The sequence below is a fragment of the Rana temporaria genome, chromosome 1, assembly GCF_905171775.1.
Source record: "Rana temporaria chromosome 1, aRanTem1.1, whole genome shotgun sequence".
NCBI classification, from domain to species: Eukaryota; Metazoa; Chordata; class Amphibia; order Anura; family Ranidae; genus Rana; species Rana temporaria.
This window is the reverse complement of record NC_053489.1, coordinates 56,622,182-56,766,360: the sequence shown is the minus strand read 5'-3', so window position 1 is coordinate 56,766,360 and position 144,179 is coordinate 56,622,182. Positions and strand designations below refer to the sequence as shown.

The 144,179-nt window shown below is 46.4% G+C and overlaps 2 protein-coding genes across 3 annotated transcripts in view; one reads left to right on the top strand and one right to left on the bottom strand.

Annotated features, from left to right (window-relative positions):
* Positions 1–26,867: 26,867 nt before the first annotated feature.
* Positions 26,868–90,615, top strand: AGXT2 (alanine--glyoxylate aminotransferase 2). Its single transcript, XM_040338257.1, has 14 exons — positions 26,868–27,029; positions 47,279–47,352; positions 50,426–50,607; positions 55,817–55,940; positions 60,701–60,795; positions 66,115–66,208; positions 66,647–66,740; positions 71,290–71,390; positions 75,893–75,985; positions 80,396–80,528; positions 87,548–87,636; positions 89,270–89,419; positions 90,070–90,168; positions 90,267–90,615. The coding sequence occupies exons 1-14, from the start codon at positions 26,951–26,953 to the stop codon at positions 90,372–90,374; spliced, it is 1,515 nt and encodes a 504-aa protein (XP_040194191.1). The 5' UTR covers positions 26,868–26,950; the 3' UTR covers positions 90,375–90,615.
* Positions 90,616–101,480: 10,865 nt separating this feature from the next.
* The window catches only part of DNAJC21 (DnaJ heat shock protein family (Hsp40) member C21), a 69,507-nt gene continuing 26,808 nt past the window's right edge, over positions 101,481–144,179 (bottom strand). Inside the window, exons 4-12 of one of the 2 annotated variants that reach the window (XM_040338233.1) lie at positions 135,566–135,691; positions 132,953–133,257; positions 130,087–130,229; positions 128,970–129,057; positions 126,041–126,217; positions 125,489–125,531; positions 120,027–120,220; positions 119,861–119,942; positions 101,481–101,892 (exon numbers count right to left, since the gene is read on the bottom strand). In XM_040338233.1, the coding sequence (XP_040194167.1) occupies positions 101,788–101,892; positions 119,861–119,942; positions 120,027–120,220; positions 125,489–125,531; positions 126,041–126,217; positions 128,970–129,057; positions 130,087–130,229; positions 132,953–133,257; positions 135,566–135,691 (1,263 nt within the window). In that variant the 3' untranslated portion in view covers positions 101,481–101,787. Of the gene's footprint in view, positions 101,893–108,924; positions 110,919–119,860; positions 119,943–120,026; positions 120,221–125,488; positions 125,532–126,040; positions 126,218–128,969; positions 129,058–130,086; positions 130,230–132,952; positions 133,258–135,565; positions 135,692–144,179 lie in introns of those variants that run through there. The other variant, XM_040338225.1, reaches the window with a different exon arrangement.

The window sequence follows — 144,179 nt, the reverse complement described above, 5'->3', positions numbered from 1 at the left end:
ACTTCCCGGTTTGCATCGCTCGTTCATGTAAGAACTACATTTCCCAGGATGCATTGCGGCACGCCCAGTAATTCACACCTCCTTGAAGTCTCTAACACGTAGAGAGCGTCCTGCCACACAGATGTAGTTCCCAGGAGGGGGTGAGCATGTCACTGACCACCGCAGTAAAGCCTCCCTTCAGTAAAATCAGACAAGCAGGAAGTGAACAGAACAGAGAAGAAATAGAGCAACTTCTGAGCAAAAACGAACAATGAGGAAGTGAAAAGAGGAATGTCTGCAGGTAAAGGATGCTTATTATGAAAAAAAAAATTCCTTTACAACCCCTTTAATGAGTAACACTAACATATATAATACATGGGAAACAAACAGACAATCATTACAACACATGAGCAACAACAGGTAAATGTAACTATATTTGGACTACCACTGAGCAATCGTAGCTACACATATGCAAGTAATGGGCAGTCATCACAATATGTCGTCCTAGCCACACACATCTTCAGTGGCCAAAGCCACAGAGCCAGCTCATCACTCCAGCCACTCTGTGACTTGAGTGGTATTACTAATTTCACTCCTTCTATCAGTCATTCAGTGTCTGCAGGGGAGGGCTGGCAGGGGGGGCAGGGTGGAAATCTCCCCCCGGGCTGGTGACACTATGCACAGCCACCGGCCGCCACTACGTGGACTCTGATGTAAGGGGGGCCTCTGTGTGGACTCTGATGTAAGGGGGGGCCTCTGTGTGGACTCTGATGTAAGGGGGGCCTCTGTGCGGACTCTGATGTAAGGGGGGCCTCTGTGTGGACTCTGATGTAAGGGGGGCCTCTGTGCAGACTCTGATGTAAGGGGGGTCTCTGTGCAGACTCTGATGTAAGGGGGGCCTCTGTGCGGACTCTGATGTTAGGGGGGCCTCTGTGTGGACTCTGATGTATGGATAGCCTCTGTGCGGACTCTTGTGATCATGAAAAATCTTAGACTGATTTCCTCGATCCATCACTTTTCCACGCTCTATGGGCCACTTGACTGGACTTGCCCCCCAGGCCTAAGGCTGCCAGCCCTCCCCTCAGTGTCTGAGCAGAAGAAACCACCAGCAGCTCTGAGATTTAGTAATGAGTTGGATTATCCAAAGTCTCTGACCAAAATTCTGAAAATTCTCACCTGAGATATGTACATAATACCCATGTGGAGGTTTGGTAACTTTGAGGCCTTGTATACACGACCGGACATGTCCGCTGAAACTGGTCCACCGACCAGTGTCAGCGGACAGATCCGATCCTGTGTACAGGCTAGCGGACAGATTTCCAGCGGACAAAAGTTTCTTAGCATGCTAAGAAACTTGTCCGCTGGAGAGCTGTCCGTCGGACATGTCCGCTGGTTAGTACGTCTAACCAGCGGACCAAAATCCCGCGCATGTGTCGAATTGATTCGACGCTTGCGTGGAAGCATTGAACTCGCGCGATAGAGAACATTGGTGTCGTCTACGTCACTGCGTTCTCTGTCCGCGGGGATTTCGGTTTGATGGTGTGTACAGCCATCAGACCGAAATCTCCGAGCGGACATGTCCGATGAAAATGCAAATGCTACACACAGATAACAAACCTCCGCATGAGTCTTATGTACAGTAAGAATTTTCTGGATTTTAGTAATCTAATAGTTTACCAAATCCTATGGTTGTTAGTTCTCTCTGTTTGGTCACTGACTGGATGGTTGAAGTGGTGATGTTAGTCTTGCTGCTCAAGTCACACTGCAGCTCTGGCCACCAAGAACATGTATGGCCAGAAGTACATATTATGATTATGGCTCATTTATTGCCCATGTATAGTTATGATTGCCTGTTTGTTGCCCACGTATTGTAATGCTTGCACATGTGTTGCCCAAATATTTTAATAAGTGCCCATTTATTGCTTTCCTGTCAGCTGCTTGCTTGCTTTTTGTCACAATTGCCAGTTTGTTGCCTGTGTATTGTAAGAATTTCACTTTTTGTTGTCTGTGTATTGCAACAATTGCCCTTTTTGTCACCCTTGTACCACCATGACTGTTATATTGTAAGTATTGCCTATTTATTGCCCACCTAATGCATCAATTACACATTTGTTGTCCAGGTACAGTATCTCACAAAATTGAGTACACCCCCCACATTTTTATAAATATTTTATAATATCTTTTCATGTGACAACACTGAAGAAATTACACTTTGCTACAATTTAAAGTAGTGAGTGTACAGCCCTGTACACACACTCGGTTTTCTCTGTAAAATGTCCGCCGAGAAAACCAAGGGGAAAGCTGAGAACCCGGCAGGAAAACTGCCATGGAGCTTTGGCCGGGAATCACGGCCATGTGTATGCTCCATCGGCACTGCCTCACAGTGTTTCCCATAGGTAAGTAGTAGATCTGGCAGCAAAAAAAAAAAACCCCGGGAATCTCGACGGGAAAATAGAGAGCAGGTTCCCTATTTTCCCGCCGGGATTCCCGGCTGTTTTCGTTGGCAGAATGGCACGGCTGCGCAAAGCAACGTACCTGTATGTTGCTTTGAAGCGCACCCCCGCCGTGTGCTTGGTGAGTGTGCACGTGGGGTTCCGCGAACTTGATGTACGCCGGGTGCCTGCAATCGTCTCACGATGTGTAAACAAGGCATTTCCCTGTTCTGCCTAGTGACATGGCAGGGATCTACTGCTCCCTGTGATCGGGAGCAGTGATTGCTGTCATGTCACTGGTAGCCCATCCCCCCATAGTTAGAATCACTCCCTAGGACATACTTAATCCCTTCATCGCCCCCTAGTGTTTAACCCCTTCCCTGACAGTGTCATTTACACAGTAATCAGTGCATTTCTATAGCACTGATCGCTGTATAAATGACAATGGTACGCAGTGCCGTATCACAAAAAATGGCCCAGTCATTGGGCAGCCAATTCTTCAGGGGCGTAAGTGGTTAATTGCAAGCAGTGTAAGTAAAACAAAACCAAAGAAAATTCCCAACTCGACTTGCCAGCCAGCCTGCAACCAACCAAATTATCCTGACTACCAGTCTGCTTTAAAAACAGGGGTTCAGTTTGCACACATTTGCAAATACATGTGTAAGCTTCAGAGACCACGACAAAGCAGCCCAGTTTTATCTGCAGTCCTATGGCCAGTTATAGGTGGGGGCAGTGGCCATTTGTTTGTACAAGCAGTGTAAGTACTTGCATTTGACTGGGCATCAGTCTCTTCTCTTGCTGTCCCCTTCCCCTATAGCAGGGCTGGAGTGTAAGAGGAAGAAACAGTACAATGGTCCAACCAGTTCATGTGCCAACAATAAGCATGCTGATAGGAGAAGAGAGAAGGGTGACAGATAGGCTCATCAGTATGCCGCTTCTCCTTTCATTGTCCAGGATGACCTGGGCTTGGGGAAAGAGAGTTGAATGATGCTGGCCATTATACCAAGGACATCTGGGGGCTGAAAAAGAGTACTGCAGGTAAGTTTAATATTGAAGTTTAATATTGTAGCAAAATCTGGATTTAATAAAAAAAAATGTAATCGGCTGTGCATTTTATCTTGTGATTTTTGTGTACCAGAGTTACTAGAGGAGATCGCATTACAGAACAGGTGCTGTATTTGAAACTTTCACTTTGCAGGTGATATTTTCATAGTGAGAATAATCCATAGAATTCATATAATGTCTTCCCTGCACAGTCCCACTGTATCTGTGGATTGGTTTACCTTATTACATACAGCCAGTCATCCGATCCGAGTTCATTTACATTGTCAGCTATAGAAATCGTCCTGCGCTGGGGACACACACAGGTGTGTCATTGTCCAGAGGCGAACACCTGTCGCAGCATTCAGAACGCCAAAATTGCCTAACTCAGAGTAATGTTTAACCCTACACATACTTTACAGGTTAAACCCAAAGTCCACATGCTGTTGTAAGGTTTAATGTATATTAGGGGGTGTTGTCACCATCATCCAATCAGATTTCACTTTTATTTTTCATTGAGAAAGGTAGAAAAAGTGCTGCGTTAGAAAAAATAGTGTAGGCATGTTTATTAAGAACATTGAAAGCCTATTCAAGGTGTATAGGCCTCCCTAATGCAACGCATGTAAATATTGCAACTGCATGCAGTTATTTTAGTATATTAGTTTATTTTTCCTATTTTACAGTGCAACAAAAATTACATTATAGTTGCCAGTGGTTGGGTGATGTTTGTTATGGGAGAGCAAGCTGGTGTTGGTATGAAGTGCAGCTCCTCAGGGTACACATACCTGCTGCATCCTTCCCAACCTCATGCCTGCGTCTGTCTGTTTTGAAAGGCAACATTTTGATGCCTTGTGACAGTTCTGAAGCTTGGCCGCATTTTCCTTCTATGCACTTTTTTTGACACATTCATATAGGGCCATATCCACAAAAGAGATACTCCGGCGTAAGCCGTCGTATCTCTGGTTCTAACTTTGGAACTGATCCTCAGAAGCAGTTTTCCTAAGTTAGGCAGAAGATCCGACATCTGTAAGGGACTTACACTGCCGGATCTTAGGATGCAGTACCGCATCCGCCACTGGGGGCATTTCGAGTCGAAATGCCTCTTCTAGTATGCAAATTAGAACTTAGGGCGATCCTCAAAGCTTTTGTGCTTAGTTTTTTCGCCGTAAGTGTTAGTTTGCCTGGTGTAAAACTAGGGCTGCTTTTACAAAGTGTAAAGTTAGTCACACCTTGTAAAGGCCCATTCAAGCGACGGCATTTGGTATGCATTCCCAAGGGAGAACTCCACGGCAATTTGTAAAATCCAAACCGGCATGGGTTCCCCCCCAGGAGCATACCAGGCCCGTAGGTCTGTTATGGGTTGTAAGGAGACCCCCCTACGCCGAAAAATTGACGTAGGGGGTCCCCCTACAATCCATACCAGACCCGTATCCAAAGCACGCTACCTGGCCGGTCAGGAATGGGAGTGGGGACGAGCGAGCGTCCCCCCCCCTCCTGAGCCGTGCCAGGCCGCATGCCCTCAACATGGGGGGGTTGGGTGCTCTGGGGCAGGGGGGCGCACTGCGGCCCCCCCCACCCCAGAGCACCCTGTCCCCATGTTGATGAGGACAGGACCTCTTCCCGACAACCCTTGCCGTTGGTTGTCGGGGTATGCGGGCGGGGGCTTATCGGAATCTGGGAGTCCCCTTTAATAAGGGGGCCCCCAGATACCGGCCCCCCACCCTAAGTGAATGGATATGGGGTACATCGTACCCCTATCCATTCACCTGTAGGCAAAAAGTAAAATTTAGTAAACACACAACACAAGGGTTTTTAAAATAATTTATTATTCTGCTCCGGATGCCCCCCCTGTCTTCGTTATTAGCTCAATTACCAGGGGGGGCTTCTTCTTCCACTCTCCGGGGGTCTTCTTCCACTCTCCGGGGGTCTTCTCCGCTCTCCGGGGGGGGGTTTCTTCTTCCGCTCTCCGGGGGGGGGGGGCTTCTCCGGACTCCGGGGGGCTTCTTCCATCTTCTCCCCTCTTCCGCTGTTGACTCGGCGAACCCCGGTTCTTCTGCAGATGTCCGGTGCCTTCTTCTTCAGCGCTGGCTGCCTGCTATCTTTGTGTGTTAGCTCGATTTCAAACAGGCAGCCGGCGCGGTCTTCTGTGACGTCAGGGTCTTCTGTTCTTCTCCCCTCTTCCGATGTTGCCTCGTCGCCTGTTGTCGCTGCAATGATGGAAGCGCGCCTTGCATCCCATTTATATAGGCATCACCGTCCCATCATGCTCCGGCAGGTACCCACGTGGTGGGTGCCTACCCACGTGCACCCACCACGTGGGTACCTACCGGAGCATGATGGGACGGTGATGCCTATATAAATGGGATGCAAGGCGCGCTTCCATCATTGCAGCGACAACAGGCGACGAGGCAACATCGGAAGAGGGGAGAAGAACAGAAGACCCTGACGTCACAGAAGACCGCGCCGGCTGCCTGTTAGAAATCGAGCTAACACACAAACATAGCAGGCAGCCAGCGCTGAAGAAGAAGGCAACGGACATCTGCAGAAGAACCGGGGTTCGCCGAGTCAACAGCGGAAGAGGGGAGAAGATGGAAGAAGCCCCCCGGAGTCCGGAGAAGCCCCCCCCCCCGGAGAGCGGAAGAAGAAGAAACCCCCCCCGGAGAGCGGAGAAGACCCCCGGAGAGTGGAAGAAGACCCCCGGAGAGTGGAAGAAGAAGCCCCCCCTGGTAATTGAGCTAATAACGAAGACAGGGGGGGCATCCGGAGCAGAATAATAAATTATTTTAAAAACCCTTGTGTTGTGTGTTTACTAAATTTTACTTTTTGCCTACAGGTGAATGGATAGGGGTACGATGTACCCCATATCCATTCACTTAGGGTGGGGGGCCGGTATCTGGGGGCCCCCTTATTAAAGGGGACTCCCAGATTCCGATAAGCCCCCGCCCGCATACCCCGACAACCAACGGCAAGGGTTGTCGGGAAGAGGTCCTGTCCTCATCAACATGGGGACAGGGTGCTCTGGGGTAGGGGGGCCCCCGCAGTGCGCCCCCCTGCCCCAGAGCACCCAACCCCCCCATGTTGAGGGCATGCGGCCTGGCACGGCTCAGGAGGGGGGGGGACGCTCGCTCGTCCCCACTCCCATTCCTGACCGGCCGGGTAGCGTGCTTTGGATACGGGTCTGGTATGGATTGTAGGGGGACCCCCTACGTCGAATTTTCGGTGTGGGGGGGGTCTCCTTACAACCCATAACAGACCTAAGGGCCTGGTATGCTCCTGGGGGGGGGGAACCCATGCCGGTTTTTTCTTTGAAAATTGTCATGGAGTTCTCCCTCTCAGGAATGCATGCTGAGCGACGCTGTCATTTTTTTTTTTAATTATTTGTTTTCCCGGCGCGTCTTTTTTTTCACCCGTCGCAACTTTAGTGTCCCGTCGCAATCCACAAAGCCGCCCGGCGTCAATTACGTTTGCGCGATGCACGTCGGGAAAATGACGTCACACGCATGCGCAGTACGGCCGGCGCGGGAGCGCGCCTCATTTAAATTGTAAACGCCCCCCGGAGAGGAGGAACGCCTTACGACGGCGGCACTTAACTTACACGGCTTGAAATTTTTACGCAAGTGCTTTGTGGATCAGGCACTTAGGTAAAAACTTTGGGCCAAATTCTCAAAAGAGATACGCAGACTTAACTCCATTTTTCTAATTTTACACGGCGCGTATATTTGCGCGCGATCGTCAAAATGACTTAAGCAAAGATTTCCGTATTTTCAGCCGTACTTAAAGTAGTTACACCTGCGCATTCCCGGGCGCAAATTACGCTAGGCTCGCCGCTGTTTTTGATAGGCAAAGATGCAAATGAGGGAGTTAGGGCGATTCTCAGAATTAAGTGTGTGTGCCGTATTTTCCGCCCTGTGCGCACCTGTTAGTTTTTCTGACTAAATTTCCACATTATAAAACCAGCCCTAATTTTACACATGCTGTGGAAGGGTTTGCAGAAGGAAGTGACTAGAGGTTACAGCTCTAGTTGTGAAGGTTGTTGTTGAAAAATGCCAGGACCAGCAATGATTTTGACGGCACTTGCTGCCTTACAGGCACAAAGGAGGAGGAGGGCACAGAGGAGGAGGATGAGGGCACAGGCGCGTGTTTATCGGCCACGCCGTGATATTTGGCAAATGCCAGTTTATGAGGTCATTGGCAACTACCGATTTGATAGGGAGGCCATCCTGGAGATTACCCAACTCCTTCATGAGGATCTAATCGCCCCAACCCTACGTTCCCATGCCCTGACACCTCTTGAAAAAGTTATGGCAACACTGCATTTTCTAGCGAGTGGCTCCTTCCAGCGAGCATCTGGAGGTGTGGCTGGGATGGTGCAGTCAACCATGAGTAAATGCCTACATCAGGTGGTCCCTGCCATACTGCGGCGCATGAGCCATCAGTTTGTCATGCCCACCCAGGAGGACCAGCGTGTGCAAGCAATGACAGACTTTTACAATATTGCTGGCTTTCCTAAGATCATCGGGGCGATTGACTGCACCCATGTGGCACTCCAGCCCCCCCATGATACTGAACACCTGTTCAGAAACAGGAAAGGCTGGCATTCAATCAATGTCCAGATGATCGTAGATGCACATGGCCTCATCTGGCACGTTTGTGCCAAGTTTCCCGGCTCGTGCTATGATAGTTTCATACTAAGGCAGACCAAGATCTACAGAGACTTGGAGATGAACGTGTATGGAGACAGCTGGCTGATTGGTGAGTGACATTGGGGTCAGGTATGCCCCCCCCATGATGGAGACATCACAAGGGGCACATGCATGACTAATATTCTCCTGTCTTTTCCCTTACAGGTGACTCAGGATATGCATTGGGACCCCACCTGATGACCCCCTTTAGGAACCCCCAAACACCCGGAGAACGAAAATACAATGAGGTGCACGTCCAGACCCGGGCTATAGTTGAGCGGACTTTTGGCATGCTAAAGTCACGATTCAGATGCCTGGACAAGACTGGGGGTACACTATTGTATTCCCCAGACTTTGTATGCAAAATTATTGGTGCATGTTGCATACTGCACAATTTTGCATTAAGAAGGGGCATGCATGTGGAGATATCTCCTGACCTAACCCCCCACCCAGGCAACCCCCCCCCCCCCCCCCAAACCCCTCTACCCGGTCTGCTGAGGGCCAGGCAATCAGGAGACAACTGTCTGAAGGCATCTTTGCCCAGTAAATGCATCCTAATACAATTTTTGTTTTTGATTTGCCAAGACCAAATCACAGAGATTATGTGACCTTTAAATCTTTATTTTGGTAAATAAATGCACATTACTTATATGCCAAACAGAATGTTTATTTTGATTTACAAAACGCACATTAATTATCTCACAATGAGAATGCATGAATGCACGTCACTGTGGTCCCTAGCACAGACACATCACATGCACATAGAATTGGATTAGATCCAAGTACCCCCCCCCCCCTTTGGTACTTGGGAGCAGTAACGCCCCGCCACGGCTCCAATTATGTCACTGTGCATTCATACACCATTCAGGAACCTAGGATGACTTCTCCCTGGTCCTGGGGATCCCTACTCCACCAAAACTGAGGGTGACACCCTTATGTTTTCAGGAATGCCATCCCCCCACATTCACACATCATTCACACACATATACCAAATCATAAGTACAGTGTAAAAAAAAAAAAAAAAAAAAAGTACCCCTGCAAATTAGGGATGTTGCCGAGTGCTCCTTCTGGGCTGCCCACGGGCACGGGCACGGTAACGGGGACGGGCACGGGGATGGCCACGGGGACGGCCACGGCCAACTGGGGGATCTTCACGGGGGGGGTCTGTGCAGGGGAGGGAGTATTTTCAGGGGGGGGGACTGTGCAGGGGAGGGAGTATTTTCAGGGGGGGGACTGTGCAGGGGAGGGAGTATTTTGAGGGCGGGGGGACTGTACAGGGGAGGAAGCAGCCTCCCCTGGTGTCTGTCCTCCTGCTGGCCTTCCCTCCAAGGCAACGGCTATCCTTGTCAGACAGGAAGTTATGGCAGCCGTATTGGCCTGCACAGCCCGGGTATTGGCCTGCACAGCCTGGGTGAGGGCAGTCACCTCCTGGGCCACACCTGTTGTGGCGTTCCTCAGGTCCCACAAACAGGTGATGACCCCCACGGAGTTGGTGGCCACGTCACCCAGTGACTCCCTCATTGCACCCAGGCTGCGCTCCACCTTGCTGATAGTTTTTTGTATTGCAGACAGACTGCGGGTCTGCCGGACATTGTCCCTCAACAGACTGACCGGCAGACGCACCAACCCCCCCCTGTTTTCAGGGGTCGGCATCCTACTTGCCCCTGAGGCTTGTGGCCTTGGAGGAGGAGTTGGAGTGAGCCATGGGTGCTGCTGCATGTTGGAGGAGGGTTGGAAGGGGCGACCCATGATGGTGGCCTGACTTCTGGGCGCCTGTGGGGTTCCCTCAGGGGATGATTCAAAAGTCATATCTTGGCCCATCATTATTTCCTGCCCAATCAGAATATTGTCATCTTCCTCCCCCTCATCCTCCTCCCACTCAACATCCAAATTAGGGGAGTTGTGGGCACTCCCCTCCCATGGCGAATCCTGCCCTTCTTGGGACTCTGCATGAGCCTGTCTTGGGGGTGGTGCAGCAGCCTGCCCTGATGGGCCTGCAACCTCCTGACCTGATGGGGCTGCCACCTCCTGGGCTGATGGGCCAGCCACCTCCTGGGCTGATGGGGCTGCCACCTCCTGGGCTGATGGGGCTGCCACCTCCTGGGCTGATGGGGCTGCCACCTCCTGGGCTGATGGGGCTGCCACCTCCTGGGCTGATGGGGCTGCAACCTCCTGGCCATCTGGGGAGGACACAAAACAATCACAGGTTGTTGGATCCACACACTTGGCACATCTTCCCTTCCCCCACCCACACATGCTAATCCCCAGATAGAAATTCCAAAAAATTACCTGTCCTCATAAGAGGATCATTGTCAAAGCCAGGCAGGCCCACCACCTGCTGTGGGTGGAAACACTGGGCCACTGCCCATTCCTCCTCACTCATCCTGACTGGGCAGGGTCCCCCTCCTCCAGTGCCCCTGGTATGGGCATGCAGCGTTGCCAGCTTGTTCCGGGACACGCTCCTCAAGTCATTTATTTTTTTTTGAACTCCAGCGATGGTCCTGGTCTCCCCCCCCCCCGCCGCATTGATCCGATCGGTGATCTTTTGAAGGATCTCCTTCCTCCTGGCCGGGGTGGTGGTGTGGCTCTCAGGGCCATGGAGAAATCGCCCAAATTTAATGACGCCCTGAGCAAGTATATGCTTCTCTGCCGGTGAAAAATTTAGCTTCCTGCGCTTGGGAGCCATGACAGACAACACCCAGCAACAGGGAACTCAGCCAACAAACAAACAACAATACACACACACACCAAAGAAAATACAAACAAGCCAAAATAAAAAATAGACAGACAGCTACTATTAATTCGAAAACAAACAGGCAAAAAAGGAAAACAAAAAATATAAACAAAACCCAAAAAATACTATTAGGAAAAACAAACACGCAAACAATCAAAACAAAAAACAAATTAGCAAAAACAAACACCAACTATACCCTCCAACTCCACAAACACTTTTCTCACAAAACAATCTTACCAACAAACACTGACAAACGTTCAAAGCAGAAGCAACTTGCTTTAGGAAGGGAACACAGGGAAATACTTTTGCAATTGAAGTGTGTTTGACTGGGGCTATTTAGACACAGGGCGATCTTCAAACTAAGTACGCTTGGCCTTTTACCTATCTCACTGATTGCGCTGACCAAAGTTCTGCACATGCGCATTGAGGTCCAGATTCGTGCGCGCATGCGCAGTACGGCCGGCACTTCATTTGCATGGGGTCACGGCTCATTACAATGAAGCACGCCCACTTCATTCCCACTTGCCATAACCACGCCTTAGGCATTGAAACTTAAGTTAAGGATGGCGCAGTTTTGTGCGCAAATGCACTGAGAATACGGTAGTTACGACACCAACTTAGGGCGCCGTAACTTAAATGACATAAGTTAGATAATCCTAAATTTACACATGGTTTTGAGAATTTGGCCCTTAAAGTCAGTGTAACTTAACTGCTGAAAGTTAAGTTACGCCGCCTGGCTGAGGATTTGGCCCATAGTTCTTAAAGTTGGTCACTTTTCTACTCATCAGTGGCGGCTGGTGAAGTTTTAGGATGGGGGGGGGGCACCCTCCACGTTTGGCCCCTCCCATTTCTCATAAGCCACGCCCCTTATATAACCCACCTACTCCGTCCCCTGTATTCTACTTGCTTCTACTCATAGTTTCAGGAGTATACAGCTCAGCATCAAAGGACAGAGTATATAGCCCCAGCATCACAGGACAGAGTATAAAGGTATATGGTATATAGCGCAGCCTTACAGATCAGCGCAAACCAACTGAAAAATTACACTGTTAAAAATGAGGGGTTCCCTCTATAATGAGGGGTTCCCACCTGTAAATCACACATATATGCATTCTGCACCCTGTAAATCGCACATATCTGCATTCTGCACCCTGTAAATCTCACATATATGCATTCTGCACCCTGTAAATCTCACATATATGCATTCTGCACCCTGTAAATCGCACGTATCTGCATTCTGCACCCTGTAAATCTCACATATATGCATTCTGCACCCTGTAAATCTCACATATATGCATTCTGCACCCTGTAAATCGCACATATCTGCATTCTGCACCCTGTAAATCGCACGTATCTGCATTCTGCACCCTGTAAATAGCACATATCTGCATTCTGCACCCTGTAAATCGCACATATCTGCATTCTGCACCCTGTAAATCTCACATATATGCATTCTGCACCCTGTAAATCTCACATATATGCATTCTGCACCCTGTAAATCGCACGTATCTGCACCCTGTAAATCGCACATATCTGCATTCTGCACCCTGTAAATCGCACATATCTGCATTCTGCACCCTGTAAATCTCACATATATGCATTCTGCACCCTGTAAATCTCACATATATGCATTCTGCACCCTGTAAATAGCACACATCTGCACCCTGTAAATCGCACGTATCTGCATTCTGCACCCTGTAAATAGCACATATCTGCACCCTGTAAATCGCACGTATCTGCATTCTGCACCCTGTAAATCTCACATATATGCATTCTGCACCCTGTAAATCTCACATATATGCATTCTGCACCCTGTAAATAGCACGTATCTGCATTCTGCACCCTGTAAATCGCACGTATCTGCATTCTGCACCCTGTAAATCTCACATATATGCATTCTGCACCCTGTAAATCTCACATATATGCATTCTGCACCCTGTAAATAGCACATATCTGCATTCTGCACCCTGTAAATCGCACGTATCTGCATTCTGCACCCTGTAAATCTCACGTATCTGCATTCTGCACCCTGTAAATCGCACATATCTGCATTCTGCACCCTGTAAATAGCACGTATCTGCATTCTGCACCCTGTAAATCTCACGTATCTGCATTCTGCACCCTGTAAATCGCACATATATGCATTCTGCACCCTGTAAATAGCACATATCTGCATTCTGCACCCTGTAAATCGCACATATCTGCATTCTGCACCCTGTAAATCGCACATATCTGCATTCTGCACCCTGTATATCTCACATATATGCATTCTGCACCCTGTAAAAAGCACGTATCTGCATTCTGCACCCTGTAAATCGCACGTATCTGCATTCTGCACCCTGTAAATCTCACGTATCTGCATTCTGCACCCTGTAAATCGCACATATCTGCATTCTGCACCCTGTAAATAGCACATATCTGCATTCTGCACCCTGTAAATCGCACATATCTGCATTCTGCACCCTGTAAATCGCACGTATCTGCATTCTGCACCCTGTAAATAGCACATATCTGCATTCTGCACCCTGTAAATCGCACATATCTGCATTCTGCACCCTGTAAATCGCACATATCTGCATTCTGCACCCTGTAAATCTCACATATATGCATTCTGCACCCTGTAAATCGCACATATCTGCATTCTGCACCCTGTAAAAAGCACGTATCTGCATTCTGCACCCTGTAAATTGCACGTATCTGCATTCGGCAAACCCCCCCCCCCCCCCCCCAATCAGGTCAGCTACAGTGCTACACTATACACATGGCAGGGGGGTGATGGACACAGCAATCAACCCACCCCCCCAGCCCCAAACTAACACAGGGTGGCAGGGCAGACAGACACACTCCTCCAGGCTCCAGCCTCTTCTTCTTCTCACTATTACAAGTCCTACACTACTACAAGTCCCAGCCATGTAGTTCTCCATTGTTTCCTGGGGCTCAGGTGCATGCTATCCACCATCTTTGTCCAGTTTTTGTCTCAGTGCTGGGACTTGTAGTCCCATAGAAGGTGGATTGCATGCACCTAAGCCCCAGGAGAAGATGGAGAACTACAAGTCCCAGCAGGTTATAATATAAGGCTCCGAGGTGGATGGATGACCGGGCACCGATCCACCTAGGAGCCTTATATTATAACCTGCTGGGACTTGTAGTTCTCCATCGTCTCCTGGGGCTCAGGTGCATGCAATCCACCATCTTTGTCCAGTTTTTCTCTCACTGCTGGGACTTGTAGCCCCATAGATGGTGGATTGCATGCACCTAAGCCCCAGGAGAAGATGGAGAACTACAAGTCCCAGCAGGTTATAATATAAGGCTCCGAGGTGGATGGATGACCGGGCACCGATCCACCTAGGAGCCTTATATTATAACCTGCTGGGACTTGTAGTTCTCCATCGTCTCCTGGGGCTCAGGTGCATGCAATCCACCATCTTTGTCCAGTTTTTCTCTCAGTGCTGGGACTTGTAGTTCTCCATCTTCTCCTGGTGCTCAGGTGCATGCAATCCACCATCTATGAGACTACAAGTCCCAGCAGTCTAACTACAATAACAGGCTCCAAGGTGGATGGGTGGATGGGTGGGGATCAGGCAGTGCACTGCTGATTTTCATTCAATAAAAAACGAGGCGATGGGATGAGGCAATGGCATGGCTTACCTTCCCAGCTCCGCTCGGGCAGTGTAAACGACGGAGCTTTCCCGTGTGACGTCACTTCCGGTTTGCGTCTGTAAGACGAATCTCGGAAGTAACACAGCAATAGTAATGCTCCCGGCGCCCATAGTGGATACGGACACACGGGAAGCTATTCAGCGCTGTGCAATGCGCCCATAAGGCGGGATTAAAGCCCGCAAATGAAGCGCCACGTCTGCAATCTAAAGATTGCATTGACGTGGCACTTCATAGGGCAATGGTGGCCGGCTCTCAATCTAATTTTATTAAAGGAAATATTTTTTTTTTCTTAAAAGGGCCATTGAAAGTGTTTCAATATCTTTGGGCATTGTCAACAAGGATGGTTGAGCTGGCCTATCCTTAGGGACGAGCCGAACACCCCCCTGTTCGGTTCGCACCAGAACTTGCGAACACACCAAATGTTCGTGTGAACTTTAGAACCCTATTAAAGTCTATGGGACTCGAACGTTTGAAATCTAAAGTGCTAATTTTTTTTTTTTGTTTACAAACTTTTAGTGAAAAAAAAAATAGATGGTGGTACAGATCCATACAAACAATGCAGATACAAAATGAGGGTTAGCTCATTTGAGAAAACAGAACTAGAATATAAACCAGTATATCGCACAAAGTTTACAAATATTATCCAATTTGGCAGACATATTAACCACTTACCCCCCGGACCATATTGCTGCCCAAAGACCAGAGTACGTTTTGCAATTCGGGACTGCGTCGCTTTAACAGACAATTGCGCGGTCGTGCGACGTGGCTCCCAAACAAAATTGGCGTCCTTTTTTTCCCACAAATAGAGCTTTCTTTTGGTGGTATTTGATCACCTCTGCGGTTTTTAGTTTTTGCGCTATAAACAAAAATAGAGCGACAATTTTGAAAAAAATGAATATTTTTTACATTTTGCTATAATAAATATCCCCCAAAAATATATAAAAAAACATTTTTTTTCCTCAGTTTAGGCCGATACGTTTTCTTTTACATATTTTTCGTAAAAAAAAATCGCAATAAGCGTTTATTGATTGGTTTGCGCAAAAGTTATAGCGTTTACAAAATAGGCGGTATTTTTATGTCATTTTTATTCGATTTTTTTTACTAGTAATGGCGGTGATCAGCGATTTTTTTTTACGGTACTGCGACATTATGGCGGACACTTTTGACACATTTTTTGGACCATTGGCATTTTTATAGCGATCAGTGCTATAAAAATGCATTGGATTACTATAAAAATGCCACTGGCAGTGAAGGGGTTAACACTAGGGGGCGGGGAAGGGGTTAAGTATGCCTGGGTGTGTTCTTACTGTGGGGGGGGGGTGGCCTCACTAGGGGAAACACTGATCCTCGGTTCATACATTGTATGAACCGAAGATCAGCATTTCCCCTGCTGACAGGACCGGGAGCTGTGTGTTTACACACACAGCTCCCGGTCCCCGCTCTGTACCGAGCGATCGCGCCCGCCAGGCACACGCACGGGAGTCGGGTGCGAGCGCGCGCCCCTAGTGGCGGCTGGGAGAGAGGACGTCATATTACGTGCTCTCGCCCAGCAGAGCCACCTTGTGGACGTATAACGACGGTGCCCCGTCGGCAAGTGGTTAAAAGACTGTAAAACCTTGTTAAAGGTTGAAATCAAACCATATCAGAGAAGGTATGACAAACTATGGGGTCTAGACTGGGTTAAATAATAGGGGGGGAATGCTCAGTCCAGGGGGACCATTTATTATTAAAAATGTGCATAGTATTTTGTAGGGTATGGGAAATTTTTTCCATTAGGTTTATACTGTTGATTCTGGGTTTGAGTGGGGCTAGGGGAATTGATGGAGATTTCCACTGGGATGCTATTAGCCAGTGTATGGCGACACAAATTGTGTGAATCAGCCTCATTTGGCAAGTGGAAAGACCGGTGATTGGGGAAAAAATAATGCAATTATGTAACGTTAAGGTGATTATATTACCTGAGATTTTGGAGGAGAAATTCTCCAGTTGTGACCAAATGTATCTGACCTTGTCACATTGCCAGAAAATGTGGGGGAACGAGCCTAATGTATTGCAATCTCTGAAGCAAGAAGGGGAAGTTGAAGGGAAAATGGAATGGAGTTTGGTTGGGGTATAATACCATCTTGTAAATACTGTACTTTTAGGGCTGTTTCTTTGATCGAAATGGATTTAGTGCTTTTGTGTAGGTTATTTATACAGTTATCCCAGGCTACTATTGAGCAGGTGAAGTTTACGTCTTGTTCCCATTTAATCATATAAGTTTATGAGAATCTGTGTTGTTAACTAAGGTGGAATATAGGTCTGAAATTAATCCTCTTTTTCTGGGAGATTTGAGACAAAGGTTCTCAAAATGGGTGGGAGGTTGGGTGTTCGAGGTCTGGAAATGAGTGTCAAAGAATTGCTTTATGAGGAGGAAATTATCATATTCTGAGTCAGGGATCTGGTATTTTGATTTCAGTGAAGAGAAAGGGACAACATGTGTGCCTTCTATAAAATTGGTGAGTGAGGTGAGGTTATTATTTTTCCACCAAGTGAGGTCCACTGGGATTAGGGTATTTGGTTTAAATTTTGGGTCGCCCAAAAATGTGGCATATGGGGGGGATTTAGAGGTGAGATTGTATTTCTCGTTATGAAGCTTCCATAGATAATATGAGTGAGCGACTACTTGATTTCGGGAGTTTAGGGATGGAATTGGGATTTTATTCCCCCAGAGTATGCCTGAGATAGCGTATGGTGCTATAGAGGCCTTCTCAAACTCGACCCAAGGAATCCTGGACTGCGGGATATGCCATTGTGCAATTTGGGTCCATCTTGCTGATAGATAATACAGCCAAAGGTCCGGAAGGCCGAGGCCTCCACACTTCTGGGATTTATGTAGGACCAATCTAGATGATCGGGGATGGGAGTCTGACCATACGAATTTATTTATCTCAGATTGGAATCTGGTGATAAGTGTTTTATTAATTCTAATGGGGAGTGCTCTAAATAGATATAATATTTTAGGGAGTAGTGTCATCTTGATCGCAGTTATTCTTCCCAGGAACAAAATCTTAAAGGATTTCCACATTTTAAGTGTCGCTGCTTCAGGGACGGAAACAAGAGGATGTACTTTTGCACAGGACGGGCGCATGTCTGGGCGTATTTATGCCCTGGGCGTATCTCACTAATTACGCCGGGCCTAGTTCGTATCTCACTGATTACGCCGGGCCGAGTTCTGAGCATGCGCAGAGAGGCGCTGAACATAGTCAGCATCATTGCGCATGCGCCGTCCGTTCGGCCCTTCATTTGCATGGGGTCACGGCTCATTTCAATGGAACACGCCCACTTCCTTCCTACTTTCAATTACGCCGGCTTACGCCTCAGAATTTACGTTACGCCGGCGCACCGTCGGGCGCAAATACTCTGAGGATACGGTACTTGCCTCTCTAAGTTGACCCCGCGTAGCGGAAATGAGATGCGCTACGCCGGTCTATATATGCGCCGATGTACGTGGATCTACCCCAAGATGTGCATGGGGAGCTGAAGCAAGGCTATCTCATACTTTCCAAGAGATTCCTGGTTCCACGGGTGCTCCCGTTACAACCCCGGATGCCTGCATACTTAGATGTGCCTGTTTTAATCATCAACCATGTGAGTTTCTAAATGTACCTTCATTAAATGTAACCATATTGCTACACTTAGAGGCAGTTCCCTTCTATTTTATACTCAGTTGTGACATGACACTACTCTTATATCAAGACATCGCTTGTATATCAAGTCAAAATTTATAAAAAATGTAGCTTGTCTTGCAAAACGCTCTCAAACCAAGTTACTCTCAAACCAAGGTTCTACTGAAATGTGAACAGTGAGTGGCCAAATTGCAGTGGGAGTGCATATCCATAACTAAAGGAGGAAAGTTTGGGCTTTACACACATACACTTTAACCTGAAAGAGAGAAAATTGTCAGGTTATCTAATTATTGACCTCTACATGCCCGGTCACCATCTTCTTACTGTTAGGAGAACCACATTCCAGTATTTTTCAAACATTAAACTGGTCATGTAAAACATGTTTTGTGGTGGACCTTGAGCTAAAAATCAAGGAAAGGTTAATAATTATTGACAAGTAAAGATTAAAATGCCAAATGTGCCTTGACACTATGTTGTCAGCACTTTTGAACCGTTAGTAGATTTGGCCAGGGCTGGTGCAAGGATTTTTGACACCCTAGGCGAAACCTAATTTTGCCCCCCTTCCCCGGCTCCACCCCTGACCCCAACCCCTTTGCCCTGCCCATGTATACCCCACCGTTTTAATGAAGCGCCCATCAAATGCAACCTCACCAGCGCCCATCAAATGCAACCTCACCAGCGCCCATCAAATGCAGCCTCACCAGCGCCCATCAATGCAGCCTACCGGTGCCCATCAATGAATGTTTGCTTGCTTCCATTCATTCAGGAGTTGGGAATTGGGACACTGTACACTGGAATTTGGATTCACTTGAAGGGCCATTATTGTGATTGTAGCAATGTCCCCGTAGGGGTTGCTGTGTGTGAACCTTTCTGGGTCTTCCTCTTATTATCTTTCTGCCAGTTACTAGATGTCCTCACACGACCAACTGTACTCTCATCCGCTCATTATCCAATAATCAATCCAGGGTGTTTCATTTTTTTGGTATTTATTGTTGAAACGTGGATGGAAGAAGGAAATGGTGGGATACGCCAACTGGAACTACTTACAGATGGGAACAACTCTCACTTGGCCTCACCAGGTTGAATGTGGTGGTAGATCCTCTGCTATACCATACTGCACTTGTGTGGGAGAAATAAGTCCTTTGCTTGCTCTAGCAACAGACTTGATGAAACTGTTTTATCTGCAGGACACTCACTAGTATCCCCTTTGACTGACACCCATCCACTGATTCTACAAGCTGAAGGGATGGCCCTCACAGGACAGGCCCCATGACACAGACTTGGATACAGGCCCACAGGTCAACCACCTAAGGCCGCATGGCAACCTGTGCAGAGTGTATGGAGGTGGGTAGTATGTGCAGGAGAGGAGTGCAGAGTGTATGGAGGTGGGTAGTATGTGCAGGAGAGGAGTGCAGAGTGTATGGAGGTGGGTAGTATGTGCAGGAGAGGAGTGCGGAGTGTATAGAGGTGGGTAGTATGTGCAGGAGAGGAGTGCAGAGTGTATAGAGGTGGGTAGTATGTGCAGGAGAGGAGTGCAGAGTGTATGGAGGTGGGTAGTATGTGCAGGAGAGGAGTGCGGAGTGTATAGAGGTGGGTAGTACAGTATGTGCAGGAGAGGAGTGCAGAGTGTATAGAGGTGGGTAGTATGTGCAGGAGAGGAGTGCGGAATGTATGGAGGTGGGTAGTATGTGCAGGAGAGGAGTGCGGAATGTATAGAGGTGGGTAGTATGTCTAGGAGAGGAGTGCAGAGTGTATAGAGGTGGGTAGTATGTGCAGGAGAGGAGTGCAGAGTGTATGGAGGTGGGTAGTATGTGCAGGAGAGGAGTGCGGAGTGTATGGAGGTGGGTAGTATGTGCAAGAGAGGAGTGCAGAATGTATTGAGGTGGGTAGAATGTGCAGGAGAGGAGTGCGGAATGTATGGAGGTGGGTAGTATGTGCAGGAGAGGAGTGCGGAGTGTATGGAGGTGGGTAGTATGTGCAGGAGAGGAGTGCGGAGTGTATGGAGGTGGGTAGTATGTGCAGGAGAGGAGTGCGGAATGTATGGAGGACAAGTTGCCACTGCCCCCACCAATACATTATCTCCCAAAAGTGAGTACACCCCTCACATGTTTGCAAATATTTTATTATATCTTTTCATGTGACGACGCTGAAGAAATGACACTTTGCTACAATGTAATCTAGTGAGTGTACAGCTTGTATAACAGTGAAACAGCTGTCCCCTCAAAATAACATACAGCCATTAATGTCTAAACCGTTGGCAAAAAAAGTGAGTACACCCCTAAGTCAAAATGTCCAAACTGGGCCCAAATTGACAATATTTTGTGTGGCCACCATTATTTTCTAGCACTACCTTAACCTTCTTGTGCATGGAGTTCACCAGAGCTTCACAGGTTGCCACTGGAGTCCTCTTCCACTCCTCGACATCACAGAGCTGGTGGATGTTAGAGACCTTGCGCTACTCCACCTTCCATTTGAGGATGCCCCACAGATGCTCAATAGGGTTTAGGTCTGGAGACATGCTTGGCCAGTCCATCACTTTACCCTCAGATTATTTTAGCAAGGCAGTGGTCGTCTTGGAGGTGATTTTGGGGTCGTTATCATGTTGGAATACTGCCCTGCGGCCCAGTCTCCGAAGGGAGGGGATCATGCTCTGCTTCAGTATGTCACAGTACATGTTGGCATTCATGGTTCCCTCAATTAACTGTAGCTCCCCAGTGCCAGCAGCACTCATGCAGCCCCAGACCATGACACTCCCACCACCATGCATGACTGTAGGCAAGACACACTTGTCTTTGTACTCCTCACCTGGTTGCCGCCCCACACGCTTTACACCATCTGAACCAAATAAGCTTATCTTGGTCTCATCAGACCACAGGACACGGTTCCAGTAATCCATGTCCTTAGTTTGCTTGTCTTCAGCAAACTGTTTGCGGGCTTTCTTGTCCATCATCTTTAGAGGAGTCTTCCTTCTGGGACAGCAGCCACGTAGACCAATTTGATGCAGAGTTACACACATAACTCATAACTCTAAACCATATGGTCTGAGCACTGACAGGCTGTAACACTAACGAGTCAGATGACACAGGGAGGGAAAATGGCTAATTGGGCCCAATTTGGACATTTTCACTTAGGGATGTGCTCAGGGCCGGTGCAAGGATTTTTGCCAACTCAGGCGAAGTTGCATTTTGCCGCACCCCCCCCCCCCCCCCCGGCGCACACGCACACCACAGCACACCAGGCCACATCAGGGTAAAGGGTACAGCACATCAGGGCACAGGTCACAGTAAATCAGGGCACAGCACATCAGGGCACATGACATTGAGGCACAGCAGACTGGGGCACAGGACATCAGGACACATGGCACATCAGGGCACGGGGCACTTGGCGCACATCAGGGCATATTGGCACATATTGGGGCATATTGGAGCACATTGGGGCATATTGGAGCACAGCGTTTACCTGGCAGCCAGTATGCAGGAAGCATCTGTGATAAGTTCTCTCTCATGTCACGCTGCCCCGATGGCCTCTCCTCTCTTCTCGTCCATCCCAGATGATGTCACAAGCAAATAGGGATGGAGGAGAAGAGAGGAGGGGCCGCCGGGGCAGCGTGACATGAGAGAGAATTTATCACACACACTGCCACAGTGGCTGCAGCGCTCCCCTCCCTCCCTCCCTCCTCCTCTACACTTCACACACAGCAGCCATCTCCCGCTGTGTGTATCGGAGCTTAGAGTGAAAACTTTGGCCACGCTGTGAGAAAAGTCCTGCCCTCCTAGATCAGCTCATGTGATAGACGCATTGTTCTGCCTATCACACAAGCTGATCTAGGAGGAGGGCGGGACTTTTCTCACCGCGCGGCCAACGTTAACACACTAAGCTCCAATACACACAGCGGGAGATGCCTGCTGTGTGTAATCCTGGGACTCACAGAGACGAGAGAGACACTGACACAGTGACACTGTCAATTTTCCGCCCTGTTCCCTGGAGCCGTAAGGCAAGTGCCCATGTTGCCTTGCGCTAGCACCGGCCCTGGGTGTACTCACTTTTGTTGCCAGCGGTTTAGAGTTATGAGTTATGTGTGTTGAGTTATTTTGAGGGGACAGCAAATTTACACTGTTATACAAGCTGTACACTCACTACTTTACATTGTAGCAAAGTGTCATTTCTTCAGTGTTGTCACATGAAAACATAGAATAAAATATTTACAAAAATGTGAGGTGTGTACTAACTTTTGGGAGATACTGTACATATGGGATTCAGCGCCTACACTTTATGTACATATGCATTCATGGACGGCTGAGGTTTCTGTGCTGAACATGTCATAGACAGCTCTCAGGCCCCGTACACACGACCAGTTTCCTCGGCAGAATTCAGCTTCCGACCGAGTTTCTGGCTGAATTCTGCCGAGAAACCCGGCCGTGTGTACACTTTCGGCCGAGGAAGCCGACGAGGAGCTCGGCGAGGAAATAGAGAACATGTTCTCTATTTCCTCGTTGTTCTATGGGAGCTCTCGCCCCGCCGAGCTCCTCGGCGGCTTCAGGGCTGAACTGGCCGAGGAACTCGATGTGTTTGGCACGTCGAGTTCCTCGGCCGTGTGTACGAGGCCTTAGTCCTCTACGCCCCCCCCAAACAATAAACACCCTGTTAAAGAGACACCAGGGCAGGCTGGGCAGGAAGGGATTACATAGATAAAAAAGCCACGGGGAAACGTGCTTGTAGTGTGGAAATGTATGACGTACAATATGTGTTTTATTATGTTGTTTTCTTTGCCTCGTCATACTTTTTAACTGATCTTATCAGACTTATGCGCGGCTACAAATAGCATTCTCTCATCTGAGCGTAACCCTAGAGAAATAGAGTAATCACATTACGGAAGAGCAAGAAACTGAAGATTCTGGCAAAACTGGCTTTCAGGCAAATTTTACGATGAATCAGAATGTGTACTTGCTGGGGAAAAAAACGATTTATTTCCCCTTGAAAATACTGTATATGAATATGAATTAAAAGAAAATTATATAAATAGTTACAGATAAAGATGTATAAAAAAATGACGGATAGAGAGGCTTAGCTACACAATAAAAGATACACAATCTTTACAGTCAAACGCTGAGAGATCTGGAGGTATCGTTATTACTGTCATCATGGAGATATCATTTATATTTATATTACAGTGTCTGACAATACAAGCCGATCACAGCACTCTTCATTTGTCATTTCTGATCAGAATTTATTTTCCTGGCTCACATACTTGACTCTGGTCCTCCTTAGGTAATCTTCTCTCTATAGCAACGAACTGCCAGGCCAAGAAAAGAGACATACTTTTTCCAGGGAATGCTGAACAAGCCAGCACTATTGCTGCATCCAGAGTGAATTCATAATCTTTAGGGCTGTGCAAATTAACTTTTAATTAATCGATTAATCTTTAATCTTTTTGATCGATTAAAATTCTTTTGATTGGTACTCACCTCTCCGCCGGCTTCTGGGCCTTCAGGGAGTTCCATCGGAGATCCGGTGATGTCACGGACATCGGCGGGGCTTGCCGTGTCCATCTGAAGGGCTCCTTTGCTGTGCCTTCATATCTGCATGCCGGCGGGACCTTACTATATGCCACACGCAAGGGCTGTTACACTTCCCTCCATCACTTCCCTCTATCAACCTGGGATTCTACAGCCATCCACTGGGAGTTGTGATAGTTCCCTTCATGGGACATCTACATGCCGACAGACTGATGTTAACCCATTCTCATCTGGATTCAGCAGTGGTATCGTTGTACACATTTTTATACCAGTATCATACTTAGCTACATGTTTTTATGACTGCTTTTGGTACCGTTTTACTCGCACCATTTTTACAGTTTATGTAGCTACATCGATTTTATCTCCAGTGCAATATTAATTTGGTTACCTACTTGAAGACTATAAAAGTTTTAATGCTATTCCCATCGAGCGCTACCTTTGTGTGTTTTTTGTGTCCTGCTATCCATTTTTCCAGTAGTTGGTAGCTGCACTGGGAATCAGCCTGCAAGGAGATCAAATAAAAATAGTTGGATCTGTATGTGCGTTACAATTAATCGAAATTAGTTGATTAATCGATAAAAAAAAAAACGATTAATCGAACAGAAAATGTTTTGATCAGTAACAGCCCTAATAATCTTATTTCTTTTTATAAAGTATAACCCATGTTTTACAACCCCCCCCCCCCCCCCTCTATTCCTTCTTTTTCTTCCTTCCGTCCTTCCTCTCCCCTACTTCCTTTCTGCTTTCCCCTTGCCTTTCCTCTTTTTCTCTCCTTTTTTTATGTTTCTTCTTTCCACTATTCCTTCTTCCCTTCTTTCCCCTTCTTGCATTCTGCCTTTCTTTTGCCTCTCTTTTCTCAAATTTATTTTATATCCCTTCCTTCTTTTCCTCCTTCCTTCCTTCTCTATGCTGCCTCTCCTTTGCCTTTCCTTTTCTTTTATTGTTATTCTTTCCCGTTCTGTTTGCTTCCTTCCTTTCTCTATTACATGTCTACCATTATTTTTCTTCCCTTTCTTTAATCGCTTTCTTTTTTCCTCTCTGCCTTTTCCTCCTCTCTTCCTTCTTTTATTCCTTCCTTCTCTTCTTCTTCCCCCTACTACCTTTCTGCTTCTCTTTTGCCTTCCTTCCCCTCATTTTGTATTCTTCTTTTCCTTTTCCTCCTTCCTTCCTTCCTTCTTTCCTTTTGTTCTCACCCTACTTATTTTCTGCCTCTCATTTGCCTTCCTTATTTTCTCTCTTATTTTTTTTTCTGTACCATTCTTTTTATTTATATATTTCCTTCCTTCCTTTCTCTTTCCCTCTACTTCTTTTCTGCCTTCCCTTTGCCTTTCTTTTCTTTTCTCTTCTTTCTTTTATTCTTCTTCTTTCCTCTCTTCCTCTCCCACTTCCTTTTCCCTCTACTTTCCCTTCCCTCTTTTCTCTACTTTCTTTCCCTTTTATTTAACTTCCTTCCCTCCATTTCCTTTCTACCATTATTTTCCTTCCTTTTTTTTGTAATCATTTGTACCTTTCTCCTTTGTCCTCCTTTCTTCTTTCTTACATCCCTTCCTTCCCTTCTTCGCCTACTACCTTTCTGCTTCTCTTTTGCCTTCCTTCCCCTCATTTTGTATTCTTCTTTTCTTTTCCTCCTTCCTTCCTTCTTTCCTTTTGTCTTCCCCCTACTTTTCCCCCCCTACTTATTTTCTGCCTCTCCTTTGCCTTCCTTATTTTTTCTGTACCATTCTTTTTATTTATGTATTTCCTTCCTTCCTCTTTCCCGCTACTTCTTTTCTGCCTTCCCTTTGCCTTTCATTTCTATTCTCTTCTTTCTTTTATTCTTCTTCTTCTTCTTTCCTCTCTTCCTCTCCCACTTCCCTTTTCCCTCTCCTTTCCCTTCCCTCTTTTCTCTACTTTCTTTCCCTTTTATTTAACTTTCTTTCTTCCATTTCCTTTCTACCATTATTTTCCTTCTTTTTGTTTGTAATCATTTTTACTTTTCTCCTTTGTCCTCCTTTCTTCTTTCTTACATTCCTTCCTTCCCTTCTTCTCCCCCCTACTACATTTCTGCTTCCCCTTTGCCTTCAATCCTTCATTTCTTTTCATATTCTTCCTTTTCTTTTCCTACTTTCTTACTTCAATTCTTCTTCCCCCTACTTCCTTTTTGCCATCCCCATTGCCTTTCTTTTATGTCTACCATTTTTCTTCCAGCTCACTTTTCTACCTTCTTATTGCCTTTCTTATTTTTCTCTTCTTTCTTTTTCTCTTTCTTCTTTCCTGCCTAACCCCCCCCCCCCCCCCCACACACACACACACACACACACACTTCTTTTCTTCCTCTCCGTTTTCACCTTTCTTTTATTTTTCTCCCCTACATTCTTTTTGTCTTTCCTTTGCCTTCCTTGTTTTCTCTCCTTCTTTTCCTTCCTTCCTTCCTTCCTTGCTTCCCTGAATTGATTTGTGCTCCATCTTGATATGAGTAATAATAAACAAGCTATTCACCATCAATTAAAATATTGAATGATGCAGAACATATAGTCTTGATTTACTAAAGGAAAATAGGGAGTGTACTTTACAAAGTGCTGTTGTACTCTGCAAGTGCTGCTGCTCCAGAGCTTAGTTAATGAGGGGAAGCTCTGCTGACTTCCATCATCCACTCATGTGCAAGCAAAAATGCATTTTTTTCTTTTACTTTCCTTGCACGTGATTGGATATTCTTTGCAAAGTGAAGCTTCATCTTTCTGGAGCAACTGCACTTTGTAAAGTGCACAGTCTATTTGCCTTTAGTAAATCAACCTCAATCTATTGATGGGAAAACATGAGCTGTCAGAAACAATTGCAAACAATCATTGAATTGATCAGTATTATGACATCAGACGCACTTGGATATTTGTCTGATCCATCAGAAACAAATGATAAATTTCCACCTTGACTCAATTGAAAGCTTACTAAATTGATCAAATGTAGAATCTATGATATACACTACATATATATTTTAAACACTATAATTGCATCAAATGATCGATTGAACGATCATGTCGAGTGATGTTTGTTAATTTTTAGTGTTGATGCTGCCAGCATTGCATAGTGTTTGTCAGAGGGTCAATTCTTAGAGGAAATGTATAGCCTAGGGTGAAGGGTTGACAGCCACCCTCTCCTCCTCCTCCTCCTCCTCCTCCTCTCTTCCAATCTCAGCTGTGTGTGTAATTCTACACAAGCAGAGCTGATCCCCGTCCCCAGCACATTACTGTCTGCTTCCTACATGAGGCTCCCTGGAACCATGACAGGTACAATAATGAAGGGGAACCATAAACTCTTCAAATCGATCTGCCAGCGCACAGGTAAGTCACTCTCAATGCAAACAAATCTGCTGATTACTTACAACAGAACGTAGGCAGGCTGACTGATGGAACGCTCATGGGTTAAAGTGTATGTCCAGCTGTTTTAAAATGTTTTATATGAGAGATTTCCTCTCACTTACTAAAAGCACAGACAGGAAATTAACCTCCCTGGCGGTATGATTCTTTCAGAAAAAACATGCTGAAAGCGGTACAATTATTTGCAAGGAAATTTGGCGTTTTATATTGTAGGTCTGTAATTTTTAGAAATAACTCACTTAAATCTGACCAAACAAGAATCTAATAGGCATCCCGGGTATGACATTTTTTTAAAAACAAAATTATAAATTATAATATAATAAATAATTATAAATAATTATAACAAATAATAATATAATTATAATAAAAATTATTCAATAATGTAATCAAATCAAAATCACTGAAATTTGCTCAGTTGCAGAATTGTTGCTGTCATTATTTTTTTTTTTTTTATGACGAATTTCCCCACAAATCGCTATCGCACAATTCTGTTTTTTAGCTGATCTAAAACCATTTTTGACATAAAGGGACACTTTTGGTTGCTATGGACAATCTACAGTTTGCAGGCAGAAAGAACCGTTTTTATTATATAAAATGACATGTGTGACACAGGACAGACCACTAGGGACAAGGGGGTGTGTTTTTTTTACATACAGTACTGTAATCTATAAGATTACAGTATACTGTATGTAAAGTGTTTGTTTACTTTTTTGAATTTGGCGCCGTAACGTCGTAACGTCGCAGGGAACGGAGATCGGCGTCACACAGAGGCACTGTGTGAATCGAGCGAGGTCCCGCTCGCTCACACAGCGCGGTGGCATCGCTGGATCCAGGGACAAGGTAAGTAAACCATGCCTGTGGATCTAGCGAGGCAAGCCCGAGTCTGACTCGGGGTTACCGCTCGCAGCAGGAAAATCTAACCCCGAGTCAGACTCGGGAATACCGCCAGGCAGGTTAAGAGAACTCTCCGGACCCGTTGACACCACAACGCAGAAAATGGATTTCCCGCACTGCTTTTAAAACGCACTGCCCTTGCAATTTTCAGCAGGTGGCAATTCAATGCTAACGACACCCCAAACGTAGTGCAGTTTGAATCAGTTTTCTAATGCGATTTCAAGGAGCACGTCCTGTGCAAGTTGATGTGGTTCAGATGTGAATACAATGCTTAAGCTGTGTTCACACTATTGCAAATTGGATGTGGGTTTCTCCATATCCAATTCGAAAGACAGGAGAGTGTGCGCAGCTCTCAATAGAGCCGGTTCGCACACCTCCATGGCGGCCACAGCCCACGTTTGGACGTTTGGAAAGGGTCCTGTGCGTCTTTGGTTCTGATTCAGGTGCGAATTTGCACCTGAATCGGTGAACATGGACGCGCCGGACACCATGGTGTGAACCGCGGCCGCAGCATGTGTGAACTCAGCCTTATTCCTTCTCTCTCTTTCTCCCTCCATTCAAGTCTATGAAGAAGAAAATCGCACCGCTCTAAACAGGCACAGGACCCTTTATAAAAACGCATCACATATATGTAAACAGGCTCCATAGAAAATCATATATTTTCACTTATCATACAATTACCCCAAACATTTTCACCCTTTTTTTGTGTGAAATGGTAGGGATAAAATGTACCCCTTATCAATTCACATAGGGGGGCTGGGATCTGGGGGTCCCCACAACCACCGGACAAGGTTTGTGAGGATGAGGCCCTTGTCCCCATCAACATGGGGACATCCTCCCCATGTTGAGGGCAAGTGACCTGGTACGGTTCAAGAGGGGGGGCGCTCTCTCGTCCCCCCTATTTTCCTGCAGCCTGCCAGGTTGCGTGATCGGATAAGAGTCTGGCATGGATTTTTGGGGTGAACCCCAAGCCATTTTTAAAAAAAAAATGGCAAGGGGTACCCCTTCAAATCCATACCAGACCAAAGGGTCTGGTATGGATTTTTAGGGGGAACCCCACGCCATTTTTTTTTTGGCGCAGGGTTCCTCTTAATATCCATACCAGACCTGAAGGGTCTGGTAATGGAATTTAGGGGGACCCCCACGAATTTTATTTTTTTATTTTTCAATGACTTTCCATGACTTTGATGTGTATTGCCGGGACCCGACAATTCATTAATAGGCGAGTAGTTTTAAATTACTTTTTTTCCTTTAGAAATGTAATTTTGTGCAGACAGGTATAAACATGGGAAACAAGCACTTCTTTACAGGCATACTATACACCCCCCAGGTACGAAATTTTGAGGAATATTTTACTTTTCTTGTTTCACTTTAAGCATTATTAAAATCACTGCTCCTGAAAAAAAAAACTTGTTTTTGCATTGATACATGTCCCCTGGGGCAGGATCCGGGTCCCCAATCACTTTTTATGACAATAACTTGCATATTAACATTTAAAATTAGATTTTTCATGTTCGTGTCCCATAGACTTTAACAGTGTTTGCATATTCGAACACATTTTTTGCCTATTCGCATGTTCTGCTGCGAACCGAACCAGGGGGTGTTCGGCTTATCCATTGTGGCTAACAGAAGCCAGAGTCCGGAAAGGATTAGAGAAGCTAACCATAAATATATCACCAGGACCAGATGGCTTACACCTGAGAGTCCTTAAAGAACTCAGTCAGGTTATAGACAGACCGCTATTCCTAATCTTCATGGACAGCATACTGACAGGATCGGTACCAGCTGATTGGCGAAAAGCCCGCATGGTAACAATTTTCAAAAAAGGGCAGAGATCGTTTCCTGGGAACTATAGCTCTGTCTGTCTAACGTCGATAGTTTGTAAACTATTTGAGGGGATGATAAGGGGCAATATCCAAGAATTTGCTGACGAAAACAGTTTCAGCATGGGTTTACAAAACCAAACCAACCTTATTAACCTTCTACGAGGAAGTGAGCTGCCATATGGACAACGGTATGCCAGTGGATGTGGTGTACAGTGGCGGCTGGTTCTCAATATTTTTGGGGGGGAGTAAACAAAGTGAACAATTCTGAAAAATACTGGAAAAAATCCATCAAATGCAGCCACTGTGTCCATCATATGCAGCCACTGTGCCCATCATATGCAGCCACTGTGCCCCATCAAATGCAGCCACTGAGCCCCATCAAATGCAGCCACTGCGCCCATCAAATGCAGCTACTATGTCCATCAATTGCAGCCATTGTTCCCATCATATGCAGCCACTGTGCCCATCATATGCAGTCAATGTGCCCATCATATGCAGCCACTGTACCCCATCAAATGAAGCCACTGTTCTCTATCAAATGCAGCCACTGTGCCCATCAAATGCAGCCACTGTGCCCATCAAATACAGCCACTGTGCCCATCAAATGCAGCCACTGTGACCATCAAATACAGCCACTGTGCCCATCAAATGCAGCCACTGTGACCATCAAATGCAGCCACTGTGACCATCAAATGCAGCCACTGTGACCATCAAATGCAGCCACTGTGTCCATCAAATGCAGCCACTGTGCCCATCAAATGCAGCCACTGTGCCCATCACATGTAGCCACTGTGCCCATCAAAAAAAAGCTTCTGTGTCCATCATATTCAGCCACTGTGCTCATCAAATGTACTATCATGTGCCTCCCCCCCCCCACCCGCTGTCTGACCAGCACTTACCCCATCTTGGTGGAGGGGTCAGGCAGCGGTCGGCAGCGGCAAGCTGTGGGATGGGTAGCAAGTCAGGCGACGGCTACTGTTTCCTCCATGCTTTCCGTGTGTCTCTTCTTCCCTTCTGCTAGGCATCCAATAGGATCACCTGTGCCTTCAGCCAATCAGGTGACGGGTATTAGACCGGCGCTTCCTGATTGGCAAAGAGGCGGTTCAGTGTTAGAAAAGCACAGGGCCACACAATGAGACTGGAAGAGAAGTGGTTTAACCTTAAGCTGTGTAGAGGGTTTTTCATTGTCAGGGCGGTAAGGATGTGGAACTCTCTTCCACAATCGGTGGTGTTGGCAGGAAGTATGGGTAGTTTTAAAAAAAATGTGGACATGCATCTTAGAAATAACAATATACTGAGAATTTTTTTCTACAAACACACACACATACCTACACAGGTTTAACTGGATGGACTGTTGTCTTTATTCAACCTTACCAACTATGTAACTATGAAACTATGTAAGATCTGTAAAGAAGAGTCAAACAAAATCCCTCCTGAGATGTGTGCAAACCTGATAACCAACTAAAAGAAATGTCTGACCTCTGTGCTTGCCAACAAGGGTATCTCCACCAAGTACTAAGTCATGTTCTGCTTGGGGATCAAATACTTATTTTACTCAGTGAACTGCAACTCAATTTATAACATTTGTATCATGAGTTTTTTCTGGATTTTTGGTTGATATTCTGTCTCCATCATTTAAAATACACCTATGAAAAAAAATATAGACCCTTCATTTCTTTGTAAGTGGGCAAACTTACAAAATCTGCAGGGGATCAAATCATTATTTCCTCCCACTGTATATACTGGAATTGTATTTTTATTTATATACAGTGGAACCTCGGATTATGAGCATAATCCGTTCCAGGAGGATGCTCGTAATCCAAATTACTCGCAAATCAAAGCAAGTTTCCCCACTGAAGTCAATGGAAACGAAAATAATTTGTCCCGCATTGACTTCAATGACATGCGATACCGCATATGGCCAGAGGTGGGGGGGCGCCGGAGAGCCTCGGAAACACACGGAAAGGCCAGAGGACAGCTCGGCTCAGTCGGCTGACATCGGCAAACCTTGAAAAGGCTCGGAAACTGAGTATTTCCAAGTCTTTCCGTGCATTTCCGAACGGCACCGAAGCGGCTCTGCTTGGCGCCGTTCGGCTGTGCTCGGCTCCAGCGCCCCCCACCTTAGGCAAAACGCGGTACTGCACACCAGTTTGGCTTGAATGCTGCTCGTTTTGCGAGACAACACTCGTGTTAGGATTTTTTTAAATACAGTGCTCGTATTGCGAAACGTTCGTTAACCGCGTTACTCGCAATCCGAGGTTCCACTGTACTTATAGTGTGACTACAATATTGCAGCGGACAGTCTAACACTAACTGGCACTTTGTGGGAACCAGTGCCGCTAATACGGTAAACAGTGCTAAAAATATGCACTGTCACTGTACTAATGACACTGGCTGGGAAGGTGTGAAACATCTAGGGCGATCAAAGGGTTAACTGTGTGCCTAACCAGTGTTTGTGTGTGCTGCTTTTATTAAGGGAAGTGATGGATTTTATTTCTTGCTTTGTAGGGACACAGAATGTATCACTTTTCCCCCATGTCAGAACAGAACTCTGCCTTGTTTACATAAGCAGAGCTCCGTTTTGTGTCTCTGCGCGATGATCGGGTGCCAGCTGACATCTATTGGCTGGCACCGGCTGATCAACTTGTGCTGTATCAAATCACAGCACAGCTGAATCGCACGTGGATGCCCCCTACACTGAGGTGATGTGCCGCAGTATATGTACGGTGCAGTGGCGGTGCGTCCATAGAGGGCGCCGGAGCGCTGTTGCCTCTGGCTCCTGCACCGCAATTGATACAATACATACATTCATGCATTGCATGAATCTGTGTATTGCCGCTGCCGCCGACTATTCAGATGGCCGGCCCCCTGGCGAGTGCCGGCCATCTGAATAACGGCAGCTGGTTGGCTGTGGAAGTGCCTATCAGAGCCAGCCTGAGGGCTGTAATCGGCTTCCAAATACTTCCAAATACTTATCCAAGGGACGAACGGGGGGTGCGTTCCTTGGATAAGACTGACAGGCGTCTCAGCCAATCAGGTTCACCGGTTCTGGTTACCAGTAACCTGATTGGCTGAAGCGTCATCGAGGGCGGGAGAAGACATCGAGGGACGGTAGAAGCAGAATGGCTGACCCCAGAAAGGTAAGTGCCAGGTGGGGGGGGGCATTTTACAGGGCACAGTGGCGACAATTGATATGCACAGTGGCTACAATTGATGGGCACAGTGGCTACAATTGATGGGCACAGTGGCGACAATTGCTGGGCACAGTGGCGACAATTGCTGGGCACAGTGGCGACAATTGCTGGGCACAGTATCGACAATTGATAGCACAGTGGTGACAATTGGCACAGTGGCTGGCTGCGTTTGATAGCATGGCATAGTGGTGATGGGCACAGTGGTGACAATTGATGGCACAGTGGTAACAATTGATGGCACAGTCGTAACAATTGATGTCACAGTGGCTGCGTTTGATGGCACAGTGGCTGCGTTTGATGGTATGGCACAGTGGCTGCGTTTGATGGCACAGTGGTGACAATTGATGGGCACAGTGGTGACAATTGATGGCACAGTGGCGACAATTGATGGCACAGTGGTGACAATGGGCACAGTGGCGACAATTGATGGCACAGTGGCTGCGTTTGATGGCATGGCACAGTGGTGACAATTGATGGGCACAGTGGCGATAAATGATGGCACAGTGGCTGCGTTTGATGGCATGGCACAGTGGCTGCATTTGATGGCATGGCACAGTGGCGACAATTGATGGCACAGTGGCAACAATTGATGGCACAGTGGTGACAATTAATGGCACAGTGGCTGCATTTGATGGGCACAGTAGCTGCGTTTGATGGGCACAGTGAGGCTGCAATTGTTTTTTTTTCTCGTTTGTTTGCACCCCCCCAAAAAAATTTGAGCACCAGCGGCCACTGGTACGGTGGGCGATCCGCAAGCAGGTCATGTAAAGCCTTTATGCAGCCAGCGCATCTAATGTTTGGTAAGCTGTGATATAAGTGTATTTACTGACTGATTTACTTTTATTTCTAACAATAAATAGCCTTTCTATGGATTGAACATTCCAGGGCAAAGAGAAACATAAAATAAAAAAAATGTCTAAAGTCCAAGGACAGCACTTCATGTTCAATGAAATTAAAGTTTGCTTTTTTTTTTTCATTTTGGTGAGAGTAATGCCGCGTACACACCATGGGAAATTCCGTGGATTTTTTTTTTTCGACTGAATTGTGCCTCAAACTCGTCTTGCATGCACACGGTCACACACAATTCTGACCGTCAAGAACGCGGTGACGTACAACACTACAACGAGCCGAAAAAAATTCAGTTCAATGATTCCGAGCATGCATCAAATTGATTCCGAGCATGCGCAGGTCGAAATTGCATACAGACGATCGGAATTTCCTCCAAGAACTTTTCTTGTCGGAAACCAGCTCTCAATTCTTTCTTGGCGGAAATTCCGACAGAAAAACTCCGATGGAGCCTACACACAGTCGGAATTTCTGACCAAAAGCTCACATCAGACTTTTCTTGTCGAAATTTCCGATCGTGTGTACGCAGCATAAGGGTGGGCTATAGCCCCATGTCAGTTCTTCTTTGTTTGTTCTGTGGCGTGAGGGCTGCTGGTAGACTCTATACTCCATTGGTTAACTACTTGCCGACCGCCCACCGCCGTTATACGTCATCACTTTAGAGATGAATATCTCGGTAACGGTAGCAGCTGCTGCCACAATCGAGATATTCATCTCTTCTGTGGGCGGCCGTGTTAACGATAATGGCGGTCTCCGCGGCGAATCCGCCGCGAGATCGCCGTTATCGGTGGCGGGAGAGGGGCCCCCCCCCCCTCCCGCCGCTGTTCCGCGCCCTCCGCCGCTTACCGGAGCCGTCGGTAGCGGCGGAGGAGATCGCGACCATCCGGCAGCTGAGCGGGGACGAGACTGAAGGAAAAATCTCCTTCGCCCGTCCCCATAGCTCCGCTGGGCGGAAGTGACGTCAAAACGTCAGTCCCGCCCAGCGTCTTAAAGAAACATTTTTTTTTTTGTCATTTGAAAAAATGACATTTCCAAATTTTTTATTTTTTTTTTGCATTTAAGATCGTTAGAGCGAGAGCATTAATTTTAGCCCTAGGCCTACTCTGTAACTCAAAAAATGCAACCTGTAGAATTTTTTAAACGTCGCCTATCAAGATTTTTAAGGGTAAAAGTTTGACGCCATGCCACGAGCGGGCGAAATTTTTAAGCGTGACATGTTGGGTATCATTTTACTCGGCGTAACATTATCTTTCACAATATATAAAAAAAATTGGGCCAAATTTATTGTTGTCTTATTTTTTCATTTAAAAAAGTGAATTTTTTCCAAAAAAAGTGCGCTTGTAAGACCGCTGCGCAAATACGGTGTGACAAAAAGTATTGCAATGACTTCCATTTTATTCTCTAGGGTGTTAGAAAAAAAAATATATAATGTTTGGGGGTTTTAAGTAATTTTCTAGCAAAAAAAAATGGTTTTGTCTCGTAAACACCGACTCTGAAAAACAGGCCCGGGGCTAAAGTGGTTAACTCGACTCTGCAAATCCTCTCTTACCTCTGAGGCCCCGTACACACGACCGGTTTTCTCGGCAGAATTCAGCAAGGAACTCGATGGGAGACGTATTCTGCCGAGAAAACCGGTCGTGTGCACACTTTTCACAGAGAAACCCGTCGGGAAACTATTTTCTCGTTGGGCAATGGGAAAATTTGGCTTGACAAGTTTTTTGACAGCCGAACAAGGAACTCGACGGGGAAAACGATATGTTTCGCCCGTCGAGTTTCTCGGTCGTGTGTACGGGGCCTGACACCTTGGGTTCCATTCTGTCACAGCTGTGATGGTAATTAAAGCGGTCCTCCACCCTAAAGTGGAGTCCCGCTGATCGGAACCCTCCCCCCCTCCGGTGTCACATTTGACACCTTTCAGGGGGGAGGGGGGTGCAGACACCTGTCTAAAGACAGGTATTTGCACCCACTTCCGGCCACACGCTACGGGCGAAAGACGGGCATTCCGTCACATCCCGTCTGTCGCCCGTTGTGTGCTGGGAACACTCGGCTCCCAGCACACAGCGTGTGAGCCAATCGGCGGGCGCAGCGCGACTCGCGCATGCGCCGTAGGGAACCGGGCAGTGAAGCCGCAGCGCTTCACTTCCTGGTTCCCTCACCGTGGATGGAGGGGGGAGCAGCAGGGTGACGAGCGATCGGCTCATCCTCTGCTGCGATCACCGCTGGACTCCAGGACAGGTAAGTGTCCTTATATTAAAAGTCAGCAGCTGCAGTATTTGTAGCTGCTAGCTTTTAATATATTGTTTTAGTGGCACATCCGCTTTAAAGACTCACACAATGTCAATGAACAAGTCAGGTGAGTTTACTGAAGTGAAGAAACACAAATAATTAAACTCAGCTTAAATCAACAGTAAATATGTACCATACATTACTATGCAAGAAACTTAAAGGAGAAGTCCAGCCTGAGCTTTTTAGGCTGAGCTTCTCCTCTGGGTCACAGGAGTGCAATTCGTTTTGCAATCCTGTGACCCAGTAATGTATTTAGGTTTTGTGCTTCCCTAGGCCTGACTAAACTTGTGCACCCCCTAATTTAAATATGACCCACCCCTTCCTGTTAAGGCCACACCCCTTGCTGTTTAAGACCCACACTGAAAATTTCGAGTGAGGACACTAGTTCTGAGGGCCTGGGGGGGGGGGGGGGGGGCAATCGATTCCCTTTCGGTGCTGCTCCCCTGCAAAGTGCTGGCCTAGGCCTGGGTCTTGTTGGCCCAGGCATTGCAGTGACCCGTTTTCAGCGGAGAATGGTCTGAAGTCCGCTCTCTGCTGACGTCACTGCCAACAGTCGGGGCAGCGCATCATCACGACTTATAAGTCGGGATCCGCCAGCTACCTTGATTGATGGCCGTCTCAGCGATCAGCTGAGACAGCCTCTCCCCGCCCCTCCACTGCTCGGCGCTCCAATAAGCGCTGAGAAGAAGAGCAGAAGCCATCGGCAGTGTTTAGTGGCTCGGTTATTAGTGCAGAGACGCCGGGGGACAGCGGCAGCATCAGCCTGATGCTCCATCCACCGAGGTAAGTATGAATAGCAAAAAAAAAAAAAAAAACATACTTCTCTTTTAACCACTTGCTTACTGGGCACATATACCCCCTTCCTGCCCAGGTGAAATTTCAGCTTTCAGCACTGTCACGCTTTGAATGACAATTGCGCGGTCGTGCGGCGTGGCTCCCAAACAAAATTGACATCCTTTTTTTCCCACAAATAGAGCTTTCTTTTGGTGGTATTTGATCACCTTTGCGGTTTTTATTTTTTGCGTTATAAACAAAAATAGAACTACATTTTTTACTTTTTGCTATAATAAATATCCAATAAAAAAATAAAAAAAATTCTCAGTTTAGTCCGATACGTATTCTTCTACATATTTTAGTGATTGGTTTTCGCAAACGTTATAGCGTCTACAAAATAGGGGATAGAATTATGACATTTTTCTTTTTTTTATTATTATTTTTTTTACTAGTAAAGGCGGCGATCTGCGATTTTTGTCAGGACTGCGATATTGCGGCGGACACATCGGACACTTTTGACACATTTTTGGGACCATTCACATTTATACAGCGAACAATGATATAAATATGCACTGATTACTGTATAAATGTGACTGGCAGGGAAGGGGTTAGCCCTAGGGGGCGAGGAGGGGGTTAATGTATTCCCTAATTAGTGATTCTTACTGTGGGGGGGAGGTGACCAATGGCTGTCCCTATATACAAGGGACACACCATCAGTCTCCTCTCCCTGACAGGACGTGGAGCTCTGTGTTTACACACAGAGCTCCACGTCCCTGTCTCCGTGACCGCCGATCGCGGGTGCCTGGCGGACATTGCGGCCGGCAGGCACGCGCATCGGCACCTGACTGACACAGCGGGCGTGCGCGAGCGCCGCCGGCGCCACTCACGCGCCCCCCAGTGGCCTGGAGGCCGGAGGCCGTATATAGACGACCTCCCGGCAATTCAGAGCCACATTGTGGCCGTAAAAACCCGCCGGGCGGGAAGAGGTTAATATAAATCAAATACAAGGCCAATGTGAACAGGAGAGAGAGAGGAATAAATATCCAATACTATGCAATATAACAATTACAATACAAATACAATACAGTAAAACCTTGGTTTGAGAGTAACTTGGTTTGAGAGCGTTTTGCAAGACAAGCAAAATATTTTAATGAATTGTGCCTTGATATACAAGCAATGTCTTGATATAAGAGTAGCGTCATGTTACAAGTATAAAAAAGAAGAGAGGAGCCCCTAAGTGTAGCAATATGGTTACATTTACTGGAGGTACAACATTTAGCAACTTATTGCTACACTTATGCCGCGTACACACGACTGTTTTTCATGTCATGGAAAAAAACAACGTTTTTCTCGATGCGATTCCTCTTAAGTCTGCCTTGCCTACACACGATCGTGAAAAAAAAAATGCTTGAGCAAAGCGCGGTGACGTACAACACGTATGATGGCACTATAAAGGGGAAGTTCCATTCAGATGGCGCCACCCTTTGGGCTGCTTTTGCAGATTTTGTGTTAGTAAAAGTTTGGTGAGAGACGATTTGCGCTTTTCAGTCTGTTACAGCGTGACGGATGTGCTATCTCCATTACAAACGCTAGTTTTACCAGAACGAGCGCTCCTGTCTCATAACTTGCTTCTGAGCATGCGTGTTTTTTTCCCGTCGTAAAAGCGTACACGCGACCGTTTTCACGACGTGAAATCCGACGACGTGAAAACAGCGAGAAAAAATAGAGCATGTTCTAAATTTTTAATGCCCATTTTTTTACGTCGAGAAAAATGCTCTGGAGCCCACACACGATCGTTTTTAATGACCAATTTAAAAAATTGCATTTTCTCGTCATGAAAAACGGTCGTGTGTACGCGGCATTAGAGGTGCCTCTCTGTAAAAAAAATGCTTTGCTATATAAGTGCTTTGGATTACAAGCATGTTTCTGGAACGAATTATGCTCACAAACCAGGTATTTACTGTAACCTCCTATAGCAGGGGTGCCTAACCAGTGGCCCGGGGAGCCCTCTGATGTGGCCTGCGACCTCCTGCTCTGGGATGGAATAGAATAGAATACTGTTATTAAAGGTCAGTTTATTACTAACTAATAGCTAGATTCAGGTAGAGTTAGGCCGGCGTATCAGTAGATACGCCGACCTAACTCAGAATCTGCGCCGACCTATGTTTAAGTGTATTCTCAAACAGAGATACGCTTAAACATATCTAAGATACGACGGCTTGCACCGTCCTATCTTAGGTTGCAATATTGAGGCTGGCCGCTAGGTGGCGCTTCCATTGCGGTCCCCGTAGAATATGTAAATTAGTAGATACGCCTATTCACGAACATACGCCCGGCCGACGCAGTACATTTACACCGTTTTTGTAAGAGATAGGCCGCCTAATGTTATTCCATCAAATAGATGGAATAGTAATGTTAAGTATGGCCGCCGTTGCCGCGACGAAATTCGAAAATTTTACGTTGTTTGCGTAAGTCGTCCGTGAATAGGGATTTACGTTGTTTACGTCCACGTCGAAATCAATAGGCCCGTGCGGCGGACGTAGCCGCAATGCATACTGGGAAATGTAGGCGCACGGCGCATGCGCAGTTAAAAAAAACATCAAAAACGTCAGGTCAAGCCCCATTAACATAAACCACGCCCCCTTAGCTAAATTTGAATTAGGCACCCTTACGCCCGCCCGCTTTAGGCTACGCCGCCGTAACTTAGAAGGCAAGTACTTTGAGAATCATGTACTTGCCTTGCTAACTTACGGCGGCGTAGCCTAAACACGCTAAGCTACGCCGCAAAGTTAGGACAGGGTACATGAATTTAGATATTTGTGTATATATGGGCATATCTGTTCTGCAGTGGTTACTGGGCTGCTTTCAAACTGATCCACAGGTGCAGAGTAGTTTGCCTGCAGGGTACCTGCACTGAGCCATAGACTTTTGTTATTACCTGCCAGTTTGGTGAGCTTTCTGAAAGTTCACCAAACCTGCAGAATATAATAGAAGTGCAGGAAAGCTATAGGTACACTGCATTACACCCGTGGTGCATCAGTGTGAAAGTAGCCTTTGGCCCCTTTCACACGGTAAGTCCAACAGTCCGACCAATTGGACCCTCCATTCACCTCTAAGTAGTGGCAGACATATACCGACTTGTGTTCTACCTCCAATACGATTCGCTAAAAAGTATCATGGGCTGTGTCCTTGTCCGCTCTGCATATGCAGAGCAGACACGGACATGCCATCCACCCGCTCTGCTCATTGTGTTCCGCGACCAGTTACCAAATCGCTTTAGTGGCCCTCGCTCTTCAAAAGGTTGGGCACCCCTGTCCTATAGGGTGGCTCCCTGAAGTAAATCTATGCAGTGTGCAAATGGGTTTAGAGAAGTTGTGCACTATAGAGAGGAAATAAGAAATGTTCATTGGTTCTGGTTATCTTCAGCTAGCCTGTGTTCTTTATACTGCAGTTAAATTGTAATCCAAAAGAAAGAAAAGGTGGCGGAAATTAAATAGACTGCAATTCGTCTGAAGAAATGATAACCAGTGTATACTCCTCTTTTACTGCGATAAAGAAGTGTTCATAATACTGACTTGAAAGCACAAAGGGTATGTATACCCCCAAGCGCCTGCTGTGTAAGATCTATGTAGAAGTAGATTCACATCCGTGGAACTACAAGTCTCACCAGCCAATCTGTATAGGTGTTACCCAGCAATATCTGTTGTTAATTAACACAAGGGCTGTGCCCGTTCACCACTGCGACAGTCAGATGAATGGATCAGATGGATGAAGGGTGCCGCCAGCCGGAATTCCTTGTCTCTGTATCCCTCCTTCTGTGGAAATGGCGGCACTCCCTTTGCCGCCCCAAGGCCAGGTCCTTCAATGCCGCCCCCGCCTGCGCAGTACAGGGGGGATATTATCTCCGCCGGGGGACTTTTTCGGCAGGACACTGAGAAGCGGGGGGGTTGTTGCTGCCAAAAATGACATTGAGCATTGGGGGATGCTGCTGCCGAAAATGACAAAATGACATTGAGAACCGGGAGGGGGGTTGCTGCTGCCAAGAACAGGGGGGAACTCCCGATATGAAAGTAAAAGTGTCCTCTCCTCTCAGCCGCTGTGCCGCCCCTGCACCCACTGCCGCCCCGAGGCCTGGACTTGTTGGCTTTGTCTGGAATCCGGCCCTGGCGGCACTGCACCACGCTGCAGCTTCCGGTGGACTGGATTGCAGGCACCTCCGGATGGTCTGGAACACACTCCGGACCGGTCAGCTGTGCTGGAATAGCGATGCTGTCCCCAAAGGTCCCTCTGGGGCTGGCTATCCGGCTTTCCGCTGTGTAGGCTGCAGATTCTCTGCACTTCCCTTCACACAGACCCAGGGCCGGTACAAAGGGTAAACAAAAAGAAGAAAAGAAAAAGGCGCACCAGCCTAGTGTGTTACCGTTATACCAAATTTAATAGAATAAAATATATAAAAAACCTACTCACAATGGTAGTAGAAAGAATCACAGTATAGGCTTAATCGACATAAGCTGTAGTGGATTACCCTCGAACCACACTCCAACAGGGGTTCACCGCCGGCTGACGTGTTTCGAAGCTCAAAGCCTCTTCATCAGAGCCCAGACCGGTACAAAGGGTGGGGGCGGGGACGCTCTGAGAGCTTCAGTCGCTGCTCTTGTATAACTGACAGGAGTGACTGTGTATTCACAGCCGACTCCTCCACTCATCCAACTCTGCCTTATGTCTGCAGCTAATAATCACTCTCTCCTCCAGCAAGCTACACTCCCGCCCTCAACTTGCTCTCCTTCCGGGACACTTCACCTTCTTCCCCTCTCTCACTGTGGTCAGCTCATCTCCACTCTACCCCGTCTACACCTCTCTCTACCTTTCCTGCACGATCATCACAGTTAGGCCCCATGTACACGAAACGCCAGTGCAAACTCTGCTGAACGCATGTTTTTAAAGGCTGAAACCGGGGTTTAGAAATGCCAGTTTTGCCGCGATTGCAGCTGCGTTTAGCGTCATTTTACCACGCTTTACCACGTTTGCGTCTATAAGCGTTTAGTTAAGAAACATCATAAGACCCTCCCTAAGCTCAAAAAACTGTATTATTTAACCATTTCAGCCATTTTGTGAGACAAGTAGCAGCAGCTGAGAGAGCAGCAGTGTACTTGTATTTAGCGTGTCACTTGCCACATCACCTGCCACAAGTTGTGGATTGTCCACTTGCCACGTCACCTGACATGTCACCTGCCACAAGTTGTAAATTGTCCACTTGTCACGTCACCTGGCCACATCACCTGCCACAAGTTGTGGATTCTCCACTGGCCACGTCACCTGCCACAAGTTGTGGATTCTCCACTGGCCACGTCACCTGCCACAAGTTGTGAATTGTCCACTGGCCACGGCACCTGGCCACGTCACCTGCCACAAGTTGTGGATTGTCCACTTGCCATGTCACCTGGCCACATCACCTGCCACAAGTTGCGGATTGTCCACTTGGCACGTCACCTGGCCACGTCACCAGTGAAAAGTTGTGGATTGTCCACTGGCCACGTCACCTGGCCACATCACCTGCCACGTCACCTGCCACAAGTTGTGGATTGTCCACTTGCCATGTCACCTGGCCACGTCACCTGCCACAAGTTGGGGATTGTCCACTTGCCACATCACCTAGCCACATCACCAGCTACAAGTTGTGGATTGTCCACTGGCCACGTCACCTGGCCATGTCACCTGCCACGTCACCTGCCACAAGTTGTGGATTGTCCATTCGCCATGTCACCTGGCCACGTCACCTGGCCACGTCACCTGCCACAAGTTGTGGATTGTCCATTCGCCATGTCACCTGGCCACGTCACCTGGCCACGTCACATGCCACAAGTTGTGGATTGTCCACTTGCCACGTCACCTGCCCGTTTTTTTATGGTTTTACATAATTTGCCATCATTTTTGAGATTTCTAATGTAAAAAAATAGGTCACCTTTAAAAACGCTTATAAACTAAAACACAGCAAACCCAGTACCGCGTTTAGCCGCGTTTTGCATTTGAACCGTTTGCGTCTGAACCCATTTTGTTTGCTTCTGGAAAAACGAGGTTAAACGCAACTGCCTAAAAACGCCAAAAAACGAGACTGTGTACATGGATACATAGGATAACATTGAAAGCGTTCAGGGGCAGTTGAAAAAAGTGTCCAACTGCCTCTGAACACACGTTTAACAGAGTCCCGTGTGCATGGGGCCGATCCTCCTCAGTCCTCTGTGTTAATTTATTCCCTTCTCCTTCTCTTATCTGCTGTCCCTCCATAAATCTTCACTACACCTATCCTGCAGCCTCTGATCTCAGCTCAGCATTCCACACACCGATCTTACACCCTTTCCATCCCAGTTTGCTTTTAGCTCTTGTAACTGTTCTGTCCCTATCATGCAGCCTTGCACAGTCTCTGCACTCCATCACTTGTTTTCATTTTGTAGCCCCTGTTCACAGGGCCGGTGCTAGGCAATTTGGCGCCCTAGGCAAGACCAGTTATGTGCGCCCCCCCCCAAAAAAAAAAAAAAGAACGTCCCTCCTTGGTGTCGCTGAAATAAAAAAAAGTCCCTTCATTTGTGGTTTCACTGGAAGGACGAATGTCCTTCTGTCTGTGTTGTGAAGAGAAAAATTGTCCCTGGTGGGTGGTAGGAAACTGACAGGGGTGGGTGGTAGGGAGGTGACAGGGAGGATGGAGATGATAGGGTGGGTAGTAGGGAGGTGACAGGGAGGATGGAGATGACAGGGGTGGGTGGTAGGAGGGCGACAGGGAGGATGGAGATGACAGGGGAGGGTGGTAGGGAGGTGACAGGGAGGATGGAGATGACAGGGGTGGGTGGTAGGGAGGTGACAGGGAGGATGGAGATGACAGGGGTGGGTGGTAGGGAGGTGACAGGGAGGATGGAGATGACTGGGGTGGGTGGTAGGAAGGTGACAGGGAGGATGGAGATGACTGGGGTGGGTGGTAGGGAGGCGACAGGGAGGATGGAGATGACAGGGGTGGGTGGTAGGGAGGTGACAGGGAGGATGGAGATGACAGGGGTGGGCGGTAGGAAGTGACAGGGGTGGGTGACAGCGAGGATGGAGATGACAGGGAGGATGGAGATGACTGGGGTGGGTGGTAGGAAGGTGACAGGGAGGATGGAGATGACTGGGGTGGGTGGTAGGGAGGCGACAGGGAGGATGGAGATGACAGGGGTGGGTGGTAGGGAGGTGACAGGGAGGATGGAGATGACAGGGGTGGGCGGTAGGAAGTGACAGGGGTGGGTGACAGCGAGGATGGAGATGACAGGGAGGTGACAGGAAGGATGGAGATGACAGGGAGGTGACAGGAAGGATGGAGATGACAGGGGTGGGCGGTAGGAAGTGACAGGGAGGTGACAGGAAGGATGGAGATGACAGGGAGGTGACAGGAAGGATGGAGATGACAGGGAGGATGGAGATGACAGGGAGGTGACAGGAAGGATGGAGATGACAGGGAGGATGGAGATGACAGGGAGGTGACAGGAAGGATGGAGATGACAGGGAGGTGACAGGAAGGATGGAGATGACAGGGAGGTGACAGGAAGGATGGAGATGACAGGGAGGATGGAGATGACAGGGAGGTGACAGGGAGGATGGAGATGACAGGGGTGGGCGGTAGGAAGTGACAGGGAGGTGATAAAATGTATGACAGGCCTTGGAGGTGGGATGGTGGAATGCCAGGAACAGGGGGATGACGAGGAGCATGATGATGACAGGAGGTCTGTGTGTGTGGTCAGCAGGGATGTTCGGGGCACCCTCGATCAGGCAGTGACGTCACAGGATGTCAGGCAGCGCCGCGGACTGTCATCACAGTACCTCTCTGATGATCGCTGTTCTGGCAGGTGACAGGTCTTCCACACTACGGCCGTCCAGGAGGAGAGAAGGTCAAGGAGCTGCTCAGCGGCGGCAGTCATTATCCGCGCTCTGCACAGCACATGGTAGGAGATCCGCAGAGCGGGAGAAGGGGAGACTGGATGCTCGAGGTTGTGACAAGCTCACAGCGCCTCCTCTCCGTCCACAGGGCTGCGCAGCGGTAACAACTACTACTGTGGGGGAACCAGTGGCCGTGGCTGCGCTCTAGGCGGCAGTGCGCTCCAAGCGGCTGCCTGATTCGCCTAGTGGTAGCGCCGGCCCTGCCTGTTCACAATGGAGCGATTTGTCATGCGATTTGACAAGTCACATTCTATTGCCAGCAATGTCAGTATTCAAATCGATGCAGTGCTGCATCAATTTGAAAAAGTAGTACATGCACTACTTATGTGAATTCAGGTGCGGTTTCAATAGACATCCGTGAATGAAGCACAGATGTGTTCAAAGTCATACCTGAAGTCACACTGAGATGCGGCTTTGAAATCATGCAATTTCAGGTAAAGTTGCACGATTTCAAAGCCACAGTAAATGTGAACGGGGGCTAATAGTTGGTCCACACTACTGCACTGTGGTTTGATTGTATGTGCAGTTTACCCGCAGTTTTAGGTGCCCCCCCCATTAAATTCTATTAAGCCCTGTACACATGGGCCAGAATCTCATCAGGAAAAAACGTTGTCTTCCCCTGACGAGATTCTTGGCAAGAATCTCTTGCCGCCCGAGTGTACAGACTCTCCTTTCAAAAGAACCGCTGTTCTCTTGAAAGGCATGAACGCGGTGACATCATCACGTACGACAAGTGTGCGCTCGTCACATTTGATGCCGTCGCCGCCATCTTGCTGCACCCTACCTATGCCTAGGAAGCTACCGCGCATGCGTCAAAGTAATTTCGAGCATGTGCGGATTTCCACGGGGACTGGTAAGTATACACACTCTTGGGTTTCTCTGCAGGAAAACTGCCGAGAATCTCATGACGAGAAAAATAGAGAACATGTTCTCTATTTTTCTCGTCTAGATTCTGGGCAGTTTTCTTGTCGAGGAACCTGAAAGCCTCGTACACACGCTCGGTATACTCGGCAAGAAAGCTCTGCTAGCAGTTTTCTTGCTGGTTCTTGTCGAGTAAACCTGTAGAAAAAAGGAATTCACAGATCCGTATTATATGAGAGTGGCCACATCCCTGCTATGTATAAACAAAGAAAGATACCCCCAAAAATGGGACTTTGGAGGCCAAACTCAAAAGTACAAAAAAAGGCACCCTCTACACCCGGGATTAACGCCATCGGGCCGTGGATATACCTCACCGCAGCAACTGTTTCCTTTCTGTGATTCAGGTGGATCAACCTGAACAAACTCTTCAGGTTTTTAGGGGCCTTTGAAAAATAAGGACCCCCACTGTATTGGGACCTTTGTTTGTTCCGGGGAGGGCTGCATTCGAGGAGATACACCCTGAGCCCACTGACCAATGTTACCCCATCAAGGGATCTCTCTATCGGTAGATCAAACGATTGAGAATTCATACACCATACAACTCTCTGGCCCCTGATGATGGTCTTCTGTTTACCCACAAGACCAGAAACGCGTCGGGCATCTTCCACCGTCCCTTGGAGAGTGTTTTTTTAATTATGTTGTATCATACACTGCTGTGTTGTAAAAAAACCCTATTCTTCTCTTTTTCTTTAACACTTGGTGCACTTTTCATCCCTGGTGCTCTCTACCTGCATACCTTGTACCGTGTTTTTATGTCACTTCGACCAACAAGGTCTTTTGTCAACAAGCATCAACCGGAATCTTGTTTGGTCTATTTAATAAACTTTTTTGTACTTTTGAGTTTGGCCTCCAAAGTCCCATTTTTGGGGGTATCTTTCTTTGTTTGTCGAGTAAACCAAGCATGTGTACGAGGCTTATTAGGCCGCGTACACACGGTCGGTCAAAACCGATGGAACCGGACTGACGGTCCGTTTCATCGGTCCAAACTGATGGTGTGTGGGCCCCATCGGTCCGTTATCCTTCGGACCAAAAATTTAGAATTTGCTTTAAAATTCAACTGATGGAAGCCTAACCGATCGGTCAAAACCGATGGTTAGTATGCAAAAGCATCGGTTACAAACCCGCGCATGCTCAGAATCAAGTCGACGCATGCTTGGCAGCATTGAACTTCATTTTTCTCTGCACGTCGTTGTGTTTTACGTCACCGCGTTGTACTCGATCGTTTTTTTAACTGATGGTGTGTAGGCACATCAGACCATCAGTCAGCTTCATCGGACCGTTCTCATCGGATGGACTGATCGTGTGTACAGGGCTTTACTGTTTTCATGAATGCAAATTATGAAAGATGTTTTAAAAACTCTCCGCCCCATCCAAAACTAAAAAAACTTAGTTTGGTTATATGTTAAACAAATTGTCTCCTTTGTTTTATTACTACTACTACTATGTTTTATATCTTCTGTCGGTATAATTTGTATATTACTCTCATGCTGACACTGATTATAGTCAATAGTTTCTTTCAGGTGTTTATCAAGCAATGAGAAACCAAAAATGCCTCCATGTGATTTTATACCAGAAGAGTACAAGGTAAGGTTGAGATGATCTAGGTATTACTGATAACATTAGATGGTTGTCTATGGTGGTTAGTATTCCTGCCTTGTAGAGCTAGGGGTCCTTAGTATAAATCTCACTAAGGATCTTATTTGTATGAAGTTTGGATATTCTTGTATTTGTGTGAATTTTCTCTAGGTTTATACTCTCAATCCAAAAACATGCTTGGACTTTAATAGACATTGGAGTGTATTTATATTTGCAAGCATCAGAAAAGTAGAGAGTGTTTTCTAATTTATGGGTCTGCATAGCTCCCAACTGTCCCTGATTTCAAGGGACTGTCCCTGATTTGGAGCAATGTCCCTCTGTCTCTCTTTCCTCCTCATTCGTCCCTCATTTTGGTCTGATCTCTATAGATCAGACCATATATGGCACTTCACTCCTACATTAGGGTGACCACGTGTCCCGGATTGCCCGGGACAGTCCCGCATTTTGCATGTCTGTCCCGAATACCTTTATTCCAGGATAATACAGTGTCCCGGAATGAAACTGACACAGCCCCCCCCCTCCCGGGCCAATTTGATGCCCCCAAAAAGGGCGCCACATCACCGCTTTACTCACTGACTGTACTTGTCCTGGAGAAACACAATCCCCGCCCCCTGCTTGTGATTGGAGAAATCATAAATCTTGCCTCTTGTGTCTAATTACTGTGCTGTGATTCGTTACAGAACAAGCTGATTTTTTGGAAGGGGGGGGGTGTCCCTAAATTGTAGTTTGGAAATGTGGTCACCCTAGTCACAGAGTGGGGATGTTGGTGGGCTTCGTGATCTGTCTGGTATAATAAACCTTGATTAAGGCCCCTTTCAGACTGGGGTGGGAGCTGCGGTGGCGGTATAACGCCGCTAAAAATAGCGGCGCTATACCGCCGGAATTGCCGCGGGTATCAGCCGCTAGCGGTGCGGTATTAACCCCCGCTAGCGGCCGATAAAGAGTTAATACCGCCCACAATGCGCCTCTATAGAGGCGCATTGCGGGCGGTATTGCCGCGGTTTCCCATTGTTTTCAATGGGAAGGAGCGGTGAAGGAGCGGTATACATGCCGCTCCTCTCACCGCTCCAAAGATGCTGCTGACAGGAGATTTTTTTGTCTCCCGCCAGCGCATCGCCTCAATGTGAAAGCCCTCGGGCTTTCACATTGAGTCTGCAGTGAAGGAGTTTTTCATGCGGGATAGCAGCGCTATTTTTAGCGCTGTACCGCCTGAAAAACTCCTCAATGTGAAAGGGGCCTTAGACTTTTGAGATGTTCAGCTACATTCAGAATTTGAATGCGTCCTTGAGACCCTCCAGTAAGTGAATGGGAATGTTTCCAAAGCAAGTGGAAATCAGTTGTTACTGGAATAGGTGTTCCCATAGGTAGGCTTCTTTTCTGGAAGCCATAAAATTTAGGATTTTCCACAATTTCCTGACCAGGAGAAATGGGTCACCCAGACAGATACTGTAGAGAGGGTGAGTCTACTCAGGACACAGACAGCCATAAAAACCTATCAATAAGAAAAGAACAATACCTTTCTAAGCCTCTAAGTCTCCACTCTGAAATAAAAATTCAAAAGAAAAATGAGCAGCTGCCGCACACCAAAGCTCAGTGTTAACCGTCCATTTTACTAAGCTGGAGGATCACAACATATTTTTTTGCTCCTTTTATTGGATTTTAACCACCTCAATACAGGGCACTTTCATTCCCTTCCTGCCAAGGCCATTTTTTTAGCTTTCAACGCTGTCGCACTTTAAATGACAATTGCGTGGTTTCTCAGCTGACACAGTTCCGCCTATCACGAACGTTCTCTCATCCTCACCCATCCCAGCAGACACTGTGTTCAATGTTCCGCCAATCACGCCTTTTCATCCTCGGACAAGAGGACATCCGTGATTGGTGGAACACTGAACACAGTGTCTGCTGGGAGTCCGAGGATGAAAGAACATCCGTGATAGGCAGAACTGTGTCAGCTGAGAAACGCCTATCACGGAAGGGACCAGGAGGAGACCGCGAGTTTTAAACAATGAATGGATGCCCACAGCCTCTCAATTTCGGGCACAGTGACGATGGGCACAGAGACGACGGGCACAGTGAGGTTACAATGGGCACAGTGAGGCGTGCAAATGGGCATTGTTGACCCTCTTTTCAGCTTACAGTAGCTGCTGCATTCTCACCCTAGGGTTATACTCGAGTCAATACGTTTTCCCATTTTTTTGTGGTAAAATTAGGTCCTCGGCTAATACTCGGGTCGGCTTATACTAGAGTATATACAGGGGCAGATCCACATACATCTGCGTGGGCGCAGCGTATGTGAGATACGCTACGCCGCTGTAACTTACTTTTCTTTTCTTTGAATCCTGAAAGAATTTGCGCCGTAAGTTACGGCGGCGTAGTGTATCTCTCGCGGCGTAAGGGCGCGGAATTCAAATTGGGCGGGTAGGGGGCGTGTTTCATTTAAATGAAGCGCGTCCCCGCGTTGAACAAACTGCGCATGCCCCGTCCATCAAAACTCCCAGGGTGCATTGCTCCAAATGACATCGCAAGGACGTCATTGTTTTCGACGTGAACGTAAATGGCGTCCAGCCCCATTCACGGACGACTTACGCAAACAACGTAAAATTTTCAAAATTATACGCGGGAACGACAGCCATACTTAACATTGAGTACGCCACCAGATAGCAGCTTTAACTATACGCCGGAAAAAGCCAAACGGAAACAACGTAAAAAAATGCGACGGCCGCTCGTACGTTCGTGGATCGTCGGATAGCTAATTTGCATACTCGACGCGGATTACGACGGGAACGCCACCTAGCGGACGTCGAAAAATTGCATCTAAGATCCAAAGGCGTACGAATACGTACGCCTGTCGGATCTAACCCAGATGTTGAGGATTCAAAACAAAGATACGACGCGGGAGTTTTGAAATTACGCCGGCGTACTTTCTTTGTGGATCTACCCCACAGTGTTTTTTTTTTTCAGGGGTGACATTTACAGATGCAAAGGATTAACCCCCTGCCTACAATGACATGATGCAACAAAGTGGCTTTGGTTTTAATATATATTATTTTCCATGCAGGGTATTCCATATGAAGACATCCTAAATATCCGCAAGACAAAGCTGTCTGCATTGTTGACCTATTACAAGAAGCCCATCTTGGCACACCAGGGGCACATGCAGTGGCTGTTCGATCATGAGGGAAAGCGTTACTTGGATCTCTTTGGAGGGATTGTCACTGTCAGCGTTGGACACTGCCACCCGTACGTATACCTAAAACCTGACACTAGTCAGGACCAGCTTATCTCTGGTGAGCCTATCATACAGATACCCGTCTACCATACCTATCATACAAATAAATATATACCATGCCCATCATACAGATACCCGTCTACCATACCTATCATACAAATAAATATCTACCATGCCCATCATACAGATACATGCCTATCATACACAAAGTGTTTCAAATCCAAATGCCTTTTCCCAGTCGCAATACGTGTTTTTGTTAAATTTCCTGGAACAGAATTAATTTAACAGGTTTGTTAGGTAACGCCGTTGTTTTGTGGCTTACACAAACTTAAAAAGCTTTCAAGTGCTGAATTGTAAAGCTGAACATTCAGATGCCACCATTAACCAATTGACACACTGAAGAATTCCGGAAGAGGCCTGCAGGTATTCAGCTCTATAAAGAACATTGTGTCATTCTTTAACATTAATGTTTAACCTACTCCTAACCACTCACCTAACCCTAAACATTAAACCATAATACTTTTTTAAACTGGCCTAACGCTTATGCCGCGTACACACCATAGTTTTTCGTGACGTTCAAAAACCTGTTGTTTTTCACAACGTGATTCCTCTCCAGCCTGACTTGCATACACACGTTCATGCAAAAACCCGTCCGACCAAAGCGCGGTGACGTACAACATGTACACAAATGGCGCCACCCTTTGGGCTGCATACTTGATTCTGAGCATGCACGTTTTTTTCCCCTTGGAAAAGCATACACACGACCGTTTTTCGCAACGAGAAAAAGACGACGAGAAAAAAGAGAGCTGGTTTCAATTTTTTTGCGGGAAGTTTTTTCGTTGAGAGAACTGCTAGGGTGCATACACGACTGGTTTTCTCGACCAATATAAAAAATGGCAGTTTTCTCGTCATGAAAACTGTCCGTGTGTACGAGGCATTAGCCTTTAAAACTGACCCCCAACTCATGACCTAATGCTTAAAATAATATACAGTAAATACATAACCCTAACATAATCCTAAATTAAACATCAGGTACTATGATCTTTATTAGACATGCCCACACTGAAAAATTTGGTTTCGGAATTTCGTTTTCGTCCGAAAAATAAATTTATTTAGTTACTCACGAAATTCGTTTGTATTTATTTTGTTTTTCGTAAAAAAATGCATTCGTCCGAAAATCGAAATTAAGGTTGAATCTGTCATTGAAGGCTGATGGTGTCTGTCGAATGTTCTAAGAAAAAAAGATTCGACAGAATATTAAAAAAAAAAAAAGATTTCGACTCTTCATGTCTCTCTATGTCGAATCTTTATGTCTCTCTATGTCGAATCTTCATGTCTCTCTATGTCGAATCCTTATGTCTCTCTATATCGAATCTGTCATTGAAGGCTTATGGTGTCTGTCGAATGTTCTAAGAAAAAAAAAAACTCTTCATGTCTCTCTATGTCGAATCTTTTCTCTCTATGTCGAATCTTCACGTCTCTCTATGTCGAATCTTTTCTCTCTATGTTGAATCTTTTCTCTCTATGTCAACTCTTCTTCATGTCTCTATAATGTCAAATCTTTTCTCTCTATGTCGAATCTTCATGTCTCTCTATGTCGAATCTTTTCTCTCTATGTCGAATCTTCATGTCTCTCTATGTCGAATCTTTTCTCTCTATGTCGAATCTTCATGTCTCTCTATGTCGAATCTTCATGTCTCTCTATGTCAACTCTTCTTCATGTCTTTATAATGTCGAATCTTTTCTCTTTATGTAGAATAATATTGGACTAGGCACATTCGACCGCAATGAAAACGAAAATAAAGCATTTGTTTATGTCGGATCTTTCGTTTTTCGTTTTCTGTGCTTTCATTATTGTTTGTTAAAACGAAAATACCTGAAATTCGGACGAAAATGCATTCGGACGAAAACAAATGCACATACTCACACTGGTCCAGTGGAGAGAAACAGAAATATATTGCAACTGAAGCTTGGCAATACAAAACAGGCCCAGTGAGAAGGCAACCCGAACAGTGGCACTCACAGCATGTAACAGCAATATGTCAGTAGAATTAGGCCTCAGGCATGCCGACAGCATTTTCCTTGAGGGGTGGAATGTGAACCGGCAGGCCTGTACCCAAGTGGGAAGACTTCCAGATAGAATGGCGTGTCCCAGCACTTTTCCTACTCCTCCAGAACATCTCCATGACGCTAAGTGCTTTCACTGCCAGACAGGTGAACTGTCCCATATGTATTAGAAAGAGAACAAAAGACACTCCCCTTAGGTGGACTTTTCAGGCAATGGTATCTGTACAAAAAATGTTTGAAATTATGTAACGTATAACAAATATAGTTTATTTAATATAAAGCTTATAAAAACATGGTCATATAGCAAAAAATAATGTATACAGATTAGAATAAAAAGACACCAGTACAAAGCAAGGTATCGACTGTGATTCTTCACCCAACGCGTTTCAATTTGGTTCTTTTAGGAACACAATTGTACATCTGTATTATTGTAGAGAACATTAGATGTCAGTACATATACATTTTTCAGACAAATATCTATATTATATATCTGTATCAGATCAAGTATATGGTACACTTACATATGCTATAGTGGTGTCGAGGGTAAACATTCCAACAATTCTCCCCTGTCCCCCAAGGAGGGCAGAAAAGAACACTGAGGTCACACATCTTACCCTTTAAAACTCTTCACTTTAAGACAGATGTGATCCTTCATGTTATATTTGTCCTTCTTCACTCCTTGTCAGACCACCCTGCCGCTGTCAGAGAAGCTAGTGGAACAGACTGTGTGACTGCATAGAGGAGACCCAAAACGCATATACCGTATTTATCGGCGTATACCGCGCACTTTTTTGCCCTGAAAATTTTCAGGGCAAAATCGTGGGTGTGCGGTATACGCCAATACCCGCTTTCCCGCGCCGAGTTTGAATACTGCGCCGACATATACCGAGCGCAGTACACTCGTGTATTGTCGGGCAGTCTCGGCTCCTCCCGCGCTGACGTCCTGGACGTACAGGACGTCAGCGCTAGTGTAGCCGAGCATTGCCGACAATACACGAGTGTACTGCGCTCTGTATATGTCGGCGCAGTATTCAAACTCGGCGCGGGAAACGAGCGGGGAGGACGCAAGGACGCCGCAGAAGGACGCCGGACCCGACGAAGAGGACACCCAAAGCCGCAGACGGACGCAGGACCCGACGAGGCCGCCGATGGACGCCGCACAAGACACCAAAACTGTAAGTACAAAAAAACTTTTTTCCACAGGAATCCGCTGCAACTTTAGGGGTGCGCGCTATACGCGGGAGCGCGCTATACCCCAATAAATACGGTACATATGTTATAGTGGTGTCGAGGGTAAACATTCCAACAATTTATCTTAAAAAATAGAGTACAGATAAAAGAAAAGCTATGTCTCATAGAAAAAATCTCTATGGCCCCTCAGAGGTTTGTAATCTCTGTATTGTAGCCAGATCAAGGATGCGGCAGCAAGCAGATCCTCCCCTGTCCCCCAAGGAGGGCAGAAAAGAACACTGAGGTCACACATCTTACCCTTTAAAACTCTTCACTTTAAAAAAGATGTGATTTTATCTCATCTTGTACCCTGGTTCCTTCATGTTATATTTGTCCTTCTTCACTCCTTGTCAGACCACCCTGCCGCTGTCAGAGAAGCTAGTGGACCAGACTGTGTGACTGCATATAGGTGAAAATATAATTTATTAAGATAAGGGAACAAACACACAACCACTTCCAGCAGAACACAGTGCAATAAATCAACCAATAAACAGTGACCCAAAGATAACTAAAGACAAAATGTACAATGATGGGAGATACCGTAATCGTAAACAGGCCAGGCCGAGGTCATACACAAGGAGATCAGAAGATAGGTGAGGACGGGAGATAAGCAGGAACAGGGAGATGGCGGATGGATGGGCTGCAGAGCAGGGATCCAGGTAATCAGGTAACAAGGGGACAGGGATCCAAGTTAATCGGGAAGCACACATGTACAATGTGTGCGTTTCTGTAATATAATTGCGGGGAAGAGAGCTCCGGCGGAAAACAGAAGTGCAGAGCGGCGCTATAACAAATGTATTTGGCACAATTATATTACAGAAACGCACACATTGTAAATTATATATTACTGTAATAGAGTGGATTATAGGATTTTACAAGCATTTTAACTCAGTTTACACTGGGTATTTCAAATGTTCATTTCAAATATCCAATTATGTGTTTGAAGACTTGAAAAAATTAAGTTTTTTCTTGACATGAATGGAACACAGAAAGAACACATGTCCACTGCAGCACATATCATGCTTTAGTAAATTAAGCCTAGTTTCACGTCATTTAACCTCACTTTAACCCCATGTCACTTTTAGTAAATCAGGCCCATAGTATTTGTTTCTTCCCTAATGTTAGGCATGGCAGAAATGTGGAAGGGCATGTGTTCTATCGTTAGTAGAACAGAGCAAATATAGAGAGACCTCAAGACACGTGTTTACATAAGATCACAGTCTGAGAAACACTGCTTAAAGGATCACTAAAGGATTTTTTTTTTTAGCTAAATAGCTTCCTTTACCTTACTGCAGTACTGGTTTCATGTCCTTATTGTTCGTTTTTGCTTTGAAGTTGCTGTAATTCTGCTGTGATCTCCACACTTCCTGGTTGTCTGTTTCCTTATAACCACAGTACTGGGAGCTTTCTCACGGTGGTCTAAGCTGTCATTACTGTGTGTCTAAAACTCCTCAGAACCAATCAGATTCATTTTAAAAACAAAACACTGCCCTGGATTTGTTTGTTTTTGTTCTGTGTGTCTCTCTAGTTCACAGAAACATGAAACCAGTTTAAAAGTGAAACTAACCTGCAGGCACATTATATGATTGATTTTTTTTATTTTTTTAATAATTTTTAAAAGGAATCAGTTAACTATTATGTCTCTATACCCTGTAAACAGTCATTTCAGCAAAAAAAATAAATCCTTTAGTGACCCTTTAAGAACAAATCTTGTTGAATTGGATAGGAGCCAATCAATATTTATTTCAGAAGAGGATGACTACTGAGTTATACAGTATATGAGGCACATCAGACCTCATCAGTTCATTGTCCTCTATCTCTTCTAGGGCTTGGAACCATACAGGAAGTAAAGAGTGATCGTTTAAAAGGAAACATGAATAGCTACACCACATATACAAATATTACTGTTCTTTGTAATTGTAGGAAAGTCATAGAAGCCGCAAAAAGACAGATTGACCGTCTCTGGCACACAACCAATATTTACCTGCATTCGCCAATCCATGAATACGTTGAGAAGCTGACAAGTCGCATGCCTGGGAAATTAAAGGTATTAAACACTTATGCATAAGCAATGGCAATTGTTTTTAACCACTTCCCATCCGGGCCAATTATGGCACTTCGCTCCTACATGTAAAAATCATATTTTTTTTTGCTAGAAAATGACATAGAACCCCCAAACATTATGTATGTTTTTTTAGCAGAGACCCTAGAGAATACAATGACTGTCATTGCAACTTTTCATCTCGCACAGTGTTTGTGCAGCAATTTTTTTTCATGCTGTAAAAAAAGAAAATTAAAGTTAGCCCAATTTTTTTGCACAATGTGAAAGATGATGTTGCGCCAAGTAAATAGATACCTAACATGTCACCCTTCAAAATTGCACATGCTCGTGGAATGGCGCCAAACTTCGGTACTTAACCACTTAAGGACCGCCTCCTGCACATATACGTCAGCAGAATGGCACGGCTGGGCACATGTACTTACAGGTACGTCCTGTACATGTACCCAGCCGTGGGTCGCGGGCGCGCGCCCGCGACCCGGTCCGAAGCTCCGAGACCGCGGGACCCGCGGACCCGATCGCCGCTGGGGTCCCGCGATCGGTCCCTGGAGCTGAAGAACGGGGAGAGCCGCGTGTAAACACAGCTTACCCGTTCTTCACTGTGGCGGCTGCATCGATCGAGTGATCCCTTTTATAGGGGGACACAATCGATGACATCACTCCTACAGCCACACCCCCCTACAGTTGTAAACACACATTAGGTGAAACATAACTCCTTCAGCGCCCCCTTGTGGTTAACTCCCAAACTGCAACTGTCATTTCCACAGTAAATAATGCATTTTAAATGCATTTTTTGCTGTGAAAATGACAATGGTCCCAAAAATGTGTCAAAATTGTCCGAAGTGTCCGCCATAATGTTGCAGTCACGAAAAAAAACGCTGATCGCCGCGATAATTTATAAAAATGCAATAAAACTATCCCCTATTTTGTAAACGCTATAAATTTTGCGCAAACCAACCGATAAACGCTTATTGCGATTTTTTTAACAAAAATAGGTAGAAGAATATGTATCGGCCTAAACTGAGAAACAAAACAATTTATATATTTTTGGGGGATATTTATTATAGCAAAAAGTAAAAAATATAGCATTTTTTTCAAAATTATCGCTCTATTTTTGTTTATAGTGCAAAAAATAAAAACCGCAAAGGTGATCAAATACCACCAAAAGAAAGCTCTATTTGTGGGAAAAAAAGGACGCCAATTTTGTTTGGGAGCCACGTCGCACGACCGCGCAATTGTCAGTTAAAGCGACGCAGTGCCGAATCGCAAAAAGGAGCAAGGTCCTTTAGCTGCATTTTGGTCCGGGTCTTAAGTGGTTAAAAATCCTCATGGGCGACGCTTTAAAATGTTTTACTGGTTACATGTTTTGAGTTACAGAGGAGGTCTAGGGCTAAAATTATTGCTCTCGCTCTAACATTTGCGGCGATACCTCACATGTGTGGTCTGAACACCCTTTCCATATGTGGGTGGGACTTACGTATGTGTTACCTTCTGCGTGCGAGTACACAGGGACAGGGGTGCTTTAAACATTTTATTATATTTTTATTGTTAATTCTACTTTTATTACTTTGTAAGAAAACATTTTTTTTTTTTTGATCACTTTTATTCCTATTACAAGAAATGTACGGTAAACATTCCATGTAGTAGGAATAAGCATTACAGGTCCTCTGAAATAAAAAAAAACTGATCTCAGATTCCCAGCCGAGGCAGCGTTTTTTTTTTTTTTTTTAATGCAGAGGCCAGGCGTGACGTCATAACATCACGCCTGGCCTCCGAACGATCATAGAGACTCTATAGAAATCTCTACGGTAAGCATCTGGGGCCAGCGGATCCGTTCTCTGACTCACCGATCGCAGCGGTGAGTTGGTAGAAGCACCAGAGGGCGGCGGGAGGGAGGGATGTCCCCTCTCACCGCCTGTTAGAAAGATCAAGCGCGAAACAGCCGCTATGATCATCCTTATGGTGCAGAGAATCGCTGGCTCTAAAAGACAATGGCCCAGATTCAGGTACATTTGCGCGATATTTGCGGGGGGGCAGGGCAACGATTTTGCCCTGCGCCCCCGCAAATATTTTGCGCTGCCCTCGATTCACGGAGCAGCAGCTCCGTAAATTGCAAGGGCGCGCCGGCAAAATTGCCCGGCGTAAGCGCGCGCAATGTAAATGATCCCGCCGGGGCGGGAATCATTTAAATTAGGCGCGCTCCCGCGCCGAGCGTACAGCGCATGCTCCGTCAAGAAACTTTCCCGACGTGCATTGCGGCAAATGACGTCGCAAGGACGTCATTTGCTTCAAAGTGAACGTGAATAGCGTCCAGCGCCATTCACGAATCACTTACGCAAACGACGTGAAATTCAAATTTCACGTCACGGGAGCGGCGGCTATACTTTAGCATTGGCTGCCCCTACTATTAGAAGGGGCAGCCTTGCGCTAAAGTTGCCGTACGGAAACTCCGTACCTGGCTTGCGCAGGGCCCGCGCAAGTTTGTGAATCAGTGGTAGTATGCAATTTGCATACTACATGCTGATCACAATGGGAGCGCCCCCTAGCGGCCCACGCAAGAATGCAGGCTAAAATCTGCGTGGCATAAGAGCCTTATGCCGCGCAGATTTTAGGCTGCAGTCGGTCAGTGTAACGAGGTTCCTGAATCAGGAGCACTCGTTACACCGGAGCAAGTAAGCAATTGCGCCGTGTAACCTATGGTTACACGGGCGCAATTGCTTCTTGAATCTGGGCCAATATCTGAATGATGCCTGTAGCTGCAGGCATCATTCAGATATCCCCGCTTAAAGTCAACAACTAAGACTGAGATGCCATTAAAGGTCACGTGCGTGTAAAGGCGGGCGTCCCAATACTTTTTGCAATATATGTATAACAAATCAATAAAGCAGGTAACACCACAGTCACAACAACTTCCCAAGTGTAATATTCTGCAGTGAACGAGAACAAAAACCAGTTCCACTTAAAGCGGCGCTCCGCCGTAAAAAAAAAAATATTAAAAGCTAGCAGCTACAAATACTGCAGCTGCTGACTTTTAATAAATGGACACTTACCTGTCCTGGAGTCCAGCGACGTCGGCAGCAAAAGACGAGCAATTGCTCGTCTCTCGGCTGCACCCACCGCCATCATCGGTGAGGGAACCAGGAAGTAAAGCGTTGCGGCTTCACTGCCCAGTTCCCTACTGCGAATGCGCGAGTCGCGCTGCGCTGTCCTCACTGGTCCCCGCTATGTCCTGGGAGCCGTGTGTTTCCCAGAACACAACGGGGGGTTGGGAGTGGCGTAATGCCAGCAGGTTCCCGCAGAGTCTATGCCCGGAAGTGGGTGCAAATACCTGTCTTAGACAGGTATCTGCACCCCCCTCCCTCCTGAAAGTGGCACCGGAGGGGGGGGGATCCGATGAGTAGAAGTTCCACTTTAGGGTGGAGCTCCGCTTTAATAGTAATAATATCCGCTACATCCTGTATATAGATGAAACATGTATGCTGAATCACACCAAACTTTAAAAACAAGGTTCCGCTCCACTGCTTGCCCCCACTAGCACAGGACCATGCTTTCTCGAATCCACATTCCTGCACAGGTGCGCCCTTCTTCCCTGTGGCAGTAGCTCCGAACTCAGCAATGCTGCAATGGAGGAGGCAGCAATCCATGCATGTGCAGTGAAATTTTGGCAAGACTTTGGGAGGTACATAAAGGGCCTACACCTACAGAAATTACACCTACAGCCATTATTTAACTTTCATCAAAGCTGCACAATTTTTTGGGGGATAAGCGAATCGACCCTTAAAGGGAAAAGACTTTTTGCCAAATGTTACATGGACAAGCAGCTCATAAAATAATGTGCCGCATGCTTCAGAATTTAAAAAGCAGAGGAGGAGTAAAATAGAACAATGTTTAACCACAAGATAAAAAAAGTCTATGGGCCAGATTCTGAAAGGACTTACGACGGCGCAGCACCATGTACGCCGTCGTAAGTCCTAATCTGACCCGTCGTATCTATGCGCCTGATTCTTAGAATCAGTTACGCATAGATATCCATTAGATCCGACAGGCGTAAGTCTCTTACGCCGTCGGATCTTAACTGCATTTTTTTGTTGACCGCTAGGTGGCGCTTCCGTCAAATTCCGCGTCGAGTATGCAAATTAGCTAGATACGCGAATTCCAGAACGTACGCGCGGTCCGACGCAGTAAAGTTACGACGTTTACGTTAGGCTTTTCCCGGCGTATAGTTACCCCTGCTATATGAGGCATAAGTGCGGCGTACCAATGTTAAGTATGGCCGTCGTCCCCGCGTCAAAATTTGAAAAAGTTACGTCGTTTGCGTAAGTCGTTCTTGAATGGAGCTGGACGTCATTTATGTTGACGTCGAAACCAATGACGTCCTTGCGGCGTACTTTGGATCAATGCACACTGGGAAATTCCACGGACGGCGCATGCGCCGTTCCGCAAAAACGTCAATCACGTCGGGTCACAGTAGTTTTACATAAAACACGCCCCCCTGATCCAAATTTGAATTAGGCGGGCTTACGCCGGCCGATTTACGCTACGCCGCCGCAACTTACGAAGCAAGTGCTTTGAGAATACAGCACTTGCCCGTGTAAGTTGCGGAGGCGTAACGTAAATGAGATACGTTACGTCCGCACAATTTTACGCGGATGTACAAGAATCTGGCCCACAGTATGTATTAATGTTCATCTGGATGCACAAAGATATACATATTTTAAGTATTGTTTATATCTATTTGTCCTTCACAGGTGGCGTACTTGGTTAACAGTGGTTCAGAGGCCAATGACGTGGCAATGTTTATGGCAAGACAATATACAGGAAACTTTGATATAATTAGTTTAAGGTAAGCTTGGGAAATATCTGGGCCTGGGCTGGCAATGTGACAACTCTGGACAATTTGCAAGAGAAAGAAAGTGTGGGACTTTAAATGAGGCCCATATGACAATGCGCCTCCATCTCTGATTTATATGAAAAAAACGAGGAGGTTTGGGACTTTAGATGAGATGCGTAGCTCACAGTTGGTATGCGGTGTTAAGTATAAACCTGTTTTAAATCCGTATACAGAAGAATAATAGTAAGAGCAAGTATTTTATTCAAGAGCCTCATCGGCAAATTGTAAAAATGTGAATCATGATTACAGCAATCATATAGTCAAATACATACAGAAAAGTACAATTTGAACCATAGCACACTAATGTGGAAATATAGAGTTTAGAGCTGATAACATATAAGATCACAGTAGAATAGTAGTTTGTAATGGACATAAAAAAAAAATATCTAGACACATGATTAAAAAAGAAGAATTGTGTCCTATAATATTCAACGCATTTCGTAAAATGCTTCACTTCCTCAGGAGCAGGCACAATCTATTTACAGACTAAACTGAACTCCAATGGGCTCTTTAGCATCAGTTGGTGTTATCTTAATATATCAAGATCATAGGTGTGCGTAGGGGGATGCCTAATCACCTCGGTCACTAGTGCCATCCATGTGTATCATCGAGTACAGAAGTTTGCGGGACACATGGGCACGAGGGAAGGGGGACCCACTGTGCCCTGTCATGCACTACACACCCTGAGTAATCCCTAGTATTTATCTGCAGCATTGGATATGCTGCATCATCTCAGGGCAGCACAGTGGTGCAGTGAGTAGCACTTTCGCCTAGCAGCAAAAGGTTCGCTGGTTTGAATCCCAACCACGACACCATCTGCCTGGAGTTTGCATGTTCTCCCTGTGTCTGCGTGGGTTTCCTCCGGGTACTCCGGTTTCCTCCCACATTCCAAAGACATGCTGGTAGGTAAAATTGGATCTCGTCCAAATTGGCCCAGTATATATATGTGTGTATGACTGTGTGTCCCTAGCGTGTCATGATCCTACGGGGTAGAAATGACCGCACCAGCCAAGTAGATACTGGCTGGAAAAAGCGCCCAATGGCGATTCAGTTCGCATGCGTTGCGCTATACAAGTCATTCATTCATTCATCTCTCTTGCCGGCCGGGAGGGTGCACTGTGCAATGTCAATCCAATCTACAGTGCCCAGTACAGTGTGTATAAGATGTAACAATATATATGTTTATAATATACACACATACCCACACTCATGTGTGTTTGAGTTTTAGGGTGCACATCCTAATGCAATAGGCTGTGCACACCTATAATCAAGATTGAACACAGTCACCATACACTGTGCTGGATGTCAACGCTCCCTTTTGGTACCTTAGGCTAGAGACCTTCCACACCTACCTCCCCACACTGCTACCCAAGCTGTATCTTGGCCTAGGCCTAGGGCAGCACTTTGAAGGGGGGCATCACGAAAAGAGTCTTTTAGTGTAGCACCAGTCTTATGAGGGGGACTTGGTCCGCAAGACAAATTGGTCTGGCGCCCCCATAAAGCGGCCGCACTGCTGCTGGTATGATAGGGATGGTGCAGACACAAGGGGCACTGACATGGTCACCTATACCTGGCAGGTAGGTAGTAGGACTCCCCTGCAATCCTTTGCTTGTGTCAGTTGTAGATATTAAGGAATCTTAATTGTATTTCTATTGATTGCTGATGAGAAAAATAAACAGACAGATTTATTTGTTCCTGCCCCCAATCCTTCATTTGCTCACTGCCTGGACCACATTCACCTTCATCACTGTGCTACATGTTTTCTGCTGCACCACTGGCATGGTTATATCCTCTTAGTCCTCCATAAATTTTGCAGAAATTTGTGCTTAAAGTAGATGTAGCACTACCCCCGAAGGAGCTGCTGGTTTGATTTGGGTCTACGCTCTGGCTATCAACCCCTGAAACTTGCTCGAACCCTCCCTTGGCACAACTGGTATCAGTGAGGATTGTGGACCCCAATGGTTGTTGGGGAGCACAATATTTTATACCAACTAGGTGACTAGGGTGTGCTCAGGCCTATGCGCACGCCAATGTATCTAATATATGTATGCCTGTGAGCAGAATACACAGGTGCCAGTCAGCTCTGAGTACAACCAGGCCCGTCGCTACAGGACAGGCAAAACAAACAATTGCTTGGGGCCCCGAGCTGGCCTGGGGCCCCCAACTTCCCCTTCCCAGGCTGTAGCATGGCCAAGCTCCTCTTCCTTCCTCCTGGGGTCCTGTCAGTCTGTCAGGGTACCACGCGTGGTACAGGAGATTCAGTTTTCTGTTCCCGGCCGGACTGACAGGAAGTACACACTGAGTGGGCACTATCTGTTAGGGACTGGGGACCCATAATGATAGAACACCAGACTGACAGCAGGAAGAGGAGCTCGGCCACACTATAGCAGCAGCCTACAGGGAAGAAGGGGAGGTGAGAATAGAAAAACATAGGGACTAGGGAGGAGGGGAGGAGTAAGAACATGGGTGTAAAAAATTAGTGTAGAGCTAACGTAGGCTTTGCATGCGGGGGGGGTGCTTGGGGGCCCCTATTTTGCTTGGGGCCCTGCTTACAGCTTAGGATCTGTGCTAATCAGGAGAAAGTTGGTAGGAAGGAGATAACAGTAAAACATCTTAGAAATCTCTGTAAAACTCTTTAAACAGCAATTCACAAGCTAGGGGTGTCGGGACCAGTAGCAAAGCTAAACATTCTTTCACCCGGGGGAAAGATTCAGTTCAGCGACCCCACCCGCACCCGAGAGGGAAGGCCTACACAATCACTGCATAGGTGAGGTTTGAGCAATTTCAAGCTTCACGTCCAAGGCAGATTAGGAGGGGCACCTGCCACCACTGGAAAAAGAAGAAGTGAGCCAATCCGTTCCAGCAACACCCTTCCTAATCTGCTGCAGAGGCGAGGCTTGACACTATAGAACACTAGAGGATTGTAAAAGATCTGGAATGCCTTTGGGTGCCCCAAGGAGAGTATTAATGCGGCTTGCATAGCGCGCTGCGGTGAACAGTGGGTGTGGACCAATAACATTAACAGTGGGAGCGGCTTAAGGGGGCATAGTTAAATGAAACAAAAGCATTCTTAGATTAATAAAACAAATGCCACTGTAAAATATGAATTTAGCCTACAATAAAAGTGGACTGCGGGACCTGAACTGGGCAACAGGGCTAGTGCAAGGACTTTTTTCTACACAGCTGAAAGTACAATTTGCCAACTGTCCCCTCCATCACCCTCTGGCTACAGTCCGAACCCCTCTTCTCTTAGTCCCAGATGTCCCCCTCTTTGTCATGAGCCCCCATGTGCATAGGTGTTTGCAGCCAATTGCATTAGGGTGTGCATTCTAATAGGCGTCCAAAAAGGTGAACAGTGGGCGCCATGCTGGGCGCTCGAAGTTCACTCAGTGTTTTGTTAGGAAAGCAAATTAATATTCGCTTTCCTAACGCTGAACCGCCTCTCAGCCTATCAGGTGCTCGTGATTGGACGCCTATCAGGCATTCAATCATAGCAGAGGATGGGAAGAGAGGACGGGAGAAGACATTGAGGAGCGTTTGATGGGCACAGTGGCTGCGCTTGATGGGCACAGTGGCTGTTTTTGATGGGCACAGTGGCTGTGTTAGATGGCACAGTGGTGGCAATTGATGGGCACAGTGGCTGCAATTGATGGTTTTTTTTTCAGTTTGTTTGCGCCCCCCAAAAATTTTGAGCACCAGTCGCCACTGCCCTTGATCGCATACAGACTGCAGGGTTCAGGGGTGTTCTACTTCCAGAGCGCAGAGTTCAGGGATGTGCTTTGTACAGAGTGCAGGGTTCAGGGATGTGCTACGTAAAGAGTTCAGGGGTGAACTATGTACAGAGTGCAGGGTTATGGGGTTTGCTATGTAAAGAGTGCTGGGTTCAGGGGTGTGCTACATGAAGTGAAAACCATCGTCCCCTGAAGCTGAAGAGGACAGCAGAAATTGTGACAGCCCGGGGGAAGCAGGAGGTGGAGGGAGCTGCAACGCCTTTCTAAATGTGGCGCCTGGGGCAGATGTTCCCCTGCCCGCCCCCCTAGTTTCGACCCTGGCTGGGAGTTCAGCTGTCAGCAGACTTACTTAGATGGTAACAACATGGTTAATGAAGTGATACCAATCTATGTCATAAATCACTGGAGTTCTCTGAGGCAGCCTGTCTGGAGCTCGATCTTTTGAAGGCAGAGAGCAGCAGAGAGAGGACCCCTCCCTTTTGCAGTGTCTTACACGGAGGCTCGTGCTGGTCCCGTCTTCAGCACAGCCTGTCACTCACAGGAGCAGGGCAGTGGTGACACAAATTTTCTGCTTGTGTCGGGTTTATGCTGTTCACAAGAGCATGATTTCTGGAGAAGGGCATTGCTTCAAGATACCAAACTAAGCTCAAATGCTTAGTATGGTAATATCTATTCAACTGTATGATTCGATTGATTTATGTTGTTTAGGTTTACAATCCACTTTAAAGTGGAGTTCCACCCATAAATATAACATTACATCAGTAGTTTTAAAAAAAATGTCATTAGTCCTTTACGAAAATTTTTTTTTTTTTTTTTAGATGCTTTCAAAGTGTTGTTGCTAGGCAGAATAGTTAATCTTCCCACTTCCTGCACCTAGGTGCTTAATGCTTCCTAACCTACACCGCACAGACTCCTGGGAATGTAGTGGGTGTAACTTTCCAGGAGTCTGTGCACTCCCCAGTCTCAAAGAATCATGTGACTTGGACAGCACAGGTGCTGAAACCTGATCTGACACTGCTTGTGCAGCACTGAGCATGTGCGAGATCTGCAAGGCTGAAATCCAGGAAGTCATACAGTCTGGCTTCATGATGCCCACACTTAAGATGGCCCCAGTCAATTTCTATTTTATAAAGTGTCTAAATGCTGTAACAACCTAACAAAACGGACCTTAGTTTACAGACTAACTTTACTAGAATACATTAAGCTTGTGTATTACAGGGGTATTTATATTTAAAAAGTGAAATTGTGGCCGGAACTCCACTTTAAATTGCAGATCCAATATCTTTCCACTTCCCTACAGTGCTGTCCATACTCCTTGCTATTCTCCTATGTGCCTCTTGTGTTCTCTCCACAATATATTTCAAGGATTGATATTATGAGCAAGAAATAAAAATGATTGTATCTAGTGGTCAGTTCCGCTATCATTTCCCTCCTTAGACCAGCCTTTCCTGTCTTGTTGCCATTTCTGAGCAAAGTGACAGGTTTTCTTGACACTAGCTGTTGCAGTATGCAATTTTTCGTTCTATTTTTTATTTTACAGAAGTGGCTATCATGGGGCCAATCCATACTCACTAGGAATGACAGCGCACTCTGCGTACAAGCCTGGAGTGGCCAATGGATTTGGTTGTCACACGGTAAGATTTGGTACTCAAGTTTGGATGTGTAGTTTATTCAAGTTCAGAGTCCATCCAAATTTATGACCATGAAGATTTGGGCTCAGGAAATCACATAGCGGTACCATGGGTTCAGTGGGTTCAGCTGTGATGGAGCCAACAATAACTACAGCTTAGCTGTGGGTAGCACTGTGTCCACGTTCCTGTGTCCACGTTACAACCACGTTTCTTTCACATCTGCTCATTGAGCCTGTGGGCTTAGGAGGCCTTTTACGTATGTTCAGGGCCGCCATCAGGGGGGTACAGGCAGTACACATGTAAGGGGCCCAAAAATAATTTTTGAATTAGAAATATAATTTATTACGCCATTTAACTTTTGCCGTCCTCTTCCTTTTTATTTGTTTTTGCATTATGTTTTACTTTTGTGATGACCTAACTTTGTTACGATCTGTATTGTAGACGATGTGTCCGGATGTATTTCGGGGTATATGGGGTGGAAGTCATTGCAGAGATTCCCCAGTGCAGACCATACGAACCTGCTCATGTTCTCCTGGTAAGAGCTGATTTATTATGTTTTTTGTTTTGTTTTATCCATTACAAATATACCTGTATACATTACACACATAGGAAGTGGATTCAGCATGCCCTGGGTGCTATTCATGGAGTGGCTCTAGAGCAGGGGTCTCCAAACCTACTAATCAATGGGCCAGTTTACTGTCCTTCAGAGTTTAGGAGGGCCGGACTGTGGCCAGTGGGAGTAGAAAAGGTCCTGACGTCAGTGGGAAAAAATAATGCCTCATTGTTTGCTTTAGACAGAGTAATTGCGTCCCATTATTGGTATAAGTGGGAGGAATTGTGCCCCATCGTTGATGTCATTGTGCCCCATCGTTGTTAAAATGTCTCTGTCCTCAGACTTTATAAATTTTATGAACAAATTGGGCCATATCTATTACAGGCACATGCATTTTCATGTGTTAGGCCCCGTACACACGACCGAACATGTCTGTTGTGTACGGCCGACCGGACAAATGTCCGGCGGATCGGACAGGTTTGCAGCGGACAAATGTTGCAGCGGACAGCATGCTAAGAAACATGTCCGCTGGAAGCCTGTCCGTCGGACATGTTCGGTCGTCTGTACAGACTCACCGTACATGTCCGCTCGCGCGAAAGCCCTCGCATGCGTCGAAGTGATTTGACGCATGCGTTGAAACATTGACCTTCCAGGGTCGCGCACGTCGCCGCGTCATCGTCGCAGCCACGTCGCGACACATCACCGCGTTTGTTTTCCGCGGGGATTTTGGTCTGATGGTGTGTACAGCCATCAGACCAAAATCCGGCAGCGGACATGTCCGATGAAACCGGTCCGTGGACCGTTTTCATCGGACAGATCCGCTGGTGTGTACGAGGCCTTACACAACATATTGCAACGCATATTTTGTATCATAGCCAGGGATGGACTGGCCATTGGGACTACAGGGAGTTTCCCGGTGGGCCGATGGCTCAGTGGGCCGGCTTCAGTGACAGCAGACTGCCGCCCCCCTCCGCTCCTCTGTCTCTCCCTCCCCGCAGCGCTCACCTGGGGGGGAACAAAGAAGCAGGGGGAGGACCAGAGGAGCATGGGGGACGACAGAGGAGCATGGGGGGAGGGGACAGACAGCTGACTCAACAGCTATGGCCTGGGAGTTTCTCACTTCTGCCTAGTCTTGTCCCATAAGGGGGGGGCACCGAACTGATACTTTGCTCCGGTGAAATAATGTCTAGCTTCCCCACTGGTACTGCCTATAAAAGTACCAGTACCAGCCGTTCTACTCTAATTAAGTAGAACGGCTAGTGGCTAGTGAAGGGGGAGAGGGGGCTTGGGTGGCCCGGGGGGGGGGGGTGCGTGAGTTGTCCGGCCCCCATGGGAGAGACCTGTCAAAGTGGGCCAGTCTGGATGAAATCCAGGGCCAAATTTCTGTCCCAGTCCAGCCCTGATCATAGCGTCACTCCTTTTAAATAGCACGCTAATCTACTAGAAGGTAACACCCTAGAAGATTTTGTGTATGCACAGTACAATATACATGGTCTGCTGGTATACTTTTATAAAGTCTGGTGTGCAGGCAGGAGGTGGTTCTTAGCTGAGAAAGCCCCTCCTCCAGATAAAGGGGAAAAATGCCCATGAAGACTCCTGGGATTTATGACATCATTTTGGCCTAAGCCAGAAATCAGGAAGCAACTGAAGAAATGTAAAAACAAAAAGTTTAAAACGAATACCTTCCTATCTATATATATACTAAGGTTAGCAGAATAAGGGTTACAAATAATTAATGCTGATTAAGGCTCCATGCACACTGGACTTAAAAAACGTAGATTCTACAGGCGTTTGACGTTTTTTTCTCCTGCCTCTAGAAGCACTTCTATTGTGCTCTATGTGTCTTTGCACATTATTGACTGCTACAGGCGTTTTCTGTCAGGGACGTTCAGAAGCAGGAAAAAAAACCCTTCTCTATCGCGTTTCCTGGAGGAGTTTAGGAGCTGTAAAAACGTCAGTCTCTCCTAAACTCCTCTTATCTCTTCCGAACGTCAAGTGGCAACGTTTTTTTAGGTGTGTTGTGGGAGTAAAAACTTCTGCAGAGGGGAGTGTAGTGCAAAAAACGCCTATAAACTAAACTCTCATAGACTCGCCTAAACTTTGTACAATATGCTTTAATTTTGCGTCTTTTATGCCACGTTTTTCAAGCTAAAAACTTTGACTTTTTTCTGCTCCTAGTGTGCATGGAGCCTTAGAGAGGGTAATTTCCCTTTTAAGATCAGCTTAATCAGTTAAAGACCGCCCCGCGCAGATTTACTGCGGCTGGGCGGCCGTTCTGCACCAGATCATGTACTAGGTGATTGGACACAGCGGGAGCCAATCAGCGGGTACGGCGGACTCGATGTCCGCCGGGACCCACCAATCAGTGAAGAGAGGCAGAATGGCAGTCTGTTGGTGGGGGGGACAGAGATCTTGTGTTCCTGCTAAGCAGGAACAAGGATCTCTGTCTTCTGACAGCCAAACCCCCCCCCACAGTTGAAAAGCACTCCCTAGAACAGTGATGGGAACCTTGGCACCCCAGATGTTTTGGAACTACATTTCCCATGATGCTCGACTACACCGCAGAGTGCATTAGCATCATGGGAAATGCAGTTCCAAAACATCTGGGGCCAGATCCACGAAGACTTACGACGGGCGTATCAGTAGATACGCCGTCGTAAGTCCGAATCCCCGCCGTCGCAACTTTAAGCGTATTCTCAAACTGAGATACGCTTAAATGTTGCTAAGATACGGGCGGCGTAAGTCTCCTACGCCGTCGTATCTTAACTGCATATTTACGCTGGCCGCTAGGGGCGTGTACGCTGATTTACGCCTAGAATATGTAAATCAGCTAGATACGCCTAATTAGTAACGTACGTCCGGCCGTCGCAGTAAAGATACGCCGTTTACGCAAGGGGTTTTCAGGCGTAAAGATAAACCACCAAAAACATGGCGCAGCCAATGTTAAGTATGGACGTCGGAACCGCGCCGAATTTTTCAAATTTTACGTTGTTTGCGTAACTCGTCCGTGAATGGGGCTGGCCGTAATTTACGTTCACGTCGAAAGCATGACAATTTGCCGACGTCATTTAGAGCATGCGCACTGGGATACCCCCACGGACGGCGCATGCGCCGTTCGATCAAAACGTCATTTACGTGGGGTCACAGTTAATACACATAAAACATGCCCACATCTTTGTCATTTGAATTCCGCGCCTTTACGCCAACACGCCGCCGTAACTTTAGACGCAAATGCTTTGTGAATACAGCACTTGCCTCTCAAAGTAGCGGTGGCGTAGCGTAACTACGATACGCTACGCCTGCCTAAAAATACGCCGCGCTACGTGAATCTTGCCCCTGGGGTGCCAAGGTTTGCCATCACTGCCCTAGGAGCACATTTAACCCTTTGATCTCCCCTGTTAACCCCTTTCTTGCCAGTGTCAATAGTACACTGGCAGTGCATTTTTTTTAGCACTGATCACTGTATTGGTGTCACTGGTCCCCAAAAAGTGTCACTTATATAACATATGCCGTTTTGTTCTCACGGAACTACCTATCTGTTAGAAGACGATATTGTAATCTGGATTATATTCTTCAATAAAACTTTTTTTGGGGGGAAAAAGTGTCATTTAGTGCCTGCTTCTTCCGCCACAATGTCGCTGTCCCGCTAAAAATCGATGATTGCCGCCATTACAAGTAAAAAAAAAAAAAAAAGCTATGTAGCAGAATACATATTGGCCAAAATTTATGAAGAAATTTGATTTTTTTTTTTTTTTTAATATTTTTTTTATTGGGTGTGCTTTATAGCAGAAAGTAAAACATTGTTTTTTTATCAAAATTGTGGGTCTTTTTTTGTTTATAGAGCAACAAATAAAAACCGCAGAGGTGAATAAATACCACCAAAAGAAAGCTCAATTTGGGTACAGCATCGAACGACTGCGCAATTGTCAGTTAAAATAACGCAGTGCTGTATAGCAAAAAATGGCCTGGTCATGAAGGGTGGTAAACATTTTGAAGCTGAAGGTGTTAAACAGAAACAAAATGTATTATAACAAAATCAAAATAAATAAAAGAAAGGTAAAACAAAACCATAGATTAGTCATATTAGCTGAGCGCATTGATATCACTATACTTGTGTGAAAGAACGTACCAGCCATGTGAGATGCCAGCATTGGCATCTCAAAGCAACAAACCGCCCATCTAACTAGCGTGATGACGTGGCTAAGTCCCAACCTACATATTTCATCTCCTTTGACTTTGTCTTGGTCAAAGATATGTAGATATAGACCATAATATTCACCTCTCCAGTGCCCAAACACTCATTTAGTCTTGGTAAGTGATCCATGTAATAATAGATCTGTCATCTGCGGACGGTCACCCTTTACAATAACCCAGAGCTCACTGCAATGGCTGTATGGAGAGCGGTTGGAATTATTTTAGGGATTACTTTATGAAGCTTTATTTGAACTGTGTTTGCCCTATTCTGAGGTTATATGGAATGCGGTTTAATTTTTGATCAATTAAGGCAGCCTCATCACCTCTGTTTTCTCAGGTTCCTGTGACGCCAAAGACAAATACATTGAGCAGCTTAAAGAAACTCTGGACACCAGCGCTGCAAAAAAATTGGCTGCATTTATCGCTGAACCCATGATGGTAACTCAACAGCATTACTTAGAAAATAAGATCCAGCCTATTACTACTTTTCATCTAAGAGCAGCGGTGGCCGGTCCATAAGGGGCGCAGGGGCACCACCCCCCCTAATCTCCATGTGCTGGTCCCAATCTCTAAGAGGGGCACCAGACGCATAGATTTCTACAAGTTTTTTTTAAGCATATGATTAGAGCCCGAGGCTCTAATTTGTTTCCAAAACGGTTGGGATTGGGGTGCAGGGCACCTTGCCCCAAACTCACCCACTTGCGAATCAATATTAGCTATTGGCTTCCGGCTTCTCCTCCCAGCCAATCAGGACAGGAAACGGGTCTTAAGACCGGATTGGCCGGGAGGAGAAGCCGGGGAAGCCGTGACCTAGATGGGGTAAGTGCAGACCCCCCCAAAAAATGGACCACCAGCCGCCACTGCCTAAGAGAGCAATGTCCTGAGAACAACACAAAGATGTTCAGATATTAGGGGTTATAGTGTGTTCGATTTTCAAGAACATTAGCCAATGTGTGAAGAAGGTAAATGGAAAATGTAGCGCTAAAAAGTTGAGTAAGCAATATTCTAATAATCAAATGTTGCTATACACATGAAGGTAGGTCACAAAGTGTGAAAACATAACATATATAAATATAACTCATATATGGAAGATTATGGAAAATGTCCAAATGAATGAACCAATCCATGTAGTGAACACATAAAATCCAATAAAAAATAGTTGTTGCTCAGAAGTGAAGCACAGTGATATAGTGAACACGTGAAAACATTGAGGTGTTGTATCTTCAATCAAAATAATGGGGTATGTACTAATACCAGAGATGGTGGACTTGAATGTCGATGACAACGAGTCAATCGAGCAAAGAGAGCTAAGATGGGCAAGTCTTCCACAACGATCATGGGAGCCCAGGCGTTTCCAGGAGCAGCTTCCAGGGGTCTGGTAGGTGACTGTAAGGTTGAGAAACCAAGTTAAAACAGCCGGATGGAAGGGCCAAAAAAAAACCTCTCATCGAGGGAGATGTAAAGAGAAAAAAGAAGGGCTCCACATGGTATAGATCAAAAAGGATAGGTTTTACTGAATAAAAAACGATTGACATCCGTAGTAATACAAATTTGTGATCACAAAAGTAAAAAGGAGCAATATGGGGAGCAATAAGCCAAGCCCGACATGTTTCGTCTAAGTAGACTTCAACGGGGGCTTATGGGTGAATATCAAGATATACCAAAACAAACTGAGATTTTTAAACATTACCCCAACATCTATACACAACAGATAAAAGAGTATAATTTTTATTTTACACATTTGGAAAATGATCACACTGCATGAAATCAATAAAAAGTACGCCACGTTCCTGGCTCTAAACATCACTTATTAGTGACAGAATGACAATGACAAACTAGATCCATTATTTTCCCACTTCCTGTATTAGGGTGACAACGTGTGTTCTGTAGTGAGATGAAGCAGCAGTGTTGTAACCATGTGAATATTGGATGAAAAATACCACTTTCGAAGCAATCGTATGATAATCTGATCATTAATACGCAGCTTTCGTCCGAAATTATCCGAAGTGGCAAACACGAAAAAATTTTCTCGTATGATACTAGATCAGTGGTTCTCAACCTTTCTAGTGCCGTGACCACTTGATAAAATTTACCAAGTTGTGGGGACCCCTAACAGTAAAATGATTTTCGTAGCGTGGGTTGTCAGCACCCAAAGCAAGGCAAGTAATTTGCGCCCCTAACCCACGGACATTTAGTGCTCCCTAAATCCCTTCCACTCATTTAAACCCATTATGGTACCCATTATTTTAGGATGTACCACTCTTTCTCTTTGTTCTCTTTTCTTTCAATTTTATCTCTCTCTATCCTAATTTCTTGTTTTTTTCCCCCATCCCGCTCTAGCCTTCTTTCTTGTTCTCTTATTCTTTCTCTCTTTTTTTCTTTGTTCCTCCCCCTCTTTTCCTCTCCCTTCCATGTATTCTCTATTTTTTTTCCTTCTCATTGGTGGTGGTGGAGGGTGAGTGGCAGTGCTGGCGGCGAGTTGGAATGAGTGGCAATGCTGGGGGAGTTCTGATCAGCCAACTTAGGTCTCTTGATCAAGGTCCTCTGCTTATCTGAGCACTGTATTGGGGACTTTTAACCACTTAAGCCCCGGACCATTTTGCAGCTAAATGCCCAGGCCAGGTTTTGCGATTAGGCACTGCGTCGCTTTAACAGACAATTGCGCGGTCGTGCGACGTGGCTTCCAAACAAAATTGGCATCCTTTTTTTCCCACAAATAGAGCTTTCTTTTGGTGGTATTCGATCACCTCTGCGGTTTGTATTTTTTGCGCTATAAACAAAAATAGAGCGACAATTTTGAAAAAATTCTATATTTTTTACTTTTTGCTATAATAAATATCCCCCAAAAATATATAAAAAAACTTTTTTTTTTCCTCAGTTTAGACCGATACGTATTCTTCTACCTATTTTTGGTAAAAAAAACATCGCAATAAGCGTTTATCGGTTGGTTTGCGCAAAATTTATAGCGTTTACAAAATAGGGGATAGCTTTATTGCATTTTTATACATTTATTTTTTTTACTACTAATGGCGGCGATCAGCGTTTTTTTTTCGTGACTGCGACATCATGGCTGACACTTCGGACAATTTTGACACATTTTTGGGACCATTGTCATTTTCACAGCAAAAAATGCATTTAAAATGCATTGTTTACTGTGGAAATGACAGTTGCAGTTTGGGAGTTAACCACAGGGGGCGCTGAAGGGGTTATGTGTCACCTAATCTGTGTTTACAACTGTAGGGGGGTGTGGCTGTAGGTGTGACGTCATCGATTGTGGATCCGTATAAAAGAGATCACATGATCGATGACACCGCCACAGTGAAGAACGGGGAAGCCGTGTTTAGACACAGCTCTCCCCGTTCTTCAGCTCTGGGGACCGATCGCGGGACTCCAGTGAAGATCGGGTCCCGGTCACGGAGCTTATTGATCTTGCCATGAATGCAGTGTCCTTGTCACTTCCTATGAGATTAACAGAAAGTACAAATAACCTTCTCTTACTATAATGGAAATGAACAAAGGCAGGACATATTAGTAGTCCAGTCTGTGTGACAACCATGGCTCATCCATAGATACAGTGGAGGAGTGAGTGTGGCTACCCTAGGGCTGGAAGTGTGTTATTTGCACGATTGCCAGGCGAAAATAAAGCAGACAAAAATGTGGAAAATTTTAAAGTATGCACTATATTACATTTTTATATAGATACACTTATAGCTGGATTCAGGTATGTCGGCGTAATTTTGTCCCGGCGTGGCGTACGTATTTACGCTACGCCGCCGTAAGTCAGAGAGGCAAGTGCTGTATTCACAAAGCACTTGCCTCCTAAGTTACGGCGGCGTAGCGTAAATGTGCCGACCTGAGCGCTCCTAATTCAAATGAGGAACAGGGGGGCGTGTATTATGTAAATGATTCGTGACCTGACGTGATTGACGTTTTTTACGAACGGCGCATGCGCCGTCCGTGGACATATCCCAGTGTGCATTGCTTCAAAGTACGCAGTTTCGACGTGAACGTAAATTACATCCAGCCCTATTCGCGTACGACTTGCGCAAACGACGTAAAAAGATAGGACTGTTCCGACGTCCATACCTTGCATGGGCTGCGCCACCTAGGGAGCAGCTTTATCTTTACGCCGGCGTATCTCTAACGTACACGGCGTAACTAATTGCAACGGGCGCACGTACGTTCGTGAATCGGCGTATCTTGCTCATTTGCATATTCAACACTGCAAACAACGGAAGCGCCACCTAGTGGCCAGCGTAAATATACACCCTAAGATACGACAGCGTAGGAGACTTACGCCACTCGTATCTTAGCCTAATTTAAGCGTATCTGGTTTCCAGAATACGCTTAAATTTACGACGGCGTAGATTCAGAGTTACGACGGCGTATCTACTGATACGCCGCCGTAACTCTCTTTGAATCTAGCTACAAAAGCGGAGGTTCACACAAAAAGTGGATCCCTCCGGTGTCACATTTGACACCTTTCAGGGGGGAGGGGGGTGCAGATACCTGTCTGAGACAGGCATTTACACCACTTCCGTGTTCAAATCACTGCAGGGAATACAGCCTGGCACGTCACCCCCCCCCGCTGTCTTCTGGGAAACACTGTTCCCAGGAGAGAGCGTGAACCAGTGACGGCGCGCCGCGATTCTCGCGCATGCGCAGTAGGGAATCGGGCAGTGAAGCTTCACTTTCTGATTCCCTCACCGAGGATGGCGGCGGAAGCAGCCGAGGACCGAGCGATTGCTCAGCCTCGGCTGCTGACATCGCGGGCGCGCTGGACAGGTAAGTGTTCATTTTTTAAAAGTCAGCAGCTGCCGTATTTGTAGCTGCTGGGTTTAAAAAAAAAAAAAAAATGGCCGAACCTCCGCTTTAAATCAAGGTATTTTTTTTTCTGCATATAACAATACGCATACAAACTGTCTGAATTTGTTTTGCAGGGCGTGGGAGGAGCCATTCAGTATCCCAAGAATTTTTTAAAGGAGGCCTATGAAATTATACGGGGGAAAGGAGGCGTCTGCATCGCAGATGAAGTAAGTATTATTGTTTTTCTACAGATTACATCTAAACTTTTTTTGAGTTATGGATATGAATGGTAAAAACCTATTGGGGTTGTTCTGTTTCAAATGCTGCTTTGTGCATTGACATGTCTGTACAGAATGGTCACCTGCTGACTCGGCACCATCCACAGGCAACTTAACTCCTCAATAAGACACAGAAGTTGAATCCAATGCAATTTTACTTTAGCTAATATCAGTACAGAGGATGGTTTTCTAGGGCCAGATTCACGTAGCCCAGGCGCAACTTAACTTTTCCGATTTAAGTTACACCGCCGCAAATTTTCTGCCTAAGTGCCCGATCCACAAAGCACTTACCTGGAAATTTGCAGCGGTGTAACTTAAATCCGTCCGGCGCAAGGCGGGCCCAATCGAATGGGGCGAGTCCCATTTAAATTAGGCGCGCTCCCGCGCCGGACGTAATGCGCATGCTCCGTCGGGTAAATTACCCGACGTGCATTGCGCTAACTGACGTCGCACAGACGTCATTTGCTTAGACGTTAACGTAAATGGCATCCAGCGCCATTCACGGACGTCTTACGCAAACGACGTTGATGTTTAAATTTCGACGTGGGAACGACGGCCATACTTACCATGGCTTAAGACAACTAGGGCTCAGCCCTAGTTTCACGTGGCGTAACTCGACGGAAACGACGTAGATTTAGATCGACGGGCCGTTCGGGACGTTCGGGGATCGCCGTAAGTCTTCATGTGCATATTCTACGCCGGCCGCAATGGCCTCGCCACCTAGCGGCCGGCCTAGAATTGCATCCTTAAGATCCGACGGTGTAATTCAATTACACCTGTCGGATCTTAGGGCTAGCTATGCGTAACTGATTCTATGAATCAGCCGCATAGTTAGAAACAGAGATACGACGGCGTATCAGTAGATACGCCGTCGTATCTCGTTTGTGAATCTGGCCCCTAGTCTTTATCACAATATAATATCTTTTCTAACCCCCGTCTCTGTGAATAACTAACACGGATTTAGGAAACATGGAAGAAATGGGGAGGATCTATCTAGGACTAGACTAACAAGAGCAAGGAGAGGATAGAGTAAGATACTAAAATCACAATAGAAAACCACAAACACCACTGGATGTCATCCTAGTACAGAAGATAATGACCTCATGCAGTTCAATACAATACATAAAAACTACATAAAAATGGGGCAGCACAGGATCATCTTGTAATGCATATAAGGTGCACCTGCAGGAAGAAAGACTTCTACCCAAGGTTAAAGGTACACTAAAGCTTTAGTTTTTTTTATAAATAACAAACATATCATACTTACCGCCACTGTGCAGTTAATTTTTGCACAGAGAGGACCCGATCCTCCTCTTCTGGGGGTCCCACAGCGGCTCTCACAGCTCCTCCCCGCAATAGATAACCCACTTTGAGAAGCTATCTCCCGAGGGGGTTACCTTGCAGGTGCGCTCCCGTGTCATACACTCGCCCCACCCCAGTGCCCGCATCTTTGGATTTGATTGACAGCAGCAGGAGCCAATGGCTGCGCTGCTATGAATCTATCCAATGAAGAGCCGAGAAGCCGTGGAGAGAGCAACGCGGGATCGCGCCCACGGAAATGCATAGGATGAATTAAGGTGAAAAAACATGAAGGTTTAGAACCCCTTTAAGGGCCCTTTCACGTGGCCTTTCAGGTATGTCAGTTTTTCAGGCGGACCTAATCGGACACTCCATTCAACCCTATGAATCGGCGGATGTCGAATCCTATTTTCTATCCGTCTGGCAGATCGCATCAGATGGGATTGGATGAAAACAGACAGCCGTTTTCATCTGATCTCCCCATAGAGGAGAGCGGGGCTCTGACAGGTCCGTCTCAGCACAGTGAACGGAGACGGACCTGTCATCCGCCTGCTGGATCAATGGATCTATCCCCCGCTTAGCAAATCGAAATCCGCCTGGCAAATCGCCTGTGAAAGGGGCCGGTGTCAGTGGGATACCACTTTGTAAACAAAAATCCAAATGCTGTAAATGTAACTGACAACAGCAATAGAATATTATTGCGTCTTTTAACCAGAAAGCAAGTCGGTGTAGGAGAACATCTGGTTGGCATTCTCGGTTTTAGTTCATCCCAAAAGTGTTCAGTAGGGTTGAGGTCAAGCCTCTGTGGGGGCCACTTAAGCTCCATAACGCCCAACTCATGAAACTATTAGCTAGATTCAGGTAGGCAGGCTTATCCTTGCGGCGGCGTAGTGTATCGTGTTTACACTACACCGCCGTAAGTTAGTGAGGCAAGTACATGATTCACAAAGTACTTGCCTGCTAAGTTAGGCGCGGCGTAGCGTAAATGCGGCGGGCGTAAGCGCACCTAATTCAAAATAGGCTGAGGGGGCGTGTTTTATGTTAATTTGGGTTGACCTGACGTGATTGACGTTTTTTTGGAACGGCGCATGCGCCATCCGTGTACATATCCCAGTGTGCATTGCGGCTAACTACGCCGCACTGTCCTATTGGTTTTGACGTGGACGTAAATGACGTAAATCCCTATTCACGGACGACTTACGCAAACAACGTAAAATTTTCACATTTCGACGCGGGAATGACGGCCATACTTAACATTACTATTCCAGCTATTTGATGGAATAACTTTAGGCCTGATAATGCGTTACGTAAACGGCGTATCTGTACTGCGTCGGCCGGGCGTACGTTCGTGAATAGGCGTATCTAGTGATTTACATATTCTACGCCGACCGCAATGGAAGCGCCACCTAGCGGTCAGCCTAAAAATTACACTTTAGGATACGACGGTGTAAGACACTTACGCCGCTCGTATCTGAGCCTAATTTAAGCGTATCTGGTTACCAGAATACGCTTAAATTAGCGCCGGCGCACATTCAGACTTAGGCTGGCGTATCTACTGATACGCCAGCCTAAGTCTTTCTGAATCCACCTATATGTCTTTATGAGGCTGGCTTTTTGCACAGGGGTGCAGAATTGGACCTTCCCTAAACTGTTACAATAAGATTAGAAGAGTAGCTCTACTATAAACCCTTAGCAGAGGCTGAAATGCAAGGAGGCATGGGTGGAGTGTCCTCATGTATTGAGCTACTTGAATTAGCCGTGTATTTGTACTATTGGGAGCTGTCTAGGGAGTGATGGACCCCAAAGCCAGCCGCACCTGCAGCTGAGGTCGATAAAGCGCGGGACCTATGAGTGTCACCATGGGATTGTGAGCATATTTGTCTAAAATATCTTTGTATTCTGCAACAGGTCTTTCAGAAAACTTCGGTTATATAGGGCGCGATTCAGGTAGAATCGCGGCGGCGTAACGTATCACCGCAATTTTTCATCGCAAGTGCCTGATTCACCAAGCACTTGCGTGAAAAATTACGCCGGCGGCCTCCGGCGTAAGCCCGCGTAATTTAAAGGGGCGTGTGCCATTTAAATTAGGCGCGCTCCAGTGCCGGACCTACTGCGCATGCTCCGTTTCGAAATTCCTGCCGTGCTTTGCGCGAAGTGACGTCATTTTTTCGAACGGCGACGTGCGTAGCGTAGTTTCGTATTCCCGGACGTCTTACGCAAACAACGTTGATTTTTACATTTCGACGCGGGAACGACGGCCATACTTTATACAGCACATACATGTGCTGTGTAAAGTTAAGGCACCCAAAACGACGACTAACTTTGCGACGGGAAACTAGACTAGCAGCGACGTAGCGAACGCGAAAAACCGTCGTGGATTGCCGTAACTCCTAATTTGCATACCCAACGCTGGTTTACGACGCGAACTCCCCCCAGCGGCGGCCGCGGTACTGCATCCTAAGATCGGACAGTGTAAAACAATTACACCTGTCGGATCTTAGGGCTATCTATGCGTAACTGATTCTATGAATCAGTCGCATAGATACTCTGAGATATACGACGGAGTATCTGAGATACTCCGTCGTATCTCCGCTGTGAATCTGGCCCTTAGTGTAGGTGTGATGGTCAGGTGCCCACAAACGTTTGGCTATAAAGTGTATATACACATATACGTTTTGTTTTGCAAATAAAATTGACATTTTAAACATCAAAAAAATAATACATGACATGATTCTGGGAATGTGGGTGTTGTAAGTCAAGAACAGCATTAGCTGTTACCTTTCCAACATATCCAATGATGCCCTCTGGTGTGTGAAACACACAGAAATTGCATATAACATAATTTTTCCAGCAGGTGAAAAAAGAGGCAGGAAACCTGGTGGAAAAGGAACTGAGAGCTCCACCTGCTGGCAGAGAACATAACTGCAAAAAAATTGTATTGGATATTTCAGGAATAATGGACAAACACAAAATAGTTTTTAGGATTTAATTTCCTATTTCTGACCAAAATAAAGAAAATATATGCAACCCACTGTAATTACTCTGATGTTTCTCCTGTAGGTTCAGACTGGATTTGGCAGGACCGGGAGCCATTATTGGGGGTTTCAGACTCATGATGTCATGCCTGACATTGTGACTATGGCGAAGGGTATTGGCAATGGATTTCCTATGGCTGCCATTATCACCACAGAAGGTGAGGGAATCATTATTGCAGTACAAAGAATCGCGTTATCTTATCACTTCTATCATTGGTGTCAGCTCACATAACATAGTGATTTCTCCTGCTATCTGTGGCCTTCTGTCAAAGATTTGATTTTTCAGTTCACAAGTTTTCTCACAAAGGTTTATTATTTATTTTTCCTGTCACATTGTTTTATGTATGTAAAAGTTTACTAACACAAATTAGATCTTTTTTTCTGCACTCATTATGTGGGGTTGTCATACCCAATACCAATAAAAGTTGTGCCAGCAGGGTGAGGGTGACACTTTGATTAGTTTGTGTATAGATTTGGATGGAATGGGCATCGTCTTGAAGATCGTAGCCCTTTGAGTAATATAAATAGACACTGTGAGCTAGATTCACATAGATCAGCGGATCTTTAGATCCGCGTGATCTATGTGATTTAAGATCCGCTGCCGCAAGTTTGAGAGGCAAGTGGGTAATTCACAAAACACTTACCTCCAAACTTGCGGCGGCGGATCTTAAATCCCCCGGCGGAATTAAAATTCCGCGGCTAGGGGGAGTGTACTATTTAAATCAGGCGCGTCCCCGCGCCGATTTAAATGCGCATGCGCCGTCCGCAAATTTTCCCGGTGTGCATTGCTCCCACTGATGTCGCTAGGACGTCCGTGGTTTCGGCGTGAGCGTAACTTGCGACGAGCGGTTTTGTGAATCGGCGTATGCAAACGACGTAAAAAAAATCGACGCGGGAACGACGGCCATACTAAAATTGGCTGCGCCTCATAGAAGCAGGGGTAAGTATACGCCGGGAAAACCGCTACGTAAACGTCGTAACAACACTGCGTCGGGCCCACGTACGTTCGTGAATTGGCGTATCTCGCTGATTTACATATTTCTCAGCATAAATCAGCGAGAACGCCCCCAGCGGCCATTTTTAAATTGCAGTTAAGATCCGACGGTGTAACACAGTTGAATGAATCAGGCGCATAGATACGACCGGCCTAACTCAGAAATACGACGGGGTATCAGGAGATACACCGTTGTATCTCTTTGAGAATCTGGCCCCGTATGTGACCGGTGTGTTTAATCTGCTCCTGGAGGGACTCACATATATCTTCATAGCAATAATGGAAATAAGAAATTAGGGAAACAGAACTTATTTTGCTGACCTCCTTTAAAAAATTCCAGTTGGCTGGCTGTCATTGCGAAACTCTGGTTTCAGTTCTTTGAGTCACTGACCTGGAACATATATTTGGATAAGGATTTGTGACTTTTCCTGACTTTCATAAGGCTGGCATGCAAGGCTCACATTTCAGCTGATTCCTGCTGAATGGGCCAAAATTCAAGCCGTGAGTGGCCCTGTTGTCATCACCCAACTCAACAAAGTCCAATTGAAAAATCAAAGAAGCTCTGTTCTGAAATGAGTTCATTTCTTTACTGGTTTTAAATTTCACTATGCTGTACAAACAATGTATTTTAAAAGAAAAGTATGGGTTTCGGGTTTTTGAAATAATCATACTTACATAGGTAGATGCAGCATCAATCCAATGCTACATCTGTCCCATGGCATCTCTACACTGAGAACCGAGCGATCAAACATCGCCGATGGCACGGTTCTCTCAGCTCCCCAAGCAGAGAGCTGCTGACTGTCAATTAGCATCTCTCCGCTCTGCTCCTCCTCACTCACTGGAGTGCTGAGCTGGGGGGATCCAGGGAGCGGCCGTCTCAAGATCTCAGTGACTCGATGAGGGGCTCAGATGGATATCAGTCCAGGCATCTGGCCGATCCAGACTCCCTTTGTCGGGATGACGCGGGGCCTGGACTGATTTCTGTGATGTCAGCAGAGAACAGACTTCAGTCCGCTCTCTGCTGAAAACGGGTCACAGGTGTGCAAAACTAATTGCACTTCTGTGATCCATAGAAGAAGTCCAGCCAAATGAGCTTCGGCTGGACTTCTCCTTTAATCAAGTTTATATACCATTGCCGATTGGATTGGAATCTGGTTTCACCTGTACACAGTTGATTGATGTTGATGTGATTCCTGAAGGGGTGAAATTAAGGAAACGAGAATTTCCCTCTAATACATGCTTAAGGCCCCTTTCACATTGGGGCGGGAGCCGCGGTGGCGGTATAGCACTGCTAAAAATAGCGGCGCTATACCGCCGGATTTGCCACGGGATTCGGCCGCTAGCGGTGCGGTATTAACACCCGCTAGAGGCCGATAAAGGGTTAATACCGCCCACAATGCACCTCTGCAGAGGTGCATTGCGGGCAGTATTGCCGCGGTTTCCCATTGTTTTAAATGGGAAGGAGCGGTGAAGGAGCGGTATACATACCGCTCCTCTCACCGCTCCAAAGATGCTGCTGACAGGAGATTTTTTTCTCTCCTGCCAGCGCATCGCCTCAGTGTGAAAGCCCTCCGGCTTTCACATTAAGGTTGCTGGGCAGGAGTTTTTCAGGCAGTATAGCAGCGCTATTTTTAGCGCTGTACCGCTTGAAAAACTCCTCAGTGTGAAAGGGGTCTAATGGTCACTTGGTGGCCAAAGCTATCTGGTGAGCGCATTATATTATCACTTGGGGTGAAACACTTTCCATTTAAGAATTTAGGGCCAGATTCACAAAAGAGATACGCCGTCGTATCTCTGTTTCTAACTATGCGGCTGATTCATAGAATCAGTTACGCATAGCTAGTCCTAAGATCCGACAGGTGTAATGGACTTACACTGTCAGATCTTAGGATGCAGTACCGCGGCCGCCGCTGTGGGCATTTCTCGTCGTAATCCAGCGTCGGGTATGCAAACTAGCACTTACGGAGATCCACAAAGCTTTTTCCCTTCGTTAAGTCACCGTAAGTGTTAGTTTGCCGTCGCAAAGATAGGGTACCTTTACAAAAGTGTAAAGGTACTCTACCATGCAAAAGTATACCCGTCGTTCCCGCGTCGGTTTTCAAATCTTTTATTTTTCCCGCCGCAACTCTTTTTTACCCGTCGCGATTCACAAAACTCGGCGCAACGTAACTTTGCGCAAAACACGTCGGGAAAATAGCGTCGGGAGCATGCGCAGTACGTCCGGCGCGGGAGCGCGCCTAATTTAAATGGGACTCGCCCCATTTGAATTGGCCCGCCTTGCGCCGGACTGATTTAGGATACACCGCCGCAAATTTCCAGGTAAGTGCTTTGTGGATCGGGCACTAACTTGTGTAATTTGCGGCGGTGTGACTTAAATCAGAAAAGTTATTTTGCGCCCGCTGGATGTGAATCTGGCCCTTAAAGCCCATTGCACTTTAGAAGCACGGTGTTGAAGCACACACAGAGGAATTGACCATAGGGCTTATTATGGACTTTTCATAATTATGGATTGATTGTGCACTTTATTAATTGAATGAGATTGTTTATTAACACATAATAAGTAATTTGTTTAAATTGTCTAATTGCGCCCTTCACTATTATTATTTTATTCCTTTGGTTCCACCTCAACATCTTGTCTGTGTACGATGTTTGGGGTAAAAGGGCTGGTATTAGTTCTCGGTCTGCTGGAAGGGTTTGGAGGGCAGGAGGCACTGTTTGGCGGAAGCACCCAGCAAGGTGCCAAGCAGTCTGTCACATGCACCTTCCACAACAAAGTCTCTCATGATCCATTGCTCTTCCCTCAGTTATCCCTGCAAGAATATGGTCCCTATGAGAACCTTCAAAGATGTATGCTGATTCAAAATACAATATACAGTAAAACCTTGGTTTGAGAGTGTTTTGCAAGACAAGCAACATTTTTAAATAAATTTTGACTTGATATACAAGCGATGTTTTGATATACAAGTAGCGTCATGTCACAACTGAGTATAAAAGAGAAGAGTGGCGCCTCTAAGTGTAGCAATCTTTTTACATTTATTGAAGATACAACATTTAGCAACATGATACACTTAGAGGCGCCTCTTATTTTTTATACTCTGTAGCTCCTGCTGTATTTTGCTTTTAATCCCCTTGTGGAGGTTTCCATTGATGGATGGTCATTTTATGGTTACACAACCTATCACATTGCTATAATCTTTTTATATGGACTATAAACTGAAGGACCTATGAATACATGGTTGTGGAACGAATCATTTGAGTTTCCATAATTTCTTATGGGGAAATTTGATATACAAGTGCTTTGGATTACAAGCATGTTTCCGGAACGAATTATGCTCGTAATCCAAGGTTTTACTGTAGTAAGTGCAGCACTGGTGGAGGCCCTCAAACCTATTCTTTACAAGTTCTCATTTACTAGCCCTCCCCCTTCTAGTCAGCCATTTGCTATGTGGCTTTGATGTCAGAGGGTCCCTTGTGTAGGGCCAGATTTGCCAATAGACCACAGTCTAGGGTTCTGTTGCTGAGCCCAAATTACTAAGGGACCATTCACACTGGTCGGCTCCAGTATGTTACTTTAATGCATTTGTTGGCTTCCCATTCCTGCACTGTGTAGTAGCACAAAATTGGCATTGCGGAGTTTCTCAGTGTAAAGGCAAAACAAAGAGTTGTATATGGAGAACCAACCAATGTTATATATTGTGATAAATGACTTTATTGAAGCAAATGTATAAAATGTTAGTATAAAGGCAAATTCACCCACCCTACCAGACACCAGTAAAAAATGGTTAAAAAACTGGCAATTGTCATACAAATTGGCACAGCAGGATCCCAAACACTTCTGCAAATTGAATATATGAATTTGCACACTTCCTTGTGTTTTACGCCCAGGAGATCTCAGTAGGGGTACTTAGTTGCTAAAGCACTACTTGTCCCTAATAGGGCTAATGCCACATACACACGGTCGGAATTGCCGATGGAAGAAGTCATATGGGAGTTTTTCATCAGATATTCCGACCATGTGTATGCCCTATCGGACTTTTTCCGTCAGAATTTCCTGTACACACGAGCAAAATTTTCATCGGAAAAAAGTTGGATGGTTTTTCTGACGGAATTCAACTCAAGCTTGGCTTGCATATACACGGTCACACAAAAGTTCTTTGAACTTTCGAGCGTTAAGAATGTGGTGACGTACAACACTATGACGAGGCCAGAAAAATAAGTTCAATGCTTCAGTCAAATTGTTTCCAAGCATGCGTGTTTTTTTCCCTGACGGAATTCCATACAGACGAACGGATTTTCCGATAGTAATTTTTTCCGTCTGAAAAATTGAGAACGTGCTCTAAGTCAGTCGGAAATTCCAATTTGACGCATGCTCGGAAGCATTGAACTTATTTTTCTCGCCTCGTCATTGTGTTTTACATCTCCACGTTCTTAACGCTCGAAGGTTCAGAGAACTTTTGAGTGACCGTGTGTATGCAAGACAAGCTTGAGCAGAATTCCGTTGGAAAAACCATTCAACTTTTTTCCAACGGAAATTCTGCTTGTGTGTACAGGGCATAATAGTAGGTTTATTGCAACACTGATACCTCCTAACCTTCCAACAAGACTGTGTGTCATGGCTCCTGGCTAAAGCCTCGTACACACGGTCGGACTTCAAACAAACTTTTTCGTGGATTTTTGTTTGAAGGGCGTTGGCCGGGAACATCCATAGCATACACAAGGCAGGACTTTTTCTGCAAACTTTTCCAAAATCACGTGATTTTTCTGCTCTTTACCGCCACCCTTTGGTCAACTTCTGCTATTGTTGGTTGATTTTAACATTGGTTCTGGGCATGCGTGTTTGTACTTTGGACTAAAGTCCGATGGATTTCTGTACACACGATAGGACTTCGCACCGTAGGACTTTTGTTGACGAAAAGTTTGTCTGTTTGCAGAGCGAACATTTCTCCAATGAAAACCGAAAAGGTTTATCTGATGGAGCGTACACATGGTCGGATTTTTTCGAAAACCTGGGAATTTTGAAGTTTGTTGTCAAAAAGTCTGATCGTGTGTATGGGGCATTAGTGTTACTGTAATGCCCCATACACACGGTAGGACTTTTTGACAACAAACTTCATACTGAGCAGGTTTTCAAAAAAATCCGACCATGTGTACGCTCGATCAGACAAACTTTTTTGTTCTTCATTGGACAAATGTTGCCCACTTAATGACTAGGACATTTTTTGCAATACGGCACTGCGTCGCTTTAACTGACAATTGCATGGTCATGGGACGTTGTACCCAAACAAAATTTACATCCTTTTTTCCCCCCACAAATAGATATTTCTTTTGGTGGTATTTGATCGCCTCTGCGTTTTTTATTTTTTGCGCTATAAACAAAAAAAGAGTGACAATTTTGAAAAAATATATATATATATATATTTTTTGCTATAATAAATATCCCCCCAATTAAAAAAAAAAAAACACATTTCTTCATCAGTTTAGATTGATATGTATTCTTATACATATTTTTGGTAATAAAATAAAAATAAAACCTCAATAAGTGTATATTGATTGTTTTTGTGCAAACGTTATAGCGTCTACAAAATAGGGGAAAGATTTATGGATTTTTTTTCCCTAGTAATGGCGACTGCGACATTGCGGCGGACACTTTTTTGTGTTTATACAGCGACCAGTGCTATAAAAATGCACCGATTACTGTGTAAATTCAGCTGGCAGAGAAGGGGAACGATCAAGGGGTTAAATGTGTTAAGGGGGTTAAATGTGTTCCCTTTTCTGTGGGGGCAGTGTACTGACTGGAGGAGGAGATATATCGCTGTTCCTAATTAATAGGAACAGACGATCTGTCTCTCCTCTCCTGTCAGAACGGGGACTTGTGTGTTAAATCCCCTCGATGAAACAAAAAAAACAAGCTATGGACTAATCTATGTCTCTGTGTGACTGGGAAATGGATGTTTGGCTGGGCAGGGTGATGGGCGAACCACTACTTTCAGCAACCTCTAAGGGGGCATGGCTACATAGGTAAGACAAAAACATGGGTTGTTGGTTAGCCTTGGCTATGGGAAAGTGAAGTGGGAAATATTACTTCTTGATACAGTATATACCAAATTCTGATGTGTTCACTAATAGAGAGAGTAGGAGTTATTTCAATCAGATCGGCCCATTGACCATCTCTTTCTTTTGCAGAGATTGCAAGATCTTTTACCCAGGCTGTCTACTTCAACACCTTCGGTGGCAATCCTATGGCATCTTCTGTGGGCTCTGCTGTACTGGATGTAAGCTTGCTGCTCGTGTCATTAGATATCATTGTGAAAAAAAAATAATAATAATTTTAGCGCAGTGCTATATGTGCAGTGCAGGATAAGCACATTTATCAGTGATGGGTCTACCATTATAGCCATGTACTGTCTTCCAGGCCCATTGTCGATCTGGCTGTTGGTGGTGGGCTGATATTGCAGCACCAGATACATGTATGCGATAGCGGAGGATTATGGTAAAGATATATAGATGAAGCCATAATAGCCCAGCAGCTTCATTCTCCTGCAGGATAGCAGGATAGTGATGTGATTACACATATGTTTGCTATAGCAGGGGAGTATGGGGAAGAATGAAGAGGCATACACCATGTTGGCTGAGGAGTTTAATTCCCTCACAAGTTCAAGGCTGTGATTGTTTCCAACCACAGTGAATTGTCTACATGAAGCCATTCAACTAATTTTGTTCATTGGAACTGAAGAAATGGCTTTGACAAACATCTTCAGAATTACAAAATAAGTCCAGTTGAATATGAATAACTACTACTACATACCATGACCTGGAGAAATGAGAATCTTCACAGACATATACTGGTACACTATAGACCATAGTCTAGGACAGTGATGGCGAACCTTGGCACTCCAGATGTTTTGGAACTACATTTCCCATGATGCTCACCTACACTGCAGAGTGCATTAGCATCATGGGAAATGTAGTTCCAAAACATCTGGGGTGCCAAGGTTTGCCATCACTGGTCTAGGATTTAATTGCTTTAGAACAGGGATCCTCAAACTATGGCCCTCCAGCTGTTGTGGAACTACACATCCCATGAGGCATTGTAAAACTCTGACATTCACAGACATGACTAGGCATGATGGGAATTGTAGTTCCTGAACAACTGGAGGGCCGTAGTTTGAAGACCCATACTTTAGAACATGGCTCTTCAAACTATGGCCATCCAGTTGTTCAGGAACTACAATTCCCATCATGCCTAGTCATGTCTGTGAATGTCAAGAGTTTTACAATGCCTCATCCGACACCAGCTGACCCAGGGGATTATGGTGTCAGCTGATATGGTGGATTATGGTGTCAGCAGGTGAAGTGCTGGTAAGATGAGTATCATTAACATGACTCTCTCACATTGCATCACATTCTGTGAATAGAAGAGGAGCAGTTGAATGACAGCATCTCCACCACCCAATCACAGAACGCAATGCACTGTGGGAGAAAAGTAATATGTAAAAATATGAATGGCAGAGAGGACAAAAAGGGGAAAGTGAGTGCCCCAACTATTCTGAGCGGCTGTGATGGCTGCTAACTCTCACAGTGCTGGAAGACACGCTCAGAGCAATATCCAACAGTTCTGGAGGAGGCATTTAATTGAAGATTTTTACCAACAGCAGCCATCTTCTCATTTGTTTTGGGATAAAGTTGAGCTTTAAAGCTAGCTATACATGGTTCCTGCTGTCAGAATACACAGATAAGCACTACAGCTGCAACCAATAGGGAGGTTGAGACGAAGTTGATTGGTAGATCGACTTCTATTAAACTACAGTGGCCACCAATGGATCAGATGTTTGATTTATCTATGGCCACCATAAGCAATGTTACCATGTTGCATATAAAAGAACCCTTTTGCTTTGCATTATCCAGGCTATTGAAGAGGATGGTCTTCAGAATAATTGTGCTGTGGTTGGAACCCATTTGTTATTGGAGCTGGCAAAACTACGGGAGAAGTTTGAAATTGTTGGAGATGTTCGTGGAAAAGGACTGATGGTCGGAGTGGAGATGGTAAAGGACAAGGTAGGAGCAATATCATCCTGTATGATCCTTTGTTTTATATGTACCATAAACATTTAAGTAGTTGCTTTTTTTTTACATTTTAAGGCCAAAAATGTGTTGATGCTTGACCATCCCAAAAGCATGGGCATTATTGCTAAGCTGCCTGCCTATTTGTGGCTATAACAGCCTCCACTCTTATGGGAAGGTTTTTCACAAGATTTTGGAACGTGTTAGTGGAAATTTGTGCCCATTCAGCCAAAAAAGGTACCGATGTTGAACAAGATCTGGTTTACAACTGGCATTCCAATTCATTCCAAGGGTATCCACCACTGTTAATCTCAGGGCTCTGTGCAGGCTATTTGAGTTCCTCCACACCAAACTCTCTACATCGCATCCTCACTGAGCTGGCTTGTTGCGCAGGGGAAAGGCCACAAACACTTGGCTATATAATGAGTTACCCTGAGTACAGTCTACAATATCCTAAAATCCAACTAAATGTGCAGTTATATATACTAAGGTCTAGTTTATATGAGTGATCTGTGGGTTTCTTATAGGGTTGTTGGTCAGGTGTCCACAAATGTTTGGCTATGTAATGAATTTCCCTTAGTGCAGTCTACAATATCCCCAATTCTGATCAGTGCTTTGGTAATCTGTGGTTTTCTTGTATTTAGAAAACGCTCCAACCACTGCCAGCAGAAGAGATGAGCCTCATCTGGGAAGAATGCAAAGACAACGGGGTCCTGCTTGGCAAAGGAGGACTATACAGTAATGTAGGAGGATAACCTTCCATTAAGGCTTTACAAGCCAAAGATTCCGCTATACTGTCCTGTGATAACCACACTTAATTTGTGTTATCTTCTTTCTGCAGGTATTTCGGGTAAAACCTCCAATGTGCATCACAAAGGAAGATGCTGATTTTGCTGTAGCCGTCCTTGAGAGAGCACTAATTAAACACAAGGAGACCATATCCAGATGATCTAAGGGAGCTTAAGATTGTAAGCTCCTCGAGGAAAGGAACTGATGGGACTGATGTGAAAGTTCAATATTTAAGCATTGCGTAAATTGTCTGCACTATATAATACCTGTAATAAATAAATAATTGGGAAGTATCTCATTCAGGCCAATCCAGGTCTCATTCAAGGCATCTAAAGTCAGCAATATAAGATTCAAACCAGCACTGGAAAATAACAATTACACAATAAAACTTTATAATTATGTGGCAATTCATTATTATTTAAATACTATAGTGAGCAAGGCAAAAGCTGTTTTACTTCCATTGATAGCGTGATATGGCCTTTTCCCATTTAGAAAGTATGGCCCTATCGTTAAAAGTTTAGGCCCCCCTGAATAATGACATTTTAGTTACAGAGGGGGGGGGGGGGGGGGGGGGTGGCCATGATTCCCAATTCTGTTCCTGCCCACCTTTGTGTGTTCCAGTTACTATTTTATTCTCTGTAAAAAATCTCCATCAGGATGAGTGGGAAAGCCTTATAAAAGCCACATTAGGTCTGTAGTCCGAGAAACTCACAGAGATCTGTCCAATAGAGTCCCCAAAACACTGTCAAGTAATTAACTAGCTCCTGTGCACAATGGCTCAGACTAAGGTTACATTGCACTACAGTTTGTTAGTGACACTGTGCTTCTGTTTAATACTGTAATCGTCAGACACAATTACATTAAAAAAAATGGAGCGTGGCCTAGCGCATGGAGGAGATGGCAGCTCAGTGATAGAGCTCTGGAGCCATGTGCGAACCTGATCGAGGCTTAATGGGCAGACTGACAAAGTCTGGACAGCACACCCGACAACATAAATCAGCGGCAACCTCTTCTGACAAGCAGATCCCACCGATTTATTTTCAAGCAGCAGACACAAGGAAGGAAGAATTAGCCTGCAGTTAAGATTGCCACAGCATAGACGATAGAAGAGCAAGAATATGATGATGAGTCTATCCCTGCCTCAGAAGACTCGGTAAGAGACTTCCCCCACCCTAGCCAACCTCTAACATATGCAGACATGACTGAAATAGCTGCAAACAAAGAATTCCTTTTCAACAGCGATAACAGACTTAAAGTGGTTTTAAACCCTTGCATACCATTTTTACCTACAAGTAAGCCTATGATAAGGCTTACATGTAGTTACTGAAAATATCTCCTAAACCTGCATGATTTAGGAGATATTTGCCCTATACACTTGTGCCAACGTCATTGGCGCATGCACACTGAATAAAGGGCATGGTCGTGTACTTTCTACAGAGCCTGTGACGTCACGCGACTCCAGTCAGTCACAGAGCCGGAGTCCGCGGCCATGGAAGGACGAGGGGGGGGAGATGGATGTGGCCACCAGCGGGGACATCACAGATGGCTGTAGGAGAGAGATCAGGAAAGCACAGAGAGGGTGTCATTAGGCGACTGGAACATGTCACAACCTCTCACTCACAACACCTAATTGCAATGAATAGACAACTGGAGGATTAAGATAACAGGAAAGAGAAACATCAGAGTCAGAAGCATCCCTGAAATAATTAACCCTGAACAAATCAGACCTGCATTGTGCTTCATCTTCAACAGCCTCCTGGAGAGACCCTCAGATTCTCCAATTGAATTTGATAGGGCACACAGAGCCTTGAGCCCCTGACACAGCTCACCCTCGGAACATCATATGTTGTCTATCGACTTTCAGCCTTAAAGGGATTGTAAACCCTCACGCCTTTTCACCTTAATGCATTCTATGTGAAAGCAAAAAATGTACCAAATTGTTGATTTGGCCACTACTAATGTTGCTGCTATCTCTCTGATGGATTTGTTTCGGGGGGGGGGGGGGGGGGTATTCTTAAAGTGGTTGTAAACCTCCGATTGTGACTTTTACCTATAGGAAAGCCTATAAGTCTTACCTATAGGTAGTGGCAATATCTCCTAAACGTGTGCCATTTAGGAGATATTTGCTGTACACTGTGCCAATGATTTTACTTTGCAGGGGAACAAAGAAGAAGTAAAACCCATCAGGGTTTACTTCCTCTTTAAGAGCTGCAAGTCCTAAACCCTTCCTCCTATTTGGATGTACATACCCTCTCAAATTAACCCCGAGAGTGTGCACTTTCAGCCCATATCCATTATATAACTATTAGGGTTGTCCCGATACCGATACTGAGCATTTGCGGGAGTACTTGTACTCCCGCAAATGCCCCCGATGCCAGATCCGACACTAACCCCCCCCCGCCTAGTTAATCAGCGTGTGGGGAACATTACAGCTTTCATTTGAATAGCTGTCTGTTCCCCGCCGTGTATAGACACTCCCCCTTGCTCGGGATTGGACGGGTGATCTGTCTATCAAAGTGCAGATCACCCGTCCAATCCCAAGCAAGGGGGAGTGTCCATACGCGGCGGGGAACACACAGCTATTCAAATGAAAGCTGTAATGTTCCCCGCACACTGATTAACTAGGCGGCGGCAGCATCTAGGTATGGGGAGACATGGCTGCATCTGTGGGGGACATGGCTGCATCTGTGGGGGACATGGCTGCATTTGGGGACACATTTTAAAAAAAGTATCGGTATTCGGCATTGCTTGACTATGTTTTGGTAAATACTTGAATAAAAACAAAAATTGTGCCTGTGTCCAAATATATATGGACCCAACTGTATATCTGTGTGTGTATATATAAATATATCTCAAAGATATTTTTGATTGGCAGGTCATTTGACAACTGTAAAGGCCCGTAAACCCAATCTGATATTCCAACAACAATTGTGTGATGGAAGGGTTTTGTTGGATAATCCGGCCATATGTATGCTCCATCAGACAATTGTTGTCGGAATTTCCGACAACAAATGTAGGATAGCATGCTCTCAAATTGTCCGACAACAAATGTGTTCCATCGGATTATCCGATCGTGCGTATACAAGTCTGTCGGACTAAAATTCAAAGTACAAACACGCATGCGCTGAACCAATGCTAACCATCAGACGTTAGCAGAAGTTTTCCAAAGGGTGGTGCTAAAGAGCTGAAAAAAAAGGATTTTTGTACTCACCGTAAAATCCATTTCTCTGAGTTCATAGACGGACACAGCCTTCATTGACCTTAGGGTTATGCTTCTTCCTACCAGGAGATTTAGGCAGAATTCTACAGCACTTAAGGTGTTAAAAACTTTCCTTCATGCTGCTCCTCCCAGGGGGCGTGGCTCCCCCAGGCATAACCCACACCCTGCTTTAGCAGCCTCAGTTCGTAACAAGTAGTACAAACAAAGGAGGGGTGGGTGCTGTGTCCGTCTATGAACTCAGAGAAATGGATTTTACGGTGAGTACAAAAATCCTTTTTTCTCTTTCGTTCATAGACGGACACAGCCTTCATTGACCTTAGGGACGTCCCCAAGCAGTGTCAAAAAAAATTCGAGGGGTGGGAAAAATAACACAGCAAAAACAGGTTACACCCCAAACAAAAACCGGAGTTACTCAACGGAGGAACTCCAACCTTAAACTGCCGCCTGTAACACCCTGCGGCCAATGGAGGCATCCGAAGATGCACTCACATCCACCATATAAAACTTTGAAAAAGCGTGGACCGACGACCAGGTCGCAGCCTTACACACCAGTAACACAGAGGCTTGGTGTCGGAAGCCCAAGAGGCCCCGATCGCCCTGGTCGAATGCGCCGTGACCCGAAAGGGAGGCGCCCGCCCCTTCAGGGCGTAGGCCTGAAGCACAATCCGTCGGATCCACCTGGAAATGGTGGCCGACGAAACTGCCAGGCCCTTACTGGGACCGGACACAGACACGAACAGCGAGTCCGACATCCGGAACTGAGCTGTCGCCGACAAGTAAACTCGAAGGGCCCGAACCACATCCAAAGAATGTAAAGTGGCCTCCTTCGGGTTCTTCGGCTGAGGACACAAGGATGGAAGAACAATGTCCACATCCAAGTGAAAAGCCGAAACGACCTTAGGGAGAAAAAACGGCTGCGGCCGCAGCACCACCTCGTCCTTACGGATGACCAAGCAGGGAGCCTTGCAAGACAAGGCCACCAGAACAGAGACACCCGTCTGATCGAGGCAATTGCTACCAGAAATAAAATCACCTTTTGTGACAATAAAACAAAAAACCTCCCAAATGTCCTCAAAGGGAGCATCCCGAAGCACTGAAAGGACTAAATTCAAGTCCCATGGGGGTAATGGAGGGCGCACCGGAGGGGCCACCTGCCAGACCCCCTGACCCAACGCACACACCCAGGAGTGCTATGCCAAGGGTCGCTGCAAGTAAAAAACAGCCAGAGCAGAAATCTGGCTCCTAACCGTACGTAAGGCGAGAGCCTGAACCACTCCCTGCTGCAAAGACAGCAGAATCCTGTACACAACGCATGTACGAGAGTGCCAGTTCATCTCCCCACACACAGAGAAGTAGGCCTTCCGTTCCATGTATGAGGAAAAAACCTACGTGAGGTAGACCTCCGTGCAGGCAGCACGGTAGAGACCACCGAGCCCAATAGGCCTCGGTCCTTAAGCCCCTGGCTCTCAACAGCCACGCCGCTAAGGCCGGTGGCTGTGAAACAGGGTGGAAGATTGGACCCTGTAACAGAAAATCAATTCCCAGGGGAAGACGCTAGGGGGCGTCTGCCAGCAGACGCACCTGGTCCGCGTACCAGAAGCGACGCGGCCAATCTGGGGCAATCAGGACCGATAGAATCCCTACAGCTTCTACTCTGCGCAGCAGGCGAGGAAGAAGCTTCCGAGGAGGGAAGGTGTAAAGTAGGCGACAGCGACCCCAAGGAGCCACCAACGCGCCTGACGCGTCCGCCCACGGGTCCTTAAACCTGGCCACGAACCGTGGCACCTACCGATATAGAGACGGGACGCTAGAAGGTCCACGTCCGGAGTGCCCCACTTTCGGCACAGACCCCGAAACACCTGCAGGTGGAGAGACCACTCTCCTTGGCCCAGTGCAGTGCGACTTAGGTAGTCGGCTAGCCAATTCCGTATTCCCGGAATGTACCCGGCCGATAGAGCCGGAACGGACCCTTCGGCCCACCGAAAGGATGCGCGCGACCCCCGTCGCTGCAACAGAACTCAGTGTGCCTCCCTGATGATCAACCTACGCCACGGACGTGGTGTTATCGGACAGGATCCTGACCGGTCGGCCCTGTAGATCCAGGGACCACCTGGTAAGGCAAAGCTTGATTGCTCGGAGCTCCAGAACGTTGATCAGTAGGCAGGACTCCACCTGAGTCCAGTGCCCCTGGGCTGACTGGGTGCCCCAAGCGCCCCTCCCCAACCGGAGAGGCTGGCATCCGTCGTGACCACTGTCCAGTGGCCTGCAGAAAAATGACTTTCCGGCCCGAAGCACCGGAAACGCCAGCCACCATACCAGGGGAGACATGATCAGATGACTCAACTGAATCTGGTAATCCAGAGATGACGGAAGCTAGTCCCATCGTGACAGCAGTTCCCTCCGTAGTACCCTGGCGTGGAATTGGGCATATGGAACCGCCTCGAAAGAGGCTATCAACTGACCCAGAACCTTCCTGCAGAATCGCAGAGATGACCGCTTCTGGGTCGGCAACTGCTGCACAGCAGATAGCAGAGTCTGAAGTTTTTCCGCTAGGAGAAAAACACTCCCGCCCCGGAGGAATCCAGGACCAGTCTCAGGTATCCCTGAGACGGAATCAACCCTGATTTCAGGACAATCCAGAAACCAGCCGAACACTCGGAGAGCCTGACACGTGATACACACGGCTCCACCAATGCAGAGCTCGAAGAAGCTCGTAGGAGAATGTCGTCCAGACATCCCATGATAACAAACCCCCGCTGTCACAGCCGGGCCAGTATCGGTACGAGCACCTTGGCGAAAACCCGCCGAATGGGAAGGACACCATTGAAAATGGTCCCCCCCGACCGCAAAGCACAGAATCTCTGGTGGTTTGAGGATATGCAGGTACACGTTCATGACATCCAAGGATGCCAGAAAAACCTGACAAAAACAAAACGAGGGACTTGAGGCCCAGGATCGACCGGGCCCCATCCTCCATGGGGACACAAACAGAATGGAGTAAAACCCCGAGACCGTTCCAACGAGGGAACTGGCACAATCACTCCCCTGACCAGAAGATCCTGGACAGCCCCTGACGGAGTCAACCGGCGAACCGGAGGAGGCCAGAAGCCGGAGGGAAAAAACCTGTTTGGCAGACAAGAGAGAAACTCAATCTTGTACCCCAAGGAAAACACTTCGCAATGCGAAGCCAGTCTCCCACCCGAGACACGGGCGGGAGCAGACCTTCAGGCGGAAGCAGGTATGTCCGCAGACTTGTTAGGCATGCGGTATCCGGTGCGCTGCTACCCCGCAGCGGGGATTCAAGCACCATGTAGACCTACCCCCACCGCACAGGGCGAGCGAAAAAAACGCTCGGAGGTAGGCAAGGAGGGTCCTTGCACAGGGCGAGGTCCCTAGCCCTTCCCAAACCGTGGGAACAGCATGCGCTTACCACCTGTGGCATCCTCAATGATGCCAGTCAGGGAAGACCCAAAAGGACCGTTCACCCTTAACGGTGATCACCAAGGCCACCTTAGAGGTCCTTCTTCCAGCTCCTGCAGCAGGAGCTTCGCCCTTTTAGTCGGGGCCTGCCAGGGCCCCGGCCAGAGCCGGCCTCACCGCCGAACCCACCACCGTGAATAGGGAGCGGGCCACGGCCTCCACTCTCCTATCAGCGGGATCCTGAAATGCAGGAGCCCCTTCCACAGGCAATGTGGTGGCCTTGCGCAGTCTGGACACAGGGGGGTCCACTGGCGGAGGAGAGACCTACTTTTTTTTATTTTTTTTTTTTTAAAGCCCCCCTCAAGGGGGGTAACGGGTTGCAAAGTTTTTTGACAAACTTTTTGCGGTGCATCCCATTCCTTGTATAACATATAGTCCAAATAAGGAACACAAGGAAACACTTCAGCGATGCGTGGTAGTCTGCTGGTACTGACACGGAGGTGTCTCCGCCACATCCTCAATTTTTAGAGCCTCACGCACCGCAGAAACAAGAGCTCCAACAAATTCTTGCCAGCAACTGACTGCAGCAGAGTCATCCTCACTATCCATAAGGGTTAAAACCCGCAGCCTCTGACATAACAGAACCAGAAAAAAACAGCGATTCTGTGTCATCCCCAGAAGCAGGCTTCAGGGAGGGGGCGCTTTTTTACCCCCCATCCGGGCACTAGCTGCTTCAAACCTGGCAAGAAACCCAGGACAGCCAACATAACAGATGTGGCAGGGGGAGGGGCGGTAAGGGTTAACTCAGGCATAGCTTGAGTTCCATAGTGTCAGCGCTGAGTCACCCACCCTGCAAGGCAGGACAAAAAAAAAAAAAAAAACCCCACTGGTCACCTCCTTGCTGCTATTGCAGAGCATGGGGGGCCCCCGGTATTCACCACCCCACCCAGCTGCAGAGGGAGCTGAAAACCCTCAGGTGTGCTCTGATGTGCTGACTGTGATGTGTATTCACCTCATGGAAGATTCACAGCACTAAAACTGTAACAGCACTAAAACTGACCAGAGGCTGTGCCGAGTCATCTCAGGGAAGAATCACATCGTTACCAAGGAGATTTCCAAGACGGCCGCTGTCTGAGGTAAAAATTACCTCATAGAACACAGCAGCACTGACTGCTTTGTTACCTCAGAAAAGAATCACAGCGTTACCAAGGAGATTTCCAAGACGGCCGCTGTCTGAGGTAAAAATTACCTCATAGAACACAGCAGCCCTGACTGCTTTGTCTGTTACCTCAGAAAAGAATCACAGCGTTACCAAGGAGATTTCCAAGACGGCCGCTGTCTGAGGTAAAAATTACCTCATAGAACACAGCAGCACACAGCAGCACCCCCCAGAGTAACAACACAGTCCCCCTAACAACACACGGGCCCCAGTGGTAACAAAGAAAACCCAGGAGGCCCCCCTTCACAGCCACTACCCAGTCAGGGGAAGGAGGGAGAGGAAGGGGAAAGAGGAAAGCAGGGCGGACCCTCAGTCGACCTCCCCAGGGAAACCACCAGCCAGACCACTTACCTGAGTAAGGGGCCACTACTTACCCGTCCTGCGACTACCCGGCTGGAGGTATCCCAGACAGAACCAACGTCCGTAAACGGCATGGCTGTCGGCCAGACACACTGTGACAAAGCCATAGAGACCGGTCATATGTGTGCCCTAGAACCAAAGTTCCCCGGCCGCCCCTGGAGCAATGGGGCCTGTCGTGGACGTCCCAAAGCTGAGCTGAGGGCCGGCACACGCTCGAAGGCCGAACATGGGGGGACTACAAGAGTCGAGGACCCAGCCTGTCACCCAGTCGGCTGTTGATAGAAGAATCGCAGGATTCAAAAATGCAGGAACAAAATAATAAAAAAAGCGAGAAAAATCGCCAGAAAAAAACTCCAGAGTCCAGGAACTCCAGAGATAGCCTTGACCTCCTGTCGTTAGGCAGAAAACAAACTGAGGCTGCTAAAGCAGGGTGTGGGTTATGCCTGGGGGAGCCACGCCCCCTGGGAGGAGCAGCATGAAGGAAAGTTTTTAACACCTTAAGTGCTGTAGAATTCTGCCTAAATCTCCTGGTAGGAAGAAGCATAACCCTAAGGTCAATGAAGGCTGTGTCCGTCTATGAACGAAAGAGAAACCACAGTTTTGTGTATGTTGGCTGAAAAAGTTCTGCCGTCTGTATGCAGAACAAGTTCACGGCCAAGGCCCTTCGGACAAAAATCCACAGATTTGTCTGACGGAAATCCGATCGTGTGTACAAGGCTTTATGATGATTGATGAACCAAAGCAATCAGATTGTCAGTCCCAGCCTTGCTGATTGACATATGGACTTGCTCACAGGGTGCTCCATCATGCTGGAAAAGGCATTGTTCTTCACCAAACTGTTCTTGGATGGTTGGGAGAAGTTGCTCTCGGAGGATGTTTTTTACCATTCTTTATTCATGGCTGTGTTCCTAGGAAATTGTGAGTGAGCCCACTCCCTTGGCTGAGAAGCAACCCCACACATGAATGGTCTCAGGATGCTTTACTGTTGGCATGACACAGGACTGATGGTAGCGCTCACTCGCTTTTTTTTTTTTTTTTTGAACAATCAGGGGGGATTCATCAGAGAAAATTACTTTACCACAGTCCTCAGCCATCCAATGCCTGTACCTTTTGCAAAATATCAGTCTGTCAATGTTTTTCCTAGAGTGAAATGGCTTCTTTGCTGCCCTTCTTGACACCAGGCCATCCTCCAAAATCCATCTCCTCACTATGTATGCAGATGTACTCACACCTGCCTGCTGCCATTCCTGCCTGCTACCATTCCTGAGCAAGCTCTGCACTGGTGGTGCCCCGATCCCACAGCGGAATAAACTGTAGGAGACGATCCAATTCATCTGATCGCTCGTCATAACATTCTGGAGTATATGCAAATTGCCATCATAAAAACTGAGGCAGCAGACTTTGTGAAAATAAATTTTTGTGTCATTCTCAGAACTTTTGGCCACGGCTGTAAATGTAGTTCTTGAACTTACCCAAGATAGCAGTAAAATACAACGGGAGTTCTCAACCCTTTTTTTTTTTTTTTACTCTCTCCAGAAAAAAAAACAAAAAAAAAAACCGTAAGATTTCAAGTGACACTAAAAGCTATCCTTATTCTCCAAAAATAATCCACGTACATTTTCTGATTAAAGCGCGGGTTCACCCTAAAACTACTTTCTAGTATTACAATGTCCCGACACATTACAATACAATTATGCCTATTTTTTATGCTGTACATACCTTGGTACAGCTAGTTCACCCGCGGCTTCCGGGTTGCGAATCCCGCGGGAGTGGGCATTCCTAACTTGCTGGTGATTGACATGATGACCAAAAACGAGCTCCCCCCGTTGCATAAGCTGCGTCACGATTGCCGAAAGAAGCCGAACTGCGAGTCGGCGCTATACTGCGCCTGCGCACCGCCATTCGGCTCCTTTCAGCAATCGTGACACAGCTTATGCAATGGGGGGGAGCTCGTTTTTGGTCATCATGTCAATCACCAGCAAGTTAGGAACGCCCACTCCCGCGGGATTCGCAACCCGGAAGCCACGGGTGAACTAGCTGTACCGAGGTATGTACAGCATAAAAAATAAAAATAGGCATAATTGTATTGTAATGTGTCGGGACATTGTAATACTAGAAAGTAGTTTTAGGGTGAACCCCCGCTTTAATGGCCCTGTAAACTGAATTTTATTAAACTGAGTTTTTCTGCCTCCTTATAACCTCTTCTGTGAGCTCTAGAATCTTTCCTTTTCCTCCTCCCTTCCATTTGCTTAGAATAAGCATTGCACATTAGTTGCAGTCATGTACACTGCTCATTGTACCTGCAAATCCCATAGTCCATTTCAGGAGCAAGCAACAGAGGTTGGCTACAGATAGTGGGAATATGGAGAACAAAAGTAGCCAACCTCTAACCGGAAGTCAGATCACAGCAGCAAAAAAAAAAAAAAAAAGAAGACCTAGACCAATAGAAGGTACTTTTTGGCATTACAAGTACATACTGTTAATACATTTTCTGGCTGCACTGTGCATAATTCTCCTCCAACATTTTCACAAGTCCCAGTGTGTAAGTTACACTTACAACCATTTTATTGCTCTGCAATGCTGCAAGTAAGGGCTCTTTCACACGTCCGTTCCGTTCGTCCGTTTTTTGGACGTCCGTTAACGGACCGCAATGCTTCCCTATGGGCTAGCGTCCGTTAGCGGATGAGCATCCGCTAACGTCCGTTAGCATCCGTCTGCGTTCGGTTCCGTTTTTTTGGACGGAAGAAAACCCTATTTTTCTTCCGTCTAAAAAACGGAACGGACGAAAACGGACGTTAACGGATGACCCGTTTATCATCCGTTCCGCTAACATACGTTTTTCTATGTAAAAAGCCCCCCAAAAAAAAAAAAAAAACGGATGAAAAAACGGATGGAAAAACTGATGCAAAAACGGATGGAAAAACTGATGCAAAAACTGATGAAAAACTGACGAAAAACTGACGAAAAACTGATGGAAAAACGGATCAACTGATGGAAAAAAAAACGGATCTGAAAAACTGAACGGACGTGTGAAAGAGCCCTTACAAATAAATTATGACAAAAGCAGACAACAATGTGAAGAAATCAGACACCTGGAACTTGAGTAGATGGAGACAAAAGAACAGTCCACATAAATCAGGTAAAACAAAGACAGAAAAGATTGGCGCAAATCAGAGGAAATAGGATCTGGTTAAAGTCCACAATCTGTTAAATGTCCATAAATAAAAAGGTCCATGTGAAGAAATGGCAGCTCAGTTCTGAGACCAAGAAGCAGCTCTGTAAGGGTGCAAGGAGGAAGGGTCAAGCACCAACTAATTGTAGCAACTGGGTTACTTTAATAAGGATAAAAAATAATCAATCAAAAGAAGAGTAAAAACTCAAGCATATCACCCTGTATCTATATGTTCTAGACCACACAGATGCCGGTCTCGATCTGAGGGTGGAGGGATGAGATCCAAACTATAAACAAAAGAAAAAAAAAACGCACAAATGTGCTATAAAGTTACGTTAATTAAAAGCTTCAGACACATACAAGATCATATCCTTCCCACTGCATGTGCCTATAAAAATGTGCAGCAGTTTGAGATCCAAACTGTCAGGAGCACCGGAGGCTCTCAGGCTTCCAGAGTCTGGAACGCAGAGCTCGGGGGATGCAACGTCACGTCAGGCCTGAAAAAGGAATACATGCTCCGCAAACACACTGCCTCATCCTTTCATCAGGTTCAGTCGTGACGTCACATCCGCCTGGGTCCACGGACTCAGGAAGCCAAGAGCCTCTGTCGCTCCTATCAGTTTGGCTCACCACCATTAGGCAGATCGACACAGGGATCGGTGTTGCCTGGACCTTTAGATAAAGTGCTTGAGTTTTTACTCATCTTGTGATTTGATATTTTTTATCCTTATTAAAGTAATCCAATTGCTACATTTATTTGGCGCTTGTCTTTTCCTCCTTGCACATAAACCAGATACTTGTTTTGGGGAGAGGCTGTTGGGTTCAATCACTCAAAGAGTCTTGTAAGCTCCAGCAAATAATTCAAGTCATACATCGGTGCTCTAGCAGCCCCTTGGAGGCTGGAGGTGAATGTATAGAACGTCTGTATTCCAGACATTCATGCATGGGTGCGTACTGCCCTAAACATCAATAGTATCTGGTGCACCATTCAGCCACAACAGCTTTCCACCTCTCAGACTTTTACAGGCTGCCAGCAGTGGGGCTATGGCCTTCCACCTTCACCAAAACACCAGGATCTCATACAGGGTTGGACTGGGACAATAATTTGGCCCTGGACTTCATCCAGACTGGCCCACTTAGACAGGTCTCTCCCATGGCGGCCGGACAACTCCCGCACACCCCCCCCCCCCCCCCCCCCCCGCGGTCACCCAAGCCCCCTCACTAGCCAATAGCCATTCTAATTTATTAGAGTAGAACGGCTGGTACTGGTACTCTTATAGGCAAGACCAGTGGGGAAGGTAGACATTATTTCACCCGGGGCAAAGAATCAGTTCGGTGCCCCCCCTTATGGGACAAGATTAGGCAGAAGTGAGAAGCTCCCAGGCCATAGCTGTTGAGTCAGCTGTCTGTCCCCTCCCCCATGCTCCTCTGTCCCCCCCAGGTGAGCGCTGCGGGGAGGGAGAGACAGAGGAGCGAAGGGAGGCGGCGGTCCGCTGTCACTGAAACTGGCCCACTGAGCCATCGGCCCACCGGGAAACTCCCGGTAGTCCCAATGGCCAGTCCATCCCTGATCTCATGCATTGGGACACAAGCTCTTACAATTAGGATACCTGTCAAGGCTTTGTTTGCTGCCCGTTTTCCCACTGGTGAGAATCACGCTTACGATTTGTCCTGCTGACCACTGTCACACCAACATAAGGTGATGGGAAATCCAAACTTGTAGAGCTTTCACCAGAACAAGATTAGAGGGCAAATCATTCACTGGGAGACAACTGACAAGGGCTTTTAACCCTACCCTCCCACAATATAAAACAAGAGTAGTGGAAGCAAGATTTTTTTTAATATTTTTTTTTCAATTATTTTTTATTGACAAATTATTCATGTGCAAAATTGTAGAACATTAAAGTCCAATTTAACGTTTAGTTTAAACTAGCCAAATACATACCAGGGGCATACAACAAAAAATGTGTGCAATGTCTGCAGGGGTGCCAACTTCAAATTCATCGTGGGCCGAACCAGCACTGTGGTTGTCCTGAAAAGGCAGGTTGTACCTATAAGACTAGATGTCCACAGCACATCATTACCCCCACCCACATCAGATGTCAAGAGTCGTCCACCTTCCATTACATGACAGTGCACCCACCTTTATCTTGTGCCACTCTTGGGAAGAAACTGGGGGCAGAGCCGGGAAGCAGAAAGTGCAGGGTCTGGAGGAGGATCAGAGGAGGGCTGGAGTCTGCTGAGACCAGGGAGGGGTGGAGGAAAATTGTGCTTTCTGCTGCCAACTGCCGAGACAGGGGGAGCAGAAACGAGCCTCTCCACGTGTGCACAGAATGTGGCGAAGGAGGTCTGTCCATCTCTCTGCTGCCAACTACTGAGGCAAGATGGGGGCAGAGACAAGGGGGGTTCCACAGCTACAGGAGAGGTGCGAAGGTCACATAAAATGGCCCAAGAGCCTTGTTTGTGACACGAGTCTTATAGATTTATGTTTTTTTTTACAAAGCAGCCACAAACTGAAAGGCCACTGTATGTCAGCAGGGATCATGCTGCAGAGATCCAACACACACCCTGCTAAATTAAGCCTGGTTCACACCTATGCATTTGTTTCACTTTTTTGCAGAAACACACTACAGTCCATTTATCATGGTTTCCTATGGAGGTAGTTCACATCTGAGCATTTTATAAAAACAGCCAGGGACTCCGATTTTTGGTTTTATAGACTTTAATGGATGAAAAATGTGTATTGCAAAATGCACCTTGAATATGCAACCTGCAACAGTGTGAATCAGGCCTCAGAGTGCATGTTCCCTGCTGATTGTACAAGTCAAATGGAGCGTTGGGGTGTGTCAGGCCTCATACACACGACCGAACATGTCTGCTGAAACTGGTCCGCGGACATGTCCGACCGTGTGTAGGGCCTAGCGGACCGGATTCCTGGCCGAGCGGACAGGTTTCCAGCGGACAAAAGTTTCTTAGCATGCTAAGAAACATGTCCGCTGGAAAGCTGTCCGTCGGACATGTCAGATGGTCAGTACGACTCATCGGACATGTCCACTGGCCCGAAATCCCGTGCATGCGTCAAAGTGATTCGACGAATGCGTGGAAGCATTGAACTTCCAGGTTTGCGCATGTCGCCGCGTCATCGTCACCGCGTTTTCTGTTCCGCGGGGAATTTGGTCTGATGGTGTGTACACACATCAGACCAAATTCTGCCAGCAGACATGTCCGATGAACGGTCCGCGGACCGTTTTCATCGGACATGTCGGGTCGTGTGTACGAGGCCTCAGACTTCTGTAGAGAGATCACTGCTTCCACACAGAGTGAAAAGGGTCCGTCTCTGCAGCATGCTGGAAGGGGACAGGTTTTTAAATCAACCAATCAGCTGCTTTCCACAGAAAGCAAAACTTGGGAGACTTTATAGACTTTTTGCTAATTTGCTTGATGAATGTTTAGAGGAACATTCATCAAACAAATTAGCAAAAAATGTAGAAGCAAATCAGGCTGTCAGTTATCAGTCTATACGCCTGTTTCTCTGCAACCTCTGTACCTTAAAGCAGAGGTTCACCCTAAAAACATGTATATAACATTACATTCTGCATACTTCCAACATTTACAGTATGCGGTTTGTTTTTTGCTGTACATACTGTATTATTGCTATTTTCCACCCGGCTTCCGGCTGCTCACTCCCGCGGGAGTAGGCATTCCTATGCAGAGGCGCAGTGTCATGTTGGACTTCGCCCAGATGATTGACGTCCTGAGAAAAACTCCCCCCCCCCCCGGCGGATAAGGCGCGTCACGAGTTTCCGAAAGTAGCCGAACTGCGAGTCGGCTCTATACGGCGCCTCCGTATGTATGCAGAATGTAATGTTATATACATGTTTTTAGGGAGAACTTCCGCTTTAATCCTGGGCAGAAAAAGGTGACAGATTTTCACTCAAAACAGATGAACAATTAAGAAGTGGTCAGGGTCAGGTTTTAGTTTGTCCCTGCGCTATTTTAAAGCAGCGAATAAGGAGATAAGGAATTTAGGAACACTACGTAATTGTAATAAATCTGTTTTCGGTCAGGGCTCCTGTTTAGTATTGTTTGGCTTTGCAACAGAATTGACACACACACATCCCTTTTCTGTTCTGATGCACCTAGAATGTATTTAGCGATTTTAACTGAAAGTTCAATTGGCTTTAGCTCATGTCAAAAACATTAGGACGTGAATGAGCCCCAACATTTCTGTATCTGAGTTTCAAGCACCAAAAGCAGAGCAAAATTTTATTTACACATTATATAAATTAATGTTAGGACATGGGACTGTGTCTGTCACATTAGGCTCAATTCACAAAGCCGACACATCAGGATCCTTACTTGCAAAAAAAAAAAATACATTTTCTGCTGAATCAAGTGAGATTTGAAAATAACAGTCTCATGACCAAGATAAAGATTTTTAGCTTTGGGATAAAGCTTTGTGAATTGTGCCTATTTTATGCCCAATTTTCCTTTTGAGATGACGCAAACATTTTATATACACCGATTATTTAGAGCACCGAGGCTTTAGTTATCTTTAACCACTTCTGTGTTAATATACCGTATTTATCGGCGAATACCGCGCATTTTTTTGCCCTGAAAATCAGGGCAAAATCGTGGGTGCGCGGTATACGCAGATACCTGCGCCGAGGTTGAATACTGCGCCGGCATATACCGAGCCCAGTACACTCGTGTATCGTCGGCCAGTCTCGGCTCCTCTCGCGCTGACATCCTGGACGTATAGGACGTCAGCGCGAGAGTTGCCGAGCCTGCCCGACGATACACGAGTGTACTGCACTCGGTATATGTCGGCACAGTATTCAAACTCGGCGCGAGAAACGAGCGGCGAGGACGCCGCAGAAGGACGCCGGACCCGACGAAGAGGACACCCGAAGCCACAGACGGACACCAGACCCTGCGAGGCCGCCGCGCAAGACACCAAAACTAAGTACAAAAAAATATTTTTTCCACAGGAATTGGGGCAACTTTAGGGGTGCGCGCTATACGCGGGAGCGCGCTATACCCCGATAAATACGGTATGTAAAAACATTGGAAATATTCCTTAAGGCTCCATGCAAAAAAGAAAGCTGGAAGAAAGCCGCTCATAATAGCATTTTTGGGCCAGCTTTTAGCAGCCGCAACCTTTTTTTTTTTTTATCCGCTTACAAATCGCTCCCAAAAACAAATTTTGTGCTCCTCGATTGTTAAAGCTTCAATAACGCTTCTAGACTAAAATAGTGCGATAACACCATTTGCTTCTACAAGCAAAAAAAAATAAATATATATATAAAAATGATCAAACGCTGCTGCTAGCTATTGTGCACGGAGCCTTAAACTGAAAATCTCTTTTAAAAGGATAAGTTCACCTTTGTAAAAATAAAATTAAAAAAACGAATGAACATCTTTTTGCAGATCGCAAAACATTTTTTCTTCATGAGCCTGCAAAGCAGATCGCGGCTGTCATGCAGGGCTCTTGTAGACAGTCTGTTGTAAGCTGTCTGCTCATACAGGCAGGAAGTTACACACTGTCCGGAAGAGCCCATAAATTACCCGCTCAACAACACCCCAGTAGTTTATTGAGAACTACAACCTGACAGCCACTGAACACTGTAAATGAATGATGTGGCTGGGTGGGCGGAGCCCGGCGTGGCTGTGTGTTTTTTTTTATTATTGTTATGACAGCAAGGAAAGGGGGGGGGGGGGGGATCGGCAAACATTAGATCAGTGTGATTGGTGGTCACATGATAGGGAGCTGGCCCAGCCAGCTACCGATCGTTAGTAGGGATCAGCTCTCTCTCTCTGTGCTGGAAGTGTGCTATGAGCACAGAAACCATCAGCCACCCAGTGATAAATATGTGCAGAGTGTGGGTGTTAAATTCCACCTTTTGCCGACACACACACACACACACACACACACACACACACACACACACACGTGTTTACACATGGGGGCAACAGGTCAAAAAACACAAGTCAACAAGAATTGCATGATTATATGTATAAATAAAATAAAAAAACCTCTGTACCCGGGAGACCTGGGAGCTTTTTGAAGTTATTCCACCAACTCACTTACTGTCCCACTATCCACCACAGTGATCAATAACGGCGCTCTTTTTGGATAGTGGGACATTGGGTAACAGAAGACAGAGCTTATCTATCAAGTCAGAGAAGTCATGCTACTAGTTACAGATTAGGTACAGAGTTCCCCAGCACAGGCCGATGCAAGTAATGGACTTACTCTAAAAAGGTGGCCATACATATTTACTTTTTTTACATTCAGCCCGTGGGCTGAATAAAAAAATCGCTTTCACAGAAGTTGATCAAATGGAGACAGGCAGATAGAAATTGGGTCGATCCCTGCCGAATTGGCTGCATTTTGATCAGTGTATGGCCAACTTTGGAAAAGGCTGACAGGTATGCTTAACCGCTTAAGGAGCGCCGCACGCAGATTTTTGTCGATAGAATGGCATGGACAGGCAAATGGGCGTACAGATGTGTCCCCTTTAATTTGCCACCGTGTGGTTCGCGCTCGTGAACCTGATGCGAGCTCCGTGATCGTGTCCGCGGACTAGCCCCGCGATCGTGTCATTGAGCTTATGAACGGGAGATGTCAGAGTAAATACAATATCTCCCCGTTCTTCCTAGTGACATGTCACTGATCGAATGCTCCCTCATCGGGAGCAGCGATCAGCGACATGTCACTCGTAGCCACGCCCTCTATCAGTTGGAATCACTCCCTAGGACATACTTAACCCCTTCAGAGCCCCCTACAGGTTAACCCATTTTCACTGTAATCGGTGCATTTTTATAGCACTGATCGCTTTAAAATGACAATGATCCCAAAATGGTGTCAAAAGTGTCCGATGTGTGCGTCAATGTCGCAGTCACGATAAAAAAAAAAAAAAAAAAAGATTGCCGCCATTACTAGTAAAAAAAAAAATATTAATAAAAATGCCATAAAACTATCCCCTATTTTGTAGATGCTATAACTTTTGCGCAAACCAATCAATATACGCTTATACCAAAAATATGTAGAAGAATACGTATCGGCCTAAACTGAGGAAAAATGTGTGTATGTGTATATATATATATATATATATATATATATATATATATATATATATATATATATAAATATAAAATATTTTTTGGGGGGATATTTATTATAGCAAAAAGTAAAAAATATTGCATTGTTTTCAAAACTGTCGCTCTATTTTTGTTTATAGTGCAAAAAATAAAAAGAGGTGATCAAATACCACCAAAAGAAAGCTCTATTTGTGGGGAAAAATTATTTTTTTTCCTTGCCAAATGCACTACACTGGGGAACCAGTATTGGGATGGGTACACCCCACTGCAAGTGAGGAATTTACTCTTCCTGAAGTTGAGCTTTGGGAGTACAAAAGCTAAATACACAACAAATGTTCAATGATGTCATAGTTTACCATCCTGGACAGATTCCCATAATAATCCCATTTTGAAAATAAAATACAATCTCATTTTGTTCCCTGGTATTCGATTTCTTCCTGTTGTAAACAAATACCGAGACCATTGCCATGAATGCGTTTCTTTCTGTATCTTGGATAGTTCTAAAGTTGTATTGTGGAATTTAAAGGGCAGAAGCACCTTTATCACAACTCCTCAGACTCACCCCACACCCTCTGCCATATTATACAGCAAAATTCTAATTGGAACCAAACATGAGGAATTTGCAGAAGTCTACACAGTCTAGAGTGCCCTGAGACGGCACAGACATTTTTAGTCTGTAACGTTCTCCAAATCTGATACATGCCTGACTACGGGTGGAAAAATTATTTCCCAGCACAAATGCTGAGCAAAAAAGAAGAACACTGTGCCAGCCAGGCCAGGCCAAGACAAGCAGGCCTTAAAGAGGTGGTCCAGCCCCCTTCAGAAAAAAAATACTGTAGCTGATGACTTTTAATATTCGGATACTTACCTGTCCAGGGATCCCACGTTGTCTTCACCCCTGCTGATTTTTCCATCTGCTCTCAGGTGCTGCCGCCATTGCTTGTAAGGGAAACAAGCAGTGAAGCCTTGCGGCTTATCACAGCCAGTTCCCTACTGCGCCAAGCATGTTGCGCTTTGTGCCGAACCACGGCGAGATAACCCGGAAATGGAAATAGGTACCTGTCAAAAAAAAAAATGTGGCACTGAAGCGGGGGTGGTGGAGTTAGATAAGTGGAGCTTGCACTTTTAAGTGGAACTCCGCTTTAACCTTTCATGAACAAAGATCACTAAAGTCTAGAAGCCCAGACCACATTTAGCAGTCTCAGCAAGGCTATGAATAGTTTGTCTACATAAATACATTTTCATTTCTTTTACAGACATAAGGCTTGTTATACTGTTTTGATAACCTGTTAGAAGGTAAAAGTTTTTTTTTTATATTGTAATTGTATCTGATAATTACCATATTAAACAGAGGACTGTAAGCCTTCTTCAAGCTCAAGTGGCCTCTGCAGGCCAAAGAAGTTTGAAGTGGCCATTTCAGGCTGGACTCTGATCTATGATCAGGAACCATGCTGAGTTGACGCCAATAATAAGTAGAGACCCTAGCATTCCTACCTATCAAATTAAGTATATAAAACATTCTCTCAGCAATGGGATTCATGGTTAACCTACAGATTGCGGATGCTTCTTGTAAATCTCACTTATGCGGTTCCATTTCAAAATTTGCAAGATAGGGGGGTGTGAAGTACAGATTGCTGTGATAAAGGTGCATTTAACCTTTAAAAGTGAAACAAACATTGCAAAGGAAGTATGGTTGTAACACACGACCTTAAAAAATCTTCCCATGTGACCAGAAGACAAGTGCACATGTAGACGGATCAGTATGAAAAATTATTACAGCGTTGTTTTGTTTAAGCAGAAGCGGACAGTTTAGCTGAAAGGTCACGGACAGCTGTAGCCCAAAATGACTGCTTCTAATGGCTTAGCAGGCATTTCCCTCAGTGGATGGTCATCAGTCCTTAAATAAATAGGGGACAACAGCTTGTGCATCTCCAGCAGAAACCCAGACTGTAGACACTAGGAGAACCTGGAGGCGGTTTTCTCCTATTACACAGCCTGGACGGCCTGTAGTGATTAGCAAGTCCAGTTCAGTACCATCATAAGGAGGTCATTTATTTTTCCGTTTGTCTTTTTTAGGCTTGGGAGTTGCTGCATTTGCTGGTGGGTTACCAGTGGCCAGCGAGTGTCCTGTAGACTTAAGGTGACTAAAGAGTTTATTCCGCGTTGGAAACACAGAAGTGCAGGTGTTGCATCGAAGTGGGACAAAAGTCTGTAAGATAAAAAAAGAAAAAATGCAGGAACAGTTACTCAATATATAAAACAAGTGAACATTCAAGGTGGCTAAAGTGTACATAATTCTACTGTGGATGATCGAAACCCCCCCCCCCCCCCCCCCCAAAAAAAAACACTTGCTTAACCCACTTCAGCCCCGGACCATTTTGCTGGTCAATGACCAGGCCACTTTTTGCAATTCGGCACTGCGTCGCTTTAACTGACAATTGCTCGGTCGTGCGACGTGGCTCCCAAACAAAATTGGCGTCTTTTTCCCCACAAATAGAGCTTTCGTTTGGTGGTATTTGATCACCTCTGTGGTTTTAATTTTTTGGCGCTATAAACAAAAACAGAGCGACAATTTTGAAAAAAAAAAAAAAAAAAGAATATTTTTTACTTTTTGCTGTAATAAATATCCCCCAAAAATATATAAAAAAAATATATTTTTCCTCAGTTTAGGCCGGTACGTATTCTTCTACATATTTTTCGTAAAAGAGATGGCATCAATATGCGATTTTTATCGGTACTGTGACATTATGGCGGACACTTCGGACACTTTTGACACATTTTTGGGACCATTGGCATTTTTATAGCGATCAGTGCTATAAAAATGCATTCATTACTGTAAAAATGTCACTGGCAGGGAAGGGGTTAACACTAGGGGGCGAGGAAGGGGTTAATTATGTTCCCTGGGTGTGTTCTAACTGAAGGGGGGGGGGGTGGGACTGACTAGGGGAAATGACAGATCACTGTTCATACATTGCATGGACGGTCAGTCATTTCTCCCCTGACAGGACCGGGAGCTGTGTGTTTACACACACAGCTCCCGGTTCTCGCTCTAACGAGCAATTGCGGGTGCCCGGCAGTGATCGCGCCCGCCGGGCACACTTGTTGGCACCAGGGGGCGAGCGCTACCGGAGGCGCCCCCCTAGTGGCTGAAATGCAAAATCATGTAATATTATGTGATGTAAAACTGTGACGGCTGGTCGGCAACTGGTTAACTGCATTTACATGAATGTGCGACTGTCTGTACAGACACTTCCAATAAGAAATGTCATGTTTTCCTTGTTTGATAAGGTCATGCACTATTATGACAGAAGAATTCTCTGGTAAATGTCAGATTACCTACTTTAAAAAATATGTCCCAAACATTCACTACAGGTGTATTTCCCTGCTGCATGCGTTTTAAATTACATTGATTGAGTCCCTGTCCGTGAATGTTCCATTTCCTGCTTCATAACTTTGCCCCCTCTCAGTATTTTGTATAGTTTTGTGTAAATGTAGCAACTTAGATTTCCTACTCACGCTGTCTTGTCTGTATATTCGCTTTGTAAACTGCATTCTGGATCCACCATGATTAACCCTTTTGGCGCCAGAGCCTCCTGACCCTTTAAGCCTAGGTTCACACTGATGCGATATCCAGCGCAATTACAGCGCTGGTTTCTGTACTGCATCTCTCCTGCAGGCTGCAAACTGCTGTGGGACACCCCCAGATGGGTTCACAGATCGCAGTGCGAACTGTAAACTCGCACAGGAATCGGATTGCATAGGTGAGAACACTCATATGATCCGATTCTAGTGTGGGGAAAAACAAGTCCTTGCACTTTATTCTGTGCGAATCTAATGCGAGTTCAGCAATACAACGGTATGGCTCAACTCCCATCTCATCTCGGGTGCAAATCACATGCGATGTCTGCGATTACACTGTAGTGAACCAGGGCTAACAGTCTTTAGATGCTGGGGGCAGGGTCTATGATCATGTGACCGCCGTGAAAGCTTCCGATTGCGACTTTCTGTTAGCTGCCGGTAACTGTCAGGGGCGAATGAGAGCCCGCATTTTTGCATGCCCTTGGCGCCAATAGGTTAAAATATATATTTCAAGATATAGTTTGCCTTTTGCAAAAAGGTACATGCACCAAATGATTAAAATGAAAAATGTGCATTTATTAAATTTTTGAAGTTCATGGCAACCACAATCAGTGTATCTTGGGTGCCAAGCACAGGCCCCTGTATAGTTTACCCCAGCCTTGTAAGGAAGTACAGACCTTCTGTTATGGGACTGGAGCAATCAATGTAGTACAAGTGTGGGTGACAGATGGGACTAGCATATAATATATAATTATTGTAGATGGGATTTGGTCTTCCCATTCATTGATGCCACGCACAACCATGTTAAATTTAAAGGAGTTGTAAAAGGCACAAAGTTTATCATCTTAATGTTTTCTATTCTGTGTGTAGCAGCCCCCCCCCAGCACCTCCCCAATTACCTACTCAAGCTCCTTCTCTCTCCAGCGATGTCCACAATCCCCTCAGCCATCCAGTACACTCCTCCTGATTGGCTGAGACAAAGCAGCGGCGCCATTTGCTCCCGCGGCTGTCAAAGTCAGCCAGCCAATCAGGGGAGAGAAGGGGCGGGACCAGGTCGGAACTCAGTGTCTGAATGGTTCAACAGAGCTCTGTCTCGGCTTGGGTGCCCCCTGTAACAAGCTGCTGGTCGAGGGGCACTCAAAGGAGGGAGGGGCTAGGGCCAGCAACGAGGGACCCAAGAAGAGGAGGATCCGGGCTACTCTGTGCAAAACCAACTGCACAGAGGAGGTAAGTATAACAGGGGGGAATGGTGCTGGCCACTGTAGGGTGTTGGCTCACCTTTTCATTTTTTGTGACCTTTTATACAGGCTTCCCCTAGAAAAAAAAAAAAGGATTTTTGTACTCACCGTAAAATCCATTTCTCTGAGTTCATAGACGGACACAGCCTTCATTGACCTTAGGGTTATGCTTCTTCCTACCAGGAGATTTAGGCAGAATTCTACAGCACTTAAGGTGTTAAAAACTTTCCTTCATGCCGCTCCTCCCAGGGGGCGTGGCTCCCCCAGGCATAACCCCCACTCTGCTCTAGCAGCTTCAGTTCGTAACAAGCAGTACAAACCAAGGAGGGGTGGGTGCTGTGTCCGTCTATGAACTCAGAGAAATGGATTTTACGGTGAGTACAAAAATCCTTTTTTCTCTTTCGTTCATAGACGGACACAGCCTTCATTGACCTTAGGGACGTCCCCAAGCAGTGTAAAAAAATTCGAGGGGTGGGAAAATAACACAGCAAAAACAGGTTACACCCCAAACAAAAACCGGAGTTACTCAACGGAGGAACTCCAACCTTAAACTGCCGCCTGTAACACCCTGCGGCCGAAGGAGGCATCAGAAGATGCACTCACATCCACCATATAAAACTTTGAAAAAGCGTGGACCGACGACCAGGTCGCAGCCTTACACACCTGTAACACAGAGGCTTGGTGTCGGAAAGCCCAGGAGGCCCTGATCGTCCTGGTCGAATGCGCCGTGACCCGAAAGGGAGCGCCCGCTCTTCAGGGCATAGGCCTGAAGCACAATCCGTCGGATCCACCTGGAAATGGTGGCCGACGAGACTGCCAGGCCCTTACTGGGACCGGACACAGACACGAACAGCGAGTCCAACTTCCGGAACGGAGCTGTCGCCGACAAGTAAACTCGAAGGGCCCGAACCACATCCAGAGAATGTAAAACGGCTTCCTTCGGGTTCTTCGGCTGAGGACATAATGATGGAACAACAATGTCCTCGTTAATGTGAAAGGTCGAAACGACCTTCGGAAGAAAAGAAGGCCGCGGGCGCAGCACCGCCTTATCCTGATGGATGACCAAGTAAGGAGCCTTGCAAGACAAGGCCGCCAGTTCAGACACTCGTCTGATAGAGGTAATAGCTACCAGAAAGACCACCTTCTGCGACAAGGTCAGCAAAGGGATCTCCCGAATGTCCTCAAAGGGGGCACGCTGAAGCGCCGAGAGGACCAATTCAAGTCCCAAGAAGGTAGCGGAGGGCGCACCGGGGGGGCCACATGCCGGACCCCCTGCACAAACGTGCGAACCAAAGAATTCGCTGCCAAGGGACGCTGAAAATAAACAGCCAGAGCAGAAATCTGGCTCTTGATCGTGCTCAAGGCAAGAGCCTGGTCCACTCCCCGCTGTAGGAACAGCAGGATCCGGGACACCACGTAAGTACGGGGGTGCCACTTCATCTCCTCACACATAGAGATGTATGCTTTCCATGTACGATGTAAATTTTTCGAGAAGTGGACTTCCGTGCACGCAGCATGGTAGAGATTACCGGGCCCGACAGGCTCCGGTCCTTCAGTACCTGGTTCTCAACAGCCACGCCGTTAAAGCCAGTGACCGTAAAGCAGGATGGAAGATCGGGCCCTGAGACAGGAGATCTTCCCTCAGAGGCAGACGCCAGGGGGCGTCTGCCACCAGACGTACCAGGTCTGCGTACCAAGAGCGACGCGGCCAATCTGGGGCGATCAGGATCGTTGGAATCCCTTCGGCTTCCACCCTGCGCAGCAGGCGGGGTAGGAGCCTTAGAGGAGGGAAGGCGTAAATCAGGTGATATTGACCCCAGGGAGCCACTAACGCGTCTGACGCGTCTGCCCACGGGTCCTTTGACCTGGCCACAAACCGTGGTACCTTCCGATTGAGACGGGACGCCAGAAGGTCCACGTCTGGAGTGCCCCATTTTTGGCACAGGACCTGAAACACCTCCGGGTGGAGAGACCACTCCCCTTGATCCAGAGTCGTGCGACTTAGGAAGTCGGCTTGCCAATTCAGAACTCCCGGAATGTATACCGCCGACAGAGCCGGAACGGACCTTTCGGCCCACCGAAGTATGTGAGCGACCTCCGTCGCTGCGGCCGAGCTCCTTGTGCCGCCCTGATGGTTGACGTACACCACGGCCGTGGCGTTGTCGGACTGGATCCTGACAGGACGGCTCTGTAGCTCCAGCGACCACCTGACAAGGCACAGCTTGATTGCTCGGAGCTCCAGGATATTGATCGGCAGGCGGGACTCCTCCCGAGTCCAGCGCCCCTGGGCTGACTGGGTGCCCCAGACGCCCCCCCAGCCGAAGAGGCTGGCATCCGTCGTGACCACTGTCCAGCGGCACGGAAGAAAAGACTTCCCGGACCGAAGCACCGGAGACGTCAGCCACCATGCCAGGGAAGACTTGGCCAGATGGCTCAACCGAATCTGGCGATCCAGAGAAGATGGGACCCTGTCCCATCGTGACAGAATCTCCTTCTGTAGTACCCTGGTGTGGAATTGGGCATACGGAACCGCCTCGAAGGAGGCCACCATCAGACCCAGAACCCGCATGCAGAAGCGAAGAGACGACCACTTCTGGGCATAACTGTCTCACTGCAGATTGCAGGGTCAGCAGTTTTTTTGATGGGAGGAACACTTTTGCCTCCCCCGAATCCAAAACCAGCCCCAGGTGTTCCAGCCTCTGGGACGGAACCAACACTGATTTTCTGAGATTCAGAAGCCAGCCGAACTCCTGCAGAGTCCGACACGTGATGGACACGTCCTCCTCTAACTCTGAGCCTGAAGAAGCTCTCAGGAGAAGGTCGTCCAGGTATCCCACGATAGCGATCCCTCGCTGCCTTAGCAAGGCCAGGATCGGGGCGAGCACCTTGGTGAACACCCGTGGTGCCGACGCCAGCCCGAACGGGAGGGCCACGAATTGATAGTGGTCCTCCCCGATCGCAAAGCGCAGATACCTTTGGTGGCTTGTGCAAACGGGAACATGCAGGTATGCGTCCATGATGTCTAAGGACGCCATGAAGTCCGCCTGGTGGAGGGACGCTATTATAGAACGGACCGACTCCATCCTGAATCGCTGCACCTTGACAAAGGAGTTGAGGGCCTTTAGGTCCAGGACAGGGCGAACCCCTCCCTTCTTGGGGACCACGAACAGATTGGAGTAGAACCCCTGAAACCGTTCCAGCGAGGGGACCGGCACAACCACCCCCCTGTCCAGAAGATCCTGGACAGCCCCGGACAGGGCTAGCCGACGATCCGGAGGAAGCTGGAGGTTGGATGGAAAAAATCTGTTTGGAGGACAAGAAAGGAACTCTATCTTGTACCCCGAGGCGACCCCCTTGCAAACCCAACGGTCGGATAGACGAGAATTCCACCGATCCGCAAAGTCGTGAAGCCGTCCCCCCACCCGAGACCCGGGTGGGGGCAGACCTTCATGCGGAAGCAGGCTTGTCCGCAGGCTTGTTCGGTTTGTTGAACCAGGGGCGCTTACGCCCGGCAGCAGGGGCTTTTGCACCTTGCTGACCTTTTCCAGCCGCGCTGGGCACATGAAAAAAACGCTTAGGGGTAGTAAAAGTAGGACCTTGCTTGCGGCGAGGTTCCTTACCCTTCCCCGACTGAGGGAGCAAGGTGCTCTTACCTCCAGTGTATCCTTAATGATGTCATGCAGGGATGCCCCAAAAAGCCGTCCGCCCTTAAAGGGCAAATCTACCAAGGCCTTTTTTGAGGACTGATCAGCCGACCAGCACTCCAGCCATATAAGGCGGCGCAGAACCACTGCGTAGACAGAAGCCCTGGAAAGCAAAGGAATCGAATCCATAGCCGCCTCACAGAGAAACTTCTGACCCTGAATCAACTGTTCAGCCAGGTCCCTAGAGGACTCGGAAGCACCTTGGACCTCCAGATCCTGCAGCAGGAGCTTCGCCCTTTCAGTTAGCGTCTGAGCAACCAGGGCTCCGGCCAGAGCCGGCCTTACCGCCGAACCCACCACCGAGAACAGGGAGCGGGCCACGGCCTCCACTCTCCTATCAGCGGGGTCCTTGAAAGCAGGAGCCCCCTCCACAGGCAACGTAGTAGCCTTACTCAGTCTGGACACAGGAGGGTCCACCGACGGAGGAGTGACCCACTTTTTTAAAAAGTCCTCCTCCAGGGGGTAACGGGTAGCAAAGCTTTTAGGAACCGTAAAAGCCTTTTGCGGTGTATCCCATTCCTTATACAACATATTGTCTAAATAAGGAACACAGGGGAATACCTTAGCGGTACGCGGTGGTTTGCGGAATCCAAAAGGGACTGACACCGCTGGTGTCTCCGCCACATCCTCTAAATGAAGAGTCTCACGCACCGCAGTAATAAGAGCTCCAACAAATTCCTTGTCAGCAGACTCCGCAGCAGAGTCATCCTCGCTGTCCATGTGGGTTAAGTCCGCATCCTCTGACACGACAGAACCAGAAGCAGCAATAGCGTTGTCAGATTCTGCGTCAGAGATATCCCCAGAAACAGCCTCCGGGGGGGGGGGCGCTTTTTTTACCCCCCAACCGAGCACTGGCTGCTTCAAACCTGGTGAGAAAGACTCCAGGACAGCCGACACCGACTCAACAGATGTGGCAGGGGAAGGGGCGCTAAGGGTTAATTCTGGCATTGTGAGGAATGAGGGGCCCGATTCAGGCTCCATATTGCCGTTGCCGTTTCACCCCTACTGCCAAGGGCAGGAAAAAATTCCCCCACAGGTCACCTCCCGGCCGCTAGAGCACAGTATGGGGCCCCCTGAGACTCACCACCCCCTGGTACAGCGCGGTCTGTGAAGGCAAGTGTGTGCTGAGGAGGAGCTGCAGCGCTGCGTCTGTCCCCTCAGATGATTCGCGGTCTTTTTTCCCCGCCGAAACGGCCACTAGAGGCCGAACTAGTGCTAAAAACGGCGCCGGCCACAAGAAAATGGCCGCCGAATAATACAAGCGCGGCTCCGGCAAAATGGCCGCCGTTGCGCAGTTTTAAAAAGACAGTGTACCCAAAAATGACAGTACACCAAAACAGTACACAGCACACACAAAAATGCCCAGAATGTCCACCACAGTCCCCTGCAGTGACACAGAACAGCCCCAGCCATACCACGAGTGAAAAAAATGAGCCCCAGAGAAAAAAAACCCCTGCACAGCCGTCACCCAAAGGGGGAAGGAGGGAGAGGAATAAGGGAGAGAGGAAAGCAGGGAAAAACCCTCAGTCGACCTCCCAAGGGAAACATTCCAGCCAGACCACTTACCTGAGTAAGGGGCCACTACTTACCTGTCCTGCGACTACCCGGCTGGAGGTATCCCAGACAGAACCAACGTCCGCGAACGGCATGGCTGTCGGCCAGACACACTGTGACAAGGCCATAGAGACCGGTCATATGTGTGCCCTAGAACCGAAGTTCCCCGGCCGCCCGTGGAGCAATGGGGCCTGTCGTGGACGTCCCAAAGCGGAGCTGAGGGCTGGCACACGCTCGAAGGCCGAACCTGGGGGGACTACAAGGGTCGAGGACCCAGCCTGTCACCCAGTCGGCTGTTGATAGAAGAATCGCAGGATTCAAAAATAAAAATAAAAATAAAAATAAAAAAGCGAGGAAAAAACTCGCAAGATGCAAAAAAATTTTGCAAGAAAAAACTCCAGAGTGCAGGACTCCAGAGAGAGCCTGACTCTCCTGACGGTTAGGCAGAAACAAACTGAAGCTGCTAGAGCAGAGTGGGGGTTATGCCTGGGGGAGCCACGCCCCCTGGGAGGAGCGGCATGAAGGAAAGTTTTTAACACCTTAAGTGCTGTAGAATTCTGCCTAAATCTCCTGGTAGGAAGAAGCATAACCCTAAGGTCAATGAAGGCTGTGTCCGTCTATGAACGAAAGAGAAATGTAAATTACAGCTCATTTGGTTCAAAGATGTTCTTGCTAGTATTGTCTTCATGCTATAGTGACAGCAAAAAGACCATATTAGTGAGCAGTCAGGAAGTAGGAAGTGACTGACGAAAAATCTTACTTTTAGGTTTAGGTTGTGCTCAGTGTCTATAAAATCTTGTGATACTAAGAACACACAGCTGGGTGCTACAGTAGAAATCAGTTAATGCCATCATATGACTGGTTTACCAGAAAGTCCACCATTCATAATAAGAGTTATCATATCAGTTTGACGAGTCAAGGTTAAAATTGGCATCAAGCACTGGGCACATCCATGTTTTATACTAGAAATTTACATTGGTAAGGATTTATTACACTTTATTCTGCAAAACAGAGCACAGCATGGATTATACTGCTGAATGTCAGCTTTGTCTTTATTAACTACTTAAAATAATTACCTGTTCTTCGGTCTCCTGTACGACTGCCATTTTGGCAGCTTTCTTCATATCTTTTGCTTTCTTTCCCTTGAGTTTTTGTGCTCTGTAATACACGGAAAACAGACCTGAGCTCATTCTATGGCCTGACTGTAGGATTACTCAGAGATAAACCATTAGGGCAACTTACGGTTTTTCTTCATTCATCTCAGGAGCCATGACGGTTTCTGTATCTTGGATGAGGTTGTCTTCGGGCTCTACGTTGTTCGGAACGGTGTCCAGGATAGTTTCATCCTCTTTAGGTTGTATCGTTTCATTTTTTGTATCGCTCTCCCCATCATTTTCTATCGGCATGTTGTCCTCTGGCATCTCGTTCTCTGGGATCTGTGGCAAAATAAAAATTCATTAAGAGCCGAGCCTCTTACTTCGAACCCCCAAACATTATCCATTTTTTTTCTAACACCCTAGAGAATAAACATCTGTGTAATAATAAAAAGCATGACAGATCCTCTTAAATATGAGGTCTGGGGTCAAAAAGACCTCCGATCTCATATTTACATTAAAATGAAAATAATTAAAAAAAAAAAAATTGCCATTTGAAAAAAAATAATAAAAAATTGTTCTTTAAAGTGGTTGTATACCCCAAATAAAAAAAACCCTGCAAGGCAAAGGCATAATGAGCTAGTATGACTAGCATACTAGCTCATTGTCAATTACTTACCTTAGATCGAAAGCCCCCGCAGCGGTCCCCCGTCGCCGCCATGATACCTGGAGTGACCTCTGGGTATCGCCGCTCCGGCGCTGTGACTGGCCGGAGTGGCGATGACGTCACTCCTGCACAGTTGTCTACGGCGCGCATGCGCCGTAGACATCCGTGCCCGATTTTCTGCAATTATCTCCTTAACCATGTAAGTTAAGGTGGTATTGCAAGCACCTACAGGTAAGCCTGAATACAAAATGCACACCACACTTTTCAGATATTTATTTGTGAAAAAATAAAAATGAAAACCATGTCTCATTTTCCTTCAACTTCACAATTATGAGTGAGTGAAAAACGTATATAGCGCGGCACATGCACATATGGGCGCTTGTTGTTCCGGTCTCTCTTGACATCAAAAGAGTAGAGTTTTGATCTTTCTTCTGAAAGTCAGGTGGTTTTCCTCCAACCGAATGCTGGTTGGTAAAGCGCTCCATAGTCTGGGACCTTGGACCGCGAATCTTCTTTCTCCTTTGGACTTGTATCTGGCTTTGGGCATCTGGAGCAGATTTTGGTTGGTGGATCGCAGAATGCGATTGGGGTTGTGAGACTTTATCTTTTCGCAAAGATATTGCGGAGCCTTCTCATGGATGCACTTATGTGTCAGACAGAGTGCTTTAAAAGCAATTCTGTCTTTTACTGGCAACCAATGAAGGGATCTCAGCGAAGGTGAGATTGATTCCCATGGTTTTTTCCCAGTCACAAGTCTGGCGGCCGTATTCTGAACGACTTGCAGACGAGAGATTTGGTACTTTGCAAATGCTCTTTACCTCGGACTCCCATAGTCCAGTCTGGAGTTCACAACTGTTCCCACTACGACTGCTATGTCCTCTTTAGGAATAAATGGAATAAGTCTACGTAGTAGGTGCAGCAGATGGTGAGATCCGCTGACTACTGACCCTATTTGTGCGTCCATTGTCATGTAGGTGTCGAAGGTGACCCAGAGACTTTTGACTTTGGCGCTAGGGGTGATGATTTGGCCCAGAATGGGCGGAGGTGTCCAGGTTATTGCAAGTTGCTTCTTGCGACTGGCGTGAAACAGGAGAAGTTCTGTTTTGGAACTGTTGAGTTTAAGATAACTCTTAGTCATCCAGTTTTCTATCAAAGAGAGACATGTCTCTAGACTGAGATGATGATCCTTTTTGTTGCAGATGTGAAAATACAGTTGCGTATCGTCTGCATAAGAGTGATAAAGTAGTTTTTGGCTACTGATGATTTCAAAGAGAGGGCGGAGATAGATGTTGAACAGCACCGGCGACAGCGGTGATCCTTGAGGGACTCTGCATGACACCGTGCATTTTTTCAGAAGTGAAAGATCCCAATTTCACTATTTGTGATCGGTTTTCCAGAAAAGAGGAGAACCATGATAAGTCACCTTCTGCGACTCTGGTTACTTCAGCTAGCCGAGTCAGTAACAGTTTGTGGTCTACCGTGTCAAAAGCTGCGCTTAGGTCCAACAGTACCAGAAGACAAGGTTCTCCTTCGTCTGCGGCCTCGAGAGCATCATCCCATATTTTGAGTAGTGCGGTTTCTGTCCCGTGTCCGGGACAAAAACCTGATTGAAATGGATCGAGTATATTATGGGTATCTAGATGCTGTTGCAGCTGTTGTACCACTACTTTCTCCATTACCTTGGAGAGTACGTTTAGGCCTGTTATGGGACGACGGTGGGTTTCTTTAAGATGGGTTGGATTATGCCCTGTTTCAACTGGGAGGGCACTATGCCTTCCTTGAATGACTGGTTTATAAACTGCGTGATAGGAGGTGCCAGGATGTCGGCACATTCCTTCAGCAGTTTAGTGGGGATGATATCATTAGGCGCTGTGCTGTTTCGCAAAGTACCGATGATATTTTTTGTGGCATTGATGGAGATGGGTTCCAGAGTAAACTTTGTTGTTTGCGGCGAATTTGTCTGGGTATTGTGTAAATGATTGAGGGGGGAGTTGAGGGAGGTATTATTTTGCTGAATGCTTTCCCGGATTCCCTCAATTTTATTGATGAAGTAATCCGCTAATTCATTGCAGAATTTTTGGGTGTCGGGGTTGGGTGCTTCAAGACAGATTGGATTCATGGTCTTAGTAACTATCTTGAAGAGTTCCCGGGGACGGTTTAGGGCACTAGTGATAATATTGGCAAAATGTTTTTTTTTGGCTTTGAAGATTTCTATGTGGTATTTTTTTGTTATTGCCTTGTAGCCGGAAAGGTTTTCTTCATAAGAGCTTCTTTTCCAGGCTGCTTCTGCTCTTCTGCGCTCTTGCTTCAGCAACGACAGCTGGTCATTGAACCAGCTGGAATTGTTTTTCCTAATGCAGGTTTTGTGTTTAGGCGCTACCAGGTCGGCTGATTGTAGTAGAGCCGTGTTTATGGCATCCAAGGTTTCTGTGGCAGTTTGCTGTGGTTGGATGGATTTTATTTTATCCCCTAAAGTGGTTTTGAAGAGCTCTGAATAGAGCTTCTTTTGTGATCTAGTCCAGTGCGTTGACACCGGTTTTGATGTTCTTGTTAGGGGGGCCTTTGTGGTGATTGAGAGTTTAATTGCATGGTGGTCTGTCCATGGCAGCTGCTCATTTTTTAGAATGTTTATTTCCAGATCTTGTCTGAAAATAAGATCGAGTGTGTGATCTGAAGTATGTGTGGGCCCACATACAAGTTGCTGCAGACGTAATCTTTCCAGATGGTCAATGCAGGCATCGGCAACGGGATCCTGTGGGGAGTTGGCCCAGAGGTTAAAATCCCCAAGTAGCAAAAGGTGTTTGCCGTTTAGGGTGAAAGTGGACATGAACTCTGTCCAAAGTGAGAGAAGCTGTGATTTTGGACCCGGTGGTCTATAGCAGAGGAGAATATGGACGGTCTCCTGGGGATTTGTTTGGAGTTGCAGAGTGAGGGTTTCCATGAATGGCAGGGAGTACTGAAGGGCTGGTTTGGTGATCGAGAGGTGACTCTTGTGGATCACCGCCAGGCCCCCCCCCTCTTTTCCCCACTCTGTTTTCTGTTATTATGCGATAGTTCTCTGGCACCAGTTCACCTAGAATGGTGTTACAGTCTGCTGTGAGCCAGCTTTCTGTGATAAAGAGGCAATCTAGATCGTTTTGTAGAATTAAATCGTGGATTTCTTGTCAATGTTTTACTGCCGATCTCGTGTTGACCAAAACGCATGATATGCGCTTGGGCTGGGGTAAATGCTTATGATATTTGACTATCGATCGTCGATCAATTCTTAGAAGTTGCTCACTCCTTAGGGCTTTTTTCGTGACAATTGGTAAGTTTGAGGCGAATGGTTTTAGTTCCCAGATGGTTTCTGCAGAGTAACTGAAATTACCCATGGTCGCAGAAAGATACCGGGAGAGTACTGGTGATTGGCGGGTGAATGGGGGGAAAGATAACCAAGTGGGGCGCCACTCGTCAAATCTTCCCTCTCCGTTTTTTTGATCCAGAGGAAGGCAAAAAAAAAACAGGCATGCTAGCCAATCTGCAAAAACTGTGGAAAAATTTCCTTCCTGGCCCCTAAACAGGCAATCGGCAAAAAACCTGGATCAAAGATGGTGAGCGATGCGTCAGTCCTGGAAAGCAGGCTGAGGAGGGGGGGGGGTGGTGGGGAAGAGTGGTATTGGGTGTACCAAGATGGCCGCCGACCGGGACTAGGCCCGAGCCGGGGGCTAGGGGTAATGGGGCAGCTGGGGAGTGAGCGGTGGAGATTCTGGGGGACTGTGATGAGTCCTGTGGTGGCTGGGGCTATTGTGGGGTGCAACTGATCTGTTTTGGCTGCTGCCGCGAGTGTGCCGCTAGTCTTTCCTATGGATAGCCGCCGCGATCTTATGCCAGAACGTTCGGGGAAGGTTGCGGGCCGTGAGGGGGGGGATCCTCGCTGTTTGGTGTAGGCGGATGTTTGTGTGGCTGCTTCTGCCCTTTTTACCCGGGGGGACAAACCGCGGCTTATCCTGAAAAGGACGGCCACAAGTCGCCTCCGGGCAGAGGGCAGGGGGATGAGGATGGAGCCGGCGATCAGGTGAAACACCGGGGCTTACCTGTAGGAAAGGAGCCAGTGGGGAAGACAGTGAATGAGCGGACGGTGGCCAGCGGGGATAGAAGAAACGGCTGGGTCCTGGAAGCGGTGTTGAGTGCTTTGCCTCTGGGGGCTGGGAGGAGCGCACCTGCCTGCCTGAGTGACCGACTACCTGACAAGCTTGTCCCTGAGTGGAGCAGACTCGTCGGAAGTGTCCTACTCCACCTAGCGGCTGTCTCTGGCTGTGTCACTTTGTGTCGGTCTATCACATAAAACCCCAATAAAATACATTTACGTTTTTTGGTTGCAACATGACAAAATGTGGAAACTTTCAAGGAGTGTGAATACTTTAAGGCACTGTATATGTATTTGGCCAACCTTGTCACTGTAGTAATAATAGGCCCATTTCAGTGGTCAGAGCAGCAGCTCAGAAACTCTAGCCAAAAAATACAGTTATTGCCTGTTACATATCTTAAGTAGAACAAAACCAATTTTTTTTTATACTTTATCTGCTCTGTGCAAGCCTGATCCTCTTCTTGGGTCCTCCGCCCCCCCCCCCCACCCTGTTGAGTGCCCGTGCCCCATAGCAAGGTGCTTGTTATGGAGGCATATGTGTGTGCTCGCTGCTGAGCCTTCTCTGTGTGTCTTTCGACACACCTAAAAAATCTGGGGTGCAACTAAATAAGGGGACCTTCGACGATTTTAGTGCAAGGTCTACTTTGAGGCGGGTCATATAAAGATTTGACCCAAACATTTGCCAAATAAAACACTTGACCAGCGATCTCCAGGATCAGACATTGCCTGCTGCTCCATTTACTTTATGTTGTAATCGCATCAATTTCACACACTTTATATTTGATAAAAAAATGACATGTGGTACTTAAGCACTCACCTGACAGCCTTTCTGTTTTTTCTTTTTTTGCTTTTTGTTTGCTCTGAAGAAAGAAGACAAAAACATCTCAATTGCAAACCACCATTTGAAGAACAACTATGGTGAGAAGAATTTGTGGACTATGGATACAATGCCCTCCCATATGCACCCAGGTGTGTTTTTGTATCTTTATGGAAGATGGGGCTGTCTGCAGGTGAGCCTGCCCTCAGGTTTATACATTCTGAAATGTGGCCCATAGTTGGGAAGTCCAATAGTTTTGAATTAGGGAACACACTCTATAGAGATGCCTTGGTGTGCTAGGAAGGCTTCAACATGTATTTGCAAACATATTCAATTAAAACCTCTGTAGCTTGGGTAATCTGGGTAGCTAAGTTGTTTGATTTTTCTGGCTAGCTTGAAGTTGTACTTGGAAGCCCCTTTGTACTGTGCTACTATTGCTGGCTGCCTAAAATAAAATAAAAGCTAGCTAGTTACCTGGCTTTACTGTCCACGATACTTTATGACCGAATTAGAACAAGCATGCGGCAATACTTAATTTACATCACGGCTTACTTTGGTTTTGGGGTCTCCTCGGGTTCCTGGTCTTCAGACAGCGTCGCCCCTTCTCCATCCAGGACATTGTTGTCTTCCCCGTCAGCAGCACTGTACTCCATCTCTTCAGCCTGCAGCTGCTGCCGCAGGAGAGCCACCATCTCCCGATGTTTTTTGGACTTCTCGTGATTCTTCATTCTGAACAACAATAGGATAAAATTAAGCTATAATCAGATATACAGACCACAGCACAGAGGATCGGATATACAGCCCAGAGCACACATATAAGAAAATCAGATATATAGCCCAAAGCACACATATAAGAGGATCGTATATATAGCCCAAAGCACACATATAAGAGAAACAAATATACAGCCCAGAGCACAGAGGATCGGATATACAGACCACAGCACAGAGGATCGGATATACAGACCACAGCACAGAGGATCGGATATACAGCCCAGAGGATCGGATATACAGCCCAGAGCACAGAGGATCGGATATACAGCCCAGAGCACACATAGGTAGGGTGGGAATACAGATCACACTACAGAAGACAGCCAATAGAAAAGGATAAACTGGTGACATGGATAAAATACTACAATAGAGAAAGATTGTCTGAGGTTTGATCAGCTGCATTACTAAAAAGACGGAAACTGGAAGTGACAAAATTCTTGCCTCTTCCGGTCTCACACACCATAGAGATGATGGGGTAAAATCAAGTTCCTCCATCGTCTCTATGGTCAGCAGGTGTGATAGCCAGCAATAGCCCCCAGGCTCCCCAGTGGGACGCAAGAGCCCTGAAAGGACGGCACGTGGCGGTGGGCTAAAGAATGGTATCCACATGATGGCTGAAGCTGCAGTCACCCTCCAGATACCACCACTTTCCGAGGAAGCATATATGCATATGTCATTCAGGTAGTGGTTAAATAACTTATTTGGGCCAGCTTGGGTCAAATTAATTATCTGTATGCTGGAACAGACCCGCTGGTGCTTGGGGTGTTGTGCTATGTACAGTATGCAGCGCTGTATTCTGGCAGCAATGCAAAACACTTTCCTTTAAAGAGGAAGTAAACCATGATGGGTTTTACTTCCCCTTTGTTCCCCTGCAAACTAAAAGCATAATGGGCTAGTATGCATCGCATAGTAGCCCATTATGTGGCACTTACCTGCAAACAAAGCCTGCGATGTCCCCGCTGGAGGGCACATCCATCTTCGCCCCTCTTCCTTCCGGGGCCGCGGACTCTGGCTCTGTGACTGGCCGGAGCCACGTCACAGAGCCGCCGGAGTCGTGTCAGTCACGGCATTTGCGAGTGAACAGCATGGAGGGCCATTTCTTCACAGCGCATGCGCCAATGACATCATCGGAGCACTACAAAGTAAATATCTCCTAAACGCCACAGGTTTAACCTCTTGACCACTGGGCACTTAAACCCCCTTCCTCACCAGACCAATTTTCAGCTTTCGGTGCTCACAATTTGAATGACAATAACTCAGTCATACAACATTGTGCCCATCTGAAATTTTTGTCCTTTTTTTCCCACAAATAGAGCTTTCTTTTGGTGGTATTTGATCACCTCTGCGGTTTTTATTTTTTGCGCTATAAAAGAAAAAACACTGAAAATTCTGTAAAAATAAAAAATAAAATTCTCGTTTCTGTCATATTAGCAGGTATTGCAGAGTATGGGGGGTATTGCAGAGTATGGGGGGTATTGCAGAGTATGGGGGGTATTGCAGAGTATGGGGGGTATTGCAGAGTATGGGGGGTATTGCAGAGTATGGGGGGTATTGCAGAGTACAGGCATACCCCGCTTTAAGTACACTCACTTTACATACACTCGCGAGTAAGGACATACCCCCGAGTGAAAAGTGCCTTACAAGTACTGTACAGACATTTCGCAGCAGCACTAGAAGGAGCTGAAGCTTCGAGAGCATAGTCCGCCCTGTTCCAGTGTGCCCCCGACACCCCCACTTCAGCCCCTGACACCTCAACTACAGCTCCTGACACCCCAAATACAGCCCCTGACCCCCTACTAAACCCTAGAAGTGAAAAAAGGTATTGTTTCACTTTAAGTACATTTTCATTTTACATACATGCTCTGGTCCCATTGTGTACTTAAAAGTGGGGTATGCCTGTATTGGTGGTATAGCAGAGTGTGGGGGGTATTGCAGAGTGTGGGGGGTATTGCAGAGTGTGGGGGGTATTGCAGAGTGTGGGGGGTATTGCAGAGTGTGGGGGGTATTTATTGCAGAGTATTGCACAGGGAGGGAGGGATGGATCTGTGACTGCATTTGTCACAGATCCATCCCACAGCAGCTGCTGCTGCTGCTGCCGCTCTCCCCCCTCTCCTCTCACACTGTACCGATCGGTACAGAGAGGAGAGGGAGGAACCGGCGTCATTACATGACGCCGGTTTGTTTACAAGTGATCGCTCCGTCATTTGACGGAGCGATCACGTGGTAAACCGCTGCTATCAGCGGCGATTTACCGCGATCTGTGATGCGCCGGGTCTTCTAGACCCGGCGCTCACAGATGCTTCTGGGAGCGCGCCGCAGGGGGCGCGCGAGTGAAGCATTCTGGGAGGACGTCCCAGGGACGTCGTCCCGGAATAACTCCACCGCTCTGTAGACGTCTTTTGTCTATGGAGCGGTGGGGAAGTGGTTAAGAGATATTTCCTCTACCTATAGGTAGGCCTTATTCTAGGCAATCACACCATCACCACTTTAATGCTGGATCTAATAAGAGCTGGTCTTCGTGCACCTCCGCCATTCAGAAGAAGTCTTACATTTTTGCAATGAAAACAAGTGTTCCTTTGATTTGTGGAGGTGGAGAGGTGGGTGGATGATGTCACAACCTTACTTGTTTTTTCCCCTCGCCCTGTTTTATGAATGAGGCCGATTGCATTTTGAGGGATTGCGATTGCATGCTGTGGATAATTGTTAGACTCACGCTTTATCGGTCTTAAGGTTCTTGTCACAAGCGGGGCAGTAGAGGTCATCATAATATTCCTCTTCATCTCCTTCATCGCTGGCTTTGCCTAATAAATCAGAGAACACAATTCCTGTGACACTGCGATTTCATATGTATAAATCGAATTCAAGGAGGACTGACCATACACAATACAATGGGATTCTACATTTAATATGCAATGTAATGTAATAAGAAGACAGATCTATACAATCCATTAAATTTGTATCCAATCATCCAGGCCCTAAAGCTCCCCACAAATTACAACCTGCCTTTACACACACATGAACTTTAATGGCATCCCAGTCTTAGTCCGTAGGGTTCAATATTGAATTGGCTCACCCTTTGCAGCTATAACAGCTTCAACTCTTCTGGGAAGGCTGTCCACAAGGTTTAGGAGTGTGTCTATGGGAATGTTTGACCGTTCTTCCAGAAGCGCATTTTTGAGGTTGGGGGTGGGCCAACTCAATATTGAACCCTACGGACTAAGACTAGGATGCCAATAAAGTTCATGTAAAGGCAGGCGTCCCAATAATTTTGGTAATATAGTGCAGTTTTGGTAAATCTAAAGACATTTCCACATTCAGATTGTATGGTGATCCTTATATTACATAGCATATAAATAAAGCTCATAAGATGAAGATATAGACATGGTTTACACTGATGCAGTGTTGGGCTATCAAAAATGTATGGGCTCAAATCACACCCCACAGCATTGCATGTGATTTGCACAGGAATGTGGTGCAATTCTTGTGCGATGCGCATGCGGTTCCCAGTGTGAACCTAGGCATAGTGTTGCAATCTCTATATTCCATGTAAGAAGTAGGAAACGCCACCTGTGCCAAGACCACAGCCAATCCAACACCCACAAATCAATATGTTGTATTACTAAAGCTCGTAAGGGCGGAAACACATCAGCGTTATTTTGTGTGTTGGATCCTTTAGTATCCAAGAGTATGAATTAAAGATTTGATGTGCATTGCACACCCGAGCGCTGACAATTTGATTTGTGGATATAAAAAGGAATTGCCGATTACATGACCTTTATACCCAAACTGAACTGCTGCGAGATCTCCCCTCCATTTTATTACTCACTAACCATTCTGCTGTTCATCTACTTCCTCTTCATAATCCTCCATCCCATCTCCAAACTGCTGTTCATACTGAGCTTCCATCTGCTGAAGCTCCTTCTCCATGTCGGACATGGCCATCCAGCTCTGCTCCTTGTACTGCTCTGCCATCCTGTGGGAAATTAAAATCAAAACTTAACTACTATAAGAAACTATATATATATATAACACACACACACACACACACACACACACACACACACACACACACACACACACACTGCAGAAGATGCAAACATGATTCTAAGTAAGCCTATGCTTTTGTGTCAATTCCAAATTTTCATACATATTTTGGAATTTTATTTGGTAGCAGACTGCTTTTATATAGTTAGTGAAAACCTAAACCACAATCATCAGTCTCCCGAGTACAAGCATACCACATAACCAGGATTATAAATCAATGCAGCAAAGCAGTGAACCGCAAAGCCAAAGTTGGCCTTGTATGTTAGGTACAGGGTCTTGAAAAAGTATTCATACCTCTTGAAAATGTTCCACATTTTGTCATGTTACAACCAAAACACAAATATATTATATTGGGATTTTATGTGAAAGACCAACACAAAGTGGCACATAATTGTGAAGTGGAAGGAAAATGGTTTTACAAATAAAATATGTGAAAAGTGTGCCGTGTATTTGTATTCAGCCCCCTTTACTCTGATACCCCTAACTAAAATCTAGAAGTCACCCAATTTGTAAATAGAGTCCACCTGTGTGCAAATTAATCTCAGTATAAATTCAGCTGTTCTGTGAAGCCCTCAGAGGTTTGTTGGAGAACCTTAGTGAACAGCATCATGAAGCCAAGGAACACACCAGACAGGTCTGGGATGAAGTTGAGGAGAAGGTTAAAGCAGGGGTAGGTTATAAAAAAATATCCCAAGCTTTGAACATCTCATGGAGCTCTGTTCAATCCATCATCTGAAAATGGAAAGAGTATGGCACAACTGCAAATCTACCAAGACATGGCCATCCACCTAAACCGACAGGCCGGGCAAGAAGAGAATTAATCAGAGAAGCAGCCAAGAGGCCCATGGTAACTCTGGAGGAGCTGCAGAGATCCACAGCTCAGGTGGGAGAATCTGTCCACAGGACAACTATTAGCCGTGCCCTCCACAAATCTGCCCTTTATGGAAGAGTGGCAAGAAGAAAGTCATTGCTGAAAGAAAGCCATAAGAAGTCCCATTTGCAGTTTGTGAGAAGCCATGTGGGGACACAGCAAACATGTGGAAGAAGGTGATCTGGTCAGATGAGACCAACATTAAACTTTTTGGCCTAAAAGCAAAAATGTGTGGCAGAAAACTAACACTGCACATCACCCTGAACACACCACCCCCACCGTAAAACATGGTGGTGGCAGCATCATGTTGTGGGGATGATTTTGTTCAGCAGGGACAGGGAAGCTGGTCAGAGTTGATGGGAAGATGGATGGAGAAAAATACAGGGCAATCTTAGAAGAAAACCTGTCAGAGTCTGCAGAAGACTGGGGCGAAGGTTCACCTTCCAGCAGGACAAAGACCCTAAACATACAGACAGAGCTACAAAGACTGAGGTCATCTTGTGAGAGCAAGGTCTCATAGACCAGCTACCTGGGGCGGCATCATCATTGCACTAATGTGTGTGATCAAAATGGTGGAACTACTTATATTAGTTCTAGGCCGGCAACTCAGACAGCATTGAAATCAAAGGATTGGCAGAACAGCCAGGGATATAGCATTTCCAAAAGGAGAGTTTAGCAGCGCTAGCCCCTGTTATTCTGATGACATCACACATCCCTTTTAAAAGCGGAGGTCCGCTGAAAAAATAAAAAATAAAATAGCCAGCAGCTACACATACTGCAGCTGCTGGCTTCTAATACCGTGTTTCCCCGAAAATAAGACATAGTCTTATATTTATTTTTCCTCCAGAAATCACACTATGGCTTATTTTCGCGGGACGTCTTATTTTTTTTACCGGCAAGTATGGTACAACAGTATGGAGCCGACCTTACCGTATTTATGGGGCTGCCGACACCTCTCCGGTCACTTAGAGATACCGTGGAGCAGATAAGAAGGGCTGCACGATTTCTTTACAGCTCCTGAGCTCCGCACCAGTACAGTACGCCTATCATGTCTTGTTTTCCCGCCCGCGCCGCTACGCATACGACACGCCATCGCTACGTCTTATTTTCGGGGATTCGACACGCCATCGCTACGTCTTATTTTCGGGGGGATGTCTTATATTTCGATCTTGCGTCGAAATCCCGCTACGGCTTATTTTCGGAGTACGTCTTATTTTCGGGGAAACACGGTAGGACACTTACCTGTCCTGGAGTCCAGCGATGTCGGCACTGCAGCTGTTATTAGCTGTCGGGTGCTGCTGCTGCCATTGCGGGTAAGGGAATCTGGCAGTGAAGCCTTACAGCTTCACGCCGGGAACTCTACTGCGCATGCGCGAGGCCCCGCTCCTGTCTTCTACTGGCACTGTGACGGGGGGGGGGGGTGTTAGAGTTCCGCGGTGATGTCATGGGCGCCGCAGCGCAGACTCCCGGAAGTGGGAACAGTATACCTGGTCAGATCGGACTAGTAGTATAATTGGTACAATGGCACCATCTGCACAGCTCTGCGATCGTAAGGAGGCGGACAGATATTGTACAAACACGCTCTCTCAATGAGCAAAAATGTAAAATTGAGTGTCCACAAGATTCCAGTGAAATCAGGGATATAGAAGTTAACTGACAATTTTTTTTTTTTTTTTTACACATGATTCCATCAAGAAATAGGGGTAAATCAAGATAAGGAGGGAATCTGCACCCCCCCCCCCCCCCATGAGGTGATCCATTCTTTTTTTAATTCTACTCACTTGGCATTTTGTATCTTCTGCTGTCTTCGCAGTTCCTCCACCTTTTTGGCTTTCTCCGCATTCTGCTCTTCCACCAGCTTCCGATGGGCCTGGACTCTCTTGTCCCTTTTTCTGACAAAGGCCACCAGCTCACGTACCAGCTCGTTCCTCTCTTTCCGGGCCTTGTCCCGGGTTTTCTTGTTTTCCTTTTCCATGGCCCGTTTCTCCCAGCGATTAGAGGCCTGCCGGGTGTCAAACTCCTCTTTCCAAGCAAAGTTCTTTACAGTGCAGAAGCTCTGCCAGTAAGCATAAAAGGGGTGCACTACCTGCAGGGGGGAAAAAAGTTTTAATAAAGTAAATAAAAGTACTGGTTTCTAAACAAAATCTCAATTTCTGAAGCTGAACTTGTGTCCAATGTGAAGTTTCTTTATTATAGCCAGGCAGATCAAGCAACATTAAACATTTCACCGTTTTCCTTGATCTAGCTATTCCCAAAGTCCTCTGGAATTAATGGTGCAACGGTTCGTCACCGATCCGTGATTCGAACGGGTCACCCTGTTTGGATCAGCACACGACGCGATCCGCGGAACGCTCAGCTACCTCGGCCATAGGAAAGTCCCGGCTTCGGCCTAGCTCTGGAGCGGCGGCCATCTTGGTACACCCGGCGGTGGCTGTCTCGTCAGGAAGTGACGTTTTGCCGCCGCCATCTTGCTCCACCCCACACTCCTGCACAGTAATGATAGTGAGAAGGGGCAAGCGGACATCTTGTTACACCCAACGGAGGTTTAGATTTCACAGTTCTTTTCAACACAAAACAGAGCTTATATGTCTAAATACAGTATTTGGAATTCCCAATGACTGTTTCTCTGGCCAGTCCCTACTCTTCTCTGCAAAAAGTCAACTATTTATTTGCTTATAGCATACTTCAATAGACACACACAGGATGATTTACTAATGACAAGGAGCCTGTTCACTTTACAAGGGAAAATTCCCAGAGCTTAGAGAAGAAAAGCTCTGCTCACTTCCATTATCCAATCATGTGCAAGAAAAATGCGTTTTTTTTTCCTTGCCAGTTATTGCGTATCTTGTGCAAAGTGAAATTGAACCACATTCACTAAGCTCTGGGGAAAATGTCCTAAGAAAGTGAACAGACTTTTTATATCCGACAGAGATGGAGTAATACAGACTCAGGGATCACTGGCTTTAGAACTATGCAAGCATAAATATTGGTGTGCAAGGGATTAATTCAGAATTTTCACTGTCACATATACACAGATCTGCTTTATGACCACTGACAGATTAAGAATACCAACATTGATTATCTTGTTACAATGGCATCTGAAATTAGGTGTGATATATTAGGCAGCAGTAAACATGTTGTCCCTGAAGTTGTGTTGAAAAGCAGGAAAAAAAATGGCCATTGCACTTTGTTGTGTAGCCACAAACTTGTCAGGGTGTCCACAGCCAAAAGTGCTTATAATGGGCACCTGAGCACCAGAACTGGACCATGGAAGAACGTGTCCTTGGTCTGATGAATCACATTTTCTTTTACATCATGTGGATGGCTGGGTGCGTGTGCATCACCTCCCTGGGGAAGAGATGGCACCAGGATGCAGTATGGGAAGAAGACAAGCTGGCGGAGGCAGTGTGATGCTTTGGGCAATGTTCTGCTGGGAAGCCTTGGTTCCTTCCGTTTATGTGGATGCTACGTGACACTTAACACCTACCTAAACATTGTTGCTGACCAAGTACACCCCTTCATTGAAATGGTATAACCTAATCGCAGTGGCATCTTCCAGCAGGATAATGTTATCTGCCACAATGCAAAAACGGTTTGAGGTACACAACAAGTTCAAGGTAATAAAAGGAAGGGCCTCTGATAAAAATTCTGTACCAAAGGACATAGGATGTAATGGTCATCCTTAAAGTGACCATTACAGGGCAGCTGGAGACAGGTTCAAGGTGTTGGCCTCCAAATTCTCCAGATCACAATCCTAATGAGCAACTGTAGGCTGTGCCGAAAAAACGAGTCTGATCCATGGAGGCCTCACGTTACAACTTATGGGACTTAAAAGGATCCGATACTGATGGCTTGGTGCCAGATACCACAGCGTACCTTCAGAGGTCTAGTGGTGTCCATGTCGTGACCGGTCAAGAATGTTTTTACAGCAAAAGGGGACCTACTCAATATTAGGTAGGTGGTCATAAAGTTATGGCTGATCGTGTATATAGACATATACACACAGTGCAGATCAGTGACCCGACTCTAACTTTCTCACACCTGTATCTATCTGCACCATATCGGCACTCTATGTTCATTAGAATAGACTATTAGGAAGTATTTGCCATTTTGCACAGCAGAGCAGGGACAACTTTGACACAATTGCCCACCTTAAATGTGTATTACAATACATGTGAACCAAGAAACCCTGTTTTATGCAAAGTTTTCTAGAAATATGTAAGAATGTATAATGTTGTGCAAAGGGTTCTTTTAAAAAAACAATTAAATGTGTGATCACACCCCCCATGTGTTACATACATAAGATGTTAGAAATAGATATCGGTGCTCAAATTCAATCATATGGTCAATCAATGCCTTATAAAAGCAAACAAGGAATAATAGAAACACTGTACCGTGTCATAGTCACTCTGGGAGTCTCCAAATGGTGGGTATTCCTCTTCTTCATCCTGACTGATCTTACTTTCCATCTCCTCCTTCACAATCAGCGCAAAGATTCTCCGGTATACAGCATAGAAGCTCTGGGGAGAGAAGGCATTACATTGTTACCTGCTGTCATATAGGACATACATTGTGGCAAAACAAAAGCTGCATCTTCCATCTTAAAGTGGAGTTCCACCCATAAATATAAAATTACATCAGTAGTTTTAAAAAAATGTCATTAGTCCTTTAAGAATTTTTTTTTTTTTTTTTTAGATGCCTTCAAAGTGTTGTTGCTAGGCAGAATAGTTAATCTTCCCTCTTCCTGCACCTAGGTGCTTAAGCTTCCTAACCTACACCGCACAGACTCCTGGGAATGTAGTGGGTGTAACTTTCCAGGAGTCTGTGCACTCCCCAGTCTCGAAAGAATCATGTGACTTGGACAGTACAGGTGCTGAAACCTGATCTCAAACCTATTACACTGCTTGTGCAGCACTGAGCATGTGCGAGATCTGCAAGGCTGAAATCCAGGAAGTCATACAGTCTGGCTTCATGATGCCCACACTTAAGATGGCCCCAGTCAATTTCTATTTTATAAAGTGTCTAAATGCTGTAACAACCTAACAAAACGGACCTTAGTTTACAGACTAACTTTACTAGAATACATTAAGCTTGTGTATTACAGGGGTATTTATATTTAAAAAGTGAAATTGTGGCCGGAACTCCGCTTTAATTTCAAATGTGTGACTACAGAAGGCTGAACAACAAGAATGTCCCGGCTCTACAGACAGGATCTGAGTTTTATTTACTGTATTTATTTTATAAGTTGCTCAAATTTTTTTTATCATCAATGGCACATGTGAAATAAAATTATTATATCATGCATAAATATGAAACATCAGAAAGGCAGAATAAAAACAACATTAAACAATAATAATAATAATAATAATACCAACAACAGTGAGAATAAATGTATTATTTTTCAACATTCATTATTTATAAAAAATTCAGACAACGCCATCCCAACAGTCAAGCATGGAGGTGGAAACATTATGCTTTGGGGTTGTTGCTCTGCTAAAGGTACAGGCCAACTTTTCCCCATTGAGGGGCCAAAGAACAGGGCCATGTATTGTAAAATCTTGGATAAGAACCTTCTTCCCTTGGCCAGAACACTGAAGATGGGTTGTGGATGGGTCTTCCAGCATGACAATGAACCAAAAACATACCGAAAAGGCAACAAAGGAGTGGCTCAAGAAGAAGCACATTAAAGTCATGGAGTGGCCAAGCGAGTCTCCAAACCTTAATCCTATAGAAAATGTATGGAGGGAGCTGAAACTTACGAGTTGTCAAGAGACAGCCAAGAAACGTTAAGGATTTAGAGAAGATCTGTAAAGAAGAGTGGATCAAAATCCCTCCTGAGATGTGTGCAAACCTGATCACCAACTACAAGAAACGTCTGACCTCTGTGCTTGCCAACAAGAGTTTCTCCACCAAGTACCTAGTCGTGTTCTGCTTGGGGATCAAATACTTATTTTACTCAGTGAAATGCAACTCAATTTATAACATTTTGTACCATTTGTTTTTTCTGGATTTCTGGTTGAAATTCTGTCTCCATCATTTAAAATACACCTATGATAACAATATAGACCCTTCATTTCTTTGTAAGTGGGCAAACGTACAAAATCTGCAGGGGAGCAAATAATTATTTCCTCCTACTGTACAGCGCTGACAGCGGCCTCAGCAGTTTGTAAAGGAAATGGTGCATTTGGGTCAACTTGTCCCAAACAAACTTTGTAAATTGAAAAGGAAAGATAGAGTTAGGCCCCTTTCACACGGGCGGACCGTATGTCTGCTTTTTCATCCATCCTTTTACGGATAAAAAAGGGACATAAATGTATCCCTATGGGATAGCGGGTGTCAGCCGATGAACATCCGCTGACACCCGATCTCATCCGTGTCCGCTATGGTCCGATCCTGCAGACGGAGGAAAATCCTATTTTTCCATCCAAGCAGATATTCACGGGGCGGATCATCACGGGATCTGTCAGTGTGAAAGGGCCCTTAGCCTGTAAAACCAAATCGAATTCTAAGACTGAGAAAGTCTCCAAATATAAAACAAGTAAAAGTGGAAGAGCTAGTGTCCAATAGGGGGATTTAGCCCAAGGATAAAGGCTGGGCAGATAAACCATTAATTAGCCTGCAATGTCTCTCAATAAAGAAGGCCTCGTATGTGTGAGAGAATGAATTTCAAAATGCATACTGGAGAAAAAAAAAAAAAAAAAGCTTGTCAAAGGGAGTCAATATTTCCTTAGATAAGTTAAGGTGATAGTAAACACAGCTAGTTACTTTTACCTACAGGTACGCTTCTAATAAAGCTTACCTGTAGGTACAAGGAATCCCTCGTAAAGCGGTTGTATACCCAAATTTGACACTTTTACCTACAGGTAAGCCTATAATAAGGCTTACCTGTAGGTACAAGGAATATCTCCTAAACCTGTACGGTTTGCATGCAGCCGCTGACGTCAGCAGCGCATGCGCTCTGAACGCCCGGGAAGAAAACTTTATCTTTTGCAAGTTAACTTGTTGATCGGGACAGGCAGGCACTTCCTGCACCAAGGTGACAACACTCCCTTACTGTGGTACCTGAGCCGATGCAGTGTTGTCACCCTAAAAGCTCACACTGGGACTACATGACATGCACTGTGCCATCTGTACTTACAAGCAGTCTGCTTATCAGATTTAAGAACCTTTTAATGAATAATTTTGACAAAAAAATAAAAATAGACACCCCCCACCACTTGTCCACATGCACGGAAGCAGTTGAATTTAGAAGAGAAAACATGCCTGGCACTAAACCTTTAAAGGGGTTGTAAAGGTAAAAAAAAAATCCCTAAATAGCTTCCTTTACCTTAGTGCAGTCCTCTTCACTTACCTCATCCTTCCATTTTGCTTTTAAATGTCCTCATTTCTTCTGAGAAATCCTCACTTCCTGTTCTTCTATCTGTAACTCCACACCGTAATGTAAGACTTTCTCCCTGGAGTGGAGTGTCATGCTCGCCCCCTCCCTTGGACTACAGGAGAGTCAGGACGCTCTCTATGTTGCAGATAGAGAAAGGAGCTGTGTGTTAGTGGGCATCCTGACTCTCCTGTAGTCCAAGGGACGGGGCGAGCACGACACTCCACACCAGGGAGAAAGCCTTGCATTACTGTGTGGAGTTACAGACAGAAGAACAGGAAGTGAGGATTTCTCAGAAGAAATAAGGACATTTAAAAGCAAAATGGAAGGATGAGGTAAGTGAAGAGGTACCTTTACAACCCCTTTAACCTCTTGACCACTGGGCACTTAAACCCCCTTCCTAACCAGACCAATTTTCAGCTTTCGGTGCTCTCACAATTTGAATGACAATTACTCAGTCATACAACATTGTGCCCATCTGAAATTTTTGTCCTTTTTTCTCCACAAATAGAGCTTTCTTTTGGTGGTATTTGATCACCTCTGGGTTTTTTATTTTTTGCGCTATAAAAGAAAAAACACTGACAATTCTGTAAAAAAAATAAAAAAATAAAATCTTGTTTCTGTCATATTAGCGGGTATTGCGGAGTATTGGGGTTATTGCAGTGTATGGGGGGGTTATTGCAGTGTATGGGGGGGGGGGTTATTGCAGTGTATGGGGGGGGGGTTATTGCAGCGTATGGGGGGGGGGGGGGTTATTGCAGAGTATTGATTTTATTGCAGAGTATTGATTTTATTGCAGAGTATTGCGCAGGGAAGGATGGCTGGATCTGTGACAAATGCAGTCACAGATCCAGCCATCCTTCCCTGCGCAATACTCTGCAATAAAATCAATACTCTGCAATAAAATCAATACTCTGCTGCTGCTTCCGTTCTCCCCCCTCTCACACTGTACCGATCGGTACAGAGAGGAGAGAGAGGAACCGGCGTCATGACATGACGACGGTTTGTTTACAAGTGATCGCTCCGTCATTTGACAGAACGATCACGTGGTAAACCGCCGCTATCAGCGGAGATTTACTGCGATCTGTGATGCGCCGGGTCTTCTAGACCCGGCGCTCACAGATGATTCCTGGAGCGCGTCCCAGGGGGCGCGGGAGTGAAGGATTCTGGGAGGGCGCTGTAGACGTCTTCTGTCTATGGCGCGGTGGTAAAGAGGTTAAAGAAGAAGAGGAAGAAAAAAAATTAATTAAAATTAAAAAAGCAAGCATATTTTTATTTTATTTTAATTAGTATTTAGTGTTACTTGAAGGGCACTTTCACACTGAGGCGCTAGCCATGTCAGCAGTAAAGCAGCGCTTTTGTCACCAGCGGGGCGCTTTTCACCCCCGCTAGCAGCCGATAAAGGTTTAAAAGCACATGCAAAGTAGCGCTGCCCATTGATTTCAATGGCAGGGGCGGTACACCTCTCCCGCACCACCCGAAAGATGCTGCTTGCAAAACTTTTTTTCTCGTCCTGCAAACGCCCCGCTCCAGTGTGAAAGCACCCAGGCTTTCACACTCGGGCTGCAGGTGAGGCAGTTTTCAGGCACTTTACTCGCGCAATTTTTTTAGCCCAAAAGCGCCTGAAAAATTCCTCTGTGTGAAAGTAGCGTAAAGGGTGGGAAGTTAAAATGAACTTTCATCTTGTAGCACACATAGGGACACCACAAAACCCTGGTCAGTCTGCTATGAAATCACCAACAAGCTTCTGTACTTGCAGCTCTGCCTCATCCCCTCCTCAGGTTTTGCTTTAACCACTTAAGCCCTGGACCTTTAGGCAGCTAAATGCCCAGGCCAGTTTTTGGCACTGCTTTGCTTTAACAGACAATTGCGCGGTCGTGCGACATGGCTCCCAAACAAAAGTGGCGTCCTTTTTTTCCCCCACAAATAGAGCTTTCTTTTGGTGGTATTTGATCACCTCTGCAGTTTTTATTTTTTGCACTATAAACAAAAATAGAGCGACAATTTTGAAAAAAAATTCAATATTTTTTTACTTTTTGCTATAATAAATATCCCCCAAAAACATATATAAAATATTTTTTTTCCCTCAGTTTAGGCCGATACGTATTCTTCTACCTATTTTTGGTAAAAAAATAAAAATAATAAAAAAAAGTCGCAATAAGCATTTATCGATTGGTTTGCGCAAAATTTATAGCGTTTACAAAATAGGGGATAGTTTTATTGCATTTTTTTTTATTTATTTTTTTACCACTAATGGCGGCGATCAGCGATTTTTTTCGTGACTGCGACATTATGGAGGACACTTCGGACAATTTTGACACATTTTTGGGACTATTGTCATTTTCACAGCAAAAAAAGGATTTTTGTACTCACCGTAAAATCCATTTCTCTGAGTTCATAGACGGACACAGCCTTCATTGACCTTAGGGTTATGCTTCTTCCTACCAGGAGATTTAGGCAGAATTCTACAGCACTTAAGGTGTTAAAAACTTTCCTTCATGCCGCTCCTCCCAGGGGGCGTGGCTCCCCCAGGCATAACCCACACCCTGCTTTAGCAGCCTCAGTTCGTAACAAGCAGTACAAACAAAGGAGGGGTGGGTGCTGTGTCCGTCTATGAACTCAGAGAAATGGATTTTACAGTGAGTACAAAAATCCTTTTTTCTCTTTCGTTCATAGACGGACACAGCCTTCATTGACCTTAGGGACGTCCCCAAGCAGTATCAAAAAATTCGAGGGGTGGGAAAATAACACAGCAAAAACAGGTTACACCCCAAACAAAAACCGGAGTTACTCAACGGAGGAACTCCAACCTTAAACTGCCGCCTGTAACACCCTGCGGCCGAAGGAGGCATCAGAAGATGCACTCACACCCACCATATAAAACTTTGAAAAAGCGTGGACCGACGACCAGGTCGCAGCCTTACACACCTGTAACACAGAGGCTTGGTGTCGGAAAGCCCAAGAGGCCCCGATCGCCCTGGTCGAATGCGCCATGACCCGAAAGGGGGGCGCCCGCCCTTCAGGGCATAGGCCTGAAGCACAACCTGTCGGATCCACCTGGAAATGGTGGCCGACGAGACTGCCAGGCCCTTACTGGGACCGGACACAGACACGAACAGCGAGTCCGACTTCCGGAACGGAGCTGTCGCCGACAAGTAAACTCGAAGGGCCCGAACCACATCCAGAGAATGTAAAGAGGCCTCCTTCGGGTTCTTCGGCTGAGGACATAAGGATGGAAGAACAATGTCCACATCCAAGTGAAAGGCCGAAACGACCTTAGGGAGAAAAAACGGCTGCGGCCGCAGCACCACCTCATCCTTACGGATGACCAAGCAGGGAGCCTTGCAAGACAAGGCCGCCAGAACAGACAGACACCCGTCTGATCGAGGTAATTGCTACCAGAAATAAAATCACCTTTTGTGACAATAAACAAAAAACCTCCCGAATGTCCTCAAAGGGAGCATCCTGAAGCACTGAAAGGACTAAATTCAAGTCCCATGGGGGTAATGGAGGGCGCACCGGAGGGGCCACCTGCCAGACCCCCTGACCCAACGCACGCACCCAGGAGTGCGATGCCAAGGGTCGCTGCAAGTAAAAACAGCCGGAGCAGAATCTGGCTCCTAACCGTACGTAAGGCGAGAGCCTGAACCACTCCCTGCTGCAAAGACAGCAGAATCCTGTACACAACACATGTACGAGAGTGCCAGTTCATCTCCCCACACACAGAGAAGTAGGCCTTCCATGTATGAGGAAAAAACCTACGTGAGGTAGACTTCCGTGCAGGCAGCACGGTAGAGACCACCAAGCCCAATAGGCCTCGGTCCTTAAGCCCCTGGCTCTCAACAGCCACGCCGCTAAGGCCGGTGGCTGTGAAACAGGGTGGAAGATCGGACCCTGTAACAGAAAATCAATTCCCAGGGGAAGACGCTAGAGGGCGTCTGCCAGCAGACGCACCTGGTCCGCGTACCAGAAGCGACGCTGCCAATCTGGGGCAATCAGGACCGATAGAATCCCTACAGCTTCTACTCTGCGCAGCAGGCGAGGAAGAAGCTTCCGAGGAGGGAAGGTGTAAAGTAGGCGACAGCGACCCCAAGGAGCCACCAACGCGCCTGACGCGTCCGCCCACGGGTCCTTAAACCTGGCCACGAACCGTGGCACCTACCGATAGAGACGGGACGCTAGAAGGTCCACGTCCGGAGTGCCCCACTTTCGGCACAGACCCCGAAACACCTGCGGGTGGAGAGACCACTCTCCTTGGCCCAGTGCAGTGCGACTTAGGTAGTCGGCTAGCCAATTCCGTATTCCCGGAATGTACCCAGCCGATAGAGCCGGAACGGACCCTTTGGCCCACCGAAAGGATGCGCGCGACCCCCGTCGCTGCAACAGAACTCTGTGTGCCTCCCTGATGATCAACCTACGCCACGGACGTGGTGTTATCGGACAGGATCCTGACCGGTCAGGCCTGTAGATCCAGGGACCACCTGGCAAGGCAAAGCTTGATTGCTCTGAGCTCCAGAATGTTGATCAGTAAGCAGGACTCCACCTGAGTCTAGTGCCCCTGGGCTGACTGGGTGCCCCAAGCGCCCGTCCCCAACCGGAGAGGCTGGCATCCGTCGTGACCACTGTCCAGTGGCCTGCAGAAAAAAGACTTTCCGGCCCGAAGCACCGGAAACGCCAGCCACCACACCAGGGGAGACATGATCAGATGACTAAACTGAATCTGGTAATCCAGAGATGACGGAAGCTAGTCCCATCATGACAGCAGTTCCCTCCGTAGTACCCTGGCGTGGAATTGGGCATACGGAACCGCCTCGAAAGAGGCTACCAACTGACCCAGAACCTTCCTGCAGAATCGCAGAGATGACCGCTTCTGGGTCGGCAACTGCTGCACAGCAGATAGCAGAGTCTGAAGTTTTTCCGCTAGGAGAAAAACACTCCCGCCCCGGAGGAATCCAGGACCAGTCCCAGGTATCCCTGAGACGGAATCAACCCTGATTTCAGGACAATCCATGAAACCAGCCGAACACTCGGAGAGCCTGACACGTGATAGGCACGGCTCTACCAATGCAGAGCTCGAAGAAGCTCGTAGGAGAATGTCGTCCAGACATCCCATGATAACAAACCCCCGCTGTCACAGCCGGGCCAGTATCGGGATGAGCACCTTGGCGAAAACCCGCTGAATGGGAAGGACACCATTGAAAATGGCCCCCCCCGACCGCAAAGCACAGAATCTCCGGTGGTTTGAGGATATGCAGGTACACGTTCATGACATCCAAGGATGCCAGAAAATCCCCCTGATGAAGTGCCGCTATTACCAAGCGAATCGACACCACCTTGACAAAACAAAACGAGGGACTTGAGGCCCAGGATCGACCGGGCCCCACCTCCGTGGGGACACAAACAGAATGGAGTAAAACCCAGAGACCGTTCCAACGAGGGAACTGGCACAATCACTCCCCTGACCAGAAGATCCTGGACAGCCCCCGACGGAGTCAACCGGCGAACCGGAGGAGGCCAGAAGCCGGAGGGAAAAAAACAGTTTGGCAGACAAGAGAGAAACTCAATCTTGTACCCCAAGGAAAACACTTCGCAATGCGAAGCCAGTCTCCCACCCGAGACACGGGCGGGAGCAG

Bases quoted from the DNA above. Each gene is read 5' to 3' on its own strand.
- AGXT2 (XM_040338257.1), top strand. From the start codon at position 26,951: ATGAGGCTCCCTGGAACCATGACAGGTACAATAATGAAGGGGAACCAT. The intron at 55,941-60,700 runs GTATTAAACACT...TGTCCTTCACAG, and splicing joins GCATGCCTGGGAAATTAAAG to GTGGCGTACTTGGTTAACAG. The intron at 66,741-71,289 runs GTAAGAGCTGAT...CTGTTTTCTCAG, and splicing joins AACCTGCTCATGTTCTCCTG to GTTCCTGTGACGCCAAAGAC.